The 133,638-nt window shown below is 39.7% G+C and overlaps 2 protein-coding genes across 6 annotated transcripts; one reads left to right on the top strand and one right to left on the bottom strand.

Annotated features, from left to right (window-relative positions):
• The first annotated feature begins 21,265 nt into the window (after positions 1 to 21,265).
• LIN54 (lin-54 DREAM MuvB core complex component) lies at positions 21,266 to 112,832 on the top strand. 5 transcript variants are annotated; one of them, XM_003265828.3, is made up of 13 exons: positions 21,266 to 21,415; positions 49,835 to 49,887; positions 55,702 to 55,825; positions 64,574 to 64,716; positions 91,105 to 91,321; positions 97,569 to 97,642; positions 97,795 to 97,992; positions 99,028 to 99,119; positions 100,232 to 100,303; positions 101,106 to 101,208; positions 101,363 to 101,500; positions 106,273 to 106,475; positions 109,114 to 112,832. In XM_003265828.3, exons 2-13 carry the CDS (start codon positions 49,867 to 49,869, stop codon positions 109,313 to 109,315), a joined length of 1,587 nt encoding a protein of 528 aa, XP_003265876.3. In that variant the 5' UTR covers positions 21,266 to 21,415; positions 49,835 to 49,866; the 3' UTR covers positions 109,316 to 112,832. The 5 variants fall into 5 exon arrangements, with proteins under 5 accessions (XP_003265876.3, XP_012354804.2, XP_003265875.1 ...); XM_012499350.2 differs by having other exon boundaries at positions 49,835 to 50,550; positions 109,114 to 110,288; XM_003265827.3 differs by lacking the exon at positions 21,266 to 21,415 and adding an exon at positions 23,371 to 23,718 and having other exon boundaries at positions 49,835 to 50,550; positions 109,114 to 112,461.
• Positions 112,833 to 117,514: 4,682 nt separating this feature from the next.
• THAP9 (THAP domain containing 9) lies at positions 117,515 to 133,085 on the bottom strand. Its single transcript, XM_030819075.1, has 4 exons — positions 132,895 to 133,085; positions 131,196 to 131,499; positions 129,887 to 130,037; positions 117,515 to 120,518 (listed from the first exon to the last, which is right to left on the bottom strand). The coding sequence occupies exons 2-4, from the start codon at positions 131,341 to 131,343 to the stop codon at positions 118,538 to 118,540; spliced, it is 2,280 nt and encodes a 759-aa protein (XP_030674935.1). The 5' UTR covers positions 131,344 to 131,499; positions 132,895 to 133,085; the 3' UTR covers positions 117,515 to 118,537.
• Between the last annotated feature and the right edge of the window lie 553 nt (positions 133,086 to 133,638).

Raw genomic sequence — 133,638 nt, 5'->3', positions numbered from 1 at the left:
CAAATTGCACTTTATAGGAATGGTATCATTTTGCTTTCCTACCAGAAATATATAGGGGTGCAGCTTCCTACAGCCTTGCCTACAAAGGATGTCAAACTTTTGGATTTTTGCCATCTTGATGTGTGATAAATGGCATATTCCCTCTATTGGAAAAGAGAAAGAGAAGAATACCTGAAGAAGGAATCCCTTTTAAGAATGTGTATTAGTCTGTTCTCAGCCAGGTGTGGTGGCTCATGCCTGTAATCCCACCACTTTAAGAGGCCAAGGCAGGTGGATCACCTGAGGTCAGGAGTTCGAGACCAGCCTGGTCAACGTGGTGAAACTCTTTCTCTATTAAAAACACAAAAGATTAACCAGGCATGGTGGCGGGTGCCTGTAGTCCCAGCTACTCTGGAGGCTGAGGCAGGAGAATTGCTTGAACACGGGAGGCAGAGGCTGCAGTGAGCCGAGATTGCGCCACTGCACTCCAGCCTGGGTGGCAGAGTGAAGTCTCAAAAAAATAAATTAATTAATTAAAAAAGAATGTATATTAGTCTGTTCTCACACTGCTATAAAGAACTACCTGAGACTGGGCAATTTATAAAGAAAAGAGATTTAGGCCGGGCATGGTGGCTCACGCCTGTAATCCCAGCACTCTGGGAAGCCAAGGCGGGTGGATCACGAGGTCAGGAGATCGAGACCGTCAGTGAAACCCCGTCTCTACTAAAAATACAAAAAAATTAGCCAGGCGTGGTGGCGAGCGTCTGTAGTCCCAGCTACTTGGGAGGCTGAGGCAGGAGAATGGTGTGAACCCAGGAGGCGGAGCTTGCAGTGAGCCAAGATCGTGCCACTGCACTCCAGCCTGGGTGACAGAGCGAGACTCCGTCTCAGAAAAAAAAAAAAAAAAGAAAAGATATTTAAATGACTCATAGTTCCACATCCTTACAGGAGACATGGCTGGGGAAGCCTGAGGAAATTTACAATCATGGTGGAAGGGCAAAGGGGAAGAAAGTATGTCATCACATGACGACAGGAGAGAGAGAGAACACAAAGGGGGAGGTGCCACAGACTTTCAAACAACCACATCTCATGAGAACTCATTCACTATCACCAGAACACAAGAGGGAAATCTGCCGCCATGATCCAATCACCTCCTACCAGGTCCCTTCCCCAACATCGGGGATTACAATTCAACATGAGATTTGCGTGGGGGTACAGAGCCAAACCATATCAGAAAGTTAGGAGATTGCCCACATCAATTCGGATCATGTTCCATTGACAAGAACTTAATCATATGACCACCAATGAGACTAGAAATTTAATTTCCAGTTGGGCAGCCTTGTGCCCAGAAATAGGAAAGAATGAGTTTAGAGGGACAATCAGCAGTCTCTACTACAATATGTTCCTCTGACCACCTGAATATCCACATGTCCTCTGATGGTAATTTTAGGTATCAACTTGATTGGATTAAGGAATACCAAGAAAACTAACTGTTACAGCATTATATTAGTGTGTGTCTGTGAGGGTGTTTCCAGAGGAGATTGGCATGTGAGTCTGAGTGGACTAAGTGAAGAAGATCTGCCCTTAGTGTGGGCAGGCACCATCCAGTTAGCTGGGCCCAGATAAAACAAAAACAGAGAAAAGGTGAATTGGTCTCTCTCTCCTGAAGCTGGGAAACACACTTCTTCTCCTGGCCTTGGGCATCAGGCTCTCTGACCTTTGGACTCCAGGACTCATACCAGCAGCGCCCTGGGTTCTCAAGCTTTTGGACTTGGATTAAGCCATGCTGCCAGCATCCCAGGGTCTCTGACTTGCAGACTGCTTGATGCGGGACTTCTCAGCCCCCACAATCACATATCACATGATCAAATTTCCCTAATAATTCCCCTCTCGTATTTATATATATATATATATATATATATATATATAAATATAGATATATATAAATATATATATAAATATAGATATATATAAATAAATATATATATAGATATATATAAATAAATATATATATATAGATATATATAGATATATATCTCCTGTTGGTTCTGTCTCTCTGGAGAACCCTGAATAATATAGCTTCTTCTCACAGTAGAACCTCCTTCTTCCCTCCCTAGGGAAGAAAGCTCAATTTCCCATTCAATTTCTACATCAGCTAAAAATTCAGGATATCTGGTGATGCAGACAGCTATCACATTGGGATGTGGTGTTTCATGGTCCAGAGATGTATACACTGTAAAACAACTGATGTGTCCTATGCCCATACATCCAATAAAAACCAACAGTGGAGCAGAAACAGGCCAATCACAGTTAAAACTCAGACAAAGGAAGAATGGGAAACACAGCAGTTACTGGTCCATAACAGTGGCAGAATCCTGGGAAGGAAGTATGGATACTCACTGCCCTGATAGTGGAATAAGTTCCTTGGTCAGTCGTTGGTTCTGCTGAGAGGATTTCTATTGTTTGTTGTATTGTGTGGGTGCAGGCTTTACCTGCTGAATACAATTTAACTGGATGTTGAGTATATTTCCTTTTTGAGAATGCCTTAGTGCTTGAACACTTGAGGGCTTTTGTAGGCCAGGCTTTTTGGGTTTGCTTTTTTTTTTTTTTTTAAATAATTCCATTGAATATTCAATAAGTTCTACGTGCTTCCAGACAGTTTCAGATGCCAGTAAACACACCCAAAGTTATTTCTCGAAGTAGTTATCAAACTTGCCTTAAATCCTAGCTTCTTTGCTCAACCTATTTTTAATGCCCTCTTTGTAATGGTGGCAGCTGTGAAATAATCTGAAACAGTAGGCTTAAATGGTAAGAGAACTCTATCAGTTTGATTTGGCTTTAGCTTATTTTTATTTTCTGTTGTTTTTGTTTGTTTGGTTGGTTGGTTGTGTTTGCCAAGAAGTCTTAAAGGGCTATGAAAAATCTCTAAGCCAAGTCTTTTCTTCTGCTATTTCAAGATACATAAACAGTTGGCTTTTTCAACTTAGTGAAGGCTCAGAATTTCTGTACATTTTATTCCCTTTTTAACTTGACTTCACACTTGACTTGCAACACCTTACCCAAGGTAACAAAAAGCAGCCACATACACAAGCTGGCTCTTTTCAGATATTTCCACTAGCTACAAGCTGGGGAAGATTTCCTGCTTTCCTAATTGTTGGAGCAGCAATTTTACTAAATATTTTGACCTAAAAAGGACTTCTCTTTCCAGACTGCTCGTTCCGCTTGCCCTGACTCTAAAAAAATATTACATATTTTTAGATTTTACTTACAGCAGTGAAGAAAAGCAAACCTGGATGGCCCTGGAGGCTTATTCTCTCCTTTTCAGTTATTTAGCAAGAGGTTAGCAAGGCACATCTTAATGAACTCAAGGGAACTGCACAAATCCCAGCTCTTCTTTTACCATGCAAAATCTTCAATTCTAGTCCAAACTGAATAGAAACTGTCATGTTAACAAAATCCTAGTAATCCTTGTGTGTTAAAGTTTGAGAAAATCTAGCAGATGTCAACACCATTGGTGTATGTCTTAGTCTGTTTTCTGTTGCTTATAACAGAATGCCTTAAACTGGGTAACTTATAAAGAAAAGGAATTTATGTCTTACAGTTATGGAGGCTGAGAAGTCCAAGGTAAAGGGGCCATATCTGATCAGGGCCTCCTTGCTGATGTACAGGGCATCACATGGCAAGGGGGCTAAGCATACTTGCTCTGGTCTCTCTTTCTCTTCTTATAAAGCCACCATTTCAACTCTCATGGGAACCCCTTAATCCATAAATCCATTAATTCATTAATGGATTAATCTGTTCATGAGGACAGACCCTTTATGATCCAGTCACCTCTTAAAGGTCCACCTCTCAATAATGTCACATTAGGGAATCACTTTCAACATAAGTTTTGAAGGGGATAAACATTCAAACAATAGCATTGTATAAATTACCCCCACTAACAAGGCCATGTCCTTGGCCAGGAATCTCCTGTTGTTGCAGTCTACTAGATGGTCTCTACCTTCTCACAACTTCCCTGCAAAGATAAGAAAGTTATCCAGAAGCCTCTTTCCTGACACATATTCTACTTTACATCCACTGTGCCCAGCCCAAATATGCTTCACTATAGAAGGGAAAAGAGCATAAGTGATTGTCCATACAGTACTGTGCTGTTTTCTGCACGTGAATCCTTCCTCTATACTTACTCCATGTGTTGCTAGTGCTGTGTGACAGTTGGTTTTAGAGTCATCTGGTGTGTTTCCTGCCTAGATCTAGAATCGGTCATTTCTCCAAGAAGCCTTTTTCCTTTTAGTGGGGATGATAATTATAAATAACAGTCCAAGTGCTAAGGATGCTCGTTGCTACTATATCAGTCATTTGGAGACCTTTTTTGTAGGACAGAACTAGGAAATATGTACATATTTTAAGGGTGAAGTGATTAATGAGGGCATACTGATAATTCCAATTTAGGTTGTTTTAGTTAAACCTCTTCTATATTGCACCTGTATCTCCTTATTTCCACACCCAGAATACTGATTCACAGCATGTAAGGAATATTCCATAATTACTCATTTTATTCATCCACATTATACACACAACAGCCTCAGAATAACAATACTTATACTACCACCCCCAATATGATTACTGATAACAGTTAAATATTTTCCCACATTTCCTATTATAATAGCCATATTGTAAACACATATAGCCATTACAAACTGTATTGTCTTCCTTTTTCTTATTTTTTGAGATAGGGTCTCACTCGGTTGTCCCAACTGGAGTGCAGTGCCATGATCTCAGGTCACTGTAGCCTTGACCACCTGGGCTCAAGTGATCCTTCCACCTCAGTCTCCTGAGTAGCTGGGACTACAGGCATGCCTCACCTATCACCATGCCCAGCTAATTTTTCAACTTTTTGTAGAGACAGGGTTTCACCATGTTGCCCAGGCTGGTCTCGAACTCCTGAGCTCAAGCAATCCACCTGCCTTTCCTCCCAAAATGCTGGGATTACAGGTGTGAGCCATGACACCTGGCCTTATTTTCTTCCTTTTAATTTTCATGTATTCTTTTCTTTTTTTTTTTTTTTTTGAGACGGAGTCTTACTCTGTCACCAGGCTGGAGTGCAGTGCAGTGGCATGATCTCGGCTCACTGCAACCTCCACCTCCCAGGTTCAAGCAATTCTCCTGCCTCCTGAGTAGCTGGGACTACAGGCATGTGCCACCACGCCCAGAGCTAGTTTTTGTATTTTTAGTAGAGACAGGATTTCACCACATTGGCCAGGATGGTCTCAATCTTGACCTCATGATCTGCCCGCCTCAGCCTCCCAAAATGCTGGGATTACAGGCGTGAGCCACCATGCCCAGCTAATCTTCATGTATTCTTAGGTCAGTAAGCACTACATATTGAATGTTCACCATCAGCTCTTTTATTGATATAGCTCTAGTCTTTGATTGTCTGTTAAAGAAGCTAGTTCTTTAATAGGTTGTTCAGGCAGGACTCAGAATCCGTATTCTTGCATGTTCTTGAATATTGGTAACATCTTGTGCCTTTTATGTTTGTATCAGTTTTTTTGGATATAATAAACTTTGATTCACTTTTCTTAAGAATCTTAAGTGTGGTTCTTCATTTATTTTGGCATAAAGCATCACTAAGAAATATCTGATGAGAGTCTAACTTTCTATCTCTCTGTTTTTTAAGAGACAGGGTCTTACTCTGTCACCAGGCATTACCCCATTAATGTATTAATCCATTCATGAGGACAGACCCCTCATGATCTCAGTTACCTCTTAAAGGCCCACCTCTCAATAATGCCACATTGGGGGTTAAGGTTCAATATAAGTTTTGGAGGGGATAAACATTCAAATAATAGCATTATATGAGTGCAGTGGCATGATCATAGTCACTGCAGCCTTGAACTTCTGGGCTCAAGCAGTCCTCCCACCTCAGCCTTCCAAGTAGCTGGGACTATAGGCACACTGGCCACTATATCCAGCTAATTCTTTAAATTTTTTGTAAGGATAGGGTCTTGTTTTGTGCCCAGGCTGGCCTTGAACTCTTGGGCTCAAGCAATTCTCCCACCTCAGCCCCCCAAAGTGCTGGGATTACAGTCATGAGCTACTGCACTCAATTTTCTTTCTCTTATAAGTCACTTACTCTTTTTGCTTAGATGCCCCAAGTTTTTTTTCTCATGCCTGTAATCCCAGCACTTTGGGAGGCTGAGGCAGGCAGATTGCTTGATTTCAGGAGGTCGAGACCAGCCTGGGCAATGTGGCAAGATTCTGTCTCTACAAAAAAATACAAAAATTAGCCAGGCATGGTGGCATGCACCTGTAGTCCCAGCTACTCAGGAGGCTGAGGTGGGAGGATAGCTTGAGCCCAGGAGGTTGAGGCTGCAGTGAGCTGTGATCATGCCACTGCAGTCCAGCCTGGGCAACAGAGTGAGACCCTGTCTCTAAAAATAAAAAACAAAGATGTTGGAACTATCCAACAGGGAATTTAAGATAAATTATGATACTGTGTTGAAGTTTCAATTAAAAATGTAGGCCAGGGCGGTGGCTCACACCAGTAATTCCAGCACTTTGGAAGGCCAAGGCAGCTGAATTGCTTGAGCTCAGGAGTTTGAGACCAACCTGGGAAACATGGCAAAACCCCATCTCTACAAAAAATACACACAAAAAATTTAGTCAGTGTAGTGGCATGTGCCTGTAGTCCCAGCTAGCAGCTGGGACTGGAAGGCTGAGGTGAGAGGACCCTCATAGCCCAGAAAGTTCAAGGATGCAGTGAGCCATGATTGTGCCACTGTACTCCAGCCTGGGCAACAGAGTGAGACCATGTCTCAAAAAAAAAAAAAGAAAAGAAAATGTATACAGCATGAATGAACAGATGAGGAATTAAAACAGAGGGAAGAGGTTGGGCACAGTGGCTCATGCTTGTAATCCCAGCACTTTGGGAGGCCGAGGCGGGCGGATCACAAGGTCAGGAGATCGAGACCACAGTGAAACCCCGTTTCTACTAAAAATACAAAAAATTAACCGAGCATGGTGGCAGGCGCCTGTAGTCCCAGCTGCTGGGAGGCTGAGGCAGGAGAATGGTGTGAACCCAGGAGGCGGAGCTTGCAGTGAGCCAAGATCGCACCACTGCCTGGGCAACAGAGCGAGATTCCGTCTCAAAACAAACAAAAAAAAGAGGGTAGAAATGAAAAGAAAATGTAAAAAGGAAATGCTAAAAATAAAAAGACTAAGAATGTTTTCTTTTCTTTTTTTTTTTTGAGACAGAGTCTTTCTCTGTCCCCCAGGCTGGAGTGCAGTGGTGCGATCTCGGCTCACCGCAACCTCTACCTCCTGGGTTCACACCATTCTCCTGCCTCAGCCTCCCGAGTAGCTGGGACTACAGGTGCCCGCCAACACACCCGGATAATTTTTTGTATTTTTAGTAGAGACGGGGTTTCACCGTGTTAGCCAGGATGGTCTCGATCTCCTGACCTTGTGATCCGCCCACCTCGGCCTCCCAAAGTGCTGGGATTACAGGCTTGAGCCACCACCCCCGGAGAGACAAAGAATGTTTTCAATGCGCTCATGAGTAGACTCAGCACAGCCAAAGAAAGAATCAGGGAACTTAAAGATAGGTCAACAGAAAGAGCCCAAACTAAAAGAACTAAAGTAAAAAAAAAAGAAAAGTGAAAGCAGGTAGAGAAGGGAGAGTGCCGTGGTTTGGATATTTGACCCCTTCAAACTTCATGTTGAAATTTGATCTCCATTGTTGAAAGCGGGGCCTAATGGGAACAGATCCTTCATGACTGGTGTGGTGTTGTCCTCATGGTAATAAGTGAGTTCTTGCTCTAGTAGTTCCCATTAGAGCTGGTTGTTAAAAAGAACCTGGCACCTCCCCCCTTCAGTCTCTTGTGTCTCCTCTTGCCATGTGATCTGTGCACATGCTAGCTTCCCTCCCCTTTCTTCCATCAGCTGAAGCAGCCTGAAGCCCTCACCAGGAGCAGATGCTGGTGCCATGCTTCTTATACGATCTGCAGAACTGTGAGCCAAATAAGCCTTTTTTCTTTATAAATTACCCAGCCTTGGATATTTCTTTTATTTTTTGAGATGGAGTTTCGCTCTGTCACCCAGGCTGGAGTGCAGTGGCACAATCTCAGCTCACTGCAAGTTCTGCCTCCTGGGTTCACACCATTCTCCTGCCTCAGCCTCCCAAGTAGCTGGGACTACAGGCACCTACCACCATGCCCAGCTAATTTTTTGTATTTTTAGTAGAGACGGGGTTTCACTGCGTTAGCCAGGATGGTCTCGATCTCCTGACCTCATGATCCACCCACCTCGGCCTCCCAAAGTGCTGGGATTACAGGTGTGAGCCACCATGCCTGGCTGGGTATTTCTTTATAGCAACACTAAGACAGACAAAGAAAGAAAGTATCTCCAAGAGCTGTGGAACAAAATGATTCAACATACGTATAACTGGAATCCAAGAAGGAAAAGGGAGAAAAAATGATGCAGAAAAAAAGATTTGAAGAGATAGTAGCAAAGAATTATCCAAAAATTATGAAAGATATCAAACCACACATCCAGGAATCTCATAGTACCTCCAAAAGGATGAAGCATACACACCCACATAAGCACATAATATTTAAATTGCTGAAAACCAAAGATAAAGAGAAAATCTTTTTTTTTTTCCTAAGAGATGGAGTCTCACTCTTTCTCCCAGACGAGAATGCAGTGGCACCTTCTTAGCTCACTGCAGCCTCAAACACCTCGGTTCAAGCAATCTTCCTGCCTCAGCCTCCTGAGTAGCCAGGACTAACTACAGATGTGCACCAGCACACCCAGTTAATTTTTTTTTTTTTTTGAGATGGAGTCTTGCCCTTTTTGCCCAGGCTGCAGTGCAAAGGCATGATCTCGTCTCACTGCAACCTCTGCCTCCCAGGTCCAAGGGATTCTCCTGCCTCAGCCTCCTGAGTAGCTGAGATTACAGGTGCCCACCAGCATGCCTATCTAATTTTTGTATTTTTAGTAGAGATGGGGTTTCACCATGTTGGCCAGGCTGGTCTCGGACTCCTGACCTCAAGTGATCCGCCCACCTCAGCCTCTGAAATTGCTGGGATTACAGGCATGAGTCACTGTGTCCAGCCAAAAAGAAAATCTTAAAGGCAGCCAGAAAAAAAAAAAAAAGGCACATTACTTACAGAGGAATTACAACAGACTTCTGGTCACAAATTATACACCTCAGAAGGTAATGGAGTGACATGCTAGCAGTGGAAGGGAAGGCTTCTGGACCTTACATTCTGATGGTTCTCCCTTGAGATGTCCCTTCCATTTGGGGATTATTCACTTAAACATTATTGCCCTCATAAACAGAAACTAATGGCCACAGCTCTCTCATAACATTCTGACACACATGTGGACATTAACTTTTCCTTTAATTTACCTAAGCAGCAGTAAATAACAGTGTATTAGTCCATTTTCATACTGCTATAAAGAACTGCCTGAAACTGGGTTATTTATTTATTTTTAAATTTTACTTTAAGTTCTGGGATACATGTGCTGAACGTGCAGATTGGTTACATAGGTATACATGTGCCATGGTGGTTTGCTGCACCTATCAACCCATCATCTATGTTTTAAGCTCTATATGAATTAGGTATTTCTCCTAATGCTATCCTTCCCCTTGCCCCCCACAGCACACAGTGATGTTCCCCTCCCTGTGTCCATGTGTTTTCATTGTTCAGCTCCCACTGTGAGTGAGAACATGCTGTGTTTGGTTTTCTGTTCGTGTGTTAGTTTGCTGAGGATGATGGTTTCCAGCTTCATCCATGTCCCTGCAAAGGAGATGAACTCATTCTTTTTTATGGCTGCATAGTATTCCATGGTGTAAATATGCCACGTTTTATTTATCCAGTCTAACATTGATGGGCATTTGGGTTGGTTCCAACTCTTTGCTATTGTAAATAGTGCTGCAATAAACATATGTGTGCATGTGTCTTTATAGTAGAATGATTTATAATCCTTTGGGTATATGCCCAGTAATGGGATTGCTGGGTCAAATGGTATTTCTGGTTCTAGATCCTTGAGGAATCACCACACTGTCTTCCACAATGGTTGAACTAATTTACACTCCCACCAACAGTGTAAAAGCATTCCTCTTGCTCTGCATCCTCACCAGCATCTGTTGTTTTAACGATCACCATTCTAACTGGCATGAGATGGTATCTCATTGTGGTTTTCATTTGCATTTCTCTAATGACTGAGATTGGGTTATTTATAAAGGAAAGAGGTTTCATTTACTCAGTTCAGCATGACTAGGGAGGCCTCAGGAGAATTACAATCATGGCAAAAGGCAAAGGGGAAGCAAAGCACCTACTTCACAAGGCAGCAGCAAGGAGAAATGCTGAGCAAAGGGGGAAGAGCCTCTTAAGAAACCATCAGATCTCATAAGATCTCACTCACTATTATGAGAACAGCATGGGGGAACTGCTCCCATGATTCAATTACCTCCATCTGGTCTCTCCCTTGACATGTGGGGATTATGGGGATTACAATTCAAGATGAGATTTGGGTGGGGACACAAAGCCTGACCATATCAAACAGGATCATTCAGCAATGGTTAAGATTCCTCAGGGTTGGGGAAAGCAAAAGGAAATTACACATATATGATGTGGCTGACCCAGTGCTGATAATGGCCTTTCCTTACCTCCCAGGTGAATCATGACAGTCTGCCAGAGACTGCAAACATTTTCTATAAAGGGCCAAATAAAAAATGTAGACTTTAGGCCACATGTGGTGTCTGTGGCTGCTGCTTCTTTTTCTTCTACAATCCTTATAAAGTGTAAAAATCAAAACCAAAAATGTTCTTAGCTTATGGGCTGGACAGAAATCTAAAATTTTTATTTAGACCACATATGGTCTTTTTAGTGCTGCAACAGCTGCAGCAGTTGCTGCGATTGCTTTTTCCTCTATAATCCTTTAAAAATGTAAAACACATACATTCTTAGTGTGCAGTCTGGACAAAAATAGGCAATGAGCTGGATTTGGACTGTGGGCCTTCCTTTGCTGACCCCTGCCCTAGGCCACTTTCTTTGGCTAGTGAATGGTTTGAGAACACGTATATGGTCCAGGTTTGACCAGCACATCATGATGGAGAGCCTTCTGGGGAACAGGTTTAACTTGCTTATAGAAAGAAGCACATGGGGTGAATATTCTTCCTCTGAGGCTGATATCTGTGTATTGTGTGTAGTATTTTTTCTTTCTTTCTTTTTCTGAGACAGAGTTTGCTTTGTTGCCCAGGCTGGAGTGCAATGGTACAATCTCGGCTCACTGCAACCTCTGCCTCCCAGGTTCAAGCAATTCTCATACCTCAGCCTCCTGAGTAGCTGGGATTACAGGTGACCGCCACCATGCCCTGTTGATTTTTTGCATTTTAGTAGAGATGGGGTTTCACCATGTTGCCCAGGCTGGTCTCAAACTCTTGAGCTTAGGCAATCTGCCCGTCTCGGCCTCCCAAAGTGCTAGGCGTTAGCCACCGCACCTGGCTGTGTGTAGTATTTCTATGTATGATCCTAGATGACAGCCATGAGAAAGCAAGCCTAAGAACAAAGGGAAAATCTTGAGGATGGTAGCATGCAAAAGGAAGTCGATGTCTTTAATGACATCTTTTCTCTGTAGAACTATCTTAGAAAAGCCTATTTCTATGCTATTCATTTTATGAGATATAAAGTATAAGCTACTGAAAGCAGCCTAGTTACTATAGATAGTAAGCTGCAATTATGTAGCAGAGAATTTTGTGGGTAGCTTTGTGAGTTCCAGGCCCCAGAATTTTTACACTGGAGGAGCAAAGAGCAGCAGTTTGATTGGATAAGAAAGTTAATGCTATATAGGCATAGCAATTTACATAAGACCACAGTTACTTTTCTATGTCAAAGAAAAGGGTGTTTTCATGGAGAGTTTAAGATGTCGGGCCGGGTGAGGTGGCTCACACCTGTAATCCCAGCACTTTGGGAGGCCGAGGTGGGCAGAACACGAGGTCAGGAGATCGAGACCATCCTGGCTAACACAGTGAAACCCCGTCTCTACTAAAAATACGAAAATTAGCCAGGTGTGGTGGCACATGCCTATAGTTCCAGCTACTCGGGAGGCTGAGGCAGGAGAATTACTTGAATCCAGCAGGTGGAGGTTGCCAAGATCGCGCCATTGCCCTCCAGCCTGGGTGACAGAGTGAGACTCCGTCTCAAAAGAAAAAAAAGATGCTAACATACTCTAATCCTCTCCTATCGTGCAACACATCCAAAGGGTCTTTATTGTTATCTCTTGTAGTTTGGATCATTGCTCCCAAATCTTTATTTCCTCTCTGTGCTAGAATGATATATCTACACATTTCACATGTACCTTTGCAGTACCTTTCACTAGAGTAGAAAAAATATATTTTTCCACCTCACTGATGTTGGGCTTTGGACATAGGACTTGTTTTGGCCAATGTAATGTGAACTGAAGTTACAGTGCGCCAGTTGGTTGGGGATAGGGTAGCCTAAAAAAGGACATCATGGGCCAGGCTCGGTGGCTCACGCCTGTAATCTCAGCACTTTGGGAGGCTGAGGCAGCGAGTGGATTGCTTGAGGACAGGAGTTCAAGACCAGCCTGGCCAATAGGGTGAAACCCTGTCTCTACAAAAAGTAAAAAATTAGCCGGGCATGGTGGTGAACACCTGTAGTCCCAGGTACTTGGCAGGCTGAGGCAAGAGAATTGCTTGAATCCAGGAGGCAGAGATTGCAATGAGCTGAGATTGTACCAATGCACTCCAGCCTGGGCGACAGAGTGAGACTCTGTCTCAAAAAATAAAAATAAAAAAAATAAAAAGGACATCATATTTCTATTCACTGCTATGTTCTTGGGAGCCACTAGAAGAAAGCATACCCCAGGTTACTAATGCCCTATCAGCTTGGGCCCCAGAATTAAGATATATGGAATCCAACCATAAGTCTGGGTTCTAACCTGGCCTGAGCCCAGCCCAGATCTGTGAACGTAGCCAATTCATGAGAAAAATAAATGCTTGTGTTTATAAGCCATGAAGAATTTTAAGGTGTTTTGTAATAAAACCTCCACGTAGTTTCCAGTCTCTTTAGGGGTAGATATCTTCTTCTCCTGCTGGGTAAAAAGATGGACACATTATCAACTCAGCTGATCAGCAAACTAAAAAAAAAAAAAAAATAGGTACATTTCTTCAAACACATTAAATGCTTTGTGTCCAGATCCAGATGACCAAGGCCTAGAGAGAGTAACCATTTTCCTCTCTCAGTCTGAGCTCCCGTATCATATCTCAAAATGTGTTTCTCTCTTCTCAGGATGACTGACATTAACCATATCTACTTCCTTCAAGGGGACCCACTCCTAACCACAGAAGTGGTTATACCCCTAGCAGCCTAAGTACATCAGAACATTACAGAGAATCCTCTACTTCTATCCTTCTAATTAGAAAAACAAGCAAACAGAAACCTCTATTATATAGACAAAGAAATCTTATTGTGAGAGGAAAAGCAAATGAATCCTGCCTGCCATCAACAGATTATTTTAGTGGTTGATTTTATTTTTTGGGTGGCTTGACATTACTAATCACACTGTATTATACGAAGCGAAAAACTCGGGGTATGTTCAAAGTGATACCAGCCTGCATTCCCTCATTCAAAACCTTGGGGGAAAATGTGCTTTGGAATTAAAAATATTTTGGATTTTAGAGAAGAATATGCAGAAACCATTTTAAAGTTCTCATTTTTTTTTTAAATCTTAAAACCAGTTTTAATGGGGTATAATTTACATACACTAAAATGCATCCGTTTTAAGTATACCCAGTGAATTTAGGCCATTGTATACCCTTGTACAACCACAATCAGGGTCAAGAACATTCCCAACACAGGCCGGCGCGGTGGCTCACACCTGTAATCCCAGCACTTTGGGAGGCCGAGGTAGGTGGATCACCTGAGGTCGGGAGTTCGAGACCAGCCTGACCCACATGGAGAAACCCTATCTCTACTAAAAATACAAAATTAGCTGGGCTTGGTGGCACATGCCTGTAATCCCAGCTACTTGGGAAGGCTGAGGCAGGAGAATCGCTTGAACCTGGGAGGTGGAGGTTGCGGTGAGCTGAGATCACGCCATTGCACTCCAGCCTGGGCAACAGCAAAAACTCTGTCTTTAAAAAAAAAAAAAAAAAAAAAAGAACATTCCCAACACCCCAGAAAGTTCCTTCCAATCCTTTTGGTCATAATCACATCCCACAATTAAACATACTGAGATTTTTTTTTTTTTTGGAGACAGAGTCTTGCTCTGTCGCCCAGGCTGGAGTGCAATGGCAGGATCTCAGCTCGCTGCAGGCTCCGCCCCGCCGGGGTTCATGACATTCTCCTGCCTCAGCCTCCCGAGTAGCTGGGACTACAGGTGTCCGCCACCTTGCCCGGCTAATTTTTTGTATTTTTAGTAGAGACAGGGTTTCACCATGTTAGCCAGGATGGTCTCGATCTCCTGACCTCGTGATCCACTGGCCTCGGCCTTGCAAAGTGCTGGGATTACAGGCATGAGCCACCGCACCTGGCAACACACTGAGATTTCTACACTGACATATGTGAGTACTGACACTAAATGAAATTAAGAATATTAATGCCTTATATCATATTGGGCCAGGTTTTCCCAATAAATAAGCTTGCCATAAGCTTTCAGAAACCTTTTAGTTTTCAAAACATCTTGGATTTTGAAATCACTGGTAAGAAATTATGGGCCTGTTGTAAAAAGAGTTATATCATAATGAAAAAGAAAGGTGATAATTACTCTTACTTATGCATGTTAATTGCTTGTATTAGAGACATCTGGGATTTATGAAAAATGAACTCATGAACAAAGGACCTTCTGAATAATGTTTTGAAAACTAACCTATTTTAAGAAAATTTTATTAGTGTATACTGTGTACCTAATAGTATACCTGGCACATAATAGATACACAGTAATACATTTTTATTTTTTTTCTGTTGATTCTACCCAACTCATATCTCCATACTCCTGTCGTTTTTGTTTGTTTGTTTGTTTTGTTTTTGTTTTTTTTTTGAGACCGAGTTTTGCTCTTGTTGCCCAGGCTGGAGTGCAATGGCACCATCTCTGCTCACTGCAATGTCCACCTCCCGAGTTCAAGTGATTCTCCTGCCTCAGCCTCCCGAGTAGCTGGGATTACAGGCATGCGCCACCACGCGCAGCTAATGTTTGTATTTTTAGTAGAGATGGGGTTTTACCATGTTAGCTAGGCTCATCTCGAACTCCTGACCTCAGGTGATCCACCCTTCTTGGCCTCCTGAAGTGCTGGGATTACAGGTGTGAGCCACTATGCTCGGCCTCCTGTCTTTTTTTATATTAGTATTTTCCTCAGAAACCTCCTGTGCTTATTTCAAAAAGCTCTAATTTTTTTTTCTTGTTTATTGTCTGGCACATCTTCTAGAATTGTCCAATACTGTAGTAATTAGCACATGTGGCTATTTATTTTTTATAAAGACAGGGTCTCATTCTGTCATCCAGGCTGGAGTGCAATGGTGTGATCATGGCTTGCTGTAACCTTGAACTCCTGGGCTCAAGTGATCCTCTCACCTCAGCCTCCCAAGTAGCTAGGACTTTAGGCATGTGCCACCATGCCTGGCTAATTTTTTTATATCACTTTTTTTGTAGAGAGTGCTTCTCACTACGTTGCCCAGGCGGGGCTCAAGTGATCCTCCAGCCTCAGCCTCCCGAAGTGCTGGGATTATGGACATAAACCACCACTCCAGCCACATGTGGCTATTTAAATTTAAATTAATGGCAATTAAAACGAAAAAGTCAGTTCCTTTAGCCACACTTAAGTTGCTTGATAGCCACATGCAGCTAGTGGCTACCGTATCAGATAGTGCAGAATAGTTCCACCATTGCAGAATGTTCCATTGGACAGAATTGTGCTGTCTTGTTCACCACTTAATTTTTAGTGCCTTGCACAGACGTTGGGATCCAGTAGATAATTAACAAATATTTGCTGAATAAATGTTTTTAGTTCATCTGGAAACACCATCATGCAAATGCAAAACACAGAGTTTCTTCTGAAATAGATGTTTGAATAGCAGGGGTTTTTGGTGTTTTTTTTTTTTTTTTTTTTTTTTTTGACAGGGTCTCGCTGTTGCCCAGGCTGGAGTTCTATGGTGCAATTATAGTTCACTGCAAACTTACACTGCTGGGCTCAAGCAATCTTCTATCTTAGCCCCCAAGTAGCTGGGACTACAGGTATGTTTCACAATGGCCAACTAATTTTTAAATTTTTATTTTGTAAAGACGAGGTCTTGCTATGTTGACCAGGCTTTTTTTTTTTTTTTTTTGAGACAATCTTATTCTGTTGCCCAGGCTGGAATGCAGTGGTGGGATCTTGGCTCATTGCAACCTCTGCCTCTTGGGTTCAAGTGATTCTCCTGCCTCAGCCTCCCTAGTAGCTGGGATTACAGGCATGCACCACCACACCCGGCTAATTTTTTGTATTTTTAGTAGAGACGGGGTTTCACCATGTTGGGCAGGCAGGTCTCGAATTCCTGACCTCACATGATCCACTTGCCTCGGCCTCCCAAATTTCTGGGATTACAGGCATGAGCCACTGCATCTGACCTAAAATGATTTATTTGAAAAAGTAAGGCCGGTCTCAGTGGTTCACGCATGTAATCCCAGCACTTTGGGAGGCTGAGGCGGGCAGATCATGAGGTCAGAATATTAGAGACCATCCTGGCTAACACGGTGAAACCCCGTCTCTACTAAAAATACAAAAAATTAGCCGGATATGGTGGCATATGCTTGTAGTCCCAACTACTTGGGAGGCTGAGGCAGGAGAATCGCTTGAACCCCGGAGGTGGAGGTTGCAGTGAGCCAAGATTGCGCCACTGCACTCCAGCTTGGGTGACAGAGCAAGACTCTGTCTCCAAAAAAAAAAGTAAAAGATTAGATTAGATTCAGACTCTATTTAGTTTTGATTATTAATAGCTTTCAGACATTGGGTGCTTACTATATGCCAGGCACTGTTCTCAGCGTTTTACACATATTACCTCATTAATTTTCACAACAACCTTACGATGTATGCACTATTCTCAACTTACAGATAAGGACGCTGAGACACAAAGAGGAAAGTAACTTGTCCAAGTTCACAGAGCTATTATGTGGAGGGCCAGGATTTAAGCCCAGGCCGTCTGGCTCCAGGTGCCAAGCAATGTACTGTAACACTTTGAACCCTTTATGATTATTTTTAATAAGGGCATTTATTTATTTATTTATTTATTTTTGAGACAGAGTCTTGCTCTGTCGCCCAGTCTGGAGTGCAGTGGCGCGATCTCGGCTCACTGCAAGCTCTGCCTCCCGGGTTCACGCCATTCTCCTGCCTCAGCCTCCCGAGTAGCTGGGACTACAGGCGCCTGCTACCACGCCCGGCTAATTTTTTATTTTTAGTAGAGACGAGGTTTCACCGTGTTAGCCAGGATGGTCTCGATCTCCTGACCTCGTGATCCACCTGCCTCGGCCTCCCAAAGTGCTGGGATTACAGGCGTGAGCCACTGCGCCCGGCCAATAAGGGCTTTTAAAATGAACTCTTTTTTTTTTTTTTTTTTTTTTTTTGAGACGGAGTCTCGCTCTGTCGCCCAGGCTGGAGTGCAGTGGCGCAATCTCGGCTCACTGCAAGCTCCGCCTCCCGGGTTCACGCCGTTCTCCTGCCTCAGCCTCTCTGAGTAGCTGGGACTACAGGCGCCCGCCACCACGCCCGGCTAATTTTTTGTATTTTTTAGTAGAGACGGGGTTTCACCGTGGTCTCGATCTCCTGACCTCGTGATCCGCCCGCCTCGGCCTCCCAAAGTGCTGGGATTACAAGCGTGAGCCACCGCGCCCGGCCAAAAAATAAATAAATAAATAAATAAATAAATAAATAAAATAAAATAAAATAAAATGAACTCTTTATGAGGCCGGACGTGGTGGCTCACACCTAAAATCCCAGCACTTTGGGAGGCTGAGGAGGGTGGATCATGTGAGGTCAGGAGTTCATGACCAACCTGGCCAACATGGTGAAACCCCATCTCTACTAAAAATATGAAAAAAAAAAAAATTAGCTGGGTTCACACCCAAGCCTGTAATCCCAGCCACTTGGCACTCTGCCTGAGGCAGGAGAATCACTTGAACCCGGGAGGCGAAAGTTGCAGTGGGCCGAGATCGAGGAACTGCCTTCTAGCCTGGCCAGAGCAAGACTCAAAAAACAAAACCAAACAAAAACAGGAAAAATAACTCTTTATGATTGTTTTTATTTTTATTTATTTTTATTTTTATTTTTAGACGGAATCTTGCTCTGTCCCAGACTGGAGCGCAATGGTGTGATCTTAGCTCACTGCAACCTCTGCCTCCCGGATTCAAGCTATTCTCCTGCTTCAGCCTCCCGAGTAGCTGGGATTATAGGCACCAGCCACCATACCCGGCTAATTTTTGTATTTTTAGTGGAGATGGGGTTTCACCATGCTGGCCAGGCTGGTCTTGAACTCCTGACCTCGCGATCCACCTGCCTCGGCCTCCCAAAGTGTTGGGATTACAGGCGTGAGCCACCGCGCCTGGCCCCTATGATTATTAATATTATTTTTTTATTTTTTATTTTTTTGAGAAGGGAGTCTCGCTCTGTCGCCCAGGCTAGAGTGCAGTGGTGCGATCTCGGCTCACTGCAACCTCCGCCTCCCAGGTTCAAGCAATTCTCCTGCCTCAGTCTCCTGAGTAGCTGGGATTACAGGCGCCCGCCACCCTGCCCAGCTAATTTTTGTATTTTTAGTAGAGACAGGGTTTCACCATGTTGGTCAGGCTGGTCTCGAACCCCTGACCTCGTGATCCACCCGCCTCGGCCTCCCAAAGTGCTGGGATTACAGACATGAGCCACCGGGCCCGGCCTGATTATTTTTAAGAAGGACCATTTAGTCTCTTTCTTCCTTTATATTATACCTCTTCTTTCATTTTTTCTTATTTAACTTAGCTAGGACACACTCAAAAATGGTAAATAATAGCTACTATATCCCTGCCTCCTTATTGAGTTTCTGATTTTAAGGTGAAAGCCTCTGCCATTTCACTGAAATGTGTGGTGCTCTCTGATGATTATCTAGATCCAATTAAGGAAACATTCTTTTATTTCTAGTTTACTAAGAATTTAAAAAATTCAGAGTGGTTGTTGAATGTTATACAATGTATCTCTAGAGACTATCATTTGGTTTTTCTCCTTCAGTCTAATAAATTACACTAGTAGATTTCTTAATGTTAAATCACTGTTTATGTTAAACTATATACTTTGTCATGATGTAAATTCTTTTTACTACCACATTGCTGGAATTTGATACCATCTTTTTTTTTTTTAAGAGTCTCACTCTGTTGCCCAGGCTGGAGTGCGGTAGTATGACCTTGGCTCACTGCAAACTCTGCCTCCTGGGTTCAAGTGATTCTCCTGCCTCAGCCTCCTGGGTAGCTGGGACTACAGGCGCATGCCACCACACCCGGCTAATTTTTGTATTTTTAGTAGAGACAGGGTTTCACCATGTTGGCCAGGCTAGTCTCAAACTCCTGACCTCAGGTGATCCACCTGCCTCAGCCTCGCAAAGTGCCGGGATTACAGGTGTGAGCCACTGTGCCCGGTCTGATAACATCTTAATTCTTTTTACTTAAAAAATTTTGTTTTGTAGAGATGGGATCTCACTATGTTGCCCAGGCTGGTCTCAAACTCTTGGCCTCAACCCATCCTCCTGCCTCAGTCTTCCAAAGTCCTTCGATTTACAGGTGTGAGCCACAGCATCAATAACATCTAAATACTCAATTTTGCCTTCATAACAAAATCATAGTGAGAAAGGAAGTTTCCCTTCTCTTTTTTGGGTACTGTTTGTCTTGGGTTTTAGTATGAGAGTTATGCTGCCTTGTGGAATAAACTGGGAAAGGGTCTCCCTTGTTTGAGATATTTTGGTCTCTCTAAAATCTAGCCAGTTTTGGGTACCCCATCTCACTATCTCCTTCCTTCCAGTGGTGCCCCAATAGTACCATCAATCATTTTACCATGAGGATTTCTCACACTAGCTCTCAAGGTTCCTCATAAAGTGGGCTCACAATGCTGATCTCCAACAAAGCCTTTGTGTCATTCAACTTTATCACGTTCCTTGCACATGTCACAGACCTTCCCATTTTCAAGGCTTTGCTAATTTCATGACATTTGCCTTGTTAAATCCTGACTATTAGTGTTTGGGCTGGTACTGGGTGTTGATTATGGCACAAGGAAACTAACATTTCAGGCAGAGACTGTGTACCTGCTTAACACCCTTCATTCTACTTAACCATCAGAATCCTGGGAAGTTTTGTTATTTTTATTTGCTGGATAGGAAAATAAACATTATACACTATACACTAATAAACGGAGGTGCCATTAAATACCAGTACTGCTTGATTCCCAAGTGACTGCTGCCTCCACTACACTGTTTCACCTCCTCCATTGTGTTCCCTAGGTAGTCGCTCATGCTGACCTGTATGTCCTCCGTACTCCATTATTAAATTATACACTGTATCGCACCATCTTACATTTACACTCTTGTATTTTCTATTTTCGTATATGTAGTGCTTGTCTCACACACAGCAGTCGACAATAATCTCTCAGAATAATTTTTTTTTTCCCCTCAGAATGATCTGTCAGCGTCTGTTCATCTGACTCTGTATTTGGATATCATATAAATCGCGGGAAAAAATAAAAGGTGATTAAATACAAATAATTTTGACTGTGTTAGTCTTAGCTGTGTGTTGCAAGAAAAGCAAAACGTCTCTTTCAAAATAAGTTTAACTCTCAATGATTTTCCTGTGGCTTTTTAGCAACCCTTGCAAAACTAGTGCCTAAAAACACAGTGACTTGGCATTTGTGACTACTGATCACCTCCTCACTCAAGCACATCAAACAGCGGGATATCCTGGAAGTCGCACCTCCAGCCTGGACTTCCTAACAAGGAAAGCTAGACGAAGGGATGGTCTCTCCCAACCGCAGCGCGATGCGGGTCCTCCCCCCATCAGCTTCAGTCGGATGGAACATTCCGTGCGATCGCTTTGACCGGGCGCCACTCGGCGTCACGTGGAGCTGGAGCGCCCTGGCGGAGCCCGGCGGAATGACGCGGGCTTGGGTTGCCAAGGGGAGGGACGAGGCGCCGCGGAAGAGGCGGAGCGAAGGAAGCCGGCCGTGGGGCGGGGTGCGGAGCGCAGGGGCGGGCAGAGAGGGGCGCGCGGGTGGGGAGGGCCCAGCGTATTATGGGATGCGGCGGTGGAATGGCGCTGGGCGCGTGATTTTGAACAAACCCTGGTCTGTGTCTCGGAGGCGCCGCCGCCGCCGCTGCTGCTGGGAGCCCAGGGAGCGCCGCGCGACCAGGAGGCGGCGGCGCCGCCGGCTTTGGTGAGTGTCAGCCCCCGGGATGGGGGCTACTGGGCGGGCTGGCGGGAAGGGGGAACCGGCCCCCGCTGCGAGTGACTGCGCGGGCGGAGAGCGCTGGACCGCTCCCTCTGGGATCCCGGGCCGGTGGGCCTTGGCGGGGAGCGGGAACCCGCCAGCGGGGTCCGCCGCGCCGCTTCCCTGAAGCTGGGCTGCGGGGGGCGAAGGATCCTCGGGGCTCGGTCTCTTCCCGTCGGCTCCCGGGAGGGTGGCTGTCACCCGGCAGGGCCAGCGCTCGGCCAGCCGCCTGCCCGGCGGTCTGGAGGAAGGGCTCCCGCAGCTTTTGACACGCACACTGCGCGACCCAACAAGCCGGCCGTGGCGGCCCCAGGTTTCTGGGAACCGGTTTTGCTGCTGTGTCATTTTGTGCCAGTCCCTCCTCTCCCTGCAGCCCGCTGCCGCGTTCTTCCTATGCCACTTTGTACAGGCTCTTGTTCGTGCGTGTCCGTTTTCCTCGCGAAGCCCACCAGCCAAATGTCATAATGTTCCCGAGGTGCACGGGGGAAGGGAGCGGGCCGGGACTTAGCTTGGCCAGCAACGGTAAACAACCAAGCAGGGTGCGGATGGACGGGACCGTCAGTGGGGAAATGAAGTTTAAAGATGAAGTAATTGAGAACACTTTACACTCTCAGCATCTGATAGTCTGCATATTAAAACAGCAATTGGGGTGGGTGGTGGACAGCCCTTGTTGAAGGCTGTTACCGACTTTTATATGGAGTTGCCACTGAAACAAGGTAGGGAAATGAAATGACTTTTTCAACTTCAACTTCAACCTTACTCTTCCTACACTAACTTAGACAGTAGAGTGGCCCTGTTCGCAGCCTTGAAATTCAGTTTGCCCAGAGCTTATGTTGTAGTTGAATGATCACAGAATTCAGCTTTCGAATGGTTAACTCTTTCTGAAATTGACAAAGGCAGCCAGTTTCTTTTTTTTTTTTTTAATGCTGATCTCTTCAGAAGCCTTGCAGCTTATGTTTCGTTATTTTTTAAATGATTAAGAATTACCTCCGTTCTCTTTTGGTTACTTATTCAACTGACTGATGACAAGAGCTGGTTACTCTTACCTACCTAGTAGGTAGCTCTAGGGTCTTGTTCTGAAGCAAGCTGTTTATTTTTACTGTACTGAACAAATATATCAGCAGCAGATGGTTTTTTTTTTTTAATTTGATGACTTAGATCCTAAAAAACATTTGGCAAATAATTTTAGCTTAGAGTTATATTTTCAATATTTTAGAAATTGATCATTCATGAATGTTTCTACAATTAGTTCAATCATTTTAAATCTAGTTGCGCTTTGACGTGTTAAACCGATGACAGATTGGAAGTCACAGTGTTCATGGACAGAAATGACCAGATAAAATTAAGTTGGAGAGGAAGATAGCTCAGAACTTTATTTTTTTAAATTAGATATTTTGACCACCTCATCTGCATGAGGATTGCTGCCTGTAGTTGACAAAGGTGTCAAAGGTCGAATATGCATATGGAAATAGCTCATCCTGTCAAAGTAGTTCTGCGGGTGGGGTAAAATGTCAAAGTTGGTGAATGACATTAAGGGTCTTTACAGTGTTTTTAGTGCCTGAGACAGCCACAGTGAATGAAACGCATTCCATCATCTCTCTCAAGTTGCTGCTCTGAAAATGAAAGAGTTTGGGTTCTTTATTGTCCTTATGCCACCCTCCGCATGGCTTTTGGTCTTGCAAACAAAAATATGCCGGACTTGGGACCCCGCAGGTGGCGCGACTTCCTTTGGCGTCCCTGCGGGGGCCCGCGCTCCGCCCGGGGGTGAAAGGTCTCGGCGTAGCCCGTGTGCACTTGCACGGCCCTTGTGCGTTTGAAGGTTGGCGGGGCGGCGGGAGGCTTCCCCGGATATGTGGGTGTGCGCCTCCCGGGAGGGGCGGGCGGGGAGGGGAGGAGGAGGAAGGGGGAGGTTACTGGTGGTGGCGGCGGCGGCGGCCCGGGCTCCGGCTGTCGGGGAAGCTGCTGAGCTGTGATGGTGATGACGAGGTGAAAATGGCGGATCTTTCGAAATACAATCCCGGCCCCTGACATACCAGAGGCGGCGGCGACGGCGACGTCGCCACCCCGGCTCCCTTCTCGGTCCCCGGGTACCCTGGAGCGCTCCAGTTTGGACAAACTGGGAAAGGAAGCTGCTGGCCAGAGCTATCGTGCACGGGCAAAACAAGCCCCGCCGGGGCTCGGGATTGCCCAGGACCTTCTGGAGCCCCTACCTCGGAGCCCGAGGGAGGAGAAAGCGGCAGCCGCTGGAGGTAGAGGAGGAGGGGGTACCCGAGGGCTTCTCTGTCTGGAGATCTCTTTATTTGGGGGGATGGGGGTGGGTGGAGAAAGAATCGCGCGGTGGATCCAGGAATGACTTGTCCGGAGTGCGAAGAATCAGTAGCCTCGTCATGACATCAACATTATTCTTTGAGTGTTAAGAGGGCTCCAGTTTGCTCTTATACCTAAGGCTGCTGCTGAGGCCTAGAGGAACCGCTAGCACTTATCATGATTTCCTGATATAATTTTTAAAACAGCCACTCTGGCGGGTGTTGCTTTGATGGTGTTCAGCAGTTCTTGGGGTTGTACGTTTCTTTAGGGAGGCAGAGCATTGGCATTTTATTCTGCATTTAAGGTCTGTGTCTTAGATCCTAGTCTGTAACTTGTTGGGCTGTGGATGTTCACATTTTATAGAATAGGGACCAGTTTTGTAAGAATTAGAAAAAAAAAATTTTAATGCTCTGTTACAGTAACTAACCTGTTTGCCCTGCCATTTGGCAAATAAACTTGAGATACTCTCAGTTATATTTTATACTCATGCTTTTCAGGGAAGTTCTTCTCTATACTTACCCTCCTGCCCCCGCCAACCTAGTTCATGAATTCAGAGAGTAAAGTTATGAAAAATTTTGCTGTAGATTTTATAATGCAAATGAAATACAGCTCTAGGAGCTCTCTTTTGGTCCTGAGTTTTACCTTCATTGTTAAGAAGGAGAGTTGCGATGGCGTGATGCAAGCATTTGTTGTGAGTACATTAAATTGGGAAAGATAAATTGAGACCTCTGTTATTTCTAAATGCTGGAGTGATTAGCCTAGCCCTTTGTTTAGAGAGCTGGATTGATTGACTATAACAGCCACTGCTTTATTAGGTTATCTAAAGACCCATGTAAGTTTTAGGGTATGCTGAAATATCCCTAAGGAGTCTGTCTCCTTGCACACAACACTAGTGTTACAGAAAAGTTACATGTGAATCAAATTTTTAGGCTGGGCAAAAAAATTTTTATACGTTAATTTGGACCCTATGCTTTTCCCCCAGCTTTTTTGAGTGTATAATGAACAGAAAGATTAGTATTGAGGAATGCCCATGGGTGATGTTTATGATTAGCCCTAAATTTCCTTATTCAAATTGTCTACAGAGAGTATATGTGATATTATTTCCTTATTCAAATTGTCTACGAAAAGTATATGTGAACACACTGTGCCATATTGTGTCATATATCACAAATTTTGTAGTGTACTTAGAGGGGAAATATTTTGTGTGAATGGGTGTGTATAGTTTTTAGGTCTGGCTTTCACTTACTAGAAGAGTAAGAGATGCAAAAAATTTTTTAGGAGAAATACCTGAGAGGTACTCAGAAGGTTTAATGATGATGATAATGATTATTTTTTAAAAATAATTTGTCTGATGCTGTATTATTCAGTAGGTATTTGGTTTTATCTTTTTAAAATTACAGTTTTTATGTTGCAGTTATTTGACCCATGCCTTATAGCTGCTGACTTAGTAGTAAGACTAAGAATTTTAAAAATAATTAAAATAGGGAGATTAAAAAGCTTTTTCATTGGCTTTCTTTTAATCACAGAGAGCTATTGTCTCTTTGTGAGTCTTTGTGATTGTCTTTAAAGACCAGTTTTCAGATTGTCCTGGTTAGAACAATTGTCTATTAATAATTAAAAGTGTGTTAGAAAGAAATGAAGCAAGAATTATACCACCAGAGATAGTCCAGTGTTCATTTTTGGGGGGAAGAGTATTATAGATTTTCACGACTTTTTCTTTTTTTTTTTTTCGAGACAGAGTTTCGCTCTGTCGCCCAGGCTAGAGTGCAGTGGCGCAGGCTAGAGTGCAGTGGCGCAGGCTAGAGTGCAGTGGCGCGATCTCGGCTCCCTGCAAGCTCCGCCTCCCGGGTTCATCCCATTCTCCTGCCTCAGCCTCCTGAGTAGCTGGGACTGCAGGCGCCCGCCACCACGCCCGGCTAATTTTTTTGTATTTTTAGTAAAGACGGGGTTTCACCGTGTTAGCCAGGAAGGTCTCGATCTCCTGACCTCGTGATCCACCCGCCTCGGCCTCCCAAAGTGCTGGGATTACAGGCGTGAACCACCGCACCCGGCCGATTTTCATTACTTTTTCAAACATTATTATTGGGTGTCTATTATGTGTCATATAGTATGCTAGGGATAGTGGATAAAATAACCTCAATATCATTACCTCAGGGAACTTTAAGAATCACTGGAGATGAAGTTGGAAGGATCGATTCAGTGGAGCCTTGCTGCAGAAGGCCTTAAGAGTTAGAGAAAATGTAACTTAGTGTAGGAGAATGACAACCTCAGAGATATACTTCAGAAGATAAATCCTGTACATGTAGCTTTTATGTAGAATACATTGTAGGTGAGAGGAGACGGAGGTAAAAACACCATAGTAGGCTTCAGGATTTGGAGATTTAGACACGATTGGTTACAGGAGGTTAGAGTCATGGTGAAGGTGTAATCTGCATGATATATGACAGATTAATATTTCTATGGAAAGAGAGATGTCAACGATAATACAATTGTAAGCCCTGGTGTTTGATAGATTTTTTTTTTTTTTTTTTTAATGAGATGGGTCTCACTCTGTCACCCAGGTTAGAGTGCAGTGGATCTCAGCTCACTGCAACCTCTGCCTCCCAGGCTCAAGTGATAATCCCACCTCAGCCTTGTGAATAGCTGGGACCACAGGTGTGGGCCACCATGCTCGGTTAATTTTTTGTATTTTTGGTAGAGACAGGGTTTCACCATGTTGGCCAGGCTGGTCTCAAACTCCTGAGCTCAGGCGATCTACCTGCCTCACCCTCCCAAAGTGTTGAGATTACAGGCGTTAGCCACCACGCCTGGCCATTTAGTAGACTATTGAATGCCGTAAAACAATAGAGAAATCAGGAGGAGAAGCTAATTTAGATAAACAGGAAAATAACTTTGAGTTACAGCATACCTCATAACTATCTTCACAGTAACCCTGTAAGTAAATGAAGCTCAGAGATGTTATTATTGACTTGGATTACATGATAAGCAACTAGGAGAGCCATGATTTGGAAACAGGTCTTTTCTGGTTTGAATCTCCATGTTTTTTCCATCGTGTTAACCATAAGCATGAATAATATAAAGTTCCCTTTTTAATTTTTATATATTTATTCAGTTTTATAGGCTGTTTTATTCTCATTCTTGGGTACAATGCCTGTCCCTTGGTACATAACCCTATTCATTGAGTATGTGAATAAATGAATAGCATTTATTTGTTATTTCACTCAGTTATATAATTTCTTTTTATTTATTTATTTCTTTTTATGTATTTATTTATTTTTTGAGACGGAGTCTCACTCTGTTGCCCAGGCTGGAGTGTAGTGGTGTGATCTCCACTCACTGCAGCCTCCACCTCCCGGGTTCAAGCAATTCTCTTGCCTCAGCCTCTCAAGTCGCTGGGATTACAGGCGCCTGCCACCATGCCTGGCTACTTTTTGTATTTTTAGTAGAGACAGGGTTTCACCATGTTGGCTAGGCAGGTCTCGAACTCCTGACCTCAGGTGATCCACCAACCTCAGCCTCCTAAAGTGCTAGTATTACCGATGTGAGCTATCACGCCTGGCCCATTTCTTTTTATTATGTTGTTAATTCACATCCTTTGAAATACATTGTGAAATTCATGTAATTACCATGTAGCAAAGACTTTATGGAAAGTAAGTTACAAAATTAAGGAAGCTCACCTAAATAGAATGGGAGTAGTGCAGCAGATACTTCATAATACATTTAAATATAAGTGGCAGAAGCTCAAATTTAAATACTGTATACTTGAACATAGACTTTAAAGGTATGTGACTAATTTGGAATTCACCTTTTTTTTTTTTTCAGCTTTTATTTTAGATTCAAGGCGTACATGTGCAGGTTTGTTACCTGGGTATTATTGCATGATGCTGAGGTTTGGAGTATGAATGGTCCTGTCACCCAGGCACCGAACATAGTATCCAATAGTTTTTCTTTTTCTTTTCTTTTTTTTTTTTGAGACAGAGTCTCGCTCTGTCCCTCAGGCTGAAGTGCAGTGGCGCAATCTTGGCTCACTGCAACTTATGCCTCCCAGGTCCAAGCGATTCTCCTGCCTCAGCCTCCCGAGTAGCTGAGACTACAAGCGCATGCCACCATGTCTGGCTAATTTTTTGTATTTTTAGTTCAGATGGGGTTTCACCGTGTTAGCCAGGATGATCCTGCTCTCCTGACCTCGTGGTCCGCCCACCTCAGCCTCCCAAAGTCCTGGGATTACAGGCGTGAGTCACTGCGCCCAGCCAATAGTTTTTCAACCACTGATCCCCTCCCTACGTCCCCAGTAGTCCCCAGTTTCCATTGTTGCCATCTTTATGTTCACGAGTACCCAATGTTTAGCTCCCACTTATAAGTGAGAATATGTGGTATTTAGTTTTCTGCTTCTGTGTTAATTTGCTTAGGATATTATTGCTCCAGCCGCATCCATGTTGCTGCAAAGGACACGGTTTCTTTCTTTTTTATGGCTACGTAGTATTTCATAGTGTATATGTACCACATTTTCCTTATCCAATCACCATTGATGGGCACCCAGCTTGTTTCCATGTCTTTGCTGTTGTGAGTAGTGCTGCGATGACCATGCGGGTGCATGTGTCTTTCTGGCATAAACATTTGTTTTCTTTTAGATATGTACCCAGTAATGTGATTGCTGGGTCAAATGGTAGTTCCATTTCAAATTCTTTTAGAAATCACCAAGATGCTTTCTACAGCTGAACTAATTTACATTTTCACCAACAGCGTATAAGTGTTCCCACAGCCTCGCCAGCATCTATTTTTTGACATTTTTTTTTTTTTTTCTGAAATGGAGTCTTGCTCTGTCGCCGAGGCTGGAGTGCAGTGGCATGATCTTGGCTCACTGCAACCTCTACCTCCCATGTTCAAGTGATTCTCATAGCTCAGCCTCCTGAGTAACTGGGACTACAGGTGCACTCCACCATGCCTAGCTAATTTTTGTAGAGATGAGCTTTCCCCATGTTGGCCAGGCTGTTCTTGAACTCCTGGCCTCAAGTGATCTGCCTGCCTTAGTCCTCCAAAGTGTTGGGATTACAGGCATGAGCCACCATGCCCGGCCCCTGTTTTTTGATTTTTTAATAATAGCAATTTACAGTTCCCTTTTAAAGGAAAAAAAAATTGTGAATCCCCAGTATTGGCCTAACTTATTTTATTAAGATATTTACTTTCTAAGATAGATATAAAACCAAGTATAAATCAAAAGTAAATTTATAGGCCAGGTGCGGTGGCTCATGCCTGTAATCCCAGCACTTCGGGAGGCGGAGGTGGGCGGATCACCTGAGGTCAGGAGTTGGAGACCAGCCTGCCCAACATGGCAAAACCTCGTCTCTACTAAAAAATACAAACATGAACCAGGCATGGTGGTGGGTGCCTGTAATGCTAGCTACTTGGGAGGCTGAGGCAGGAGAATTTTTTTTCTTTTATTTTATTATTATTATACTTTAAGTTTTAGGGTACATGTGCACAATGTGCAGGCTTGTTACATATGTATACATGTGCCATGTTGGTGTGCTGCACCCATTAACTCGTCATTTAGCATTAGGTATATCTCCTAATGCTATCCCTCCCCCCTCCCCCCACCCCACAACAGTCCCTGGAGTGTGATGTTCCCCTTCCTGTGTCCATGAGTTCTCATTGTTCAATTCCCACCTATGAGTGAGAACATGCGGTGTTTGGTTTTTTGTCCTTGTGATAGTTTACTGAGAATGGTGATTTCCAGTTTCATCCATGTCCCTACAAAGGACATGAACTCATCATTTTTTATGGCTGCATAGTATTCCATGGTGTATATGTGCCACATTTTCTTAATCCAGTCTATCGTTGTTGAACATTTGGGTTGGTTCCAAGTCTTTGCTATTGTGAATAGTGTGAGGCAGGAGAATTGTTTGAACCTGGGAGGCAGAGGTTGCAGAGAGCTGAGATCGCGCCACTGCACTCCAGCCTGGACGACAGAGCCAGACTCTGTCTCAAAAACAAACAAATAAAAAGTAAATTTATAAATCTAATATAAACAAAACTGTAAAACCAATGTAAAAAAATTAAACTTAGGGTGATGGATGATGTTTTGCTTAAACAATCTTTGGGTCAGGCACAGTGGCTCACACCTGTAATCCCAGCACTTTGGGAGGCCAAGGTGGGAGGATAGCTTGAGTCCATGAGTGCAAGACCAGCCTGGGCAACGTAGCAAGACCTTATCTCTACAACAAATACAAAGAAAATTGGCCAGAGTGTGATGGCTTGTGCTCATTCTGTAGTCCCAGCTACTCGGGAGGCTGAGGTGGGAGGACCACTTGAGCCCAGGTGTCCAAGGCTGCAGTGAGCCATGATCTTGGCATTGCACTCTAGCCTGACAACAGAGCAAGACACTGTCTCAAAACAAAACAAAAATGTATTTCTTTCCATGGTGAATATACTAGGGTCTGCCCTAGCGCAGATGTGCAGTTTTCTTTTTCTTTCTTTCTTTTATTTTTTTGCGACAGAGTCTCACTCTGTCACCCAGGCTGGAGTACAGTGGCCTGACCTTGGCTCACTGCAACCTCCGCCTCCCAGGTTCAAGCGATTTTCATGCCTCAGCCTCCCAAGTAGCTGGGACTACAGGTGCCCACCACCACGCCTGGCTAATTTTTTTTGTATTTTTAGTAGAGACAGGGTGTCACTGTATTGGCCAGGCTGGTCTCGAACTCCCGACCTCGCGATCTGTCCACCTCAGCCTCTGAAAACGCTGGGATTACAGGCATGAGTCACTGCACCCGGCCTGTTTTCTACATTCTCTATATCCTGTGATGACTCAATTTCTGCACCACTCTTCTGTGTTTGAATGCTGCAAGGCTTTCCTTGTTAAATCTCAGGTTAAGTGGTTTGGCTTTTATTTGGCATAAATATGTCATTTATTTTATAAGCCCATTTTGTGCCTTTTTCTTTAGCTCATCTGAATTCTTGTACATTGATTTTGGATGTGATGTGGTTATTCAGATGATCCAGAATGTACTTTATAAAAATACTATTGAACTGAAAATACAAACCTTTCTTTTTTAAAAAAAATTTAGGCCAGGTGCAGTAGCTCATGCCTGTAATCCAGCACTCTGTGAGGCCGAGGCGGGTGGATGGCTTGAGCTCAGGAGTTTGAGACTAGCCTGGGCAACGTGGCGAGACCCTGTCTCTAGAAAAACTAGACAAATTAGCTAGTCGTGGTGGCGCACACCTGTAGTCCCAGCTACTCCAGAGGCTGAGGTGGGAGGATCACTTGAGCCCCCAGGTGGAGGTTGCTGTGAGCCAAGATTGCACCACTGCATTCCAGCCTGGGCAACAGAGTGAGACTCCGTCTCAAAAAAATTTATTTTTTTAATTTGTTTTTTTCATGGAACACTTCACAAATTTGCATGTCGTCCTTGTGCAGGGGCCATACCAGTCTTCTCTGGGAAATACAAACCTTTCAAACCTTCGTCAGAACTCATGGCTTATAGTCCACTGCTCCCAGTTTAGTTTGAGAAATACAGTTCTATAACTGATTTTTTAGTTGTTGATGTTTTATTTTAGAAATAAAAACTAAAATCTGGCCAGGCGAGGCAGCTTACATCTTTAATCCCAGCACTTTGGGAGACCGAGCTGGGCGGATCAATTGAGGTCAGGAGTTCAAGGCCAGCTTGGCCAACATGGTGAAACCCCGTGTCTACTAAAAATACAAAAAATCAGCCAAGCGTGGTGGCACACGTCTGTAATCCCAGCTACTCAGGAGGCTGAGGCGGGAGAATCACTTGAACTTGGAGGCGGAGGTTGCAGTGAGTGGAGATCACGCCACTGCACTCCAACCTGGGTGACAGAGCAAGACTCCATCTCACACTCACACAAAAAAGCTAAAATCTAAGTGGTATAGTTAACCAGTTAATGCTGGTAGTAGGCTCTAGGTACAAGAAATACAGTTGACCCTTGAACAACGTGGGGATTAGGGACACCAACCCCAAGCAGTCATATCCATATATGCATATAACTTTTGAATCCCCAAAAACTTAACTACTAATAGCCTATTGTTGACCAGAAGCCTTATGGATAACATAAATAGTTGATTAACACATATTTTGTATATTTATTACATATCATATTCTTACAATAAAGTACGCTAGAGAAAAGATGTTATTACGAAAACCGTAAGGAAGAGAAAATATAGTTACTGTTCATGAACTAAAGTGGATCATCATGAAGGTCTTCATCCTTGTCTTCATGTTGAGTAGGCTGAGGAAGAGCAGCGGTAGGTCTTGCTGTCTGGAGTGGCAGAGGCAGAAGAGGTGGAGGAGGTAGATGAGGAGACAGGAGAGGCCGGCACACTTGATGTAATTTTATGGAAATACATTGTAATTTCTGTCTGACTTTTTTTTTTCCCCTCCCTCCTCCCTTCCCTCCCTCCCTCCTTCCCTCCCCCCTTCCCTCCCTCCCTCCTTCCCTCCCTCCTCCCTCCTCCCTCCCTCCTTTCTATCCCTCTTCCTTCCTCCCTCCCTCACTCTCGCTTTTTTTTTTTTTTTTTAGAGGTGAGGTCTCACTATGTTGCTGGTCTTGAACTCCGCCTGGGCTCAGGCGACCCTGCTGCCTGTTTCCCAAGTAGCTGGGATTAAAGGCGTGCACCACTATGCTTGATTTCTCTAAAAATATTTCTCTCTGGTAGCAAGCTTTTTTTCACTGTTTGCTTTAGCTTCATTGTGTGTATCGTAGAAGGGTCCATGTCATAAAAAATGTCAAAAGCAGTCTTGAATAATGCCGATTGTCTACTGTCAATTCGTTTTCTGTGCTTCTACATCTTCTTTCTCATTGTCTAGCACTAGTTTGGAAGCATTCATCTCCATCAAGTTGTCCCCCGTTAATTCCTCTGGTATGGTGTCTGTTAGCTCTTGAATTTCTCCAAGATCCTTTTCTTTCTTTCTTTTTCTTTCTTTTTTTTTTTTTGAGACAGAGTCTTGCTCTGTCGCCCAGGCTGGAGTGCAGTGGCGCAATCTCCGCTCACTGCAAGCTCTGCCCCCCGGGTTCATGCCATTCTCCTGCCTCAGCCTCCCCAGTAGCTGGGACAACAGGCACCTGCCACCACGCCTGGCTAATTTTTTTGTATTTTTAGTAGAGACGGGGTTTCACCATGTTTGCCAGGATGGTCTTGATCTCCTGACCTCGTGATCCGCCCGCCTCGGCCTCCCAAAGTGCTGGGATTACAGGCGTGAGCCACTGTGCCCTGCCTCTTTTTCTTTTCTTTTTGACAGGATTTCACTCCTGCTCAGGCTGGAGTGCGGTGGTGTGATCATAGCTCACAGCATCCTTGACCTCCTGGGCTCAAGTGATCCTTCCACCTGAGCCTCCTGAGTAGCTGGGACTACAGGTGCACACCACCACACCTGGCTAACTTTTAAATTTTTTGTAGAGATGGGATCTCACTAGGTTGCCCAGGTTACTCTCAGACTGCTGGGCTCAAGTGATCCCCTCACCTTGGCCTCCCAAAGTGTTGGGATTACAGTCACGAGCCACTGTGCCTTACCCAAGATACGTATCTTGAAACCCTTCACCTCCCACCATTTTTGTCATAGCCACAATTTATTTCATGATTTTCTTCATTGGTTATGTCGTAAATCCTATGAAGTCGTGCAGAATGTCTAGACACAGTTTTCTCTGTAAGAATTTATTGCTTTTGGGCTGGGCTTGGTGGCTCATGCCTGTAATCCCAGCACTTTGGGAGGCCAAGGTGGGCAGATCACCTGAAGTTAGGAGTTTGAGACCAGCCTGGCCAACATGGCAGAACCCCATCTCTACTAAAAATACAAAAATTAGCTGGGCGTGGTGGTGCGTGCCTTTGATCCCAGCTATTTGGGAGGCTGAGGCAGGAGAATCGCTTGAACCTGGGAGGCAGAGGTTGCAGTGAGCTGAGATCGAGATTGCGCCACTGCACGTCACCCTGGGGGACAAAGTGAGACTCCAAAAAAAAAAAAAAAAAGAATTTATTGCCTTGGGCTTCATGGCTTTCATGGCTTTCATGGCTTTGTCTATAACAATGATGGCATCTTCAGTGGTGAGTGTAATCCTTTCTGATTTTCATGATGTTCTCTCAACAGGGTTCTCTTCCATAGACTTGATGTTCATTCCATGGAGTACCATGTATAATGAGCCTTAAAGGGCTTTTAGAGGCCAAATTAAAGATGCTGTATTTGGGGGCAAGTAGACCATGTTGATGCCTTCAGTGTTGAAAACATGGGGTTCTGAGTGACTGGGAGCATTGTCCAATATCAAAGGAATTTTAAAAGGCAGTTCCTTACTGGCAAAGTACTTCCTGTCTTCAAGGACAAAACACTGATGGACCCAATCCAGAAAAAGAGTTCTCATTGTTCAGGCCTTCTTGTTATACATTTGGAAGAGTGGCAGCTGGTGTTTATCCTTTCTCTTCAAGGCTCAGGGTTTAGCAGCTTTATAGATAAGGGCAGTTCTGATCATAAACCCAACTACATTTGCACAAAACAATAGTTAGCCTATCTCTTCATGCCTTAAAAATTCTGGTGCTCCCTTCTGTTCCTCACTAATGGATGTCTTTTATGGCATTCTTTTCCAGAATAAGGCACTTTGATCTGCATTGAAAGCCTGTTTGGGCTGGGCATGGTGGCTCATACCTGTAATCCCAGCACTTTGGAGATCTGAGGCAGGAGGATCATTTGAGCCCAGGAGTTCGAGACCAGCCTGGGCAACATAATGAGACCCTATCTCTATAAAAATTTTAAAAATTTAGCCAGGTGTGGTGGCATGCACCTGTGGTCCCAGCTACTCAGGAGGCTAAGGTGTGAGGATCACTTGAGCCCAGGAGGTTGAGGCTGCAGTGAGCTCTGATTATGCTACTGCACTCCAGTCTGGGTGACAGAGTGAGACACTGTCTCAAAAAACAACAAAACAAAAAACCTGTTTGGGCAGATATCTATTCTCCTCAATCATTTTCTTAATGGCACGTGGGAATTCTTGGTCACCGGAAGCTGCTTCTCCTGTTTTCTTGACTTTTTTTTTTTTTTTTTTTTTTTTGAGACAGAGTCTCGCCCTGTTCACCTAGGCTGGAGTGCAGTGGTGCGATCTCAGCGCACTGTAGCCTCCGCCTCCCGGGTTCAAGCTATACTCCCACCTCTGCCTCCCAAGTAGCTGGGACCACAGGTGCGTACCACCATGCACAGCTAATTTTTGTATTTTTTGGTAGAGACAGGGTTTCACCATATTGGCCAGGCTGGTCTTAAACTCCTGACCTCAAGTGATGTACCTGCCTCAGCCTCCCAAAGTGCTGGGATTATAGGCATGAGCCACATCCCAGCACTTTGGCCACACCTGGCCAAAGGCTGCATTTTCAATATTAGACAAAAAATATTTTGCTAAAAGTGCAAGGTTTTCATATCTGCTGGTGTAACTGCAGTGATGGCTTAACAAATTTCTTTTTTTATAATGGTCTTTACACTGGATTCATTTATCTTGAAATGTTGGGCAACTGCAGCTGTAGACCTCAATCTACAGTACTTACCAAGCTGTTAAACTTTTACTTGTAATGTCATACTTTTCTCTGCTTCTTGGGAGCACTTCTAGCATCATTAGTGGCACTTCATATGGGTCTCCTAGTGTTATTCAAGTTTTACAGTATTGCACTAAACATAATGAAAAATATGGGAGATCACCTTTTACTGCAATACACAATTTACTGGAAGGAGGAACTGCTCATGTGGAAACAGACAATTAGTGGTAACACTTGAGCTCACAGCAGTAGCAACAGGAGGTGGCTACAATATTATTACAATAGTATAGTATGTACTACAGTTACTTTTTTGTGGTTTTGATTTAATAGTGCATCTTTGTTTACATTTCTCTCCACTGCAAAAGATATAATTTGTTTGTGTGTGTAAGCTTTTATACATTGTAACTTTTTATAATTTATATATTTTATGGTAGTAAATTATAAAACACAATGTTTACATATGTTTTATGCATTTATGACATATCAAACTTTTTCTTAAATTTTTTTGATATTTCTAGGTGGTGACATGGTTCATCAGCGAGTTTTTTCAAATTGCCACAAATTTCCAAAAAATATTTAATATATTTATGGAAAAAAAATGCGTGTAAGTGGACCCTGTTCAAAGGTCAACTAAACACTCAGATTCTTTCTTTCTTTCTTTCTCTCTTTCTTTCTCTCTTTCTCTCTTTCTCTCTTTTCTTTCCCTCCCTCCCTTCCTTCCTTCCTTTCTTTCTTTCTTTTCTTTCTCTGATGGAGTCTCGCACTGTCGCCCGAGTTGGAGTGCAGTGCTGCTATCTCGGCTCACTGCAACCTCCACCTCCTGGGTTCAAGCAGTTCTCCTGCCTCAGCCTCCTGAGTAGCCAGGACTATAGGCATGTAGCACCATGCCCGGCTACTTTTTGTAGTTTTAGTAGAGACGGGGTTTCACTGTGTTGACCAGGCTGGTCTTCAACTCCTGACCTTGTGATCTGTCCGCCTCAGCCTCCCAAAGTGCTGGGATTACAGGCGTGAGCCACTGCACCTGTCCCAGATTATTTATTTTTAAATATCCCCAAAATTACTTGCTCATCTGTAATGCAGTGGTATGTCAGTACTTTATGTACAAGAATGAAAACAGCTGTTCACCTGGATTTTTCTCCGCCTGTAACTAGAAAAGAACAGTGTTTCTGCAATAATAATGTATAAAATGTAAAAGCATAGAATATTTGTCATTTTGTGTATATATATATATTTTATTTATTTATTTATTTATTTATTTGAGATGGAGTTTCACTCTTCTTGCCCAGGCTGGAGTGCAGTGGCGCAATCTTGGTTCACTGCAACCTCTGCCTCCTGAGTTCAAGTGATTCTCCTGCCTCAGCCTCTCGAGTAGCTGGGATTATAGGAGCGAACCACCATGCCCGGCTAATTTTTTTGTATTTTTGCAGAGACAGCGTTTCACCATGTTGGCCAGGCTGGTCTCAAACTCCTGACCTCAGGTGTTCCGCCCTCCTTGGCCTCCCACAGTGCTGGGATTACAGTATTTTTTATTTCGTATTGAATTCACTTCTTTTTCATTGTCACCATCCTAAATCATATCTAGCATTTATCTGTATCTTGAACTAATTATAATTACTACAATAGCCTTCCAACTGGTCTCCCTGCCTCCAAAATCCTCAGATGAGGTTAATCTTCCCAAAATGTAACTGTGATCATGTTAGTCATCTATTTATTTCTAGGCTCTTTGAGGGCAAGGTCTTTGATTAATTTCCCATAATGCCCTCCTCAAAGTTAGGAAGCAAGAAGTATTTTATTAATTAAATGACTGATAAAAAGTATAAGCTAGTTAAAAACTAATAGAACCTTGTAGATTTAAAGATGGAATGTAATTGCAGAGGATATTGGTTAAAAGCTAAATTTGAATATTAAAAACTTATTTGAAAGGAGTTTCTCAGCTTGTTAGTGTACCTTATGACCATATGGGTTTATTTTATTTAAAGTGTTGTGAAGTCCCAGAGCATTATATAAACCTATCCTGCTCAAATTGACGAAAGTTATTTTCAAAGTCCAATGTAAATAATTCTAGAGTTTGGGTGACATTCCTTCTCTATGATTATTCATTGTTCAGATTTATACACAGTAAATATTTGCCAGCTCTGTTATAGGCACAGGGGATGGGGGTTCAGTAGTGATGAAGACAAATATGTTCCTGTCTTTGTGTGGCTTTGCATTCTAAAGAAGTTGAGGAGGGACAATAAACAAATAAACAAGATACTTCTGATTGTGATATATGCTTTGATGGAAATACCAGGGTAATGGGATAGAGTACCTGGGCCAGTGGAGATGAGGATGGCAGTCCTATTTTAGATACTTTTTTTTTTTCCCTAACACATTAAGACAAATGTAAAAATCAGACTTTTCTAAATGGGTGACTGTTTAACTCTCACCAGACTTAAACCATTTAACCATTCAACTGTGTTGGGGGAAAGCTCATTTTATTGGCTTCTAGAACATACTTTGCCTTTAAAAATTTTATTTTATGAACTAAAAATATTGGAAGAGGCTGGGCGTGGTGGCTCACGCCTGTAATTCCAGGACTTTGGGAGGCTGAGATGGGCAGATCATGAGGTCAAGAGTTCGAGACCAGCCTGGCCAACATGGTGAAACCCCATCTTTACTAAAAATACAAAAATTAGCTGGGCATGGTGGCACATGCTTGTAGTCCCAGATACTTGGGAGGCTGAGACAGGAGAATCTCTTGAACCCAGGAGGCAGAGGTTGCAGTGAGCCGAGATCATGCCACTGCATTCCAGCCTGGGCGACAGAGTGAGACTCTGTCTCAAAAAATAAATAAATAAATATTGGAAGCATAGGGGAATGCATTGTATGTTCTGGATTCTTTCTCTACCGTACCTTCACAGGTAACCCCTCCTACAGGTGAGGTGAACTAAAGCTTCTCAGCTCTTTTAGCCTATGAAGAGCCTCTGTTTTCTTGGAGTGGCCTTCAACATGGTGACGATGAGGTTGCATGTGCTAGTACATGGCTTCCATTCCTAAGAGATAAAATAGCATGATGGATCATGTAACTGTGTGGACAAACCCTTTCCTGCCATGCCCAGTCCTTTTGAAACTTTCTTTTTTTTTTTTTGAGACAGAGTTTTGCTCATGATTTCGGCTCACTGCAACCTCTGCCTCCCAGGTTCAAGCAATTCTCCTGCCTCAGCCTCCCGAGTAGCTGGGATTACAGGCATGCGCCACCACACCCAGCTAATTTTGCATTTTTAGTAGAGACGGGGTTTCTCCCTGTTGGTCAGGCTGGTCTCGAACTCCTGACCTCAGGTGATCCACCCACCTTGGCCTCTCAAAGTGCTGGGATTACAGGTGTGAGCCACCGTGCCTGGCCCTGAAACTTTCTTTTAGCATAGGCCACTATGCCCTGCATGTGACCCTGATTGAAACAAATAGGGAGGCCAGGAGCAGAGGCTGACGCCTGTAATCCCAGCACTTTGGGAGACCGAGGCGGGTAGGTGGATCACGAGGTCAGGACATCTAGACCAGCCTGGCTAACACGGTGAAACCCTGTCTTTACTAAAAATACAAAAAATTAGCCGGGTGTGGTGGCACGTGCCTGTACTCCCAGCTACTTGGGAGGCAGAGGCAGGAGAATTGCTTGAACCCTGGAGGCGGAGGTTGCAGTGCGCTGAGATTGCGCCACTACACTCCAGCCTGGGTGACAGAGCGAGTCTCCGTCTCAAAAAAAAAAAAAAAAAAAAAAAAAAGAGATAAGGATGTGTAATAATAAGACAGTCATCTATATTCTGTTCTGTGGTTTATGAGCTGTCCTGGCTCTGGAATAGTCTCTGTCTATTACATAGACTCTGGCCAAACCAATCAGACCTTTTTTAAAAAAAAATTAAATTTAAATTAAATTAGTTTTTTTTCCCCCCAGAGACAGGATCTTACCCAGTCGCCCAGGCCAGAGTACAGTGGCGCTATCATACCTCACTGCAGCTTCAAACTTCTGAGATTACACTTTCCTCCTGTCTCAGCCTCCCGAGTAGCTAGGACTTTAGACAATGCTCTACCACGCCTGGCTAATTTTTAAAAATTATTTTTTTTGTAGAGAAGGTCTCACCATGTTGTGCCCAGGCTGGTCTCCAACTCCTGGACTTAAGCAGTCCTCTTGCCTCGGCCTCCCAGAGTGTTGGGATTACAGGCGTGAGCCAGTAAACCTGGCCCAGACCTTTTCTTGTTAGAAGTTTGGACTTTGCTCCTAGTTCAAAGGGAGAGTCCCACTCCTATAATTCTCAGTCTCTTTTAACAGGACGGGTAAAAATGTATGTTCTTCTGACAACAGAACTTCAAAATATATGAAGCAAAAATGTGCAGAAGGGGAGACATAGACAAATCCACCACCATATTTGGGGATTTTAATGCCCTAAAAATTTATTAAGGATACCAAAGATCTGAATAACTCTATCAACCAGCTTTTGCTAACTGACATAAATAGAATACTACCCTCAGCAACTACTAAAAAAAGTGTTCTTGACTGGGCAAGGTGGCTCATGCCTGTAATCCCAGCACTTTGGGAGGCCAAGGAGGGCAGATTGCCTAAGGTCAGGAGTTTGAGACCAGTCTGGCCAACATGGTGAAACCCTGTCTCTACTAAAAATACAAAAAAATTAACTGGGTGTGGTGCCATGCACCTGTAATCCCAGCTGCTTGGGAGGCTGAGGCAGGGGAATTGCTTGAACCAGGGAGGTGGAGGTTGCAGTGAGCCCAGATTGCGCCACTGCACTCCAGCGTGGGCAACAGAGTGAGACTCTGTCTCAAAAAAAAAAAAAAAAAAAAAAAAAATTCTTTTAGAATGCACAAGGAACATTCACCAAGAGAGACCGTATACTGAGTCAAAAAATAAGTCTCTAATTTCAAATGATGAGAATGTTATAGAGTATTATGTTCTCTGACAATACTAAAATTAAATTAGTAATCAATAATAATAGCGTAGCTAGAAAATCTCCAAGTGCTTGGGAATTAAATGGCACACTTCTTTATTATCCATGTGTCAGGTGAAATCACAAGCAATGTTAGAAAACATTTGAAGTGAATGATAATAAAAACGTATTGAAATTAATGGAATATATCTAAAGAGCTTTGGGGAAAAGTTTTCATATTAAAGGCTTACTGTAAAAAAGAAGAAAGTTTTAAAATCGATCAATCATTTAAACCAGGAGTTGACAGACTTTTTGTGTAAAGGTCCAGGTAGCAAATATTGGAGGCTTTGTAAGTCATGTAAGTCTGTCATATTCCCCCTCGCCCCAACCATTTAAAAATGTAAATATCAGGCCAGGCGCAGTGGCTTATGCCTATAATCCCAGCACTTTGGGATGCTGAGGTAGGTGGATCAGTTGAGATCAGAAGTTCAAGACCAGCCTGACCAACATGGTGCAACTCCATCTCTACTAAAAATACAAAAGTAGCCGGCATGGTGGCATGCACCTCTAATCCCAGCTACTTGGCAGGCTGAGGCAGGAGAGTCACTTGAACCCGGGAAGCAGAGGTTGAAGTGAGCCAAGATCATGCCACTGCACTCCAGCCTGGGCGACAGAGTGAGGCTCTGTCTCAAAAACAAACAAACAAACAAACAAAAAACCACTTTTAGGTAGGAAGCAATACATAAAGACCATGGGCATCATTTAGTAGTTTGGTGAACCCTGATCTGTGCTTCCATCTTAAGATTCTAGCTGGGTGCGGTGGCTCACCCCTGTAATCCCAGCACTTTGGGAGGCCGAGGCAGGCGGATCATCTGAGGTCTGGAGTTTGAGACCAGCTTGACCAACATGGAGAAACCCTGTCTCTACTAAAAATACAAAAAATTAGCCAGGTGTGGTGGCGCATGCCTATAATCCCAGCTACTTGGGAGGCTGAGGCAGGAGAATCACTTGAACCAGGTGGCGGAGGTTGCGGTGAGCCAAGATTGCACCATTGCACTCCAGCCTGGGCAACAAGAGTGAAACTCCATCTAAAAAAAAAAAAAAGATTCTAGAAAAAGAAGAACAAATCAAACAGAAGGAAAGAGGTAAAGATAATAGTTAATTTAAATAAAAAATGGGCCAGGCACAGTGGTGCATGCTGAGAGGCCAAGCTGGGCAGATCACTTGAGCTCAGGAGTTTGAGACCAGCCTAGGCAACGTGCTGAAACCTCATTTCTTTTCTTTTTTTTTTTTTTTCCTCTGAGATGGAGTCTTGCTCTGTCACCCAGGCTAGAGTGCAGTGGCGTGATCTTGGCTCATTGCAAGCTCCTCCTCCTGGGTTCACGCCATTCTCCTGCCTCAGCCTCCTGAGTAGCTGGGACTACAGGCACCCACCACCATGCCTGGCTAATTTTTTGTATTTTTAGTAGAGACGGGGTTTCACCATGTTAGCCAGGATGGTCTCAATCTCCTGACCTCGTGATCCACCCGCCCGCCTTGGACCCTCCCCAAAGTGCTGGGGATTACAGGAGAGTGAGCCCACCTGGTGCCCGGGCCGGGTGAAACCTCATTTCTACAAAACAAAAGCCAGGCATTGTGGTGCATGCCTGTAGTCCCAGCTACTTGCGGGGCTGAGGGAGGAGGATTGCTTGAGCCTGGGAATTTGACGCTTCAGTGAGCCGTGTTCACGCCACTGTATCGTGGTTTGCTTGCTACAGCCTCCAAGTCAAGGGAGTGTGAGCTAGGACTACAAGCAGGCCCTACCACACCCAGCTAATTTTTATCTTTGTTTTGTTGAAGTGGGGTCTTGATATGTTGTCCAGACTGGTCTCAAACCCGTGGCCACAAATGAGCCATCTTGACCTCTCAAAGTTCTGAGATTGCAGGTGTGAGCCACCATGCCCGGTCCAAAAATAGTTCTTTGTAAAGGTCAGTAAAATGGATAATCTCTAGCTAATCAAGAATAAAAGGAGAGAAGACAGTTTACCACTACGAGGAATGAAGAGAGGACATTTCTACGGATCCTGCAGATATTAAAAGAATATTACATGTAACTTTGTGCTACTACATTTGGCAGCTTAGAGGAAATAGACAAATTCCTTCAAAGACACAAACTATCAAATATCCCAGGTTACTCGGGAAGAAAGATAATCTGAATAGCCCTACATCTGCTAAAGGAAATGAATTTATAGTTGAAAACCTTCCCACAAGGAAGCTTTATATCTAGATGGCTTTACTGGTGAATTTTAGCAAATATTTAAGGAGGAAATAGAGACAATTCTGTGCAAACTTTTCCTGAAAAATAAGAACACACTCCAATTCATTTTATTAGGCTAGCATTATCTCCAGGCAGGCACTATAAAATGAAAAGAAAACTACAGATCAATATCCCTCATTAACATAACAAAAATGTTTAACAAAATATTAGCAAAATATAATTTAGCAATATATACAAATTATAAGACGTGATCAAGTGGGGTTCATATCAGGAATGCAAAATTAATTTAATCAAAAATTAATATAATTCACAGATTAAAAAAGGAAAAGCCATACGATTTTCTCACTAGTTGCAGAAAAAGCATATGATAGAATTAAACATCCTTTTATGATTTTTTAAAAAACCTCATCAAATTGAGAAAGAAGTAAACTTTCTCAACCTGGTAAAGAAAATCTATGGAAACCTATAACTAACAGATAAGATTAGGAACAGGGCAAGTATGTCTGCTGTCACCACTTTAGTCAGCATTTTCCTGGAGGTCCTAGCAAGTGTAGTAAGGGAAAAGAAATATAAAACATGCAGATTGGAAAGGAGGAAATATAGATGTTACAGGCAACATGGACTGTATTTGTAGAAAATCTTAAGGCATCTATACTGAAAAACTATCAGAATTAATAAGTGAGTTTAGCTAGGTTGTAGGATACATGGACAATATACAAAAATCAGTTTTATTTGTACATACTTGTAAACAATTGGAAAATGGAAAAAAGTGCCATTTATATCAACATCAAAAAAACATGAAATACTTAAGGATAAATTTAACAAAATATGTATAAGACCTATATATTTAAAGTGCCACAACATTGCTAACATAAATAAGATATAGTTATTTGGGAGACAATTTTCCATGGGTCTTTTTTTTTTTTTTTCCTTAAGAGACAGGCTGTCACTGTGTTGCCCAGGCTGGAGTACAGTGGTGCACTGCAGCCTTGAACTTCTGGCCTCAAGCCATCCTCCCATCTCATCCTTCTGAATAGCTGGGACTACAGGTGCATGCCATTGCACCTGGCTTCTCCGTGGGTCCTTGCATTTCTGTACCTCTTACCAGTGAGGCAGTGACAGCCCTTTTGTTTTAAATGATCTTTTCAAGGATATCTGTATAGCAAACAGCCTAGGATGATACAGCATCTCCCTCTGTGGCAAACGGCAGATTTGCTTATTGTCCAGTATAATAAAGATAATATCTCCATCTGGGCAAAGAGCAGGTTTGCTTTGGCCCGTTATAAAAGATTTGGGTTCCCTGGCTGGGCGCGCTAGCTCACGCCTGTAATCCCAGCACTTTGGGAGGCCGAGGCGGGTGGATCACGAGGTTAGGAGATTGAGACCATCCTGGCTAACATGGTGAAACCCCGTCTCTACTAAAAATACAAAAAATTAGCTGGGCGTGGTGGCAGGCACCTGTAGTCCTAGCTACTCAGGAGGCTGAGGCAGGAGAATGGCATGAACCTGGGAGGCGGAGCTTGCAATGAGCCGAGATCATGCCACTGCACTCCAGCCTGGGCAACCGAGTGAGACTCTGTCTCAAAAAAAAAAAAAAGATTTTGTTCCCTAAGCTCAGGGTTCCTAAGTTATGATGCAAACCTACTGCATGTATGGCATCTACCTGGACCCCCCTGTGTCTTCCCTGTGGGGCTTGGGGGATATGGGAGAACTGATACACACATGATGCTCATGTTCCTTGCTGTACTGTGGGTCAAAAGTCCTTTTGTCTCTGACACATGACTACTGTGTCTTCTGCCAGTATCCATGGAAGATTACTAGGCTACTTTATTAGCTTTCAAAGAGAGTTGAAAGTCTCAGACCCTCACAGTTCTTGATAGTTTTGGCCATGAGAATGGGGTGCTGACAGGCATGGCATTCTGAAGGAGGAAGGATGAGGGCCTCTTGGGCTAGGTTAGGAGATATGAAAATTCTCTCTGGCATCTGTTAGTGAATGGTCTCACCCAGGTGGTGGGCAAGGGCAGTGAGGATGGGGAGAATGAAAGTCCTCCACTGTTTTACCTGTTAATGAATAATTTAGAGGCTTAGTTGAGAGGTAAGATTGAAACATACCACCTGAATGGTGCTTTGGTTGTTGTACACTCAACTTCCTGGCCCCTGCTCTGCTGAAAGGCAATGTGGCTATAGCTGCTGAGTTAAGGAGCTCTCAAAGCAGAACATACGGTGTCCACAATAAGGATATAGAGCTTTAGGTGGATTCAAAACCTTAGAAGTTTGGTTGAGCTGCAGGGGTTAATGCTTGAAAATGAAAGTAAATTCAAGCTTTGCTTACTCCTGTGGAGCCACAGTCTCCCTCTGTGGCCTGACCTCTCCCTCCTCCTACTCTTTAATTTCAGGTGCTTTAAAGAGAAAGATTAATAGGGGTTGGGCTGATGTCTGTGTGTCCTTATGGGGACCAAAGGCCATACCCATATGTCTAAATATGCTGGAAGAACTTCAGGGAGAGGAAGGAGTCAAACTTTTATGGTTCTGTTGAATATAGGAACTAAGTCATCATTCCTTGGGGGTAGTATCCAGATTCAACTCTTGGGGTTTGGGGAAGAAAGCTAGTGTGACATTGTGAGTGGAGCCCTTTGTTGTATATTGTTGTTGTGATTGTCATTGCTGATGTATATTTGATGTTGATACTTTTACATGCTTGTGCTGTGAATTCCTGTAAGTGCCAGAGGGGATTCTTTGATCAGGAAGAGCCACATAAAGAAGTGCTAATACTTTGGGGTCCCAAAACCCTAGTGAGTCCTTTAAGATCTTATAAGTGACTGGTAACTTTGCAGTATATGTAATGAGTTCATCCAATTCAATAAGACTGTAAACCTGGTGTTTTTTTTTTTTTTCTTGAGACAGAGTCTGGCTCTGTTGCCCAGGCTGGAGTGCAGTGGTGCGATCTTGGCTCACTGCAAGCTCCGCCTCCTGGGTTCACGCCATTCTCCTGCCTCAGCCTCCTGAGTAGCTGGGACTACAAGCGCCCACCACCACACCCGGCTAATTTTTTATATTTTTAGTAGAGATGGGGTTTCACCATGTTAGCCAGGATGGTCTCGATCTCCTGACCTTGAGGTCTGCCCGCTTCGGCCTCCCAAAGTGCTGGGATTACAGGTATAAGACACCACGCCCGGCCAAACGCAGTATTTTTTAAAAGAAAAACAAATGACAGAGACTTTAACAGGAACTTGTCAAAGGAAAATATTACAGACAGACAATATGCACATGAAAAGAGGCTAGAGTCATTAATCATCTGGGAATTGCAAATTAAAAACACATGAGATATCGCTTCACATACACTAGAATGGCTGGAGTTAAAAAGACCAACAAAAGACTGACAATACCAATTGTTGGTGAGGCTGTGAAGCAGCTGGAACTCTCATACATTGCTGGAGGGTGTATAAAATGGTACAGCTAAGTTGGGAAATAGTTTAGCAGTTTCATGCAGAATTAAAAATAAATTTACTATGTGATTCACCTAGAAGGAATTGCCAGATCTCCTTCTAGATATTTACTCAAAAGAAATGAAAAACGTATTTTCTGAAAAAACTTGAACCTAAATATTTATAGCAGTTTATAGCAGAATTATTCATCATAGTTCCAGACTGGAAACAGTCCAAATGTCCATTAACAGATGAATGCATATACAAATTGTGGTCGATTTGTAGAATGGAATATTACTCAGCAGTAAAAAGGAATAGAACTACTAATAAGTAAAACAACAAAGATAAAACTCAAAAGCATGCTGAGAGAAAAAACTCATACCATATGATTGCTTTATGTCATAAGTACATAATATATTATTCAATTTAAATGAAGTTCTGGAATGAGCAAAAAGACAAACTAATCTTTAGTGATAGAACAGACCCACTTCTCAAAAGAAGACATTTATGTGGCCAAAAAACATGAAAAAAAGCTCAACATCATTGATCATCAGAGAAATGCAAATCAAAACCACAATGAGATACCATCTCATGCCAGTCAGAATGGCGATTATTAAAAAGTCGAGAAACAATAGATGCTGGCGAGGCTGTGGAGAAATAGGAATGCTTTTACACTGTTCATGAGAATGTAAATTAGTTCAACCATTGTGGAAGACAGTATGGTGATTCCTCAAGGATCTAGAACCAGAAATACCATTTGACCCAGCAGTCCCATTACTGGGTATGTACCCAAAGGAATATAAATCATTCTGCTATAAAGACACATGCACACATATGTTTATTGCAGCACTATTTACAATAGCAAAGACATGGAACCAACCCAAATGCCCATCAGTGGTAGACTGGATAAATAAAATTTGGCACTTATACACCATGGAATACTATGCAGCCATAAAAAGGAATGAGATCATGTCCTCTGCAGGGACATGGATGAAGCTGGAAGCCATCATTCTCAGCAAACTAACACAGGAACAGAAAACCAAACACTGCATGTTCTCACTCATAAGTGGGAGATGAAGAATGAGAACACATGGACACAGAGAGGGGAACAACACACATTATGTTCTGGTCGGGGGTTGGGGTCAAGGGGAGGGAACTTAGAGGATGGGTCAACAGGTGTAGCAAACCACCGTGGCACATGTATACCTGTGTGACAAACCTGCATGTTCTGTACATGTATCCCGTTTGTTGTTTTTTGTTTTTTTTTTCTTAGAAAAGTAGACTTATTTTTTCCCTGTTTTAAAACATCAATGGCAAAATTTAAGGGAATATAATTTTGGGATTAAGATTATTAACTGTGGCATCTTTTTAAAAAAATTTTTGAGACAAAGGCTCACTCTGTTGCCCAGGCTGGAGTGCAGTGGTACTATCTTGGCTTACTGCAACCTCTGCCTCCTGACTTCAGGCAATTATTGTGCTTCAGCCTCCTGAGTAGCTGGAATTACAAGCACCCACCACCATGCCTAGCTAATTTTTGTATTTTTAGTAGAGATGGGGTTTTGCCATGTTGGCCAGGCTGGTCTCGAACACCTGACCTCAGGTGATCTGCCCACCTCGGCCTCCCAAAGTGCTGGGATTACAGGCAAGAGCCAGTGTGCCCAGCCAAGATTATTAACTGTGGCATCTTAAAAACCTGAGCTAGAGTCCTGGCTCTACCATTTACTAGCTATGTGACCTTAGGCAAATTAACCTTTCTAAATGACCTCATCTATAAAACAGGGATAATGATGATTCCCATCTCTGAGTTGTTATGAGAATAAATTAAATTACGTCATCACTGTTGTATAGTAAGCACTCAATAATGATGGTTTATTTTGGCACTAGTAGTATTTGCCAATGCTAGTAGTTGTAATTTGCTACTTGTGTGTTAATTTTGGATGGGTGTTGTATCTTTTTTTTTTTTTTTTTTTTGAGATGGGGTCTTGCTCCGTTGCCAGGCTGGAGTGCGGTGGCACGATTTCGGCCCACTGCAACCTCTGCCTCCCAGGTTCAAGTGATTCTTCTGCCTCAGCCTCCTGAGTAGCTGGGACTATAGGTGTACGCCACCATGCCCAGCTAATTTTTGTATTTTTAGTTGAGATGGGGTTTCACCATTTTGGCCAGGATGGTCTCTGTCTCTTGACCTCGTGATCTGCCTACCTCGGCCTCCCAAAGTGCTGAGATTACAGGCGTGAGCCACCACGCCCAGCCAGGGTGATGTATTTTTATATTTAAAAAAAAGGAGGCTGGGCATGGTGGCTCACACCTATAATCCCAGCACTTTGGGAGGCCAGCGTGGGCAGATCACCTGAGGTTGGGAGTTTGAGACCAGCCTGACCAACATGGAGAAACCTCGTCTCTACTAAAAATACAAAAAATTAGCTGGGCGTGGTGGCACATGCCTGTAATCCCAGCTACTTGGGAGGCTGAGGCAGGAGAATCGTTTGAACCTGGGAGGCAGAGGTTGCGGTGAGCTGAGATTGCACCACTGCACTCCAGCCTGGGTAACAAGAGCGAGACTCCATCTCAGAAACAAAAAGGAAGAGAATAAAGTTGCTGATTAGGTTCCTATGGATCTTTGATCTTCTCTGGGCAAATAACTCACTGCTATTTAGTCTGTCATAAACATGATGTGCTGTCTTTTATACATGAAGATAATAAAATTGATTCCTTTATTGGAAGTTCTGCAGACCTTTGGCTAAAAGTACCACAGCTCGAAGTTTTTCATAATCTGCTTTATGATTATTACTTTTTTTTCTTCATGGGGATTGGCCGTACATCTCTTAAATGGTTCTTTTTGACACTTTAAATGGCTGAGGATGGCCAGGCATGGTGGCTCACGCCTGTAATCCCACCACTTTGGGAGGCTGAGGCAGGTGGATCACCCGAGGTTAGTTCGAGACCAGCCTGGCCAACATGGCAAAACTCTGTCTCTACTAAAAATACAAAAATTAGCCTGGCATGGTGGCAGGCACCTGTAATTCCAGTTACTCAGGAGGCTGAGGCAGGAGAATCGCTTGAACCTGGGAAGCGGAGGTTTCAGTGAGCCGAGATTGTACCACTGCACTTCAGCCTTGGCAACAGAGCGAGACTCTGTCTCAATAAATAAATAAATACATACATACATACATACATAACTACATACATAAATAAATAAATAAATAAATAAATAAATTACTTGGCAACAGAGCGAGACTCCATCTCAATAAATAAATAAATAAGTAAGTAAGTAAGTAAGTAAGTAAGTAAGTAAATGGCCAAGGAGGGTTTGAGAATCTTCTTTCCAAATAAAAATTTCCCTGGTGTGAAGCTAGTTGGTCAAAGTTGGACCACAAATGCTATTTGATCTGCAGTTGCTGAGATATATTACTCTAGAAACTCCTTTAATATTAATTTGGGTATTTAATGGATTTTTAAATGGGATAGTACACTCATATTAGGACCTAGCTCATTGGAGATTTGAATGTATTTTACAATATGTTAATATTTAAATATTTATTTCCTTGTGTGAATCAGCAGTTTTCAGGTCTGTCAATGAGAGGAAAAAAATCTGGGTAGAAATAAGATCAGATACATCAAAGATTACAAATTTTATTAGAGGGCACTGGGAAGGAGTTTCATGTGATTATGTGACTTAGTGTTGCCTGAGTGCAAGATACTTGTGGATTGAGACGAGAGTAAGAATGTTTGCTTCTAGTTTTGTGTTCCATATGACTTATATTACAGATTCTTGCAGGTTGAGGATGTGTTAACATGATTTAACCCAGATAAGCATCAGGAATATTCTTCATTCAATTATATGTCAATTTAAAAATTGTCATTTTGCCATTTGCATTTTTTTGAATTTTTTTCTTACATCTTTTGAAACCTAGTAACTTGTTCATTTTTCAACTTTTATTACAGTGCCTGATCAACTTTCTAGCGGGAGAACGATCATGGAGGTGGTGCCAGCTGAGGTGAATAGTTTGCTTCCAGAGGAAATAATGGACACTGGTATAACTTTAGTGGATGATGATAGTATTGAGGCTGTTATTGTTTCATCCCCAATTCCCATGGAGACAGAACTGGAAGAAATTGGCAACATAAATTCTACTGGTGACTCTACAGCCACGCCCATTTCCACGGAACCAATCACAGTGTACAGTAACCACACTAACCAAGTTGCAGTGAATACCACAATTACTAAAGCAGATTCTAATACCACAGTGAAACCAGCTTTTCCAAGTGGCCTTCAAAAACTTGGTGCTCAGACTCCTGTGACTATATCAGCCAATCAGATTATTTTAAACAAAGTATCACAGACATCTGATCTTAAACTTGGCAATCAGACCCTTAAACCAGATGGACAGAAGTTAATTTTAACAACTTTGGGCAAGTCTGGTTCACCAATTGTTTTAGCACTACCCCATAGCCAACTACCCCAGGCTCAGAAAGTTACAACTCAGGCCCAGTCAGGAGATGCTAAGTTACCACCGCAGCAAATTAAAGTAGTTACCATTGGAGGGAGGCCAGAGGTGAAACCTGTCATTGGTGTCTCAGCATTGACCCCAGGAAATCAACTGATTAATACTACAACTCAGCCCTCTGTGTTACAGACCCAACAGTTAAAAACAGTACAGGTAAAAGAAAAAAGGGGGCTTACTAATTAAAATGCATGTTAAAAAAATTTAACTGATTCATAGTTGTGTTTATAGGGTTACTAAATACATAGTTGTTACTGAATTCTTCTGAATGTTGTTTTACATAATTGTGTGTGTGTGTTTTTAAGTTTGATATGTCTAATGCTTATGAAAATTTTTACCAGATAACTTAGAAAGCAAACAATTTTGGTTAAATTCTAAATTAGTATATTTATAGCCTTTTACTAATTTTAAAATGCATTTTATTCTTAGTAGTAGTTTGATTACAAGGATGTTTTGCTGGTATAAAGATGCCAGACTTGCTGCTGGGCTATCAAAAAATCATTTAGACAACATTTTTTTTTTTTCAGTTAACAGATGGCCAAAGGCTAGGAGAACTTTGTTGCTCTGAGAAACCCTCAGAGCCAGTAATAGTGCATGTCAGCCAGCATGTGCCTTTTATTTGGAGTTTACTGTTCATTGCCATTATTCATGTTTGTACTACGGAAAAGACAGTGACATGTGATGGAAGATAACATACAGGCTTTAGAGTTGTACCAACTGGGTTTGAGTTGCCTCTACGTTATCCTACCAGTTATGGAAAACTTTTCATAGGTTACTTATCTTCTCTGAGTTTTTGACTTTATCTTAAGAATACTTTTTGATCATGAAGAAATGTGTAGTATAATTCTCAAAATATTGAGGATGTTTCATAATGGCACCTATTATTAGTATGAACAGGACCCTAAGAAAGAAGGTTACTGGAATATATATTAAGTGATTTCCAGTTTATCATGCCCAAATAGGCTTTCTTAGGCCACCACTACTCTTAGAAATGCAGTGATTGGCCGGGCGTGGTGGCTCAAGCCTGTAATCCCAGCACTTTGGCAGGCTGAGGTGGGTGGATCACCTGAGGTCAGGAGTCTGAGACTAGCCTGCCCAACATGGTGAAACCCCATCTCTACTAAAAATACGAAAAATTAGCCAGGCATGGTGGCCAGTGCCTATAATCCCAGCTACTTGGGAGGCTGAGACAGGAGAATCGGTTGAACCCGGGAGGCAGCGGTTGCAGTGAGCCGAGATCGCGCCATTGTACTCCAGCCTGGGCGACAAGAGCGAAACTCCATCTCAAAAAAAAATAAAAAATAAAAAAAATAAATGCAGTGATATACTTATGACCAGGAAACAAAAATGTATCCTCTGTTTGAAAGAGTTGTCTTTGAGAAAAAAGGAGAATGCATAGAAATAAAGGAAATGTATAAGAAGGAAGTAGGAAGGTTTTGGGAGACTACACTCAGCTGATATTAGAAGTAATGTTTGGGTTACTGTGTTGTCAGTAGAATTAGAAACCACTTTTCATGGGCTTTGCATTTAAGAACTTTGTAGAATTTCTTAAATCTTATAATTTGCCTGTGTCCCCTTTGCCATTATTAAACATTTAGTGCTCTTTCTTGTTCATTATTACTTCTCACTTATCTATGACTTCCTTTTACTTCTTATTTTTGCTAAGAATCTCTTGGATGAGATATCTTATCACCATCAAGCATCTTGTCCTCAGTTTTGAAGCTTGTTTTTATTGTTTACCAAAGTTTATTTGGCTTTGGCAATATGGATCATAATTATGTTTAGAAGAAACTGATGCCAGGTGTGGTGGCTCACACCTGTAAGCCCAACGCTTTGGGAAGCCAAGGTGGGCAGATTCCATGAGGCCAGGAGTTCGAGACCAGTCTGGGCAACATAGTGAAACCCTGTTTCTACCACAAATAAAAAAAATTAGCCCAGCATGGTGGTGCACACCTGTGGTCCCACGTACTCAGGAGGCTGAGGTGAGAGGGTTGCTTGATCCGGGGAGGTCTAGGCTGCTGTGAGCTGTGGTTGCACCACTGCACCTCAGCCTGGGCTACGGGAAGACCCTGTCTCAAAAAAAAAAAAAAGGAAAAGATAACATAAATTAGAATGTTTAGAATGTCATTTTTTTCATTTATGAGAGCAAGGTATATGTGCCATTTCAATGACCAGTGTTGCTTGTATCTATTATTTCTCTACTTTAGCTCCCTAAGTAATGACAATAAAAAAAGACTGGAGTCTAATTCTTATAACTTGTTTTATTGTTATTTTTCTGTTTTGTTTTGTTTTTGAGACAGGTCTTGCTGTCACCCAGTCTGGAGTGCAGTGGTGTAATCTTGGCTCACTGCAGCCTTGACCTCCCAGGCTCAAATGCTCCTCCCATCTCAGCCTCCCAAGTAGCTGGGACTACAGATGCAAACCACGACACCTGGCCAATTTTTGTATTTTTTTTGTAGAGGTGGGGCTTTGCCGTGTTGCCCAGGCTGGTCTCAAACTCCCGGACACAAGCAATCCACCTGCCTTGGCCTCTCAAAAGTGCTGGGATTACAAGCATAAGCCACTGCACCTGGGCTATTGTTAGTTTTCTAAAGCCTGATTCTATTTAATAAAAAAGAATTCTATTAAAAAAACACAATAAAAGCAAAAGAATTAGATTTAAGATATTTTTTTACTTGTACAATCCATTATTTTTAGGCGACTTAAGTCTTTCCAACTCAGAAGTAACCTACAAAGCTCTGAAGCACAAAAGACAAATTAAAAACTATGCATCTATGTTTTTCCTTTTTTGACACCAGAATATTTGGTTTAGTATTACAAAAAGTATATGATTTTCTGGTTTTTTCCCCCTAGGTAGTTGTCAGTGTTAAGTTTAATCAGAGTATTGAGACTGTTAGGGTATAGATAGCAGGCAACGGTGGAAGATGGAGGCCATCTTGAAAAATGAAGAAAAGAGGTGACCTTTGAAGCCAGAGGCAGTAACAGAGGTATAATTATATGTAATAACAGATATATAAACACTTTCCCATGTTTCCTGTGCATAGTATATAAGAGTAGTACATAACTAGCAGTCTGGGACAATATAACTCCTTACTAGCTCCTGAATCTATCCAACACAGTGCCAAAAATTACTTGTATATATTATTTGATGACATATTTTACTACCTTATTTGTAAGTTTTTTTTCATGTTTATCTTAAGCTGCTGATTCTATAAACTTGTTAAAGTGATCTTTGATGCTTTGTTTTACTTAATAATTTTGTTCCAGGATACTTTAGAATTCATAGTGCAAAAAAATCATAGTTCCTTAATAGAACCAAAAGTTATTATTTTCAGCACCACTAAAGAAACATAACCACAAGGGCAAGATGAGATTGTTTATTTGAATAATTAATGTGCTTCTTGTTGTACTGTTTATATTTTTTCCTTACTGATAAGTATTTATATACTCATGATTGTGAAAAATCAGTTTAAAATGGGGAAATACTTTAAGCCCATAATTGTTATAGCTAAGGTTATTTATTGCTAATATGGCTTTCTAAGAATATCAATACTTCTACCTCTGGAGATTGATAGTATTATAGATACAATAGATACAATTTTGACTGACTTTAGGGTTTTAGGTCTGTAAACATACTTGAGAAATTTGTATTTCTCTAAATTTCATTAGCTTTCTAGAGTATAATTATGGATTTATTTGAGTATGTTATAGTTTTGCAAGCCAGCTGTTTTTAAATACAATAATGGGTATTTTTTTTTAAGTGATTTGTATTTTATCTACAGTTGGTTTTTGTCAGTAATGTGCTCTGAGTATAAAAAAGTAATATATTGTAGGTATAAGATGTGTTATTTAGTTTAATTTATAATTTGAGCACAAAGAGCTAATATTTGTCTAGTTCTGTGATCTATTATAGCTTCCGGTGTATTTCTGTTATTCATGTTGGTCATATTTTTTCATTTAAGTCACTATTTCCTATAATAAATAGTACTTTTACAGTCTCAATTTTCATTGCCAAAAGATATAATTAATATTTAATGTTCTTCACACTCTAAAATTCTTTGATTTTTATCCCAGGTAAATTTCTTCTTTTAACTTTTACAGGAAGCTGTGTCTTTGTATATGGTGATAATTGCAATATAAAAAATTGGTAACTCTACACTCCTTGACTTGTGGAGAATTATAATTCAGGTCAACAGTGTGCCAATATATAACTTCAAATTGGAGATGAATTAAATATAGACTCTCTCCTCAAGGAATTTAAAATACAGTAAACAGTTGCTGTAGCCCAGTAATTTGAGGCTACAGTGAACTATGATTGCACCACTGTCCTCCAGTCTGGGTGATGAGATGAGACCCCATGGTTTTTTTTTTTTTTTTGAGACAGAGTCTCACTCACTCTGTCACCCAGGCTGGAGTGCAGTGGTGCAATCTCTCCCTGCAACCTCTGCTCCCAGGTTCAAGCAATTCTCCTGCCTCAGCCTCCCGAGTAGCTAAGATTATAGGTGTGCGCCACCACACCCTGCTGATTTTTGTATTTTTGTAGAGACAGGGTTTCACCATGTTGGCCAGGCTGGTCTTGAACTCCTGACCTGAAGTGATCCGCCTGCCTCAGCCTCCCAGAGTGCTGGGATTACAGGTGTGAGCCACTGCACCTGGCCAGGACCCCATCTTTAAAAGAAGAAAAGTGTAGTACATAATCGTTTAGTAAATAATATTTCAGAGCTGTTGCCCTTATAATAGTTTCTGTTCTACCAAATTTTTCTCTTTTGTAGCCTAGGGCTTTAACTTATTTAGTTCTCTTAATCTACTCCTGATATTTAGATCTAAAGTTGAAAATCTAGTCATAAGCCTACCTTTAATGTGTATTTATTTATATTTTGCATCCAAGGGCCAATGTAATTGTATATATAGGTGGCTTTGTCATTTGCACTATACTTTCTTTACTTACTCTGTCTTTTTATTATTGAGTAATTTGTTATTTTGAACAAGAATATTACTGTGCCATAGTTTTATTTTTTCATTAAGCATTATTATTAATTTTGTTTTCATCATATGCATATATCCAAGACATGAAAATAAGGAATTGTAATAAAATGCAAAGGTATTATTATATATGGGATTAAGGATATAATCATATTATTTTGATGAATGTCTGCATTTTAAATGTTCTTAACATTAATACATAGATATATTCTGTTAAGTGAGCCGGTTTTACATGTACTACTTTGTATGAATCTTTGGTATAATTTTGATTTAATAGGCATTTTATAGAAACAGATGGTCTTCATAGTTATTTATATGTTTCAGATTGCTAAGAAGCCTCGAACGCCAACCTCTGGTCCAGTAATCACGAAGCTGATCTTTGCAAAACCAATTAATAGTAAAGCAGTTACAGGACAGACAACTCAAGTTTCACCACCAGTCATTGCAGGTTATATTTCTTTATAGTTTATTAAGCTAAATATTTATCTTCCTTTTAGATTTAAAAAGGCTCTTCTGCCAACTTAAAATGTTTTAGTGTAACAAATATAGCTTATTATTATAAACCAAACTAGTTAATAAGAAATGTTTGCTTCAAGCAAAATGCCTTATTTGAAAATCAGTTCATTACTTTAGTCTCCTTAGTTTTTGGTAGAAATTTACCATGACACTAGCAAAGTCTCAAACTCCAATAATAGTAGCTAATATTTATCTAGTGTTCATTGTGTGCCAGGCACCATTCTTAGCCCTTTACATATAGTGACTATATCATTCCCCAGCAATCCTATGAGGTAGGTACTAATAACATCCCCATTTTGCCAGTATGGAAGTAGAGGCACTCAGCTAGTAAATGGCTGAGCTGGAATTTGAACCCAGGCAATTTGTTTCTGGAGCACATGTGCTAAGTTTAATAAATTTAAATTAATATTCACAAGAGTATAGCATTTCATGGTTTTTGTTTGAATTTTTGCTTTCAGTATTTTAATATACTCTATATAGAGTTCTCTGTAAACAGAAAATTGTCACAATAATAGTAATTACTTAAGTGATAACAGAATTTTAGCTGAATTACTTTTACTAGAACACTCCTTAGTGTGGCCCCGTTCTCTTTTATTTTATACTTTAAAATTTGTCATCACCAATCACTATATCACCTCAGAAATCTTGACTTCAGGTGTTCGTTCTCTTTGTTCTTTTAGTTTACTTGCCTTTCTACTCCCAATCCAGCAATTGACTTTGAAATTTCTGGTCCATTGATTCTTCCACTTTCTCAATAATCATTCCTTTCCTGTCCTCAAATTCTTCCTTCCTCAAGATGAAGTCCATGACCCATCCTATTGCTCTCTTGTAAACACCATTGATTCTCTTTTTCCAGTCTCTTTCTCTAATGGCTTAGCTAAGTCCAACCCTCCTATTCCTTGTTTGGCTAGCAGCTCAAGTTTTTTAGAGAAAAGCACACAGCCGTAGTGATTGGTCTTTAATCCAGAGCCATACTAAATGACTCTTTCACTAGTTATAGGATCATTTCTAATTTCTACTGTGCTAAAGGCTTATATGAAAGCATCTCTGGATGGTAAACTTTTGACTAGAGACTTTCAAATCCTAATTACCCATCCCTAGACTGTGTATTCTTGATGAGGGTACTCAAATATTAACTGATCATTCCTAGCATGTGTATTAAAACCATCTGTCTTTAATACATTTAAACTATAGCAGTAGACAACTCGGAAATCAGTGGCAGTGACTTGTCATTTTCCTGAGGCTTTGATTTGTAAGTAGGCTTGATTTGTATTTGTATGTAGAGAGGCTTCTTATTTTAGCTAATGAGAAGAGATGGAAAAATTTAATGTGAAAGCAGTGTTAGGTGAGTGACTGTTCTCTTTCTCTTGGTGCTCGGTAGAGATTTGTGACAGTATAGGAAGCTGATGTCTTGAGACATGTCATGGGAGGCAGGTGTGGCCCCAAAGAAAATACTGGAAAGGGTTTGGGTTTGGAGCTGGTTTAGGAAGTGGGCTGCAGTTGGCTATGAGTAAGCAAGGCTTGGAAGTATTGATGAAAAAGAAAACACCAGTCCCCTTGGAGATTTTGTATAGGTAGAGGGGCTTAACCAGGAGTGTTTTAATGAGATGTTCTTTACTGTTTTGAGTCTCTGAAGAGACTCCGAGAGAGTCCCTGAAAAGTTTTAGTTAATGGGAAGGAGAAGGTATGGGTTGTATGGTAAACAATTGTGGTGTTTGCGGAAGTGTCTGAATGAATTTTTGGTTACTGTCAAGAGTTCACCCTGACTATCATAGATTTTTGTAAATGTCATTACTTGGTCTTTGGGTTGTTTATGTGTTGCAGACTGATTGTAACTTTATTTTTTAATTGCACATGGACTTAATAGCCCTGCCAGAATACATACAGATATACTTCTGTTAAATTTTACTGGCATTGTTGGCATTAAGTGCAGTTTGGAGGGATAATTTCTACTTTTAACTAGTTCTTTATAACCTTTAAAAATTCATATATGCTAAATTTTAAACCACCAAAGTGCCTTTCTGTTGAATTGTATCACAAGGAGATTCCATCATCTTTATGTTTACATTGCAGCTAAGGCTGCAGTCTTTTTCCATGCAGCTAGTTTTTTTTTTTTTTTTTTTTTTTTAAGACGGAGTCTCGCCCTGTCACCCAGGCTGGAGTGCAGTGGTGCTGTCTTGGCTCACTGCAACCTCCACCTCCCGGGTTAAGCGATTCTCCTGCCTCAGCCTCCCGAGTAGCTGGGATTACAGGCGCCTACCACCACAACCAGTTAATTTTTGTATTTTTATTAGAGACGGGGTTTCACCATGTTGGCCAGGCTGGTCTCGAACTCCTGACCTTGTGATCCACCCATCTTGGCCTCCCAAAGTACTGGGACTACAGGCATGAGCCACTGCGCCCTGCCAGCTAATGCTCTTTCAAAGTACCTTGAGATTTTTCTTTTTTTTGGATGATTTTTGGGCTTCTCGTTGAAGATGACTATCTTTTTCTGTGTTTCAGTCAAGATGATTTTATATTTGTGTATAAGTGATTTTTCTAAAATGCAAATCTGAACTTGTCACACCCTTGCTTAAAATTTTCTTGGCCTTGTTCATTTCTTCACCTGGACCCATCAGGATTAAGTTCAAATGCCAGTGCTTTCTTAGCATTAAAGGCATTTATGATCTAATGCATGCCTTTTTATTTTCACCTTCAAAATAGTAGCTCCAAACCTACTGATTTAACTTATTGTAAGAGATCACCAAATGGATCGAAACTAAGTTGTAGGACTAAGGGTCTTGGCAAGGTTCCTTTTACATGGAATGCCTTTCTTTGCTCTTCCTGGCGGCTGACTCATCCATTTTATCTCTTAGATTACCCATCTTGGGCCGGGCGCGGTGGCTCACGCTTGTAATCCCAGCACTTTGGGAGGCCGAGGCGGGCGGATCACGAGGTCAGGAGATCGAGACCACGGTGAAACCCTGTCTCTACTAAAAATACAAAAAAAAAAAATTAGCCGGGCGTGGTGGCGGGCGCCTGTAGTCCCAGCTACTCGGAGAGGCTGAGGCAGGAGAACGGCGTGAACCCGGGAGGCAGAGCTTGCAGTGAGCCGAGATTGCGCTACTGCACTCCAGCCTGGGCGACAGAGCGAGACTCCATCTCAAAAAAAAAAAAAAAAAAAAAAAAAAAAGATTACCCATCTTGGAAGTTTTTGACTTCTAGGTTTAGTCAGATACTCTTTCTCTGATCATTTCCTATTTATTTCCATAAAACTTGGTTATACTTACCAAGTACTTATCTTAAACTTCTGTTAAATTTCACACTGGCTTTGAGTTATCCATTAGTCATACTGTATTATAAATCTTGGTTTTCTTGTCTGTCTACCCATAACCCTTATGATTTTTCATGATGATAGTATTTTTTTGTTTTTTTGTTCATCTAGCTCTCTCTCTCTTTTCTTTTAGACGGAGTTTTTGCTCTTTTTGCCCAGGCTGGAGTGCAATGGCACGATCTCGGCTCACTGCAACATCCGCCTCCCGGGTTCAAGCGATTCTTCTGTCTCAGCCTCCTGAATAGCTGGGATTATAGGTGCCCGCCACTATGCCCGGCTAATTTTTTGTATTTTTAGTGGAGACGGGGTTTCACCATGTTGGCCAGGCTGGTCTCGAACTCCTGACCTCAGGTAATCTGCCCATCTTGGCCTCCCAAAGTGCTAGGATTACAGGCATGAGCCACCGCGCCTGGCCTCATCATCTAGTTCTTTTAAAAAACTTATTTTTAAAAAATTGTGGTAAGATATACATAACATAAAATTTACCATCTTAACTTTTTTTTTTTTATGAGATGCAGTTTCACTCTGTCACCCAGGCTGGAGTGCAGTGGCGTGATCTCAACTCACTAGGGGATTCTCCTGCCTCAGCTTCCCAAGGAGCTGAGACTACAGGCACGCTCCACCACATCCAGCTAATTTTTGTATTTTTAGTAGAGAAGGGGTTTCACCATTTTGGCCAGGCTGGTCTTGAACTTATGACCTCAAGTGATCCACCTGCCTCAGCCTTTCAAAGTGCTGGGATTACAGATGTGAGCCACTGCACCCAGCCTCATCTTAACTGTTTTAAGTGTATAGTTCATTGGCATTAAGTACATTCACATTGTTATACAACCATCACCACTATCTCATCTCTAAAACTTTTTCTTTTTGCAAAACTGAAATCTTCTACCCATTAAACAAAAACTCCTTATTCTTCCTTCCCCAATCCAGCATCTGGCAGCCACCATCCCACTTTTGTATCTACATGTTTTTTTTTTTTTTGAGACAGCCCATCACTCTGTCACTCAGGCTGGAGTGCAGTGGTGTGATCTCGGCTTACTGCAACCTCTGCCTCCCAGGTTCAAGTGATCCTCCTGCCTCAACCTCCCAAGTAGCTGGGATTTAAGATGGAGTCTCAGTCTGTCGCCCAGGTTGGAATGCAGTGGTGCGATCATGGCTCACTGCAACCTCTGCCTCCTGGGTTCAACTGATTCTCTTGCTTCAGCCTCCCAAGTAGCTGGGATTACAGGTGTGTGCCATCACGCCTGGCTAATTTTTGTATTTTTAGTAGAGATGGTGTTTCACAATGTTGGCCAGGCTGGTCTCGGACTCCTGACCTCAGGTGATCTGTCCACCTCGGCCTCCCAAAGTGCTGAGATTACAGGTGTGAGCCACCATGCCCGGCCATTGCCCCTTTTTTTGATTGGCTTATTTCACTTAGCATAATGTCCTTAAGGTGCATTTGTGTTGTAGTATATATCAGAATTTTCTTTTTAAGGCAGAATTATGTTCCATTGTATTTATGTATGTACTGTATTGATGGTTCTTTTATCTTGTTTCTCTCACTCTTTCTCTTTCTCCTCTGTCCCCACCTTCCCAGAACCTAGCACAATTTTTGGCACCTTTTTTTTTTGCTTGTTTGTTTTTTTGAGACGGAGTCTCGCTCTGTCACCCAGGCTGGAGTGCAGTGGTGCGATCTCAGCTCACTGCAAGCTCTGCCTCCTGGGTTCACGCCATTCTCTTGCCTCAGCCTCCCAAGTAGCTAGGACTACAGGTGCCTGCCACCATGCCCAGCTAATTTTTTGTATTTTTAGCGGAGATGGGGTTTCACCGTGTTAGCCAGGATGGTCCCAATCCCCTGACCTCGTGATCCACCCTCCTTGTCCTCCCAAAGTGCTGGGATTACAGGCGTGAGCCACTGCGCCCCACCCCTATTTTTGGCACTTTGATGTAGTTCTATGAATGCATATTATTGCATGAATATGTATATCATGGAGGCACTATAGTGATACAGTAGGAACTATTGGGAAACTTGGGTTTTCAGTCATGAGTCTTCTGTTGATGTTCTCTGTGATCTTGGGTAAATACATTATTTTGTTCATCTTAGTTTAGTACAATGTAGATACCAACCACCTGACAAGACTTGAGGTGGTTACATGAGATAATAGAGGTTCTCATTATCACAGCTCTCAAGGTAGAAGGTTGCTTCATGGGAGCAAGCAAGCTTCATCACAATGTAAAGTTAATCTCTTAAATAATTTGGCCTTACTCAAATATTCTAGCGTCCTGCCCCAGCCTATCCAATATGTGGCTTTATAGAGTGTGTCTCTTTTGATTCTTGGAGAATACATGACAACAGAAATCGATTTCAAGGTCAAATTATGTAACTTGCATGCTTGCTTCAATCAGTGGAACTAAGGATAAATAGGGATTTGGAGGTTAGATTAGATAATCAGAAATGCTACCAGGATGAAAACCAAGCAGACCCTCAAAAAGAATAACTTGAATTTCAAAGGATATCAAGGTTCTTGGGAAAATTGATGAAATCTAGAAATATTTTGGTAGAAATGACCTGCTTTATGAGTATGTTATGCCCATTTATCATTATCAACATAATTTATCATTTTGCTGTTGTCCAGATTTTCAGAAGCAATCTCTCTCCCCAAAACTCAACAGCTGATTTTTTTCTTTGTTCATCTTAAGAGTTAGTTTAGTTGCAATTATAAACTGAATTTTTAAAAAATATAGGCCACAAAAAGATAGTAAAAGTTTTATTACTTTTAGTTTTGTAATTTATAATGAAATTTTTGTTCCTGTTTTAAGTGAATTAACATTAAGTTGCCTTTTTCTGATATCAGTTATCCTCAGGAATTGAGGATTTTCTGTATGAATTTTTTTTTTTTTTTAGAGGGATTCTTGCTCTTGTTGCCCAGGCTGGAGTGCAATGGCGCAATCTCAGCTCACCGCAACCTCTGCCTCCCGAGTAGCTGGGATTACAGACGCACACCACCATGCCCAGCTAATTTTTGTAGTTTTAGTGGAGATGGGGTTTCACCATGTTGGCCAGGCTGGTCTCAAATTCCTGACCTCGTGATCCACCTGCCTTGGCCTCCCAAAGTGCTGGGATTACAGGCATGAGCCACTGTGTCCGGCTCTATATGAATATTATCTGAAAGATACGTAATTCCTAACAAATATGAAATTATAGCAGTGGCTACAAATAATGAATATTTTATGAAACTGTGTCTTTACTGGTAATTTCTTTTCTTAACAGAATGGTTGTTGGGGCTTCACACTTATCCCACAGTATTAACTTTGGAAACCAGAATAGACAAACATGTTACTTTAGGCAGTCTCAGTACTTTAGGGTGGCTCTCTAAACATATTTGATGTAGATTCGTTTGGTTTATTTAGAATTGACTTTATGTAGTTATGATGTATTCAGGTTTTTAAAAAACCTGGCAGAATTTCATTAAAATTAATCTATGTACTACAAAGAAGTTTTGAAAATTGTATTAAAAATACTTAAAAAATTCATAGATGGGGATAAAACTTGATTCACTTTTTAAAAAAGAAACCGTGCCAGCCTGGGCAACATGACAAAACTCCATGTCTAAAAAAAAATTAAAAAATAGCTGAGCATGGTGGCACGTGCCTGTGGTCCCAGCTACTCAGGAGGCTGAGATGGGAGGATCATTTGAGCCCAGAAGTTTGAGGCTGCAGTGAGCTATGATCACGCCACTGCATTCTAGCCTGGGTGACTGAGGGAGACCCCTGTCTCAAAAAAAAAAAGAAAAGGCATACTTTGGCATTGTTATCAGGAAAAATGGCCCAGAAGCTGCTAAGCATTAGTTCTTTATTTTTGTCTAAAGTGAAAGTCCCTTCTTTCTCTCTTTTCCTTTCTCCTCACTGTCATGCTGTCTCCTTCATCTCTAGCTGGATCTATGAGTTTAATCATAGTATCTAAAGCTTAGAGCAGATTCTAGAGATAATTGTTATCAATCTTCTCTACTTCTTAGATGCTTGACTTTCCTCTTTAGCCAGTGTATTTGATTATCCAGCATCTGCTTGGGACACCTTTAGTGACTAGAAACTCACTTGTGTTGAAATAGTCATTTTAGTTGGAAATTTTTGTTAGAAGTTCTTTCTTAGAGCTGAGCTGAAATATTTCTGTTTCTCTGCATTTGATGTGATACAGATTGGTTCTAATCCTTTAACCTGACAGCCTGAATTAGTTAGGATAGTCTTGGTTTTTCTGCCAAAATAATCTCCAAACCTCAGAAAGGTAAAAAACCTGTTTTTTTAAAAAAATTCAATTTAAAAAAAATTTTTAAATTGATTATCTATATGACCATTGTGGGTTCAAAAAGGTATCTTCTCTTCATAGTCACTCAGGTACACAGGCTAACCGAGGAGCCGCCGTCTCAGATGGCAGAGGAAAATAAACTTTGGAAGGTCTTGCATAGGCAGTAATAAATGCTATGGCCCAAGAATGACACATGTCACTTCTACTCATAACTCGTCTGCCAGGAGTAATGACATGACTCTAACTTAACTACAAGATGGGGTGGGAGTGGTAGGAAGTGCAAGTAGGAAGTGCAAGTGTAGTTCTACCATGTGCCCAGAATGGGAGAAAGCTAGAATACTTGGTGAATGGGAATAATGGCTATCACACAGTCTTCAAGAATTTGAAGATCTGTTATGTCTTTGTAGTCTTTTCTTACCTAGGATAAAAATTCCTGATATTTCAACTCAATGTAATATGATTTTCAGTTCCTCAAGCATCCAGACACTAGAGTTTTTCATGGTTGTTCCTGAAGGGTCTTGTCCAGAAGGGAACACAATATGGAATCTGGCCAGGGTGGGTAGAAACAACATTTTTTTATCCCCTTTGGCAGTCTAAAATCAGATAGTATTAAACCTTTCAGTGTTTAAGTTAGTCCAACAACTATCTGTTTTATGTGTGGATTTCAATTGTACCTTCATGGTTTAAGTTCAAATGGGAAGACAGCTAAAGATAGTAGAATACAGAGATTGAAGTTTTAAGACTTGGGTTCATGTTCTGACTTTCAGGAGCTGTGTTACACAGGGCACATTGCTTAGTTGCCCTGAGCTTTCTCTCTGATGGATATAACAACAATATTGATGAACACACGAGCTAAACTGTTTTTGTAGAGTTTAATGTAAGCTGATATTAAGTATTACTAAGAAGTAGTGTTTTGTTTAGTTCTGCCCAGGTTTACCATAGTTCATTAGTGCCTCATTAAGTGTTGAACATGAAATAACAAACATACATTCTGCAGTCCTTGTGAGTGTAGAGCATCATCACATAAATTTTTATACTATTATTGAAAAAAGTCAAACTGATGTGCTGCCTCTCATTTGCAGGTAGGGTTCTTTCACAGTCTACTCCCGGAACTCCATCAAAGACCATAACAATATCTGAAAGTGGTGTTATTGGATCAACTTTAAATTCTACAACACAGACACCAAATAAAATAGCCATCTCACCTTTGAAATCGCCAAATAAGGTAAAAAAATAAATTAGCCACAAATACCAAATATTGTGGTTGATGCCTTTATTTTCTTACTAGTCACTTCAGATACTTCAGTTTTAGTACATTCCCAAGCAAGTAATAGGCATTCAATGAATACTGGATTCGTTTAGTAATCAAGGATGTCCGACAGATTAAAAAGCTTACTTTAAACACATAGTAACATAGTAATCATTTTGCATGTGAATATGATTTCCATAGCCCATATGAATGTGGGTACAACAAAATCTTTTGAATAAATTCGATAATGTAGGTGTTTAGTTCTTCTTTAGTTAACATTTTAGCAAAATTATTGTATTTGTGGAAGGTACATACAGACTTATGATATAAAATATTAAATGTAACTTTAAGAAAATGGAGATCTGAACTTTTGCTTGGTAACAGGACCCAGAGTAGTAGAAATTGCCATCAGATGCTGGCAGCTGTATTATCAGTGTTGTTTAAGCTTGAGTACATTTTATTGGAAGCATTCAAATGCTTTCTCATTTTATTGTCAGGCAAAGTAAGTCATCTAACTCACTTTCCTAAAACATACAGTTGTTATTATACCAGCATAACATTTTGAAAAAGATATGTTTTAAAGGACATATTATTCAGATAGAAAGCCAAGCATTATTATTCTGTCAGGTTTCACGCTTGTGACTCTGGAAACAATACTGCCCTTTGCACCTGCTTGCTTTGATTTGTTACTGTTCATAAATAGAACAAACGTTAAACATTTGTCTTTACATTTTTTTAAAGTCCAGGTGTTGGTTTCTTTAATGAGCCTTGACTATAATGTACAAATATGTTATATCATATAGTTTATTAAGGTCAAATTCTACCTGCATAATTTTTTCCCTAAATTGAATGAATTTGGCAGAAATTTGAGGGTAACTGTGCCATGCATAGTGATAGGCACTGAGGATAAAACATGAATAAGATAAGGTATTTCATTTCAAGGAGTTCAATAAGGTAGTTAGACTGAAACATTAAAAATTATCCTACAGAATTACAGTGGTCATAGATGGATTAATGACTGCTGTGTGTTTGGCAGGGAAGGTTTATACAAAGGAGCTTATTCTTGAAAGGTCTTAACCTTAAAGGTGGGTTGGACTTAGCTCCAGATGAGCAGAAGGGGCTTTCTGGATTGAGGTGATACTTTACATAAAGGTGTAAAAGTGTGGCCTTTCAGGAAGCCTCACTGATTTTTGCAGTGTGAGAGCCGAGGGTGCTGAGGTTAGATGGACGGTTTCATTATCTTCAGGGGAGTTTGGACTTCTGTGGCTTCTCATTGCTTCTAGGACAGTGATTCTCGCCCTTATCTGCTTATTGGGATCATCTGGAGAGTTTTAATAAATACTGACGCCTGGTTCTCATCCCCAGAGATTCTGTTTTCATCTCTCCAGACTTGACCTGGTATCAAGATTTTACAAAGCTCTCTAGGTGATTCTAGTGGGTAGCCTAGATTGGGAACCACTGCTATAAATATGAAATTTGCATTTTTAAAAATACGAGTCTTGTGGCATTATGAGAGATAGTTTGGGGGAAGGTGAGCCTGTATTGTGGGAGAGACCAGTTAGGTTAGTGATTCTCAACCTTGGCTGCAGTTAGTACTGGGGACCTCTTGAGAAAACTAATGGCAGGCCCCTACCTGACCCCATTTAAATCAGAATCTCTAGGCTGTGGCCTGTGTGTTAAATTTAATCTTTTAAAAGTGTAGGCCAGGGTAGAGAATCACTAAGACATTATTACAGTACTTCATGTTTGAACTACACTAGTAGCTCAGGGGCTAAAGAGGAAGAGAGATGTGTTGAAAGAGGTTCAGTAGGCCGGGCGCGGTGGCTCACGCCTGTAATCCCAGCACTTTGGGAGGCCGAGGCGGGCAGATCACAAGGTCAGGAGATCGAGACCATCCTGGCTAACACGGTGAAACCCCGTCTCTACTAAAAATACAAAAGATTAGCCGGGCGAGGTGGCGGGCGCCTGTAGTCCCAGCTACGTGGTAGGCTGAGGCAGGAGAATGGCATGAACCGGGGGGTGGAGGCTGCAGTGAGCCGAGATCACGCCACTGCACTCCAGCCTGGGTGAAAGAGCGAGACTCCTTCTCAAAAAAAAAAAGAAAGGAGGTTCAGTATCTTAGGGGGAGAATCTAGGATGACTCCTGTATTTCTGACTTAAATAACGGGATAGATGGTAGCCCTATGGACTAATTCGACTGGTATATGGTTTATACCTGATGACATACGAATAGGAACTGGCTTTATTTTTTTCCCATCCTTGACTTTAGCCCTGCCATATTGGATCTTCCTTTCTTGCCTCTTGGCAAGATTTTACACTTCACTATAAGAACAAGCTTGTTTTAGTTTGAGACCAGCCTGACCAACATGGAGAAACCCCGTCTCTACAAAAAAATACAAAATTAGCTGGGCATGGTGGTGCATGCCTGTAATCCCAGCTACTCGGGAGGCTGAGGCAGGAGAATTGTTTGAACCCGGGAGGTAGAGGTTGCGGTGAGCTGAGATCGCGCCATTGCACTCCAGCCTGGGCAACAAAAGCGAAACTCCGTCTCCAAAAAAAAAAAACAAAAAAACAAAAACAAGCTGGTTTTGGTGATTAAAATTCACAGGTGTAAAATGTACAGTCAAAAGCTTACATCCAGTTGAACGCTTACCTACCTCTCAGGTGAGATCTAACCATGGCTTAGGGATCCGCAGTGGAGAAGAGGAGCATGATCTGTTTCTTCACTCTTCAACCTCCTCTCCCTTTCTGATTTTGTCTTCTGATCAGAAGGAAGATTAGAGGAGAGAGGACAAGGTTTTGTTTGACTAAGACTATTGTAATCCAGCTTCTGGTGCACTCTGTGTGACAGGTGTCCAAATGTGGACTTACGGAGATGTTCACTCAGGATGGTTTTTTGGGAGCCCCTCCTGTGGGTTATTGCCACATTTCCAAGTTCCCTGTCAGGGATATGGTGTACTCTCCAGCTGCCTTTTGCAGCCTCCCTTTAGCTCTTCATTCCTGTAGTTTACGCCTGGCACTCCTGAGTGCCTTTACTCCAGAAGGTATATGGCTTTGGCAGGGTCCCATCAAGATGTCTTAGCCCTTCTGCAGCATCTATGTGGCCAGTGGGAAACCTCTAGAACCGAGTGGTAAAAGTGCAGCTTCCCTAACTGCTGTCCTCTAAATCTTTGCCCTACCATTGTGACAGCTGCAGCCATCTTCTTTCTTGCAGAATTTTCCAGGCTGGGACCAGTTTCTGTGTTCACATATTCTCTGAATAAACTGTTGAGGATATCTGTCAGGTTATCCCAGGAACTCTAGCTGCATTTACTTCTGGTGGTTAAACCAAGATACAGCTAAGTTTCTTTTTTCCTTTCTTTCTTTCTTTTTTTTTTTTTGAGATGAAGTCTTGGTCTGTCACCAGACTGGAGTGCAGTGGCACCATCTCGGCTCACTGCAGCCTCCACCTCCTGGGTTCAAACGATTCGCCTGCCTCAGCGTCCCGAGTAGCTGGGATTACAGGCATATGCCACCACACCCAGCTAATTTTTCTATTTTTAGTAGAGATGGGTTTTCACCATGTTGTCCAGTCAGGAGGATCTCAATCTCCTGACCTCGTGATTCGCTCGCCTTGGCCTCCCAAAGTGCTGGGATTACAGATGTAACAGCTAAGCTTATTTATTTTAATAAGTTGATAGCCAAAAAAGATTCAGATGTCAGGGCTGGGTGTGGTGGCTCATGCCTGTAATCCCAGCACTTTGGTAGGTTGAGGTGGGCAGATCACCTGAGGCAGGAGTTCGAGACCAGCCTGGCTAACATGGTGAAACCCTGTCTCTACCAAAAATACAAAAACTAGCTGGGCACGGTGGCACATCCTAGCTACTTGGAAGGCTGAGGCAGGAGAATTGCTTGAACCGGGGAGGCGGAGGTTGCAATGAGCTGAGATTGTGCCACTACACTCCAGCCTGGTTGACAGAATGAGACTCTGTCTCAAAAAATAAACAAAACCAAAAAAACCTAAAGATTCAGATGTCAGTTTCTCCTTGCAGTTGTCACCTACTCTGTCTCAGAGGTGTTTTTCTTTCCCCCCCCCTCACGGAGATGTAAAGCCCTGGCATTCTCCATGTTTGCAAATTCTCTTCTATTTCTGTCTTTTTTTTTTTTTTTTTTAATAGGAGGTAGATGATAGGGATACCATCTTTTAGTAAGTCTGGCATGGATGTCCTTTTTAGAGTGTGGGGGAGTTTGTCATTTTTTGTTTAGCTTTGGGGCCTCACTTCAGCCAAATTCTGAGATAGCAGAAAATATCCCATCCTATCTCGTAGTAAAATATAGCAGTACTATAGGCTTGGGCAGAGAGGTGTTTAGTTTTTGGACATTTTTGTCACTGAAGTACCCACAGATTATCTAGATGAGGATGTCCATTGTGAAACTGAATGTAGGCAGTGACTGAAACTATGGATATAGATGAAATCACCCAGGGAGCGTCAGATTGTATGTAGAGTGAAAAGAAAAGCAGGACTGAACCATAAAATACTAAGTGTTAGTAGAAGAAAAGGAGCCAATGGGAGAGAGTAAATGATAAGGGAGGTATTAGTAGAAACTAAACAAAATGTGAAGGGAAGATAATTTCAAAAAGGATACTAGGCCACAATTTCAAATGTCATAGAAAAGTCAATTACGAAAATGACTAAAAAGTGAGGATTTGCTGGAGATCTCCTTGTTTCTATTGATAGAGGCCAAAAGGAAACCTGAAGCCCTCACCCTTCCCTACCCACCAGCACTCAACAGTCTCACCGCTATCTGCCTTGAGTCTGCTGAGACTCATCTCATTATTTATCTTTGTTGATACTGGGTAACCTCAACCACCCCGACTCTTACATCACCTTTCATCTCCCGCATCTAATCTCCTGAAAGCTCTTGCTGTCTTCTGACCCCTTTTCCACCCATGCGTCTCCTGAAATCCTTCCACTATGCCTTCTCTGGAGTTCATAATCAAAATAATAATTCCCTAAATTCACAACCTTTTCATTGAATGTTACTTTTATCTCCTTGCTGTAATGGATACCTGGGTCTCCCTGAGGACACTGCTTCTCCTGCAGACCTATTAAGTGATGGCTTTTTCTACTTCAGCTCTTATGCCTCCAGGCCTGGAAGCCTAGGTGTTTCCCGTGATTATTCTCATTACAATTTCAGACTGTTTTCACTCCCTCCTCCAGCTTTGAATCTAATGTTACTAGGTTTGTTGTTGGGAAATCAAGCATGGCTAGTGTTTTCTCAATTTACTTTATATTGTAATTGTCTCTTATTACAGGACAGATTTCTTCTATTATATTTATTTTCTAAAGTAATCCTCAGTTTTCTTCAATATTTATTAGATATGCAACTAAGCATTAAACTAATAAAAATGTGATTCTGCTTGTTTTATTCTTGATTAGATTTTAGCAATGCTGTTATCTCTTACTTTGATGTGACTTTTGTAATCTTATTCTTAGACTCTTAGTATTATTTTTTACATGGCCCTTTTCAGTTTATCTCAGAAATACAAGGCAGCTTTCTTCAAAATTTTTCTTTAAAAAAAATGTATTTTTTCTTGAAGATGGAGTATTTTTTCTTGAAGACGGAGTCTCACCTCTGTTGCCCATGCTGGAGTGCAGTGGTGCGATCTTGGCTCACTGCAACTTCTGCCTCCCGGGTTTAAGCAATTCTCCTGCCTCAGCTTCCCCCCACCATGCCCAGCTAATTTATATATTTTTAGTAGACATGTAGTTTTGCCATGTTGGCTAGGCTGGCCTCAAGTGATCCACCCAACTCAGCCTCCCAAAGTGCTGGGATGACAGGCATGAGCCACCGCAGCAGCGTTTTAAATTTTTTTCTTTTTTTTTGAGCAATAAAGCTTTTTAATCATCTGGGTTAAATTTTTTCCTTATTCACTTAACAGCAAGCTCATCCGTAACAAAGTAGCTTAATAGCCAAAAATCTATCCATCTAATTTACAATAATAGAAAAAGAATTTTATGACAGTCTTAATACCTGCAGAAGAATCCTGATAATATCCAACCTCCATTTTGGTTGAAATACTTGAACCCACAAAAATAGAAGGACACTTTCATAATTTGAAAAGGGAGAAAAATATATCAAACTTTATGTAATGGTGCAGTGTTGAACAAGGATTCCCACTTTCAATACTTGTTTAATTCTACTGCAGGTCTGAGTTAATGCAGTAAGGCAAGAAAAAAGAGTAAGTGGCTGGGGGGCGTGGTGGCTTACACCTGTAATCCCAACAGTTTTGGTGGCCAAGGCGGGAAGATCATTTGAGGTCGGGAGTTTGAGACCAGTCTGGCCAACATGGTGAAACCCCATCTCTACTAAAAATACAAAAATTACCCAGGTGTGGTGGTATGCGCCTGTAGTCCCAGCTCCTCGGGAGGCTGAGGCAGGAGAATTTCTTGAACCTGGGAGGTGGAGGTTGCAGTAAGCCAAGATCGTGCCGCTGCACTTCAGCCTGGGCGACAGAGCGAGACTCCGTCTCAAAAAAGAAGGAAGGAAGGAAGGGGGGAGGGAGGGAAAGAAGGAAGGAAGGAGGGAGGGAGGAATAAGTGTATAGAGGTTCAAAAGAAAGTTAAAAAATGTCATAATTCACATATTACATTATATACATATAAAATTAAGACATTTACTATTGAACTATTAGAATTAATATATAAATTATAAATTTAGCAAAGTGATTGGATTACATGGTCAATATAAAAATATTTTAAACCCTTTATATTTAATGTAATTGTTGATATGATTGGATTTAAATCTTCCACCTTACTAGTTTTCTCTTTATCTCATCTTTATGTTCTTTCTTTAACTGTTTTCCTGCCCTTTTTTGGTTAATTGAAGTTTTTCATGGTTCTATTTTATCTCCACAATTGGCTTGTTATAAGTACAAAGAGTTTTTTTTAGTGGTTGCTCTACAATCAAATATACATTTTGACTTATCACAGTCTACTTTCCAATTTATATTACTTAATATAGAGTAAGAAACTTACAATAGAGTGTTTCCAATTTCTCCCTCCTGTATGCTATTGTTGTTAAACACTTTATGTTTACATGTTATAAATTCCATAACCCATTTTACTGTTTTAGCTTTAGACAAAATTACCTTGTGAAGCAATTGAAAATAAGAAAAACAAGTCCTTTATTTGCTTTCATTTTAACCATATCCTGTATACTTCCTTGCTTTGGGTAGGTCCAAATCTCAGACTGGTGTCAAATTCATCTCTAAAGAACTTTTTAAAATGTTTCTTTTAATGAAAGACTACTGACAATAGATTCTCTCAGCTTTTGCTTGTTTGAAAAATTTGTATCTTGCCATTATTTTTAAAAGATATTTTCATTGGGTAAAGAATTGATAGTTTTTCTGTGAGTACTTTAAAGGTGTCATTTATTGCCTTCTGGATTGCATTGTTTCTGGCAAGAAGTATACTGTAATTTTTAATACTTTTTTCTATGTATATAATGTCTTTTTGTTTTCAAGATTTTCTCTTTATATTTGGATTTCTGCATTTGGACTATTGTGTGTCTAAATGTGCGTTGTGTGTTTTGTTTTTGCTCATTTTTTAAATATATATTCTGATTTGAAGTCTTCTTGGATCTATGATTTGATGTCTTTTACTTTCAGAAAACTTGGGCCAGTTTTCTTCAAATAGTTCTTAAACCTTTGATCTTCTCTTCTCATTTTAAGACTTCAGTTTTAAAGATGTTAGACTATTTAATAGAGTTCCACAGCTCTTGGATGCTCAATTCTGTTTTTCTCCCTAGTTTTTTTTTTCTTTGTGTTTCAATTAAGATAATTTTGATTGACATATCTTTAAATTTATTGATTATTTTCTCAGTTTGGAGTCTACAGATATGCTTATTAAAGACTTCTTCATTTCTGGTGATTTTTTTTTTTAATTTCTAGCATTTTCATTTGGCCCTTTTTTTATTTACGCTATCTACTCATCTGTCAAGTTACCATTTGACTCTTAGGGTTCCCATCTCTCTGCTGAAATTCCTTTTATATTCATTATCTGTTGTCCATCTTTTCTACTAGCTTGATTAATTAATTATAAAGTCCTTATATGATGGTTGTAACATCTGGATCATCTCTGAGTCTGGCTCTCATTTTATTACTAGAATGTCCGTCTGGATTTTAAGTTTAAAAATAAATTTTTAAAAGTTTATACCACTACAGTAGAGAAACCATATTCTATTAAAAGTAGGTAACTTAGTGCAAAGAGTGAATCCAGGTCAGTGATTCATACCAAAACTGATTAGAAAAAGTTGAACTTTTAGAGCTGAAATTCAAGGGAATATAAAGGTCTGCTTTGGTTCTGTGGGATTGGGTCAAATAAATGAGGGTTAAGCCAGATGTAATGGCACACACTTGTAGTTCCAGCTACTTGGAAGGCCGGAGCGGGAAGATTGCTTGAGTCCAGGAGTTCAAGGCCAGCCTGGGCAACATAGCAAGACTCTATATCCAAAAAAAGAAATGAGGGTTAGATTCCTAGAGTGCTCTTTCTTTCCCATTAATAAAGGTCTTATAGTGGGTAAATATTCCTAAAATGTAAGGCCTGGTCACACTTTATGTAATGTTGGATGAATAAATATATTTTTTCTTTTTTTTTTTTGAGACAGAGTCTCACTCTGTCGTCCAGACTGGAGTGCAGTGGTGCCATCTTGGCTCACTGCAACCTCCGTCTCTGGGGTTCAAGCGATTCTCCTGCCTCAGCCTCCCAAGTAGCAGGGACTATAGGAATGTGCCACTACAGCCTGGCTAATTTTTTTGTGTTTTTAGTAGAGACGGGGTATCACCATGTTGCCCAGACTGGTCTCGAACTCCTGACCTCAGGTGATCTGCCCGCCTCAGCCTGTCAGTGCTGGGATTACAGGCGTGAGCCACCACGCCCGGCCTTCTTATTGTTTTCATGGTGAACAGAAATGCATCTTTAGAAAATCCTTCTTTTTACTTTTGAGAGTCTATGCAGATTATCCTGGACATCCTTACATATGCTTCATATTAGTTTTGCTCTCCTACCCAGTGAAGCACTCTTTTTTTTCAGCCTTTAGTTTTGCAACAAATCTTTCCTGTTTGTCCGGCCTGTGGTAGGTAATGAACCGTCACATAGCCATTTTGAATGAAGAATGTACTTGACTGCCATGTGAAGAATTTCAGGGCATAAGCTGTGTACAGAAGGTTAAGTAAAAATTTTTTACTTCTCTGATTTCTGTGACCAGTATGTCTTCTTGAACTCCTCCTACTTCTAGGTCTTGTAGCTTGAGTAGAATTCTTTGAAGCTTCTATAATTCTAGATTCAACATTTGGCTATAGTTGCATTATCATATGTCTATCCATACTTCCATCTATTAATCATCTTTTGTTAAAATGCACTTCAAAGTAAGTTGCACATATTTAATATACTTCTCTCCAAATAGCCCATCAAGTATATCAACTAGACTTTACTATGTGTTTAAAGGGATTTTTTTTTTTTAGGTTCAAAAGAAAATTTTTTTAAAAATTTATTTGAAACAGGATCTCTCTGTCACCCAGACTGGAGTGCAGTGGCGTGATCGTGGCTCACTGCAACCTTGACCTCTTGGTCTAAAGTGATCCTTCTGCCTCAGCCTCCCGAGTAGCTGGGAATACACGCGCATGCCTCACACCCAGCTAATATTTGTATTTTTTGTAGAGATGGGTTTTTACCATGTTGCCCAGGCTGGTCTTAAACTCCTGGGTTCAAGCAACCTACCTGCCTTGGCCTCCCAAAAGTGCTGGGATTACATGTGTGAGCTACCACGCCTGGCTGGTAAAATTTACTTATACTGAAATATACTAATCTTAAAGGTACCACGGGATGAATTCAGATAAAATGCATACATCTGTGTAAATCAAAACTTTATTAAGACATAGACCGGGCACCAGGAGTTTGAGACCAGCCTGGGGAACATGATGAGACCCCACCCCTGTACAAAAATAAAAACTTAGCCAGGCGTGGTGGTGTGGGCCTGTAGTCCTAGCTACTCAGGAGGCTGAAGCAGGAGGATGGTTTGAACCCAGGAGGTTGAGGCTGCATTGAGCCACAATTGTACCACTTCACTCCAACCTGGGTGATGGAGTGAAACCTTGTCTCACAAAAAAAAGGACAATCGAGATGCAATGGCTCATACCTGTAGTCCCAACGCTTTGGGAGGCTGAGGTGGCAGGATTGTGAGAGGCCGAGACCATCTTAAGCAACATAGTGAGATCCCAACTCTACAAAAAAGTTAAAAATTAGCCCCGTGTGCTGGTGTGTGCCTGTAGTGTCCTAGCTGCTTGTGAGTTTGAGGCAGGAGGATGGCTTGATCCCAGCAGTTTGAGGTTACAGTGAGCTCTGATCATGCCACTGCACTCTAGTCTGGATGACAGAGCAAGACTGTCTCAAAAAAAAAGAAAGTGATTTCACTCAGGTAGTGAACAACTAAAAACCATTTTTCCTAACCATTTATGAATGTATCAGGATAAAAAAGGTACCTATCATTTGATATGTTTTGGTGAAAAAGCTTTTTTGATAAATTTCCTAGAAATTGAGAAAATGAATGACTGTAGATTATTATAGTTCAGATAGGTTTCAATCTTTATCTTCTACCAAGTTGAAGGAAGACTTAAGTGAGTTCTCACATAATTAAAGATAATTTTTTTCAACTTCTTAAAAATAATTTTTGATGGTAGAACATAATTATTTTTGTTATAAGACTCAGAAGGAATTAAAAATATTAATATATTATTATAATAAAAATCCTGTTCATACATACTTATCTGTGAGAACAATGTTTTTCAATGTTTATAATTATGAAAAGTAGGAATATAATTGTTGCTGAGTTCTTACTCTAGGTACATGTAATATCTATGGACACAAGAAGTAATTTTTAAAAAATGAGTCTCATCATCTATCTAGTAAGAGATGCATTTCAATAAAATTTTTAATGTTGTAGTATATTTGTACAAATTGTTATTTCCATTGCTTTGGTTAATTGCATACAGTAATTATATTGTTAACTCCATCAGATGAAATAATTTTGAGCAATGTTTTGTTTTTTGGTTTTGGGTTTTTTTTTTTCCAAGATTGGGTCTTGCTTTGTCACCCAGGCTGGAGTGTAGTGGTGTGATCATAGCTAATTATAGCCTCAGACTCCTGGATTGAAGCAATCCTCTTGCCTCAGCCTCCTGAATAGCTAGGACTACAGGTGTGCACCACCATGCCCAGATAATTTTTTAAAATTTTTTTGGAATCTCGGTCTTGTGATGTTGCCCAGGCTGGTCTCAAACTCTTGGCCTCTAGTATGCCTCCTCAACCTCCTGAGTTGCTGGGATTACAGACATGAGCCATCACCATCAGCTCTAGAGCAATGTTTTAATGTTTTTAAATTTTCAATTTACGTACTTTTTTTTGTTTCAGGGAAGTATGATAAAGGAATTTCAAGCATAAGAATGTTACATTAAAATAAAATTTTTAGATGAAATGGAATTCAAATACAAGTTCACAGAAAAGGAAAAATATAAATTTCTGACTGTTAGAGAATGGTTTATTTTATTTTTAAAAACATAGTAAATAGGCTGGGCACAGCGGCTTACACCTGTAATTCCAGCACTTTGGGAGGCTGAGGCAGAAGCATCACCCGAGGTCGGGAGTTTGCGACCAGCCTGCCCAACATGGTGAAACCCCGTCTCTACTAAAAATACAAAATTAGCCAGGTGTAGTGGCACACGCTTGTTATCCCAGCTACTTGGGAGGCTGAATCACTTGAACCCAGGAGGCGGAGGTTGCAGTAAACCGAGATTGCGCCACTGCCTTCCAGCGCGGGCAATGGAGCCAGAGCAAGACTCCATCTCAAAAATAATAATAATAAAAAATAAATCAAAAATAAATTTAAAAAAATTAAAAACCTAGTAAATAATGGTGGGCATCAAATCACTTATGTTGATTTGATTCTGTTGACTGCACTTTAAAAAGTAATGTAGCAGTTTTATTTTAAATGCTAATATTTACAATAGGCCAGAAGTGACAATAGGATGGAAATTACAGTTGGAGAAGTGATACTTCCAGTCTCCCTGATGGTTATCGCCATTCCAGTGAGCTGGAAGGGGAAAAGACACGGAAAAGGCACATACAGGAAGCTTTTATGAACCAGACCTGGAAGTATGCATATTGCATCCATTCATTTCACTAGCTAAAACTCAGTTGCATGGCCCTCCCTTACTGCAAGGGAGACGAAGAAATATAATCTGGCTGTAAGCCTAGGAAGCAGAAGAGAATATGGATTTTGGTTAACAACAAGCAGTCTGTAGAATAATCATCTGTATATATACATAATAATGCTACGTAAACACAGGTAAATTGGCATTAGTTGTACAGTGAACTGGGAGTCTGAACAATGATGAAGGCTTCTTGTTACAAAGAGACACTCTTCCATTTCGTAATTATCAGTGGCTATCAAGTGTTTATTGAGGTCTCTGTGTGCCCTGTGCTTATGCTGAACAGCTTGCAATGGTTCAGCAGACAAAATGGAATGCAAGTAAAATAATGAGTGATGAGATAGGTGCTAAGTTGTGTAGTATAGATTAGGTGATATAAAAGTGCAGAGGAAAGAGGAAGAAAGAAGTCCTGGTATTCCTTCTTTCACCATTCAACAAGTATTTATTGAATGCTTACTATGTGGTAGGGGCATTTTCTGTGCTCTTTTTGGGGAATTAGAGAGCAAAAATAGATACACAGAACCTAAAGTTTATGGGGGTGGGGGAGGGAGTATGACAAATGAATCAAATAATTACACAAACATAAACTGACAAAACCAAGAAAAGAAAGATAAATTATGTCATGAGATCCTACCTAAGGGGATTCAACTACAGTTGGGATGGTTAGAGAGGGCATCTTAAGCTAAAGTTTTCTATGGGTATGGTTTAGAATGGATGTCAGCCACAAGAGTGAAGGACTGGAGCTGAAACAGATAAGTACACGTGGGACAGGAAGATCACTACTCTGATTGGAAATATGAATTGGAAATATTGGAAATGCTTTGGAGGGAATGGAGAGAAAATAAACATAGGATCAGATTAGGGCTAATCTTCAAAACGAAGAAAATTTAGGCTTAATTTTGTCATTAAATGGAGACTCTTGGGATATTTCTGAGATAAGAGATTTAATAAAAACATGAAAGTAAAGTTTGCAAAATATTAGGCAATGTCTGTGTGGTGGATTCAAGCTTTATGAATCAGTGTCTGTCAGAAATTGTGTGGTGGGCAGGTAGAGACTGGAATCATAAAGCTTACTTTCAGTGTGTTTTGCAAATATCCCGGCAGGAAGTGATGTGACCAGTGACAGTATTGCCAAGTTGAAAATGAGAACAGACTTGGGGAAATGGTTTCAGAAGTTGATTGCTTTTGCTTTTAGCTGTGAAGCTCTTACGTAATTGAATTGTGGTGGTAATGAATACAATTTGAAAACAATGGGATCCATTTTCCTAATATATTGACCAATTATTGTAAGATTAGTAAGAATTGTGGAATTGAGGTGACTACAAGTCGTAGGTTCTATTGATTGTGTTACCCAGATTTTTATCTTACATATAGATCTTTATACCAGTACCCATTAGCCAGGATAAAGAAGTAGAAATGGCTGGGCACGGTGGCTCACACCTGTAATCTCAGCACTTTTTGGGAGGCTGAGGCGGGAGAATCACTTGAGCTCAAGAGTTCGAGACCAGCCTGGGCAACATAGTGAGACCCTGTCTCTATGTTTTTTTAAGAAAAAGAAGAAAGACTCCTCCCGCCCCTCCACCCCAAAGAAGAAAGAGGCAGAAAGAATAGATGAATGAGAAATTCTTCTTTTTACTGTGTTATATATATTGGTTTTGTTTTATACAATTATATATTGTGTTGATTGAATACCTGTGGGGTCCTGTTGCCTTTTTAAAAATTGTTAAATGAAACGGTCTTATTCTGTCACCCAGGCAGGAGTGCAGTGGTGCGATCACAGCTCACTGCAGCCTTAACTTCCCAGGCTCAGGTGATTCTCCCACCTCAGCCTCCCAGGTAGTTGGGGCTACAGGAGCACAATCCCATGCCCAGCTAATTTTTTGTATTTTTTGTAGAGACAGGGTTTTACCGTGTTGCCCCAGGCTGGTCTTGAACTCCTGGGCTCAAATGATTTGTCTGCCTTGGACTTCCAAAGTGCTGGAATTACAGACATGAACCACCATGGCCAGCCGTTATTGCCATATTTTTAAAAAGTCTTTTTTTTTTTTTTTTTTTAGTTGAGATGGGATTTCACCATTTTGGCCAGGAGAGACTAAGTCTCAAAAAATAAAAAATACTATTACTATAGAAATTTACAATATAGGCCAGGCATGGTGGCTCATGCCTGTAATCCCAGCACTTTGGGAGGCCGAGGCAGGTGGATCTCCTGAGGTCAGGAGTTCAAGACCAGCCTGGCTAACATGGCAAAAACCCATTTCTACTAAAAATACTAAAAAATTTAGCTGGGCATGGTAGCAGGTGCTACTTGGGAGGCTGAGGCAGGAGAATCGCTTGAACCCGGGAGGTGGAGGTTACAGTGAGCTGAGATTGTGCCACTGCACTTCAGCCTGGGTGACGGAGCAAGACTCCATCTCAAAAAAATTTCAAATATATTAAAAGGTTGAAATAGCAATTAACCCCCATGTACCTTTCATCCAACTTTGGAATTATCAGCTTGCCTATTTTTTGTCACCTTGCTTCTCATTTTTTAGGTTAATCATGTCATTTCATCTGTAGATGTGTCTTTATGTATAGAAAAGATAGGGACTTTTGGGAAAAAAACTTACAGTCTTTTAATTTTTTTTTTTTTTTTTTTTTTTTTAATGAGATGGGGGTCTTGCTGTGTTGCCTAGGCTGGTCTTGAACTCCTGAGTTCAAGCGATCCTCCCACCTTGGCCTCCCAAAGTGCTGAGATTACAGGCATGAGCCACCATGCCTAGCCCCTTTATTGTTATTAAATACCTAGTTAGTGTTCACATTTCCCCAGTCATATTTTTTTCACTACATTTGAATTGAGATCCAGTTCTATATGTCTGTCTTTATAGGTTTGGAAATGATTGGTATTTCTCTTAGTTTTATGATCTCCTTTTTCTCATTGCCTTTTACCATGTGTTTTGCAGATATTTTCTCTCAATCTATGGCTTGTCTGTTCGTTATGTTATGTTACGTTACGTTACGTTACGTTACGTTATGTTATGTTTTTTTTTGAGATGGAGTCGCGCTCTGTCACCCAGGCTGGAGTGCAGTGGCGCAATCTCGACTCACTGCAACCTCCACCTCCCAGGTTCAAGTGATTCTCCTGCCTCAGCTTCCTGAGCAGCTGGGATTACAAGTGGATGTCACCAAGGCCGGATAATTTTTGTATTTTTAGTAGAGACGGGGTTTAAACATGTTGGCCAGACTGGTCTTGACCTCAAGTGATCTGCCTTCCTCGGCCTCTCTAAGTGCTAGGATTACAGGTGTGAGCCACCATACCCAGCCTGTTCATTCTTTTAACAATGTACTTTTTTTGTTTTTTTTTTTTTTTGAGACGGAGTCTCGCTCTGTCACCCAGGCACCCAGGCTGGAGTGCAGTGGCGCAGTCTCGGCTCACTGCAAGCTCCGCCTCCCGGGGTCACGCCATTCTCCTGCCTCAGCCTCTCCGAGTAGCTGGGACTACAGGCGCCCGCCACCACGCCCGGCTAATTTTTTGTATTTTTCGTAGAGACGGGGTTTCACCGTGGTCTCGATCTCCTGACCTCGTGATCCGCCCGCCTCGGCCTCCCAAAGTGCTGGGATTACAAGCGTGAGCCACCGCGCCCGGCCTTAACAATGTACTTTTAAAAAATCGTGTTCTTGAATCATATTAACAGTGGTTTTTGCAGAGCGGTTTTTAATTTTAATGAAGTTTGACTTACCAGTTTTTTTTTTCATGGATTGTGCTTTTGGTAGTGTATCTAAAAAGATAGAGCTAAACTCAGGGTTACCAAATGTTATCTTCTAGGAGTTGTACAGTTTTGCACTTTATGTTTAGGTCTGTGAGCCCTATGTGAAAGGTGTAAGGTCTGTGTTTAGATTCCTTTTTTTGCACATGGACCTTCTGTTATACCAGCACCATTTGTTGAAAAGACTATCCATTCTTCATTAAATTGCTTCTGGTGCTTTGTTAGAGGGCAGTTGATTGTGTTGGGTGTGGTCTGTTTTTACGTTCTCCCGTTAATTAGTCATTTTCAGTCTTTGCCAATTTAACTGATTAAAAAATGTCATATACCAGCCTGGCCAACATGGTGAAACCTCGTCTCTGTTAAAAATACAAAAATTAGTCGGGCATGGTGGTACGTGCCTGTACTTCCTACTACTTGGCAGACTGAAGTGGGAGAGCCGCCAGAACTGGGGAGGCAGAGGTTGCAGTGATCTGAGATCGCACCACTGAACTCCAGCCTGGGAGACACAGTGAGACTCCGTCTTAAAAATAAATAAATAAATAAATAAATAATCTCATATAAATTTGTATTTTTAAAAATTACTCTGTGAACTCCATGCCTATTGCATTGTCTTTTTTCCTTTGTGGTCTTAAAAATGTCCACGGTACATTAAGGAACTTATTTCTTTATTATTAATGTGGTTACAAATATTTTTCTCCATGGCTTGTTCTATATAATGTTTTTCCTTGCAGAAATTTCACATTAAATTAGTCAAAATTTAGTCTCTTCATGTGTGAATTTTTAGTTTTTGAGTCACACTTGGATAAGTCTTCCTTATTCCAATATTTATCTATTTTGAAAATCATTTAGTTTTATGGTTTTTTTTTACATGTAACATTCCTTTAGTACAAATTAAGTACAGGAGCAGATAGTTTTTTTTAACTTTATGAAATGGTTAAATTAGTATTTGATTCTACATCATTTTGATCCTGATTTTTTTGTTTTTGAGACAGGGTCTCGCTCTGTCACCCAGGCTGGAGTGCAGTGGTGCGATCATGGCTCACCGCAGCCTTCACCTCCCAGGCTGAGACAATCCTCCCACCTCAGAGCTGGGACTGTAGGCACATGCCACCACGCCTGGATAATGTTTTCAGTTTTTGTAGAGATGGGGTTTCGCCATGTTGCCCATGCTGGTCTTGAATTCCCTGGCTCAAGTGATCTGCTCACCTCGGCGTCTCACATTGCTGGGATTACAGATGTGAGCCATTGCATGCCAGGGCGATACTGACTGGTTTTCATAACTTAGCTTGCCAAGTGGATATCTATTTCTTTCTTTATTTTTAATTTTTTAAAGACAGAGTCTTGCTATGTTGCCCAGGCTGGTCTTAAACACCTGGCCTTAAATGATCCTCCCATCTCAGCCTCCCAAGTAGCTGTGATTACAGGTGTGAGTCACTGTACCCAGCTATTTTTTCAATTTTTTAAAATTGTGGCAAAATATAGGTAATATAGGATTTACCATCTTTTTAAATTATACAGTTCAGTGATGTTAAGTACATTCATATTGTTCTGTAAGTATCACCACCATCCATCTCCAGAACTGTTTTCTTCTTGTGAAACTGAATTTCTATATCCTTTAAACAATAACTCCCCGTTCCAGTCTGGCGTGCTGGCACAAGCCTGTAATCCCAGCACTTTGGGAGGCTAAGGTGTGAGGGTTGCTTGAGCCCAGGAGTTCAAGATCAGTCTGGGCAACATGGCGAGACCCCCATCTCTAAAAAATTAAAAAATTAGCTGGGCGTAGTGATGCATGCCTGTAGGCCCACCTAGAGGAGGCTGAGATGGGAAGATCCCTTGAGCCCAGAAAGTTGAGGCAGCAATCACTGCCTTGCGAGTGCCTAAGCTGTCGCACCACTGCTGTCCAGGCTGGGCCACAAAGTGACATCTTGTCTCTAAAGAAATTAAAAATAACCCCTCATCTTTTCTCTCCTTAGTCCCCGGAAGTCACTATTCTACTAATGTCTCCATAATTTTGACTATAGTACTTCATGTAAGTGTAAACATACAATATTTGTCTTTTTGTGATGGGCGTATTTTACTTAGCATAAGGTCCTGAAGGTCCATTGGTGTTATAGCATATACATCAGAATACCCTTCCTTTTTAGGCCTGAATAATATTCCATTGGATATATATGCACTGTATTTTGATTAGGCATTCATCTGTCTGTGGACACTTGAGTTGTTTCCACCTTTTGGCTATTGTGAATAGTTCTGCTATGAACGTGAGTTTACAAATATCTCTTCAAGACTCTACTTTTAATTCTTTTGAGTACAGTATGTACTCAAAAGTAGAATTGCTGGATCATATGGTAATTCTGTTTTTACTTTTTTAAGGAACTGTCATACTGTTTCCACAGTGTACTATTTTATATTCTCATCAACAGTGCATAAAGATTCCAGTTTCTCTACATCCTTACCAACAGTTGTTTTTGACAGTAGCCGTCCTTATGGATGTGAGGTAGTATCTTATTTTAGTTTTGACTTGTATTTCCCTAATAATTAGTAATGCTGAGCACCATTTTATGTGCTTATTGGCCATTTCTATATCTTATTTGTAGAAAAGTCTATCCAAGTTCTTTGCTCATTTTAAAATTGGATTGTTTATTTTTTGTTACTACGTTTAGGAGTTCTCTGTGTATTCTAAATGTTAATCACTTATCAATATACGATTTGCTAATGTTTTCTCCCATTCTGTGGGTTGCCTTTTTACTCTGTTGATAGTGTTTTCTGATGCACAAAATTTAAAAATTTTAATGATATCCATTTCTCTATTTTTCTTTGATTGTCTGCACCTTTGGTGTCATATCCAAGGAATCATTGCCAGACCCAATGTTGTGAAGCTTTGCCCTGTGTTTTCTTCTAAGAGTTTTTTTTAGTTTTAGCTTTTACATTTTGGTCGTGGATCTCTTTTGAGTTCATTTGTGTATAATTTGTTAGGTAGGTGAGGGTCCAACTTCACTGTTTTGCACATGGATATTCAGTTTTCCCAGCACCATTTGTTGAAAAGTATGTCTTTTCCCTGTTGAACTATCTCAGCACCCTTGTTGAAAATCATTTGATCATAAATGGTTTTTTTTTTCCCTTAGGTCTCTCTATTCTGTTCTATTGGTCTATATATTTTAATACCAATTGTGGTTTTACTTTTTAGGTTAAATCTTAAATCCATTTGGAATTTGTTAAAAGGAATGAGGTATAGGGATCAGCTTTTTTCTTCAGATCATGTAGCTAATCCACATTATTATCATTCTCCATTGATTTGAGATGCCCACTTTTATAAACTTTTTTATATATAGATTTTTAAAAATGTATTCCTTTGATCTTTAGCACTCTGTTCCTAGGCTAATCCCATACTATTTTATTTTCCCTATCTTGATAAATATGTTTTAATCCTTAGTAGGGCGGGTTTCTGGTCCTGATACCTTATAGTTTGTCTGATTTTGCTTCATATCATCATTGGACTCCTTCTGTGACTGCTACCATGGATACTAATACACCACATATAAATTACTCATCCATGTCACTATAACTCATAGCTATGAATAAAACATAAGCTGGATTAATATCCATGGAAAAATAGCAAATGAATGGCTTATACCTCTTTTGTAATATTTCACCAGTCAATACATCAGTGCTGAATGTTCTCGTGCATCTCAAGGTTCACTGTCATTGGTCATATAATACATTTAATATTTATCTTTTCTTACTTTATCATTTGTCTCTTTTAGCTTGAAAGTATTTTAAAGCTTGCAGATTTGTTTCCTGCTAGGTTTATTTATTTTAATAACCTACAATTTGGGAATCAGGATAACGTAATCATAGCTTTCCCATAATGACAAGCTCTATAAACATTGTCACAAATTTTTAAAAACTATATTAATATGTATTTATACAAATTCAGTGTTTTTGGATATTGGTTAAGCCATATCTCTCTATTTTCATATCTACATATCTACAAATATGTATCAAAATCACCAAGTAAAAGTGAATATTTATTTGTGAGGACAAAAGAAGAATGTTTTATTCCTTTTTTCCTTTTAGGTAAGGACTTTTGGCATTTAGTAATAGGAAACTAATGATCCAAGAAATTGTCTTAAATATATAATTATATTAATCTGTAAAAAGAAATGGCTTAGGAAATAGTACAAATAGAAATGTCTTGCAAGTCTATCCGCGTTTTTGAGGGCAGTCACTTATATATGTTAAACATAGCTATTTTGAATCTAAATTAAGATATTTGCTTTTTAGCCCAACTCTTAAAGGTGTTATTCAGGAAACAGAGATAATTCCAAATGAAGATTTTTATTGAATGCACATGAACTGTTTTATGTAATGGGTGTATTTTCAGAGAGACGTTCACATGTAGTTCTTTGCAGGCCACTGTAATTGAAGAAAGGGGCCAATTTGTGAATTCTTTCAAGCAATGAAATGTATAAAATCCTTCTGTCTTTTTCAGTTTTTAAGTGTAACTGATATGTTACTTAGTTTTTTAGATGCTAAGAAATGTGGTTTAATAAGTGGTTGCTAAGGTTTAGGGCTGGGGAGAGAGTGTTACCATAAAGCATAGTGCAAGGGAGATTGGGGTGATTGAAGAATTTTATATATCTTCATGGCGGTGTTGATTACATGAATCTCTACAAGTGATAACATTACATGGACTAACACATCAAAAAAGTGTGCATAAAAACTGGTGAAATCGGAATATGATCTGTTCTGTAGTTTAGTTAATAGTTTTGTGTTGGCTAGGCGCTGTGGCTCACACCTGTAATCCCAGCACTTTGGGAGGCCGAGGCAGGCAGATCACCCGAGGTTAGAAGTTCAAAACCAGCCTGGCCAACATGGTGAAACCCCATCTCTACTAAAGATACAAAAAAAAAAATTAGTTAGGTGTGGTGGTGGGCGCCTGTAATCCCAGCTACTTGGGAGGCTGAGGCAGGAGAATTGCTTTAGCTGGGAAGGCGGAGGCTTTAGTGAGCCGAGATTGCACCATTGCACTCTAGCCTGGACGACAAGAGTGAGACTCCGTCTAAAAAACAAAACAAAACAAAACAACAAAAAACCAGTTTTGTGCCAATTGTCAATTTCCTAGTTTTAACAATGTCCAATGGTTAGTAAGATTTTATTCTGTTCAGAGAAGGATGTATCAGAACTCTGTTAGTTTTACACCTCCTTGTGAGTCTAAAACTATTGTAAAGTAAAGGTCTTTAAAATGCAGTGGATACTTCTATTTAATATACTAACTAATACTTTTGTGTGTCTTAGAGGCAGATATGTGACTTTAGTTCTTAGAGTTCTTGAGGACTGGATGTTATTTGCGTTTATTCAATCATTTAATTACTATTAAGCATCTAGAGTAGGAGGCAGTATAATGTTTTGGTTAAGCAAATAGTCTTTTGAGTTAGATCTGTTTCATATCCTTTCTCTGCTACTTTTTAGTTATGTAACCTTGGAGAATTTACTTAATCTCTCTGAGCTTCGCTATCTAAATTGGGCATTGCTGATCATCTGTTTCAATAATGATCATAGGAATAGTGACTCACATTTACTGAACATGCACTATGTGACATGTTATTATTTGCACTTTGTATAATTTAACTCATTTAATCCTCACAATTCTATGAGAAAGGTACCATTTTCACATTTTCAGAAGTTTAGTCACTTAACCAATATCACATAAGTAGGAAATGGAGATACCTAGATTAAAACCCCAGCAGTATAGATTTTCTGTTTTTGACGATATGGAACTAGCTTGTTGCACTAACCCTTCCACCAAGAATAACTAAAAAGCAGAATGAAGTATATTTCACTTTGGGAGGCTGAGGCAAGAGGATCACTTGAGGCTAGGAGTTTGAGCCCAGCCTGGGCAACACAGTGAGACTTGGTCTCTACAAAAAAATAAAAATAAAATTAGGCAGGCAAGATGGTGGGCACATAGTCTAGCTACTCGGGAGGCTGAGGCAGGAGGATCGCTTGAGCCCAGGAGTTTGAGGCTGCAGTGAGCTATGATCATGCTGCCACTGCACTCCAGCCTGGGTGACAGGCTGCATGTGGACGTTCTGTTGTGCTAGTACCATTTGTTGAAAAGACTATCCTTTCTTCATTGAATTGCTTCTGGTGCATTGTCAGAGGTCAGCTGATTGCATAGGGTGTGGTCTGTTTTTATGTTCTCCTGTTAATCAGTCATTTTCAGTCTTTGCCAATCTGATTAAAAGCTCTTATATACCAGCTTGGCCAACATGGTGAAACCCCATCTCTACTAAAAACACAAAAATTAGCCAGGTGTGGTGGCACACACCTGTAATCCCAGCTACTTGGGAGCCTGAGGTGGGAGAATTGTTTGAACTGGGGAAGTGGAGGTTGCAGTGAGCCGAGATTGCACCACTGTGCTTCAGCCTTGTTTTGGTGATTAAATGATATCGCATCCAGCCGAAATTGGGCTTTTGAACCATATATAAAAATCAACTCAAAATGAATAAAATACCTAAATGTAAGACCTGAAGCTATAAAACTTTTAGAAGAGAACATAGAGGAAAGGTTCCTGGATATTGGTCTTGGAAATGTTTTTTTTGATATCAGACCAAAAGCTCAGGCTACAAAAGCTAAAATAGAGGCCAGGCATGGTGGCTCATGCCTGTAAACCCAGCACTTTGGGAGGCCGAGGCAGGTGGATCACTTGAAGTCAGAAGTTAAAGACCAGCCTGGCCAACATGGCGAAACCTCGTCTCTACTAAAAATACAAAAATTAGCCAGTTGTGGTGGCACACTCCTGTAATCCCAGCTACTTGAGAAGCTGAGGTAGGAGAATCGCTTGAACCTGGGAGGCAGAGGTTGCAGCAAGCCAAGATCATGCCACTGCACTCCAGCCTGGGTGACAGAGTGAGACTCCATCTGGAAAAAAAAAAAAAGCAAAAATAAATGGACTGCATTAAACAAAAAAGCTCCTGCACAGCAAAGGAAATGATAAAATGAAATGGCAGCCTATGGATTGAGGAAAAAACATTTGCAAACCATATATCTGATAAGAGGTTAAAATCTGCAATTTATAAAAAACTCAGGCTGGGTGCAGTGGCTCATGCCTGTAATCCCAGCACTTTGGGAAGCTGAGGGAGGCCGATCACTTGGGGGTCAGGAGTTCGAGACCAGCCTGGCCAACAGCTGAAACCCCATCTCTATTCAAAATACAAAAATTAGCTGGGCATGGTGGCATGTGCCTGTATTCCCTGCTACTTGGGAGGCTGAGGGAGGAGAATCACGTGAACTCAGGAGACAGAGGTTGCAATGAGTGGATATGGCGCCACTGCACTGTAGCTTGGGTGACTGAGTGAAACTCCATCTCAACAACAACAAGAAAAGAACTCATACAGCTTAATAGTAGAAAGACAACCCAATTAAAAAATACGCAAAGTACCTGAATAGACATTTCTGCAAAGGTACAAAAATGGCCAACTGACATATGAAATTGTATTCAACATCATTAATCATCAGGAAAATGGAAAATGAGAGCAACTATGAGATGCCACTTCACACCCATTAGGATGGCTATTATCAAAAGTTAACATAAAAAATGTTGGTGAGGATGTACAGAAAATGGAACCCTTGTATATTGATTGTGAGATGTAGATTGGTGCAGCCATTATGGAAAACAGTGTGGAGATTTCTAAAGAAATTGAAAATAGAACTACCACATGACAGCAATCCCTCTGCTGGGAATATGTTCAGAATAAATGAGATCACCACTTCATGAGGATATCTGCACTTCCATGTTTATTATAGCACTATTCACAATAACCAGGATATGAAAACAACCTGTTGACAGATGAATGAGTAAAGAAACTGTAGTATATATATAAAATAAAATATTATTCAACCTTGAAAAATAAGATCCTGCCATTTGCCACAACATGGACGAATCTGGTGGGCATTATGCTAAGAGAGAAACAGAAAGAAAAGTATTGCGTGATCTCACTTATATGTGGAATCTGGAAAAAAATGGTCAAATATACAGAGATAGAAAATAAAACTGGTTACTGGGTGGGGGTAGCAGAGGAACTAGGTCAGAGGACGCAATATAATAGATATGTAGGATGAACAAGTGTAGAAATCTAATATACAGTGTGAGGACTGTAAATAACAAAATTGTACAGTATTTGGGAGTCCTGCTAAATAAGTAGATTTTAACTGCCCTTGCCACAAAAACAAAATGGACAACTATGCAAGATGATGGATATATTGATTTGCTTCATTATAGTAACATTTATGTATATTTTGCTATATGTATCCCGTACATCATGTGATATACCTTAAATATACACAATCAAATGTACTTTTAGAAGATCAATAGAAAAATGTATACTAAACAAACTTAGTTAAACCAACCCCTGTACTATGCCATGCCATAACTACCTCATAGTGTGGTTGTTAGATCAGATAATCTTCTATAGAATTTTTAGTACTGTCCTCCGTGCATATTAAGTACCCAATAAATGTAACTATTATGTTTCAAGCCCCTTGTTTCCTAATGTACTTAGTGTTTTTCCCCCATTTTGAGCGGATATAGTAAGGACTATGTCTTTTGCACCATTGTATGTATTTGTCTCATAGGTTGCTTGATTTTTCAGTAGCTTCCATATTTATACATTTAATCATTTTTCTTATGCTTTCTGTTTTCATTTAATTCACTGCTATGGCTGCTGTTATCTCTTATTTTGAATCTGGTTTTTGCTTATGATAATATGTGACTTATTTTATGCAGAAGTAACGTCTTTTTTAATGTTTCTGAACTAAATGGCATTATTTTTGTTTTCTCCTGGACTTTCATGAAAGTATTTAGAATTCTTGTTTCATAAATTATTATCCATATAGTGAATACAGATTTCCTCCATCATACATCAGTTGTCTTTTAGCATGAGAGCTTTTTATACAGTAGGTGGGGATGTAATTATTTATAAAATAATACTATATATCTGGTTAGAGAATCTTTGATCCTTTGCATTATATGACAGTGTGTCGTACATTGGTTAAACAGCAGTTAGGTACTTCTCAAAAGACTATTGTGTTCTGCTCTGCCTAAGATGTTTCATTTAGCTTTTAGGGAATTCCCATTGCCTTTTGTTGGACCAAAGAAAAGGATTAATGTCAGTCTTTAATTTTAAAGATAATTAAATCATTTTAATCAATTAAAATGATTGTGGCTCCCACCTGTAATCCCTACCTTATGGGAAGCTGAGGTAGGAGGATTGCTTGAGCCCAGGAGTTCAAGACCAGCTTGGGCAGCAAAGTGAGACCCTGTCTCTACCACACACACACACACACACACACACACACACATACACACACATTAACTGGGCGTGGTAGCTGTGGTCCTACCTGCTCAGGAGGCTGAGGCAGGAGGATGGGTTCAGCCCAGGAGGTCGAGGCTGCAGTGAGCCGTTACTGCACTACTGCACTCCAGCCTGGGTGACAGAATGAGACCCTGTCTTCAAAAAAAAATATCTATATATATATATTTTTTTATATATATAAATATAAAAATATATAGATATATTTTTATATATATAAATATAAAAATATATCTATATATTTTTTATATATATAAATATAAAAATATATAGATATATTTTTTTTGACTCAGGGAATACAAAACTAGTTTCCCTAGACAAACAAAATTGGTAATTTTGGACTGAATTTGGCCTCCTGCCCATATGCTAGTGGGTACTTTTATACCTAGGGAGTATTATGCCTTTCAGAATTTACTAAACTTAGTAAGGGTATCAGGTAGGCTTTTCTTTTGGGAAAAAGCAGCACTTTGGGGGGCTGAGGCAGGTGGATCACCTGAGGTCAGGAGTTCAAGACCAGTCTGACCAATATGGTGAAACTCCGTCTCTACTAAAAATACAAAACATACAGAACATGGGAATATAGAATTTGTTGTAGTTATTTTGGTAGGTAGCAATAATGCCAACTATCTGTATCATCTTTTCTCTATATTGAATATGGGGCTTAATTCTGGGAATTTTAAAATAATTCTTATAAATTTTACCTGATATTAACAAAATTGTGTAAGTACTTGCAAATTAAGTAATAATTTCTTCATAGCAAGTCATCTGAAATGGACTACCAAGGAGGTTAACTACTAGAGATGGAAGGTAGAACTCATTAATTTTGGTTTTATTTCTGTATTTATTACCATTCTTTTCATTTCTCTTTGAACAGGTTGTTCCTTTCAGCAGCTTTTGATGCAATACAGGAGCATACTTTACAACCTGAGCAATTGTTTTAAATTAAAAATAGTAGGAAAGTTACATCCCAGATTAATGACAGCCATGTTGTATTGTTTAATAGGCAGTGAAGTCAACTGTGCAGACCATCACTGTTGGAGGAGTGAGCACATCACAGTTTAAGACAATTATTCCTCTGGCAACTGCTCCCAATGTCCAGCAGATTCAAGTGCCTGGAAGCAAGTTTCATTATGTCCGACTTGTTACTGCCACATCAGCCAGTAGCTCAACCCAGCCAGTTAGTCAGAATCCCAGTACAAACACTCAGCCTCTTCAGCAAGGTTAGTAACCATTTTTTAAAAACAGTAATTCATGCTTTTAACATGATTAAAGAACATTTGTCCATTTCTTGCTGAAATCCTGATGAAGAGTGGCATTTCAACTGAGTTTGAGCCAGTAACTGGTGCAGAAGGCAGTGAAATAGAATGATAGTTGTGCATAACTGTAGTATTCGTTCTGCTAGATGTTGGTACACGGTGTGCTATTATACCAGATAATAGTAATTATTTGTTAATTCGCGGTTAGCCATTTTATTGCTGGTTTTAAAACCTGCCATTTATGCCAGTGGGATACATTTAGATGGAACCGAATTATGTATTTTATTTCCTAAACTATAAAGCCCCTTGATAGGGTTTGGGTCAGTTGAAGTGACAAATAGGCAAGGTATAAGTAAGAACTTAATGTCACTTTCAGCTTTTACTTATTTTGAATCTATAATTGCTACTAAAAAAGTGATTAAAGGGCCAGGCATGGTGGCTCACACCTGTAATCCCAGCACTTTGGGAGGCTGAGGCAGGTGGATCACCTGAGGTCAGGAGTTCAAGACCAGCCTGACCAATATGGTGAAACCCTGTCTCAACTAAAAATACAAAAATTAGCCAGGTGTGGTGGTGTGCGCCTGTAGTCCCAGCTACTTGGGAGGCTGAGACCGAAGAATTGCTTGAACCTGGGAGATGGAGGTTGCAGTGAGCTGAGATCATGCCACTGCACACCAGCCTGGGCGACAGAGCGAGATTCCATCTCAAAAAAAAAAAAGTGATTAAAATGTTTTATTTTGCTCAGTTGTATTTTCCCTAAAGGATATTCCTGTTTGTTGTCCTTCTATTTTCTATGTTTGTGTTTAACCCTTCTTACCACCTGATATACATCCATAGACACATAAATGACCTTTTTCATATTTATCTACTTTTCTAAAAATTGAGGGATATGAAAGGATCAGGATAGTTTATAGTTTAGGGCTTACATGTTTCCTTGTTTTATATTCTGACAACGTCAAGAAGCAGTTGATGGCAATTAAATGATATATTGTTTATCAAAAGTAAATAGAAGAATTAAAGACTAGTTGGTTACTCTTTGATTTTTATTAAGAGATCAGAGGGTAGATCAGGTGCTGTGGCTCACTCCTGTAATCCCAGCACTTTGGGAGGCTAAGGATCATCTGAGGTCAGGAGTTCGTGACCAGTCTGGCCAACATGGCGAAACCCCGTCTCTACTAAAAATACAAAAATTAGCTAGGTGTGATGGCGCATGCCTGTGATCCCAGCTACCTAGGAGGCTGAGGCAGGAGAATCGCTTGAATCTGGGCGGAGGAGGTTGCTGCAAACCAAAATTGCGCCACTGCACTCCAGCCTGGACGACGGAGCGAGACTCCATCTCAAAACAAAACAAAAAAGAGATCAGAGGGTAGTCTGAAGGTCGTGAATTATCTTGATTGATTGTTCACAGTTACAGTTGGAACTCCTTGTTCTACCTTTTTCCTCTTCTTAATGCTATACTTGAGTAGTCTAAAATAAAAAATTTAAAAAAAAGATCAGAGATTTGGAGCTACCTGTTCCTGATAGGTGGTTCACCTGAGGGAACCTATAGAAGAATAAAACCTATTTATTTCTCTTTCAAATTACTGAAGGGAGAAAACAGTAAGCAGTATTTTAGTATATATCTTATTAAATTAGACACAGCAAGCAGTTATATTTTCTAATTCTTTTGAGAAAAGATTTTGGAATAAAATCATTATCATAATCTTAAATGAGGGGAAAAATGAAAAAACCATATTGTTGACTAAGGGAGTCAAATTTTATATTCTCTTAATACTTAAACTTAGCAGGGTACTGAGGGAAGTGCTGTAAGTCCAATCTACTTAGGTAGTATGATGATGATGATAGAAAGCAGTCATTACATATAATTGGTTGTATTTTATGTGTGTGTTTGTATGTGTATAATAGTATGCTGAGAATCCATATAATGGATTAAACCTAATTAATGTTAACATTAATTTATTCATTAGCAAGAGTATGCCTTTCGTATAAGGAAGATCCAGGGAGAATGGAGGAATGGGATGGACATTTCAAAATAGAGTATTGGCTGGGCATGGTGGTGCACACCTGTAATCCCAGCACTTTGGGAGGCTGAGGCGGGGGTGGATCACTTGAGGTTGGGAGTTCGAGACCAGCCCTGCCAACATGGTAAAACCCTGTCTCTACTAAAAAAATACAAAAATTAGGTGGGCGTGGTGGCGCACACCTGTAATCCCAGCTACTTGGGAGGCTGAAGCAGGAGAATCACTTGAACCCAGGAGGCAGAGGTTGCAGTGAGCTGAGATCGCACCACTACACTCCAGCCTGGGTGATGGAGCGAGACTCTGTCTCAAAAAAAAAAAAATTTTTTTTCAGTATTGACTAGTGCCTTCTTTTCCAGCTTTATGTCTGTCTTTCTGCCTGTCCCTACTTCTCTTTTTCTCCTTGCCACCTGGCAATCCTTCACCATTCTCTGCTTCCCTTCTGCTTCCTTTTGTGCTTTCCACCTTGAATATTGTCTCTCTGTTCTCCCCTGTATCTCTCTGCCTTCTTCACCTCACTCTGTACCCTCTTCCCACCCAGCCACATACATATACTGCCCATATTATTTCCCTTATATCCATCTATATTTTTCTCTTTTTGTCTTTCTCTCCTGTCCCATAAAAGATCTGGATATATATAATATATATTATTTCACAGGAATAACAAGTTAAATACAATTTTTATTAGAGTTACACTAAATAGTTGCTCTAGTTCATCAAATATATTAATGTCTCTTTATGAGGAATTTACTTAAATGCCAAAGGGGCTTATCTTGTACATTTTCCCCTGAAAGTTGCACAAGAACTAATGTTCAAAGGCTCCACCATGTTAATCGCTGGTTCAGTGGTAGGCAGAATAGTAGAAGGACTCAGGAAAGTGCTTGGTTAGCCTTTTCAGAATACAACCTATCATCTCGGTGAGGGAGGAAACCAATTTAAGAAGTTAAAAAGCCTCAAACACTTGCAGGTATGGTTTCTGAAGTTTGGAAGGAGGCTATTCTAAAGGATTGTTCAGAGTTCCTGCCAAAGACTAAAAACTACACAATTATGCCAGCTTCTATGAAAACTGAAGTAGTAGTTAGTAATGTGTGCTAAGCTAAGGAGGATGAGAAATGCAGACGGTTGACCTAGTTACCTAACATCCCCTTCCCTAGGTATTTTATAGTATTCTGTTTTATGACCACTTGATTTTGTATTTTCTTCATTCCCCAGGCTTCAGTTAAAACTCAGCATGCAAGTGTCAAACCTATGTAAATTTGAGTTTCCAAGTTTTCTTTACTAGGCCAGGGAGGGAGGGAGGGTCTGTGTGTGTGTGCACACATATTTGTGCATGTGTATGAGGAGAAGGCAGGGATAGTCCCCATTTAATGTGATGGAAGGCAGGTCACTCTCCTTCCCAGTTATTTCTCAGGACCATCAGGAAGTTTTTGGATTCCACCAGTCATTGCTCTCACTTCAGAATCACTGCAATGTGCTCATGGAACAGCGACTGTCATCTCTCCCAGGAGCAGGTGGTGGAGGGTGTCCACTCTTCTGTGTCCCAAGCAGGAATTCAGGCTCTCCTTTAATTCCTTCTAGCATTGCTGAGACCAGTCTACAATGGTTCTTATAACCTTGCTAATGCTTCAGTATAATTGAGAGGAAAATTCAAACAGAACAGGAACAACTTCAAACTGGGTATCAGATGTCACACTGCTCTGGTATTTCATACAGGAAAAGAGTCATACACTCTTTTTGTATAACAACCTTACTGAGATGTAATTCACGTATACCATAAAGTTAACCCTTTCAAAGCATACAATTCGCTGGTTTTTAGTATATTCACAAAATTGTGTAACCATCACCACTAATCATATATTCTCTCTAGACGTCTCCTGCTCTCCCTCCTTTGCCCTAGTTTGTCACCTTGCTGCAGTGGGCTGCTGCCTTTTAAATCAGAGTGCCTACTCTAAGATTCTCTTCTAGGACTCTCAGCTTTTTTGTGTTTAGCCATCATTCTTCCAGTCCCCACCAAAAGTAAAAACAAAACAAACAAAAAAAAACTGCTGATATAATAGTGGCCTTTCTATCTAAGGAAATTTATTCTTTTTCGTTTTGTTCAGAATTCTCTCAACCTCTCTTTCAGACCAGGCTCCAGGCCTTACTTTTACATCAGTGAAACCTGAAGAGATGTCATTTCTATCTTCTTAAATCTGCTTTTATCAGTGGAAATGGCAGTAGGCAGTTTTTAAAATTGCACTAATTGTTGGTCCAAATGTATATGTCTAGTGCCAGTGTCTTTCCTGAATTTCATCCCAGTATTTCTCCATGTCAAGTTTCATCCTCCCTTTAAAACAGCTCATCCTTGAGTTTTTAGTTCTAATAACTGTCATTTTCCTGGTCACTTGAAAGCTCTGCAGTGACTTACATTTTCTTTGCTTATACCTACAGTTGCTACCATTCAGTGGTTGGTAAGTCATGGTCCTTTCACCTACACCAGGTCTCTTGCATCTGCTCTCTTTTTTATTCCCATTGCTGTCACTCCAGATCAGACCCTCATTTTTTTGCACTCTTCTGACTTGTCTCTTGCAACTCCATTCTGTTTTATGCACTGCTGCCAAATACAATTAATGTTTCTTTTATTTCAATATAATTTCTGTATTTAAAAATCCCTAGAAACTTCTCATTGCGTACTGAATTAAAAATACAGATTAAATATAGAGTCCTACCCTAACATTCAAGGTCCTCCATAAATGTCTGCAATCTGCCTTTTTGCCTGTGTTTGTCTACGTTAATCCCAGGTATTAGCCAGACTGGTTTGTTCACCAATATTTGTGAATATGCTTTGCAGCTTCCCAAGATTAAGCCTCCACTTCTCATGCGTCCGTCTCTGCGTGAAATGCCCTTCTCCAGTCTGTGTGCCCTCCATGCGGCCGGCCTATTGATTGGGGCCCATCTCAATACTGTGTCCTCCATGTGCTTTTTCTATATTTCCATCCTCTGCCAATTTTATATATATATATCCTCTTTCCTCTAAACTCCCACAGCTCTTCATGTATCTTCTTTAATAATATTTATCTTATTTGGGCACCTGCCTAATCAGCTGAACTAGAATGTAATCTCCCTGACAGCAGAGGTCTAGTGCTTTAGTTTTCCTGAAACAATGGCTACAATGCCATTTATATAGTAGTAGCAGTTGCAACAACGATGATGGCAGCTAACATTTAGTGAGCATTTACTATTTGTAGGGCAGTGTTCTGATCAATTTTCATGAATCCACATATACTTAACCCTTATATGCCATAAGGTAGATACTCCCCATATTGCAGATGAAGATACAGGCAAAGAGAGCTTAAGTTGTTAGAAAACGGCAGAACTGGGATTTAAATACCCTGGGTCTTATGACTTTAGAGCCCATGTTCTTATCCTTTTTGCTGTACTGCCTTTTATTATGTATTCTGTAAATATTGAATTACACTGGCTGGGCACAGTGGCTCATGCCTATAAGTGGCTCACGCCACTTTGGGTGGCCAAGGCGGGTGGATCACCTGAGGTCAGGAGTTCGAGACCAGCCTGGCCAACATGGCAGAACCCAGTGTCTACTAAAAATACAAAAATTAGCTGGGCATGGTGGTGCGCACCTGTAACTTCAGGTACTTGGGAGGCTGAGGCACAAGAATCGCTTGAGCCTGGGAGGCGGAGGTTGCAGTGAGCTGAGATTGCACCACTGCACTCCAGCCTGGGTGACAGACAGAGTGAGTCTCCTTCTTAAAAAAAAACAAAAACCCAAGAATGATATATTCTCTGGTTTGGATAGAAACAGCAATTAGAAATAGTAGTATAGAGTGCTGTTGTTACTCAAGCTTATGAATGACAGTTCTTTTATTTATACATTTCATTTGACTGGATTTAGTACTGAATGTATAAATCATCTGAATACAGATTGAAGTATTTTCATTTGAATGTCTTGAACCTACAAATATTCCCACATAAAGTGGATAGACTGTAGCCACTTTAGATATAAGTTCTCTGGTAGATGGGGTAAGCGATTTTGAAAGGTAACTATCCTGATTAAAGATTGCTCAAATTAGGAATCAAATGGAATTCTTTAAGCTCTTTTATGAGAATAACTTGGGAGAGCTAAGTATTCTTAAGTGTTTTAAATACTATTTTCTGTAAATAACTTGTTCATCCTTCTTTTGTTTTTTAAAAAGCAAAGCCAGTAGTTGTTAATACAACCCCAGTGCGGATGTCAGTTCCAATTGTCTCAGCTCAGGCTGTCAAACAAGTGAGTATCACATAACTTCTTTCTCAGTCTTTCCCAAATAGATGATTTACTTTTTAAATAGAAAGTTAAGATTTAGGTGCAAGAGATTTATACTGAATTGAACAGCTGTAAAATTTATTTTGTGGTCATTGATATATGTCCCTTCTTTTTAGGTTGTTCCAAAACCAATCAATCCAACTTCACAAATAGTAACTACTAGCCAGCCACAGCAACGGCTTATCATGCCTGCCACACCACTGCCACAGATCCAGCCCAACCTCACTAACCTGCCACCAGGCACTGTCCTGGCACCGGCTCCGGGAACAGGGAATGTGGGTTATGCAGTGCTTCCAGCTCAGTATGTTACTCAGGTATGTGGAAAAAACGAAGTCGTTGTATTGCAAAAGTGATAATGGGGTCCAAGATGTCTAGTGCTATCACAGAAACTACTCGAACACATCTAACTCAGTACTGAAGTGGCACTTTCCAAAATCTTAAAATGTTAACCCAAACCTTTAAGTTTATTTCTATGTACCTTTAGCATTTAGAAATATATAACACAGGTCAGATATACAAGTCAGACAATTTGGAACTGAGAGCAGCTTGGCAAGAGCGCAAGCCTGTGGCGCTATGATGGAAAATAGACTGAAGTTAAAATCAGCAGAGTCCAAATGAATTTAGAAAAGACTGTGGCTGTTATTAAAGCTCTTCCTCACACATAAATTTGATGCCACTGACTTGGAAAATAAGCCCAAGTTTATTTATTGGAAAATAAACTGTGAGATGCATTTCCAGGTGACATATCTTTAGCGATCTATCTACTCTTACTGGTCATCTTTAGAATGAAAGACGGGGAAACAAACCCACACGTGTACTTTTTAATGAAATATACTTTGGAATACGTTATGTGGCTACTGATAAAAAGAATAATGTTCAGTATTTTTGTCATAAGCATTTCTGATGTTTAGAAGTTGGTGTAAAATAGAAACTCAACTATTGTGCATGTAACTTCTCATTCTCTGTAATTTGTAGTGTGATAAATGATCAATATAGTACCCATTTTATTTGTAAGTAGGCACATTGCATTTTTCTAGCCCAAACAAGTTATTACAGTACTTTGAGAGCATTCATCTAGCATTTCCTATCATTCTGACATACTTAACTCTTCTGTGAAATACTTTCTTTATATTTGTACTATGTAGTACTGTAAAATGTTCACATTATTTTCACCTATAGTATTGGTTTGAGTCTTTAAAAGAGCTCTATGACGTATATGTTTCTGTGAAATTCTCCATTGTGTTTTTCTTATTTTAATGGATGAATTTGTATTTCTTACTGATCATCATACCTGCCAGTATTGTCCATTTTTGGAAATATGATCTAAAATTAATTTTCTTTACATGTAGCTACAGCAGTCTTCATATGTATCAATAGCAAGCAACTCTACCTTTACTGGAACATCTGGTATCCAGACCCAGGCACGGCTTCCATTCAATGGGTGAGTATTTTGAATATAGATACATAAGTTGTTAGATCAGCTTAAATGCAACAGTAAATATATATATTCCAAACTACATCCTCTTTGATTTTTTTCCCTTAAATCCATGTGAGCATGCCTCTAAAATACTTGTTGAAATATTTCAAACAGAAAAATACAGAAATAGTCAATTCCCAAATACTCTATTCAGATTCACCAATTTTGCTACATTGGTTTTATTATTCTCTTTCATTCTGAGTATGTTTCCAAAATGATGATGGTAACTATTTTTTATCTTTATTTTTCGAGACAAGGTCTTGCTCTGTTGCCCAGGCTGGAGTGCAGTGCTGTGATCTCAGCTCACTGCAACCTCCGCCTCCCAGGCTCAGGCAATTCTCCTGCCTCAGCCTCCTGAGTAGCTGGAACTCTATGCACATGCCACCATGCTCTCCTAATTTTTAAATTTTTTTGTAGAGATGTGGTCTCACATAGCCCAGGCTAATCTCCAACTCCTGGGCTCAAGTGATCCTCCTGGCTCAGTCTCCCAAAGTGCTGGGATTCCAGGCTTGAGCCACTGCACCTGCCCAACTGTTTTTAAAATTATGTTAGGCCCTTGTTTTTTGTTGATGTTTATTTGTTTATCTATTAATTACTGGCTTTTGCAATATTAGCTTAGAAGCAGTGCTTAATTACCCGGAATCAGGCCACATTCCACTTCCATTTCCTCCTCCACACACTTCTTTTCCTCACTGCTTTTTATAATTGAATCCCAAGACTTTTGAGGCAATCTCAACTTTTGTTTTCTTAGAAGGGACAGTGTGGAGTGTTCTTTAGCAGTTATTGATAACTTCTTTTAAAAAAATTATTCCATACTTGTCTCTACCTCTTTTCATGTTACAACTTGCCTTTGAACCTAATGTAAATAGAACAACATAGCAAACTTTTTATTTTAGATGGACACATTTAACATTGGTTAAAGCTTTATTTCTGGAGGGATTTATACATTGGAGACTTTTCTAATTTTAAATTAGTTTTAGGTCTAATTTTTTAAATTTTAAATTAGTTGTAGCAACTAAATTAATTTTAGTTACTATTAATTGATTAAATGTATATCTTTTTTTCTATCTGTACAGCATAATCCCATCAGAGTCGGCCAGTCGGCCCCGAAAGCCCTGTAATTGTACAAAATCACTATGTTTGAAATTGTAAGTGTTTTTGCAACTGTTTGCTAATTTAATGTAATTAGAAATGTACTTAAAAGTAAATGAAGTTAACTAAAAATTTTTAGCAGACCAAAGCATCATAAGTCTAAGTAATTTAAATAAACATACAAGTGAATGTTTGAACATATATGGCAGTGTAAAAATATTATTTCATTCATTTAGAAAGAAATATTTAGAGTCCTTACCGTACATGAATCACTGGGTAGGGGTTAGGGACATAGCAGCATGAGACAGACATAGCTTCTGCCCTTAATAATAATGTTTGATCTTATTTATGACTTTTATATTTGGTCTCCTAAGTGAAGTGATGATACTCTAGGTAGTTTTAAAAATCACTGAATGGTTAATTTGCTTATTACTATTAAAAAGATTTGACATGAAATAATTAAATGAAAAGCATTGGTCTTATTGGGGCATAAAATCCAAAGTACTACTACTATAACTCAGATGAGCCAGTTCAACTATTAGAATATAGCCAGTGTTTTTCCTTTTTCAGAATTTTGAAATGCCTTACTTTGGGGGCACATAAAATTATATAGCTCTTGTGTGTCAGCTGTTATTGGTTGGACTAAGTTTTTAGGCCAAAGTTCTAGGACTTGGTGATTTAAACTTTGAGCCTTAGTATGTGGTTGACAATATGTGTTGTTAACTCTTTAACTGGGTAGCTGAGTAGATTTCTGAGATGCTTTATCACATATGTAGTACGTGTACAATGTATGCATATATAATCAAATAGTTTTCCTTAATAATGACTTTTTACTTTATACTGACTTTTACCTTTCAGATATTGTGATTGCTTTGCAAATGGTGAATTTTGCAACAACTGCAATTGTACTAATTGTTATAACAATTTGGAACATGAAAATGAAAGGCAAAAAGCAATAAAGGTGATTATTTTTTATTTCATTTAACAGAAATATCCAGTTTCATCAGTTTTTTAAATAACTCAATTGTCTTGCAAAGAATATCAATTCCTTTTGCAGTGTTTAAATTTCATCTACTGTGATTTAACTCTAACTGATATTTGATCTGTTTTGCTAGGCATGCCTTGACAGAAATCCAGAAGCCTTTAAGCCTAAGATAGGGAAAGGAAAGGAGGGAGAATCTGATCGACGTCATAGCAAAGGATGTAATTGCAAACGATCAGGATGTCTTAAAAACTACTGTGAATGCTATGAGGTGAGATGCTGGGTGGGGAAAATAATATCTTTTAAAAACAGTTTTAGAAAGGACATACTACAAAAATTTACTTGAAAATTGGGAAATCACCTTGCTATTACAGTTTGAAAATATGCACAGTTGGCGCAAAGGCCCTTGTTTGAGGAAGGCCTTCGAGCCTCCGTAGCAGGGCTTCGGAGGAATACCTTGGGTTTATTATTACAGCCTGGGGTCTTACTGGGTGATTTACCATAACTTCTTGGTCATTATGCTCAGAAGTATGCAGATAAGAACACCAATATATTGATTTTCAGTAAAAATAATATCAAAGTGGATTGGAAACTTTCCAGCAGTGATTCTCACCTGTGGTGCAGTTCTACTTACTGTTCTTCACAGGCTTCTTAGAAATATATGGCCGAGTGTGGTGGCTCACACCTGTAATCCCAGCACTTTGGGAGGCAGAGGCAGGCAGATCACTTGAGGTCAGGAGTTCGAGACCAGCCTGGCCAACATGGTGAAACCCTGTCTGTACTAAAATACAAAAATTAGCCGGGCATGGTGGCGAGTGCCTATAATCCCAGCTACTCGGGAGGCTGAGGCACGAGAATCGCTTGAACCCAGGAGGTGGAGGTTGCAGTGAGCCGAGATCATGGCACTGCACTCCAGCTTGGGCAACAAAGCAAGACTCTGTCTCAAATATATAAATATATATATATGGATACAAAATAGCCTGCATCCCAGGGTACAGTCTGGAAATTAAAGGATTATCTTGACCAAAATGCTGGTTATGCCCACTCAAAGAGCACACTGCTCTGTGGAAAACCAAAGTATGTTAAGAAGTTTGCTTTGTGAGCATAAAAATAGGAAAGGAGGATCTGGCATTGTGCTGGGTGAGGTTACTGGTCATGGTAGGCGATTGTCTCCATTTTCACTGTTCCGTTGTTCCACTGAGCTGGTTATTTTTACTTATGGGTCATGCGTCTTCTCTGGAAGATGTAGTTGAAACTCTGCTCTGACAAATGCCATGTAAATCTTCCCCTTCTTGCTTTAGACACAGTACTATATAGTTTTATTTTAGAAACTTATGTGTAACAATCTAGTGATTGAGATTAACCCTAAGTCACCGTAATTGGTTTCTTGGTATGCCTGAAACTCTTTACTGAGAGTCTTTTGGGTGGTTGAGTTATACTGTTGGCTCTTCTCATACTCTCATATATTTTCATTCTTTCTTATTCTCAGAGAATTAATTAATTAGTTTATTTATTTATTGGCAGAAAGCCTAGCTTTGCACTTGCTGAAAGTTTGCCCTGCCACAGGAGCGTGTCCTCAGGTTCAGTGCCCTCTCCCATACAGCATGTGTCACATTAAAGATTTTGTGTATTGCATTCTCTGTGTAATGAATTCTTTCCTAATCTACTTATTTACAAAGTCAAATACTCCTCTCAGGAAGTAAAGTAGAATAGGGAATAGGAGAGTAACATCTTGTGAGTTCTGCAGACGATATGAATGAAAATTGCATAGAGAGACAAGTTTTTTTTGTTGTTGTTATTTTGTTTTTGAGACGGAGTCCCGCCCTGTCGCCCAGACTGGAGTGCAGTGGTGCAATCTTGGCTCACTGTAATCTCCGTCTCCTGGGTTCAAGCGATTCTCCTGCCTCAGCTTCCCAAGTAGGTGGGATTACAGGTGCCTGCCACCATGCCCAGGGAATTTTTGTATTTTTTGTTTTTAGTAGAGACAGGGTCTCACCATGTTGGCCTGGTTGGTCTCAAACTCAAGTGATCCACCCACCCATCAGCCTCCCAAAGTGTTGGGATTACAGGCATAAGCCACTGTCACAAGTTATTTTTTAAACTGTCTTAACATCTCTAAATCCAACAAGCCAGTTTTCATCCAGTGTTGGAATCTTTTTTAGTCTTTCTTCTTCTGAATACCTGATGAAATAGTTGGCTTATGCTTAGAAGCCATATCATACAAAAGTTGTCATGAATACGTAAAAATTAACACTTCTTTTCAGAACATGGAAATTTATGTAAAGTCGGATCAGAAGGGCAAAGCGACCCTTTCATGTATATGGCCTTGAACAATCAGTACATGCTGGGCATATGAAATTCAGACATATAGGAACTAACCATTTAATTGAACTGGTTAACAATCTGTGAATTAATAGAAGTAGAAAAGGTACTGGACTGGTTTAAAAGTTAGAAGAGACAGCCCTGCCCTACCTATTCTAATGAAATTTTGTCAGGACAGATACACTGTCTAGTAACAAATTTATCATTCCAAAAGTTATGTACCAAAAAATGGAGAAACTTAGAATATACTAAACTATGAATAGCAGCGGCTAATTGGCTGTAAATTAGCTGTGGGCTTATCTGACATTTTGTGTTGAATTGTTCTTTTGACACCTTGTTCTTCAGCTGAATTGGCTTTTTAATCCTGTTGGTTTGCATCTGGACAACACATTCATGTTTCCTTTCAATGCCTATAGGCTTGTTGATTGGATGAATGGCTACCCACCTTATTTCATGGTTGTGTCTTTTCTTGTGACCATTTTCCTCCCCTCCACATCTTTTTTTTTTGTACAGGGGAAGTTAAATTCGCCAAGCTAAGTATCATTGTAATTTCTCCATCCTGAGCTCCGGTTAGACACTATTAATGTCTTTCCTATGGTTCTTAAAATATAAAGATAATTTTTAAAAAACAAATATATATATATATATAATCTAAATTACTATTATTGGTATGTTTTCCCCACTCTGAGGTCAGGAATTTTCTCTCTTCATCACTAGATGCTTATTAAGTATTGCTTCAGTTAGATTCCCAGTCAGGCTCACAGTAACCCAGTTAACACAAACTTATATCCATTTTTTCCTTTGGTAAATGGAATTTATTGGTGTCTTATAAGAAAGGAGCAGAGTAAATGTGTTTATAATGCAGCCCGTTTATCTTGCTAGGTGCTATAGAGAGAAAGGACAGTTTTATTTATTTATATAGACATGAGTTCATTGAAGAAAATGCAGCTAACAAAAACATACTCAAATTCGTTAGAAATCAGGGAAATATACACTAAAGAACAGTGAAATCTCACTTTATCACCCCCACCATCAGATTATACATTTTTTTTTTTGAGATGGAGTTTCATTCTTGTTGCCTAGGCTGGAGTGCAATGGCACGATCTCGGCTCACCGCAACCTCCGCCTCCCGGGTTCAAGCGATTCTCCTGCCTCAGCCTCCCGAGTAGCTGAGATTACAGGCATGTGGCACCAAGCCTGGTTAATTTTTTTTTTTTTTTTTTTTTTTAAGGAGAGACGGGGTTTTTCCGTGTTGGTCAGGCTGGTCTTGAACTCCCGACCTCAGGTGATCCTCCCACCTTGGCCTCCCAAAGAGCTGGGATTACAGGCGTGAGCCACCGCGCCTGGCATAAAATGTTAAAAGGAGTTACAATATCCATTGTTGGAGGGAATGTGGGAAAGCCTTCATTTACACATTGCTGGTGAGATGTGAGGTATTACAGCCTTTTGAAAAAGCAATGTGGCTACATCTCTTAAAATACACAGGCTGGGCGCGGTGGCTCACGTCTGTAATCCCAGCACTTTGGGAGGCCAAGGCGGGCGAATCATGAGGTCAGGAGGTCGGGACCATCCTGGCTAACATGGTGAAACCCTGTCTCTACTAAAAATACAAAAAAAATTAGCCAGGCGTGGTGGCGGGCACCTGTAGTCCCAGCTACTCGGGAGGCTGAGGCAGGAGAATGGCGTGAACCCAGGAGGCGGAGCTTGCAGTGAGCTGAGATCGCGCCACTGCACTCCAGCCTGGGCGACCAGGGCGAGACTCTGTCTCAAAAAAAAAAAAAAATTAAAATACACAGACCTGTTAACCAGTGAGCCCAATTCTAGAAATCTAACTCAGAGAAATAAAAAGGCATAATGTATAACAAAAAAATCTTTATGCATCATTTGTGGTACCCAAGAACTGGAAACAAAAACACCGATCAATAGGGAAATGAATGCCCAATAAAATTGACACATCATACCAGGGATTTACACCTAGCTGTTAAATAGAATGAATTCAAGCTATGCCAGATGACTTTGGAGGGATTCCATGAGTTGTAAGAAAAGCAAGATGCAGAAAAGCAGATAATATGATTTTGAAAAACTAAAAAATGAAAGTTCTATATTTGTATATATACATAAGGTCTAGGATTTTATATATACTTACATTTGACATATTTTTACATGAAAATATATATTTATATAAAATGTAAAATACACACTAGTTTCATATGGGTTATTGAAGGGTTTGGGGAATCTGAAGTCCCTCCCTAACTCCCTCTTCAGATTAAAAATAGCATAATAGAATAATAAAAATAGCATCTGTGAAATCCCTTTAATGTGAAATTGTATACATATGCATAAATGGGAGGTCATCTACATGTTAATGATGATTTGATTGAGGTGGCTGGATTCTGGATGACCTTTATTTTTGATATTTTAGTATATCGTTCATGTTTATGAAAAACATATGTAACTCATACCTGAAGAAAATCTGTATTCATAGTGGGGGAAGACTGACATGGAAGGACACAGCCACAAACGTTATACAGCCACTGTCAGACTTAAGAATACCTAACCTAGCTAGCCACATGTGTAGTTAGTTTGTCAGCCAGAGATGCTTCCATCTAATCTTATCAGTTGACCAGGTAATGCTATTAGCTGTTGATTTGATTGTGGCATCTACTTATAGTAATGTATTTTGGTTTTGATTTGCAAACTTTTCTTTTGTAAATCTTTTAGGCAAAAATAATGTGTTCCTCAATATGCAAATGTATTGGCTGTAAGAATTTTGAAGAAAGCCCGGAAAGGAAGACATTGATGCACTTGGCAGATGCAGCTGAAGTAAGGGTACAGCAACAAACAGCAGCCAAGACGAAGTTATCCTCTCAAATTTCAGACTTGCTTACTAGGCCAACACCAGCTTTAAATAGTGGAGGCGGAAAGTAAGTCAGTATTTTAATCTTTTTATAGTATTTCCCAAATACTCACTTTTGGTAAAGTTTCTTTTCAGGGGGCAAAGTTGAGTTTATACTTTTGGTTGTTGCAAACCTGATTTTTGCATTTTCTTTTCATCTTTAGTTACTTGTAAAGGAATTTAAAGGTAACAAAAACCACTGCCAGATTATTGTACAGTTCGAAAATGCACAGTAATGATTTAGTCCACTGTGCTTAATTTCTGTCTATTAAGATGAAGTAATTATGTAATTTGAGGAACTCCAAAGAAAACCAGATGTTCATATGTCTCGCTGAACGTGTAATTATGTTTTTGCATTTTCTTACCTTCTCTTGCCTCTTCCATTTCTTGGAGCACTTTCCCCATCCTATTGGACCACCCATCACACTGTAATAGTGCAGCTCCTTATTGTTATCTCTTTTATCTGTTGAGCTCTGGAGTAGAAAAGCTTGACCTCTAAAGTCAGGTAGACTTGAGTTTATACTATCTGTGCTACTTAGTAGTTTGTGAATCTCTTTGAGCCTCAGTTTTCTTATCCTTAAAATAGCCTATACCGGGTGGCTGTGAGGAATAAGGCATGTCTATAATATCTCCAGTGTTTGTCAAGACCTGATAAAACATAGTTTGTGATTTGGACTGGACTGGTATTAGAAAGTTTGTTAGAGGTTCATCTGAGGAATTATTAAATGGAATGAGCCTTGCAAATGGCATATTATTTAAAATGCCTAAGTAGGCCAGGCACGGTGGCTCACACCTATAATCCCAGCACTTTGGGAGGCCGAGGTGGGCGGATCACATGAGGTCAGGAGTTTGAGACCAGCCTGGCCAACATGGTGAAACCCCATCTCTACTAAAAATACAAAAAATTAGCCGGGCGTGGTGGTGGGCGCCTGTAATCCCAGCTACTCAGGGGGCTGACGCAGGAGAATCGCTTGAGCCTGGGAAGCAGAGGTTGCAGTGAGCCGAGATCACCCAATTGCACTCCAGCTTGGGCAACGAGAGCAAACTCCGTCTCCAAAATAAAATGCCTAAGTTGAAGATGAGATCCAGTGCTTATAAAAATAAGGCTTTTTTGTACAAAATATTTAAGATAGTAGTTTTTTGGTTTTTTGTTTTGTTTTCTTTTTGAGATAGAGTCTTACTCTGTTGCCCAGGCTGGTGTGCAGTGTCATGATCTCAGCTCACTGCAATCTCTGCCTCCTGGGTTTAAGCAATTCTCCTGCCTCAGCCTCCTAAGTAGCTGGGATTACAGGCATACACCACCACGCCCAGCTAAATTTATGTATTTTTAGTAGAGATGAGGTCTCACTATGTTGGCCAGCCTGGTCTTGAACTGACCTCAGGTGATCTGCCCATCTCAGCCTCCCAAAGTGCTGGGATTACAGGCATGAGCCACTGTGCCTGGCCTTAAGATATTAGTTCTAAAGAACTCTTATGACTGGAATATAAACAGCAAATGGTTTTTGACTGAATAAAGTGGAAATGGTCAGGCACCTTAATGAGGCTTATAACCTGGGATTCTTTCTGGTCTTTAGAGTACTGAATCTAATCTCCACATGGAGATTAAAGATACTGCCACAGTAAAATATTTATAATTAATTTTTAAAATTGGGACGATGTTAATGAAAACAAAATAATAAAATTATAATCAAAACTACATATTAGAAACTTGTATAAAAAAAGTTATGCTAGCATGTTAACAAGCTTATTTCAAGTGACCAAAACCTTAAATTAATATTTTCTAGTTTAAAGTGCTTGTTTGTATATTAAAGATTCCTATACAGCTGCATGGCAGCCTGAATTCTCAATTACCCTCTCTTACCATAGTGAGCTTTAATTTCAGACTTCATTATTTAGTATCCTTCTTGTTAGTAATCGCTTACTCACAGGTTGTTGAGTTAGTGGTTAGATTATGTTGCTTGACTTAATCTGTCACAGGCTTTAAGACTTGAGTTGGCTGCAAATATAGCAAGCCTCACAATGGGTTGCTCCAATTTAATACTCAATAGCTCAGGTCTTTATGAATGCAACTCTGTGTATAGAACAACGTTTGGTTTCACCATTTTGTTTTGTTGTGATAGAACGATGCAGAATTTTGGAATGTTTTCTACAAACAGTATCAGTGACTATGGTAAAGTGCTTTATTTTTCATTTTGCCCAAGAGATAGTGCTGTCAATTCCTAATATTATTCATTCATTCAGCAACTATTCATGTAGCGTCTCTATGTCATGCACTATTCTAGGCACTGGAGCAACAGCAGTAAATAAAACTTGAACTTATGGAGCGTACATTCATGATTTGGGAGGATTTTAGTTAAAGAAATTCTAGTCTTCATGTAGACTATTATCTTTTAGTTAACCACATAACCTTGCCTAGGTAATAAGTAACGTGTTTTATGTTAAATGTTAAATTTCCTGAACAATATTCTTACAATATGTGAATAAAACCAAATTTAACTTTTTAAAGCCCTTTTTAGGATATGCTTGTGCTCACTGTGTAAATTGTGATGCTCATCCTGCTGGTGAATTGTGAAAGTGTCAGTAGAGATTTCCAGATGAAAGAATGTTATCCACTTTTGTTGTTATTTAACACCACCATCATCTTTCTCTTTCAAAAATCATTTCAGATTGCCATTTACATTTGTAACTAAGGAAGTAGCTGAAGCCACATGTAATTGCCTCCTTGCCCAGGCAGAGCAGGCAGACAAGAAGGGAAAATCAAAGGCAGCAGCGGAACGGATGATACTTGAGGAATTCGGACGATGTTTGATGAGTGTCATCAACTCTGCAGGAAAGGCAAAAAGTGACCCTTGTGCCATGAATTGCTAACTCTTGCACAAAAGACTGATAAATGGAACTGTACAGAAAATTTAAGGTGCAGGGACACTTGATTTTCTGGAAGAAAAACAATTACTGTATTTTAATTCAGTCCTTGTTTTAAAAGACCTGAAATTATAATACTGAAGGAGAAGAAATTTTAAATGAGGAAATTAGTACATTTTAAATCTTAGTTAAATCTGCTTATGCCCCTTCTAAATTGAATTTTGCTTTATTCTATAGATTTTTTAATTTGCTTGGGTTTCTTAAGAATTAGATGTTCTCTTTCTGATACCTTTGACAAAAAATGTTTATAAATTCATATAATTTATGTATGGTGTTGTATGACTTTGTTAGTAGAAAAGCCAAAGCAGCAGTAGTTAGCACCCATTCTTTGGGACTTGATCTAGAATATGTGCAGACAGAATGTTACATAAACAAATTCTTACGAAACACATTCAAATGACATTTTGTATTTAGAAAAGGACTATCATTTAAAGAAAAAGCAGCCTTTTAGGGCAGATTCTGGAATAATATCCTGTTGTCACTTTGGGAATGTCAGAAGGGGAAACAATCCCCAGGCACACTTTAAAAATTTTAAAAAGTTATTTAAAAAAACATAAAATATTAAAGGACAGTAAATAATTCTCAGAGGATGGGCAATTTGTTTCTATAATAAGGAAAGGCTAACAGATGCTCTGGGCTGTCTCCATTTTCTTTCAAAGAGGTGGTATGTATTTGAAGTAATAAATTGTCAAAGTGATTACTGGGTACTACTAAAATGACAGGTGGATATAAATAGAAGTAAACATTATGTAGTGATAATATAGAACCTCACATAGTAATCAAGTATAAAATTTGGCATGGGTGGAGAAACAAAGAATAGGGAAGCTGCAAAAGATGAATTTAGAGAAGTTTTCATGTATACAATCAATTATTTTTACAGACTTTTTTTTTTTTTTTTTTGAGACGGAGTCTCGCTGTGTACCCCAGGCTGGAGTGCAATGGTGTGATCTCAGCTCACTGCAATGCCTCTGCCTCCCAGGTTGAAGCGATTCTCCTGCCTCAGCCTCCCGAGTAGCTGGGACTACAGCTGCATGCCACCATGCCCGGCTAATTTTTTGTATTTTTAGTAGAGACGGGGTTTCACTGTGTTAGCCAGGATGGTCTTGATCTCCTGATCTCGTGATCTGCCCGCCTCGGCCTCCCAAAGTGCTGGGATTACAGGCATGAGCCACCGTGCCCGGCCCTTTTTATAGACTTTTGAACTAGGAGGTTTCAAATCAAATCGCAACTCTTACTTGATTTACAGAGATGGGCCTCCTAACAAAATTTTCAAAATTGTAGTGGGATTTCTTTTTATAAGGGAAGTTTAATATGGCATTATTTTCAGCCAGTGATTTGGAAGGTCTGTTTTCCTATAATTACTAAAATAACCTAAATCATTTTCAGTAATTCAAAAACTCTATGAATTTAAGAGCCTGTTGTGACAGGACTCTTGATTTTATGACAAGAAAAAACCATGTTGGAATTCAGGCATTTTGTTAGGTACCTTAATCGTCAGTAATTAGTATATGATTATTGCATTTCCTACAAGGACTCTATAGTTGTATGTATTTTGTAAATATGTTCATATGAACACGCAAGATATAGGCAATAGAAATTAAGTAATCCAAAAGAGGATTCCGTTATTCACTAAAGTATCTTCCTTTTAAATTTGGATTTATAAAATCATAGTGCAGTAACTTTAAATGTAGATAGTTCAAACATTCTTAGCACCTCAATCTAGTATGTTTAATTAAAATTTGTATAAATGTAAATTAGTGTAAGAGGGTAAAATAATCAAGTTATTTTTCAAAAGATTGCAATAAGTTTTTGGTCTAAAATTAAACTTTGTTCATTTTGTACATACTCTGTGTTAATTCTAATTGCACCTTTGTGATGTGTATTTATATAAAGTGTGCAGAAAATGTTCGTGAAATTTTGATTACAATTGTAGATTATGTATGATGGCATTGCTTACGAATGTTTTGCTTGTAAAAAAATTTCAAGGTGCAATCAAATGCTACTAGTTTTTCTGATTTTCAAAAATCTATCTAAAATATTAAGCCTTTTCCTTCCTGTGTAGTACTTACTAAACAACTTTTTGTATTCAGGCATTTGCATCAAATTGCTGAACAAGATGAACAGCCACATTAATTCAATGATTTTAATTCAATGATTTTAAAAGACTATTTGGGGAGGGTTGGGTATATAATTTTTTAGCTCTATTTACATCCCAAAGTAGAAAGATTAAATTTATATTTACTAGAGCTATTCAAAAAATACACTTTTCTATATTGTAAAAACAGGACAGCAAAGTAAATCATACAGAAAATAAACATTTATACTATTCTGTAAAAAAAAAAAAGGTTTTGCATTTTTTCTTTAGTTTAATAACTTTATTAACCATTTAATATGCAAGAAACCTTTTAAATTATCTGAAGTAAATTTGACATTACTTCTGAAAACACACAACTAAAAAATTCTATCATTTTGCTCAGTTATTACTAACATAAATTGCTTTGAAATGAGAATATGTCTTCTCTTTTTTCCCACTGTTTAAGAGCAGAAACTTAGCCGGGCATGGTGGCTCACACCTGTAATCCCAGCACTTTGGGAGGCCAAGGTGGGTGAATCACTGGAGTCCAGGAGTTCTAGACCAGCCCGGGCAACATGGTGAAACCCTGTCTCTACTAAAAATATAAAAAAATTAACTGGGTGTGGTGGCGCACGCCTGCAGTCCTCACTACTTTGGAGGCTGAGGTGGGAGGATTGCCTGAGCCTGGGGAGGTTGAGGCTGTAAGTCAAAATTACATCACTGCACTCCAGCCTGGCAATCAGAGTGAGACCTTGTCTCAAAAACAAAAACAAAAATACCCAGAAAATCAATCTACTCTGTCTTTTAATGTGAGATGTTCTTATGATAGCTCTCTTTCTTAGTTTCCTTTTTTCTGAAGCACTAAACATAACCTGTAGGTCTTATCTCTGGGGTCTGGGAAACAGAACCTTAATGTTACAGGTACAAAAGCAAACAGAGTGATTAGTTCCCCATTTTCTGGTAGTGGACAACTGACATTTTTTCAATCTTATGTAAAATATGAATAAAAATAATTTTAGAAAAGTTATCTATTTTTATTGTTCTGTAACACAAATAGTTAAGAAAATGAATACTTGTTATGTAAATGAAGCTTCACAGCAGGACCTCCGGCCATAACTTTGATCATATTGTATCTCTTAAGCATTTTATATAGGAATTCTGGTGTGGCCACCCAAAGCAGAAGGGAAGGCAATCAACTAAAAATCCCTTACTATTGGACTTATTTTCATCATGTAAATTACTTAAGGCTTTTCTTGTTAGGGCTTCTTGAATGCACATTTTGTCATTATCTGTAGACCAAAGGTGAGCTTTTTTTTTAATCCATGTGATTTTATGAGTTGAAAGCTATAAGGTATTTTTTTAATTAAAAATTTCCTTCTAAATGGCAAATTTTGTGAGAGCGTTTAAGACACTCTTAGTTTCTATTCAAAAGCAATAAGAAAATAAGTATATTTAGGGTAATGTTTATTATAAGGTCACAGGAACTTTATGAAACTGTCATTTATCATACTGGCATATGAAATCTGGTCATAACATTATAAAAAGAATACATCATGACCAAGTAGGGTTTATCCTGGGAATAAAAGTTGATCCAATGTTTTAAAAAAGACATAGTTCACTGTATCAGTATACAAATAAGAAAAGCTAAATGATCATCTCAAAAGTCGCAGAAAATGACTGTGGATATAGGAAAAACTACTAAATTATACATTTTCTTGTTTGTTTGTTTCTTGAGACGGAGTCTCACTCTGTCGCCCAGGCTGGAGTGCAGTGGTGCGATCTCAGCTCACTGCACCCTCTGCCTCCTGGTTCAAGCAATTCTCATGTCTCAGTCTCCCGACTAGCTGGGATTACAGGCATGCGCCACCATGCCTGGCTAATTTTGTATTTTTAGTAGTAATGACGTTTCACTACATTGGTCAAGCTAGTCTCCAACTCCTGACCTCAGGTGATCCACCCACCTTGGCCTCCCAAAGTGCTGGGATTACAGGCATAAGCCACCGTGCCCGGCCACTATATGCTTCTTTAAGAGGGTAAATATTATGGTTATGTGAATTTTATCTCAAAAATTGTTTTACCCAAAAGGTGCAGAAAAAAGTATCTGGTAAAATTCAACAGCCACATATGATTCAATAAACAAAAAAATAAAGTCTTCAGAGAACTAAGACTAAACCTGATAAAGACCATTTACAAAAAAAGCCTACAGCTAACATACAACTGGTGAAGAATGCTTTCCTTTAAGACTGGGAGCAAGGCATTCTTATTCAACAATGTAGCTCACTGTGCCATAAGGCAGGTGGGAAAAAGGCCCACAGATTGGAAATAAATAAATAAGACTTTGATAATATGAATGCCTACATAGAAAAATCAAAGAATCTCAGAACTACTAGAATAAGTGAATTTAGCAAAATCAGTATGCAAAAGTTGACTGTACTTCTACATAGTAGCAATGAATGTTTAGAAACAAATTTTTCAATCACCACTTACAGACTTCAGAAAACATGAAATCTAACAAAAATATGTAAGATCTGTGCTGAAAAGTAAAAAACTGATAAAAAAGTCAACCTAAAAAAAAGAAGATAGACCATGTTTCATGGGTTAGAAGATTCTATTATTGTCAATTCTCTCCACATTGATCTATAGATTCAACACAACTTCAGTCAAAATCCCAGCAGGAATTTTTACAGAAATCAACAAGCTGATGACAAAACTTATATGGAAAGGGAAAACCAGAACAGCCAAAACATTTTTGAAAAAAGAACAAAGTTGGAGAACTCCCACCTAATTTCAAGACAGATAAAACTAGAGTAATTAAGACTATGGTAGTGGATAGATCCTATTAACAGTGGAAGAGAATAGAGACCCCATATATATAGTTGGTTTTTTATAATTGTACGAAAGTAGTTCAACGGGGATAGTTTTTTAAACAAATGGGGCTGGCATATCCATATGTAAAAATATGAACTTCATGGCTGAGTACGGTGGCTCATGCCTGTAATCCAACACTTTGGGAGGCCGAGGCAGGTGGATCACTTAAGGTCAGGAGTTCAGACCATCCTGGCCAACAAGGCAAAACCCCAACTCTACTAAAAACACAAAAATTAGCCGGGCGTGGTAGCACACATTTGTAGTCTCAGCTACTCAGGAGGCAAAGGAATCACTTGAACCTGGGAGGTGGAGTTGCAGTGAGCCAAGATCGTGTCACTGCACTCCAGCCTGGGCAAAAGAGTGAGACTCAGTCTCAAAAAAAAAAAGCACCTCAACTCATATACCAAAGTTAACTGAGAATGAATCATAGCTTACATGTAAGGCCTAAAACTACTAAATATTGAGAAGAAAACCTAAGAAAAATCTGTGACCTTGAGTTAGGCAAAGATTTTAGATACGAAACTAAGATTCCCAAAAAGAAAAAAATGGAAAAACTGGACTTATCAAAATTAATTACATCTGCTTTTCAAAAGACACTGTTAAGAATATAAAAAAAGCCACAGACTGAGAAAAAAATAATTGCAAAACACATCTGATAATGCACTTATATCCAGAATATGTAACTAATGCTCAGTAAGAAAAGAGCCAGTCTTCCAAAATACGAACAAAAGACTTGAACAGACATTTCACCTAAGAAGATACACGATGGCAAATAAGCATATGAAAAGGTGCTCCACATCATTGGTTATTAGGAAAATACAAGTGTAAACTACAATGAAATAGCACTAGACAACTATTAGAATGTCTACTTGAAAACAGACCAAAATCCGGACAATACCAAGTGCTAAGAAAGAAGTACAGCAATGGGAACATTGATATATTGCTGGCCAGAATGCAAAACGATAGTCACTTTGCAAGTTTTGGCAGTTTGTTATAAGGTTAAACATACACTTACCCATCTTGTGGTTATAGCACTTTTTTTGTTTTCACTAATCAGTTGATGGACATTTAGGCTTTTTCCCTACTTTTTGGCTATTATCAATGAAGTTCATGTACACATTTTTGTGTGGACGTTTTCATTTCCCTTGGGTATATGCCTAGGAGTACAATTTGCTAGGTCACAGGTAACTCTAAGCTTTTGAGGAACTGCCAGGCTGTTTTCCAAAGCTGCTGCACTAGCTGCACTATTTTACGTTCTCACCAACAAAAGTGTATGAGGGTTCTAATTTCTCCACATTCTTGCCAATACTGTCTTTTCTTTCCCTTTTTTCTTTCAGAGATGGGGGTCTCACTGCTTATTGTCCAGGCTGGTTTTGAACTCCTGGGTTCAAGCAATCCTCCTGCCTCGGCTTCCCAAAATGCTGGGAGTTGAGGCATGAGCTACTGTGCCTGGCCATGTCTTATTTTTTTGAGACGGAATCTTGCTCTTGTTGCCCAGGCTGGAGTGCAGTGGCAAGATCTTGGCTCACTGGGTTCAGGCGATTCTCCTGCCTCAGCCTCCTGAGTAGCTGGGATTACAGGCACGTGCAACCACGCCCAGCTAAGTTTTTGTATTTTCAGTAGAGACGGGGTTTCATCATGTTGCCAGGCTGATCTCAAACTCCTGACCTCAGGTGATCCACCTGCCTCGACCTCGCAAAGTGCAGGGATTACAGGCATGAGCCACCGCGCCCGACCTCCATGTCTTCTTTATAATAGCTGTCCTAACAGGTGTGATGTGATGTTTCATTGTCATATTGATTTGCATTTTCTGGATAGCTGACGTGAACATATATTCATGTATTTTATGGCCTTCTGTATATCTCCTTTGGAGAAAAGTCTATTCATATTCTTTACCCATTTAAAAATTTTGGTTATTTGTTGTTTTATTATTGAGTTATAGGAATTCTGTAGATTCTACATATAATAACTTTATTAGATAAATGATTTGCAAACATTTTTTTCCACTCAGTGGGTTGTCTTTCACTTTCTTGATGGTATCCCTTCAAAGCACAAGTTAATTTTGATGAAGTCCAATTATTTTCCTTTGCTGTGCTTTAAGTGTCTTAAGAAACCACCACCTGGCCAGGTACAGTGGCTCACACCTGTAATCCCAGCACTTTGGGAGGCCAAGGTGGGTGCATCACGAGGTCAGGAGTTCCAGACTGGCCTGGCCAACACAGTGAAATCCTGTCTCTACTAAAAATACAAAAATTAGCCGGGCATGGTGGTGCGTGCCTGTAGTCCCAGCTACTCGGGAGGCTGAGGCAGGAGAATCATTTGAACCAGGAGATGGAGGTTGTGGTGACCCGAGATCCCACCACTGCACTCCAGCCTGGGCAACAGAGCGAGACTCTGTCTCAAAAAAAAAAGAAAAGAAACCACCACCTAATCCAAATCTCAAAGATTAACTCTATATTTTCTAAAAGTTGTATAGCCTTACCTCTTCTATTTAGGTGTCTGCTTCATTTTGAGTTAATTTTTTTGCATGTGGATATCCATTTCTCCTAGCACTAGTTGTTGGAAAGTAGGATAAATTTTTAAAGGGAATGCTTTTCTCTGAAGAAAAAAATGGCCAAGATGCAAAGTAGAAATTATAACCAAACTGCCCTAAATCAAATATGAATGAATAATTTATTTCACTGTAAAGTGTATCGTACCTGGTATAAGACTCCAAGCCCTTTCACAAGTGCAGGAGCAATTAACTGGGCTAAATGTAGTGATGAGACTATTCTTATCTTCTTATCTAAGAGAAATCTGTGACCTTCCAATTTTTGAATATTCACTGTCTCAATCGGCCATCTCTTTCCAATTTATCTAGCACTTAAAGAATAACGCAAAACACTAAAATATAGACATTTGTATATTAGTCAAATGTAACACCAAAAGGCATTAGATACTACACATATGAATCTTGCTTTACATAAAGATCAGGTACAGAGCTTGGATTTATGTAAGCAATAAGTTAAAGTTGGTGATTTACAAACAGGCTTCCTTTAAATAAGATTTATCCTGGTGTATTTAAATTCAATTCTATTTACAAACAACAAAAAGCACAATATTCAGACTTCTCAGCAGTAAGTTTTGTATAACACGAAGTATAAACTGGTTACACTTCAAAACTTAAGCCTTTGTTTGAGGTAGAATAAACAAACATCAAAATATACTTTGTAAGGGGAATTTTAATTAATATACTTTTACGTTATCGTTAATCTTTTACAATTCTAAGTTTTCATATTAGGATTAACTGTACTTTGGGAACACTTATTCAGTGACAAAAAAGAGTAGATGTTTTACAACACAGGTGAATAATGTGCTTGTTTCTTTTATCCGTTAAACTATCCTCATTTGTGAAACTAGAGTTACCTATGTTTTTCTGTTCCTCTTTTCAAATGTGGATGTGAGTGGAGAAAATTGTCCTTAGTATGCTTCCATCTTCAGATTAGGTTTCTCCCTGTTTTCTGATGAGCACTGAGCTCTTTCAAGTCAAACTAAGTGTCCAGCCTATTATTCAAAAGTAATATTTCAAAGTTCAGAGATAAAGGATAGTGAAACACACATTAGGTATGTTCTTTCCAGACTGCACTCCCCAGCGTGGCTGCAGCACAAGGAAGAATCTCATGGCTCATGTACTTTACCTTCTGCCTGACAAAGTTTAAGCACTTCTATTTTAGGGGATTTTTGCAGTATTTGATATTTGCTTGAGCCTAATTTTCAAACTACAGTTTTCATATTTAAGTAAAAGTTATCTTCAAAGTTTTGTAGGTATTGTCAATATTCTTAAGAATCGTAGACCAAAGATCTTTTAGAAATGTAGTCTAGTCATAAAAGGAGTCAATGTTTTGATAACTCATTGTTGTTTTTCTTGTTTTTGAAGCAGATTGAACAAGTTAAAACTGTGTCCAGTAACACTGCTTAGTCTTATAGTAGTAAATTCAAAGACAGTACCTGTTGGCTAGTCTGCTCTTACTGACCTATTGCTTTCTATATTTTGGAAAACTCATAAATGCTGCAAGCCATACCAAAAGTATAAGCAGATTTTGTGATATGCAGAATTTGAAATTTTAGGTCAGAATTGCAAACTTGTCCACTGTGCAGAATGGTCAATTTATAAAATATGGTAAATTGAACTTTAAAAAATGTTGATCAAGTATTCTTAATGAAAATGTTAATATATTTTAGGTCTCTCATTTGAATGGATATCCCTCGTTACTTAGCAAATGCCTGAATTTACTACTGGTATTAGCAAAACTTGAACATTTATAATCTTGTAGAGATGACCAGTGTTTCCTTGATAAAGTTTTCGTATCAGTTCTCTCTGAATGATGTTTTAAAGGATGCTGTGCAACATTTTTAGCTCTGATATTTAAGAAACAGATTATTATATCCTTTAGCAACTTGACAAAGTGATTGATGGCACACACTTCTCCATCAAAGAGATGCTTATTCACATCTACAAAAAGGTCAATATGCCCAGAAAGCTCACATAATATTTTCTGTTGAAGATACAATTCCCTTTGTTTAGGAACTAGTTCAAAAATTGCCATTCTTGAATGGGTTCTTACAACTCGCTCACAAATATTTATGACCCGACACAGACTTTCCGAAGGAAAATGCAAACCATTTTTCTTTTTAACAATTAATAGTGACCCAATTTTAGAGGCTCTGAGATCCGATGCATACAGTGCAGTGATGCAGTCCTCACAAGTTAAAAGAGCTGTTAACTTGTTTGCAACATAACCAGCATAACAGATGAGATTTCGCCTATGATCTGACAGGTCTAGTAATGCCTCACTTAGTGAACAATTAGACCAGTCTTGACAAATACCCTCTTCATGAAAGAGAGTCTTTGTAACGCTGACACCATACTGACTTTGAACTGTCCAAAGCGCCAAGTCTTTCCTTCGAGCAACTGAAATGTCAAAGATGCTTACTTTGCTTAGAAAAACTTCATCTTGAAATTTGTATCTGGTCTCCAAATTATAGTAAGCTTTCTGGAATGCCATGCAGGTCGGGCTAGAACTTGTTACTAATACCTGCCTAAGCATCTTTAGAAATAATTCCAGATGATCGTGACTGAATTTGTAAGTCAGAAGATAAGGAAAAGGCATGACCTTTGGGAAAATATAATTTTGGTAGAGCCATTTTAAGCTCTCAGCATTGAGCAAAAATCCCAGGAATCCTAGTTTTTGCTTACCTTTAATTATTTGATTATTGCTAGTGTCAGATAATGTAACAAAAATAGTCTTGGCTTCAATTAACACGTGGTTTATTTTACTGTAAGTTTCAGGCAACAGAGGCCCTTTAAGTCCCTTTCCATAACAGTTCCTACTATTAAAGATGTCAAATAGATTGTTAATTAAACGTAAAAAATGGATGGTACCAATACAGTTTTGAAAAGGTGGCAGGTCTAAGGATAGCAAATATTCTAATGCACTGGCTACACTCTCACTAAAGAGTTGGGTGGCGCAATTCACTTTCAGTACATGATTTTTCAAATTTGCAAGTGTACTTGGTATTCTTTCCATATTTGATAATTCCTGTTCCTCCAGTGCTACTAACTCCACAAGGTGCTGCCAATGTGCTATGCCATTAATAAACTGAATGCTTTGAAAATTCTGAAATGCATTTCTTATTAATCTTAGCAAGTGGCAAGAGTCAAAGAAGTATGCAATCTGTTGACTAGAAGATGAAGGATGCTGAAATGTACATTTCATGTCGTCTCCATCAATATGTATCCCCAATGCTTTTGCCATCTGAACACTATGTGCTGTGGCATCAGATGTAACAGCCAGAACTGTGATTCCTATGTCACTCAGTTTACCAATAGTCAGTCGAAGCAGCTGAGCTTGCAAATATCCAGATGCTCTGTTTACAAAAAAATAACCAAGAGGTGTTCTCCAATGGCCAAAAATACCCACTGCCATTAACAAAACAGTTTCTGAAGCAAGTGGCGTTTCATCAGCATCAAGTTTTCCAAGACCAAAGTCCATAAACCCCTGCAAACTGTGACTGCTAGGATCCCACTGAAGCTGTTGCTTGAGAGGTATACTTTTTATTAACAATGAACAGTATTGATAGAGCTGATCTCCATTCTCTACTCTTCGTTGAAGAAAACAAAAAATGTTGCTGTTGAAACCTGGACTGGGTTGGCATTTGGATAACCACCTAGAATATATAAAAAGTGAAAGAAAACTCAAAGAGAAATAAAAAGACAAATGGGAAAATGCCTTAAGCACTATTAAAGTAGTCTCCCATCCCTGTAGAAATAAAGCCAAGTATATAAGCAGCCAAATTCTATAGACATTTTCAATGGTAAATTCATCGTTACAATAAAATAGTAAGAGAAACTTAGAAACACAAAGTAGTATTTTAAGATGCAAACATCCAACATATTTTTAATTTCTCATTTATTCTTTAAAAAGTAAACCAACTAACCAGTTTGTTCTAACTGATCTTTTTATATTGTAAATCATAAACAAGTCTTACCTGTAAATTCACTGAAACGAGAAAACTGCTGAATGTGAAGGAACTTTGAGAACATCTAGCACATCTACCTCATTTTACAGATTAGGAAACTGGGACAGAGGGAGAGGTTAAGCGACCTGGCCCATAATGTACTGTTAGTTATGAACAAATGTGAAACCTGGCTTTCCTGATGCCCACGGGTTTAGTGCATTTCTCACTCTTTACAGCCTCAAAATTATACCCTTAAAGGCATATAACAAGTGTGCATCTGCACCCCTATACAACCTACCTGTGCTACTATCTTAGGAGTTCTTTCATAGTATCCCTGCTCTTCTCAGACTGCTAATTATTTTCTTCCTATAATGGTGTCTATCTCTGGAATTCTTCTTACTTCTAGTTTACTCTTTCTAACTTGTTATAGATCAGGAAAGAAAACAGCCATGTTTAATAATTGTCTAAAACTAAAGGGATTCTGAGGGAGAGACTAGGATGTTCACCTGTAACATATACTTTTGTAACTCAAATGTCTGTTAAGTTAAATTTCTGATTTTTTGGCTATATTCTAAGGCAATCAAGGCTTCTTCCTGGACAGCTGACCTCTGCTTAATTGAGAGTTTAATGTTCTTCCCTAAGTATTTTGGGATAGGGCTTTCCAAATACTTTAGGTGCCACCAGAAGTTTCATAAACAAAATTCACCCTTAGTACATACTACGAACTTACACATATATGAAATAACATATACACTACACACACAAACACACACACACAGAGTTGACTTCTGAACTAAACGGCATGGGTACACTTACACATGACTTTTTTTTCAACCAAATGCATGGAGAGAAAATACAGTATTTATAGGATGCAAAACTTGCATATACAGACAGCCAAATTTTCATATACATAGTTTCTGCAGGACTGTCTACAGGACTTGTGTATGCATGGATTTTGGTATACTGGCACAAGTTGGGGGTGTCCTAGAACCAATCCCCCACATATACCAAGGGATGACTGTAATAGTTTAGATAAATATAAATATATTTATATATACTTAAATGGCAATTATGACCCACTAATTTCATGATGCATTAATAGGTTTGAAAAACACACTTATAGGCCAGGCATGGTGGCTCATGCCTATAATCCCAGCACTTTGGGAGGCTGAGGTGGGCAAATCATCTGAGGGCAGGAGTTCGAGACCAGCCTGGCCAACATGGTGAAACCTCATCTCTGCTAAAAATACAAAAATTAGCTGGGCACGGTGGCACGCACCTGTAATCCCAGCCACTCAGGAGGCTGAGGCAGGAGAAGTGCTTGAACATGGGACGCAGAGGTTGCAGTGAGCCGAGATTGTGCCACTGCACTCCAGCCTGGGTGACGAGGCAAAACTGTCTCAAAACAAAACAATAACATACTTACAGGATGGCAAAAGACATACCTTGACTATAAGTAGGTTATAATCTGTTTAGAAGACAAAAGTATCTGTTGTTTGTATATTAAAATAGGGCAAACCAGAAATAAGGCCACACACCTATGACAATCTGATCTTCGACAAAGCTGACAAAAACAAGCGAAAGGGAAGACTCCCTATTCAATAAATAGTGCTGGGGTAACTGGCTAGCCATATGCAGAAGACTGAAGCTGGACCCTTACACCACATACAAAAATTAGCTCATGATGGATTAAAGACTTACATGTAAAACTCAAAACTATAAAAACCCTGGAAGGCAACCGAGGCAATACCATCCCGGACATAGGAACGGTAAAAGATTTCATGACAAAGACACCAAAGCAATCATAACAAAAGCAAAAATTGACAGGTGGGATCTAATTAAGCTAAAGAGCTTCTGCACAGCAAAAGAAAATGTCAACAGTAAACAGACATCCTACAGAATGGGAGAAAATATTTGCAAACTGTCCATCTGACAAAAGCCTAATATCCAGCATCTATAAGGAACTTAAATTTACAAGAGAAAATTGTTAAAAAGTGGGCAAAGGACATGAACACACACTTTTCAAAAGACATACATGCCACCAACAAGCACATGAAAAAAAGCTCAACATCACCAATCATTAAGAGAAATGCAAATCAAAACCGCAATGAGATACTATCCCACACCAGTCAGAATGACTATTATTAAAAAGTCAACAAATAATAGATGCTGGCAAGATTGTGGAGAACTGGGAAAACTTACTTATACACTGTTGGTGGGAGTGTAAATTAATTCAATTATTGTGGAAAGTGATTCCTCAAAGGGCTAAAAGCGAACTATGATTTTATCCAGCAATCCCATTACTGGTTATATACCCAGAGGAATATAAATTATTCTGCCATGAAGACACATGCATGCAAATTTTCACTGCAGCACTATTCACAATAGCAAAACACGGAATCAACCTGAATCTCCATCCATGACACACTGAATAAAGAAAATGTAGTACATAACACACCATGGAATACTATGTAGCCATAAAAAAAAATAAGATCATGTTTTTTGCAGCAACATGGATGGAGCTGAAGGCTATTATCCTCAGCAAACTAACAGGAACAGAAAACCAAATACTGCATGTTCTCACTTATAAGTGGGAGCTAAATGATGAAAACTTGGCTGGGCATGGTGGCTCACGCCTGTAATCCCAGCACTTTGGGAGGCCAAGGGAGGCAGATGACCTGAGGTCAGGAGTTTGAGGCCAGCCTGGCCAATATGGTGAAACCCCATCTCTACTAAAAATACACAAATTAGCCAGGCTTGGTGGTGTGTGCCTATAATCCCAGCTACTTGGGAGGCTGAGGCAGGAGAATCACTCGAACCTGGGAGGTGAAGGTTGCAGTGAGCCAAGATTACACCACTACACTCTACACTCCAGTCTGGGCAACAGAGCGAAACTCTGTCTCAAAAAAAAAAAAAAAAAAAAAAAAGATGAGAACTTATACACAAGGAAGAAAACAACAGACCCTGGGGTCTACTCGAGGGTGGAGGTTGGGATGAAATAATCTGTACAACAAACCCCTGTGACATGAGTTTACCTATGTAACAAACCTTCACATGTACCCCTGAACCTAAAATCAAAAGATTTAAAAAAAAAGAAAAAAATAGTAAGACAATGACTCAACAGTATAGCAGTACTACAGCACACTAGAATGCTGAAAGCTCTTTCCAAGTGTGTCACCGAATTTTAATTGTTTAAAATTTATTTTTTTTACATTAGGATTCTCAAATGAGCACCAAGGATGCTAACTGTGTTGCATATGTGGTACATCTATAACAAAGCACTTAATGTCCCTATGTAATTTTATTTTAAATGGGGTTAAAAAAACAACCAACTTATGTGCTGCTGAGTTTGATTTTTAAATGGAAATCTCAATGGTATCTGAATATCTACAGCTACTAGAACAATGTCATGAACATGAAGCAGAATGATATGTGGATTTGTTGATTTATTTTTTAAAGTTTTTATAAGAAAGAGTAGGCATATCCAAACCAAGTTCATGAGTTAGAATGGTAAGGAAGGAGACAATTTCTCCTTTAAATCTCTTTTCATCTCTGAAAATAAAAAAAATTTCTTTTGATCACAAAGACACATTCTTCTTTGTAAAAAAACTTAATACAAAAAGTATAAAGAAGAAAGTAAAAGTTACTGTTAATGTCTTTATGTATACATACCTAGATATAATTTTCAAAATTGTATACTGAACCTATTTTTCACTTAATGGTAATTTATGTTTCACATATTTTTACACGCCCTTAAATATCAACCTACAGCAACATTTTAAATGTGTACACAGTATATACCACAGTATAGTTAAATGAAAAATAACCAACTCAAATTGAAAGACATCTTGATAATTTCAAATTTTTAGATAATAGTACCACAATGTGTATATGTATGCATGTGCACCCATACACATATACATATTTATGTCATTTGTGTAATTCCTAGGAATAGCATGCCAAGGTAAACTTACTTATATTTTAATAAGAAATTAAAGACAAATTTTGGATTTCAGCTGCACATAATTGGGTGGGTCAATTTACAATTCATATTCCCAAATTGTCCTTGCAAAAGTTCAAAGCAATTTTCATTTATACTCTCATCAACATGATATTTTAAATTAACAAACCAATATATAATAACTTAGTTACGGAATGATTATAGGGAGTCACTTGGGTGGCCTAAAATTCTGCCTGGGAAAAATACAGTCCTAGAGATCTACAGTGCTAAATGTTTTTCTGTTAAGACTTTTAGCTACTCCCGCTGCTGTTACTTTTGATTCTCTCACAGCAGGTAACCTATAGAGGGAGTTGGTTTACTAAACTGCAGTGAATATAAACCAAAAATTAGAAACAGAGGAAATATAAATAAGGAGCAGCTGTGCCAGCATTTTCTATCTATGACCAAGATCTCACTAAATATATCACTATTATAACAAGGAAAGTTAAGGATATTAAGACTTAATTTCAGGCCGGGCGCGGTGGCTCAAGCCTGTAATCCCAGCACTTTGGGAGGCCGAGGCGGGCGGATCACAAGGTCAGGAGATCGAGACCATCCTGGCTAACAGGGTGAAACCCCGTCTCTACTAAAAATACAAAAAATTAGCCGGGCGTGTTGACGGGCGCCTGTAGTCCCTACTCGGGAGGCTGAGGCAGGAGAATGGCGTGAACCCCGGGAGGCGGAGCTTGCAGTGAGCCAAGATCGCGCCACTGCACTCCAGCCTGGGGGACAGAGCAAGACTCCGTCTAAAAAAAAAAAAAAAAAAAAAAAAAAAAGACTTAATTTCAAAGGATTTGTGAAAATAAATTACCTTAAAGACCCCAAACACTGAAAATTGTAAAAAACACAGCTTTGGGAAAGTTTTGGATATAAAGAATCCAGGGAGAACTGAAAAAGGATCCAACATCAGTAAAGAGAAAATCAGAGAAATATCTGATGTAGCTAAGACTAGAGAAAGACATAGACAATTAGAAATTCATGAGGCACCCTATCTAACCAAACCAAGGGTTTTAAAAAAATTTAAGGCTAGTTTGGTCTGTCATCGTCTAATTGTTAACCATCTAATTGTTTTTCCATCATTATGGAGGGAAAGACAACAGTTTTGACCACAAATCTGGTACTGCATTTTTCTAGTTACTTACTTTTCCTGGTCGGTGACTGGTCACATTTTCTCCTTTCTTCCCAAATCTAATGCCTTCCTCCTCAACTCTCAGTTAATAACTTTATTTGAGAAAACAGAAGCAATGCAATAAAAACTCATTTTCCTGCTGAGTGTGGTGGTGCATGTCTGTAGTTCTAGCTACTCAGGGAGGCTGACTGGACGACTGCTTGAGCCCAGAAGTTCAAGGCCAATCTAGGCAAAACCGTGAGACCCCATCTTTTTTTTTGAGATGGAATCTCACTCTGTCACCCAGGCTGGAGTGCAGTGGTGCAATCTTGGCTCATTGCAAACTCCGCCTCCTAGGTTCACGTCATTCTCCTGCCTTAGCCTCCTGAGTAGCTGGGACTACAGGCGCCTGCCACCATGCCCGGCTAATTTTTTTTTATTTTTTTTAGTAGAGATGGGGTTTCACCGTGTTAGCCAGGGTGGTCCCAATCTCCTGACCTCGTGATCCGCTCGCCTCAGCCTCCCTAAGTGCTAGGATTACAGGTATGAGCCACCGCGCCCAGCCGAGACCCCATCTTTTTAAAAGACAAAACTTTTTCCTACTACCAAATCTGTTAATCTACTATATCTGTACTTCTGCCTTTCTTCCTGTTTCAATGGATGAACTGTCCCAATACCTTAAGGTCATACTTCCTTCCACAGTGGTGCAAGGATGTCATCCTCTGCAATTATCATTTCTCTTACACATCGCCAATTTTCTTTTCTCTCTTGGATCATTCCCATAAACATGCAAACATGCTGGGACATCTGCCGTCTCAACGAACACCCTCCCCTCAATGCATGTTCCTTTCTACCTACAGACCCATCTCTGCTCTCCTTCATAGCAAAACTCCATGGAAGAGCCCACAATCATTTTCTCTGCTTCTTCACCTTTAGTCTCTCTTAATCCCACTCCAGCCAGGTTTACCTCTCCACCACTCTACTATAACTGCTTTTGTCATGGTCTTCAATGACCTTCATCTTGCAAAATCCAATGGTCAATTCTCTGTCCTCATCTTACCTGATCTCCCAGCAGCATTTGACATAGTGGACTACTCCCTCCTTGAAATACTTTCTACACTTGGCTTCCAGGCCATCACAATCTCCTGGTTTTCCTCCTGCCTCACTGGCCGCTCCTGATCAATAAATATTTATTGAATAAATATTAAATATAATGATTATAAAGATCTAATACTTAAGATAACTGTGTTAAAAACATCACTTTTTATATATGGGAAAATAAATGGAAACGTATATACCATTAATATAAGAATCTTATATTAATATAATATAATCTTACATTAATGTAAGAAAATAAACGGAAGCTCTATATACCATTAATATAACAAACACTATATGGCCACTAAAACAAAATTTCATTGGTAGGTAAATAGTTTTTTTTTTTTTTAACTTGGAGGATATACACAAAACTGCTAATTGTAGTTATCTTGCGGGATTAGGGGAAGGGAAGTACTGTGTTTTTCACTTTCTGGTATTTATGTACTTATATACTGTTTGAATGTTTTATAACAAACATATATTACTATCATACTAAACAATATACCTTACTTATAGGCAAAGTACCTAAAGAAATGAGCAACTGTTTGAGTATTGGAATTATAAATCTAAATATATAATGTTACAGCAAAGGTCAAAATGCAAAATGATGTGAAGAGAGAAAAGATAAATGTGAGCTGGAATTACCAGGAAGATTTAATCTAGGAGTTGATGCAGAACTATGGGAAATGAAGAAAACCATGAAAAAAAAAAGATAAGAAGTTACATGAAATCTCTTATATAAACCATAGTGAAATACCATTAAGTAATGCTTTAAAACCAGTGTAGAAGAGATTAAAAAGGTATATGCTTCTCAGCACAAAGAAAAGATAAATGTTTGGATTTATAAATGATGGAATTTTAATTACCCTGATTTGATCATTACAAATTATATATATGTATCAAAATATCAAATGTACCCCCAGAATATGTACAACTATCAATCAGAAAACAAAAAAACCAAAAAGGTATAGGAGGAGAAATTATCAACACAGTACCTATAAAACTCTCTTGCTTAGCAAAAAGTGAATATTTATAAATAAGTATAATATCCAGCTAGAATGGTAAAATCACATTATGAAAGAGTAAGCCTTATATACAAATGTTCATCAAAATATATGAAAAAACAATTATAACCCCAAAATGGAAACAACAGAAATGTCCAATAGCTGGAGAATGTCAGAGTTAAGTAGGGCAGGACTACCTGATATCATGCAGCTATTAAAACTTGTCTATAAAGAGTTCAAAATAACGTTATAGATAAAAGGCATACATAATAAAGTAATAAAAGGCTGGTTGGAAATTTATGTACAAAAGATCATAACTATGTAAACACTAATAAATCTAAGTGCACACACACACACACACACACACACACACAGGAAGGAAATACTCTAAATGTTAACAGTAATCATTTATATATAATGTATGGGAATAATAAATTTTTCCTCTTTAAATTTTTTTAAAAGACCAGCCCTCTGAAGGTCAATTAGAAGAGCAGCCCACTCTGAAGGTCAATTATTTTTAAATCTTTTATTGGTAGTATTATTGTAATAGTGTGTATAGAGGAAAATCTACAATTTTTTATAAAGGAATCTGGGCTGGGCACAGTGGCTCATGCCTGCAATCCCAGCACTTTGGGAGGCCAAGATGGGTGGATCACGAGATCAGGAGTTCGAGATCAGCCTGGCCAACATGGTGAAATCCCACCTCTACTAAAAATATAAAAATTAGCTGGGTGCAGTGGTGGACGCCTGTAATCCCAGCTACTCAGGAGGCTGAGGCAGGAGAATGGGTCGAACCTGGGAGGCGGAGGTTGCAGTGAGCCAAGATCTCGCACCACTGCACTCTAGCCTGAGCGAGCAAGACTCCATCTCAAAAAGAAAAAGGAATCTGTAAAACTAGGCTGGGCATGGTGGCTCATGCCTATAATCACAGCACTTTGGGAGGCCAAGGCGGGTAGATCACTTGAGGCCAGGGGTTCGAGATCAGCCTGGCCAACAAAGCGAAACCCCGTCTCTACTAAAAATACAAAATAGTAGCTAGGTGTGGTGGCACGTGCCTGTAATCCCAACTACTCAGTAGGAGGCTGAGGCATAGAATTGCTTGAACCTGGGAGGCAAGGTTGCAGTGAGCCGAGATCATGCTACTGCGCTGCATGCAGCCTGGGTAACAAAGCAAGACTCAGTCTCCAAAGAAAAAAAAAAAAAAAAAAGGAATCTATAAAACTAGTGGTAAAAACAGTAAAAATTAAGAATTCACTATTAAATTTATAAGACATTACTAGAAAATCATTGTTATTTGCTCCACACTAAGAGAATTATATCTATCCATTTTAATCACAAATCCTAAAAAATTATTTATCAAAATCTGTTCCCTGGACAACCTACATTGGCATCAACTGCAGTGCTTATGAAAAATGCAGATTTTTTTGTGCTTTGCCTAAGACCAATGGCGATCAATCCGGAACTGTTCTAGATTTTCCAGGATCGTCAGATATTAAACTACTGAAGTATACTAGAAATTCCAATATTTCAGGATTCAAATTTTATCCACCCAGAGTGTCTGGGAGATGCAAAAAACTTGTCATACTATGTGTCTTCATTTTGTTAGTGAAAATATTGCTGTTGTGATAATAGGCAAATACCACCTAGAAGTTTTTGAAAAACAAAAATGGGCTAATAATGGAAGTCCATTTTTTCATTAGTCCATTTTTTCTTTTTTTAAATGGGAGTATGAGTACGAATAGCCTTAATAAGTAAAATGCAACAAAAGAATAGTATGGTTTAACATCTAAAGAGTAATTAACATGCAATCAACAAGATGTCGTGACAAGAAAGACACTTTTAAAAAATAAAAAAGTAATTCACTTACGTTCTGAGGATGGAAGAATGAGGCAGCTTAAGAATCTTTCTTACATAATCATAGACTTTGCTACTGCACAAGTAGAGTGTACATGCAAATTGTTTCATTTCTGTGGAGTACTCATCTGTTTCTCTCCAATTATATAACTCCCACTTAAAATCTGTTAAAATAAATTTTTTTATTCTTTGTGATGAATAGTAAAATTTTCAGGTACAGATTATAGCATTTGGATATAAAATGCACTGGGCATCAAAATTCAAATACAAATATAGTTGCATTTTAATTAAGTCTATTCAGAGGTTAATATCCACTTAGGGCCCCTTGACCAATTTATTCGGTTCATCTGGAATCATTTCACTAGAGGGAAGAAAAAATTCTCAACTTGAATTATGTTTTACTGTTCAGTGGCAGCCTGAGAGGAGAGATTTTTAGAGGAACTGAAAAGAAAATAAAATGAGGACATTTATTTATTTTATTTTGTTCCCTGCTTACTATTTATCTGAGGGTGAAAATTAGATATGAAAAACATTTCTGGGGATAGGGTACTATTCAGACTAAACAGACCATCTTGCCTAATATCGAGAGAAAAAAAAAAATTCTGTTCCTGGTGGGGATTCCTATTTATGACCTCTAGTCTCCTCTTGGAAAAACATAAAATATTCTCCTCCTTTGGAGATAGCTATTCTTTTCTAAAAACAGAACACATTTCTCTTTTCCTAGAATATAAGTCCAAATCTCTGCTGCTTTCATCAGAGAATAAGTTGGCAATTTTTATTTTGCCCTTTTTCAAATATCTTAGTTCACAAGGAGGACTAAGTAGCCTTTCCATGGGTTTATAGTCTACTCTATACAATATTTTAGAAAAAAATGTGGAGATACACAATTTCCAAGCTCAAAGAAATTTTGCAAACTAGTACAACTCTACTGCAAAAAGACTTTGGTAAAATTATGTAGCAGTTAAAACTGTTTATGATGAATTTGCAGTAGCAAATGGGTAAGAGCTACTACAAAAAGTGAAAAGTGCAGAACAGAAAATGGTATAAACCATATGGTTTCATCTCTGGGTAGTGGGATTATACATTATTTTAATTACTTAAATATTTATTTGCTTTTCCTATAATAAATGTTACTTTTATAACTGGAAAACCATAAGATATAAAAGAATTTTGGTGATTAATTTTCATTCTTCTTAAGCTACTGAGACTTTCACTTCCCAACTGAAAGCATGTTTTCATAGGCAAGAACAAAATAAATACTTAATGGTACCTCAGAAAAATAGCTATTTTTGTAAATACTACAGGTTAAGAGGGGGAAGTACCTGAAAATTGAGCTCGTAGCAGACACTCTGTTTCCTCAGAAAGTAGTTTCTCTTCTACAAGTGCATCAATTAATCGTAAACCCTTTCTCCTCTTGATCATCCTGTAGTTCTTTACGGAGATAAGTCTTTTTTTGGACACTTGTAACATTTGTTGCACCTCAGCCAGTTTCTCTGCACCTATCGCCAAAGGTGTCTTTAAACTATAGTTATGGTCCTCAGTAGCAACTTCTTGAGAATTGTCTGGAAGAGGTTGTTTTAGGATTTTTTGTCTTGCTTTACCTTTAAGATGTACACCTTGAGGAATCTATGACAGATATATAAAATTAAAGTTATTTTAGAAATAATCACATAGAAGAGTATCTGTAAAAATACCCTAAATACAAAGCACTAATCTGGTTGCTGTGGAGAGTTAGTTAGGAAAGAAAAGGTCATAATCTCTGAATGTTTTAATGTATAGTTTATAGGGTAATATAAACAGGCTTTTTTTTTTTTGCACTACACAGAAATAGTAATCTGATGTTGAAAGTTTCTGAAATAAAGTAACTAGAGAAAGGTGGTAATAAACTGGGATGGCTTCATGGAAGTGAGTTTTAAGCAGTTCTTAGAAGGTACAATAACATGGTTAATGAAGGTGACAGAGAAGTTATTTGTGCAAAAAAGAAGGCATAGTGGACAAAGCATGGCTTTGGAATTAAGACTGACCTGGGTTTGAATCTTAACTCCCTCAATTAGCTGTCACATAAGCTCTACAATCCCTTGTGTCCTCATCTGTAAAATGTGGATAATAATACAGGATTCTTCTGAAGATACAATATAAGAATTTATGTAAATCTCCTAGTACAATGCCTGGACTACTGTAGCTCTCAATACATGGCAGCCATTATTGATTTTACACAAAAGTATGAAAGCAGGCAAATTTATCACATATATAGTAAGTATATATGGTTTGAAAAAAGAATTCAGGGCAGTTATAAATGTACAAATCAGTTAATAGGAAGCTCTTAGAACTTGGTGAGTTTGAATTTGACATTAACTAAATACTTCCGAATAGGGGAATGAGACAAACCAATACTGAAAGAAGACTCTGACGATTAAGAGGAAAGCAAGGCTAGTGTCAGGATAGAACAGTTAGGTGACTATTACAGACTGTGCAGAAAGTGAAAGCCCATGTGTCAGAGTTGTGGTTAAGGGGTAAAAGGATAAAATAAAAACAGTCATAGGAAACAGAAGAGTATCATACCAATATTGGTGACTCACTCATAGAAAGTTTCATTATTTCCCACATACTTCCTGTATCAATGTTAACAATTAGGTATATTTTTGATCAAGATAAATAACATTATTAGGAGGAACCGAAAAACATAGATAATTTCAAAGTACTGTGAAAGCTGTCTCATACTTAACAAAAGCCTGTATTCTAAGGCTATTTATATCTACCAGTTGATTTTTGCAATTGCTTAGTAATCTTTATATATATCTAGACAAATGATTTGCATTTATATAGTTTTTTAAAAGCTCCAGAACAAATGCTAATATATATAATTTTTTAAAAAAATTTTCAAAGCATTTAAAATCTATTACTGGATTTAAGACTTGGGATTTTTTTTTGTCTGCAAATTCTAGCTATAATGGGGGCTATCTTGATTTTTAAAGGCTCTGTAAATTTTCATTTTGTTGACTTACACCTACATTTAAATACCTTGTATAGAGAAACAGAAGGCACAGCTCCTTTTTTCAGCTTTCTTCTTATGCCATATGACTCAAAGTCACTTTCTTGAAAATGTTTGGAACACAGTATAGCACCTGGTCCTGGAATCCAAATCTTTTTGCTTCTGGGGTCCACACGATTAACAGCCCTGATCCATTTTGAGCGCTGTATGGTATCAGTTGGAAATCTATGGCAATCACATTAAAGTTCCATTAACATGAAAACATTATAGTAGATTACAGTAGTATTATATAAACCCATCTATTATTTTACTGCTTTATAGAAACATAAAGCCAAGTGAATTAAAAGTTTAATTTACTTAGTTCATTTTTCAAAGTTCTTTGATTTTTTTTTAATCCAGAAGTTCAATATCTGATTTTGTCTTTGTCAATCATAGAGGGGCAATTCTCATATTAAAAATCCTACTATATTTTGTCTTCACTTCCTACACTTAACAGAATTTTCTCAAATTTAAATGGTTAAAGAATATATGCATCTTTTCCTTTCCTGTGCTGATTTTAAACTATTTGGTACTCTTCCTTTTAAGAAGCAGAGCCTGGCTGGGCGCAATGGCTCATGCCTGTAATCCCAGCACTTTGGGAGGCTGAGGCGGGAGGATCAGAGGTCAGGAGTTCAAGACCAGCCTGGACAACATGGTGAAACCCCATCTCTACTAAACATACAAAAAATTAGCCGGACGTGGTGGCGGGTGCCTGTAATCCCAGCTACTGGGGA

The sequence above is a fragment of the Nomascus leucogenys genome, chromosome 9 (genome assembly GCF_006542625.1).
Source record: "Nomascus leucogenys isolate Asia chromosome 9, Asia_NLE_v1, whole genome shotgun sequence".
In the NCBI taxonomy this organism is placed as follows: Eukaryota; Metazoa; Chordata; class Mammalia; order Primates; family Hylobatidae; genus Nomascus; species Nomascus leucogenys.
Note: the sequence above shows the minus strand (reverse complement) of the source record. Positions and strands in the feature narration are given on the sequence as shown.

Coding starts and splice junctions, on each gene's coding strand:
- LIN54 (XM_003265827.3), top strand. CDS start 49,867: ATGGAGGTGGTGCCAGCTGAGGTGAATAGTTTGCTTCCAGAGGAAATA. Junction 97,643..97,794: donor CAGCTCAGGCTGTCAAACAA/GTGAGTATCACA, acceptor CCTTCTTTTTAG/GTTGTTCCAAAACCAATCAA. Junction 101,209..101,362: donor AAAGGCAAAAAGCAATAAAG/GTGATTATTTTT, acceptor CTGTTTTGCTAG/GCATGCCTTGACAGAAATCC.
- THAP9 (XM_030819075.1), bottom strand. CDS start 131,343: ATGTTACAAGTGTCCAAAAAAAGACTTATCTCCGTAAAGAACTACAGG. Junction 130,038..131,195: donor GCTACGAGCTCAATTTTCAG/GTACTTCCCCCT, acceptor TTATTTTAACAG/ATTTTAAGTGGGAGTTATAT. Junction 120,519..129,886: donor CATTCTTCCATCCTCAGAAC/GTAAGTGAATTA, acceptor TATATATTCTAG/GTGGTTATCCAAATGCCAAC.